General features: G+C 40.1%; 2 protein-coding genes across 2 annotated transcripts; one reads left to right on the top strand and one right to left on the bottom strand.

Annotated features, from left to right (window-relative positions):
* The first annotated feature begins 49,434 nt into the window (after nt 1–49,434).
* On the top strand, nt 49,435–110,688 carry LOC124258206. Its single transcript, XM_046692272.1, has 7 exons — nt 49,435–50,068; nt 87,405–87,620; nt 107,354–107,596; nt 108,004–108,219; nt 109,024–109,266; nt 109,675–109,890; nt 110,440–110,688. The coding sequence occupies exons 1-7, from the start codon at nt 49,489–49,491 to the stop codon at nt 110,673–110,675; spliced, it is 1,950 nt and encodes a 649-aa protein (XP_046548228.1). The 5' UTR covers nt 49,435–49,488; the 3' UTR covers nt 110,676–110,688.
* A 7,134-nt stretch (nt 110,689–117,822) lies between these two features.
* Nucleotides 117,823–119,038, bottom strand: LOC124258216. Its single transcript, XM_046692279.1, is given in 5 exon segments — nt 117,823–117,851; nt 118,310–118,465; nt 118,468–118,503; nt 118,742–118,851; nt 118,853–119,038. Coding segments are annotated over 5 exon segments (414 nt in total). The 5' UTR covers nt 118,936–119,038.
* Nucleotides 119,039–120,000: the final 962 nt, after the last annotated feature.

The raw sequence follows: 120,000 nt of genomic DNA, 5'->3' as shown, positions 1-120,000 counted from the left end.
CATCAGCAGTACATAACATCATCACTACATACCATCATCACTACATACCATCACCACTTCATATCATCACTACATATCATCATCACTACATAACATCATCACTACATACAATCATCACTGTACCGTCATCGGTACATATAATCATCACTACATACCATCATCACTACACGCCATCATCACTACATACCATCATCACTACATACCATTAGCAGTACATAACATCATCACTACATACCATCATCACTACATAACATCATCAGTACATACAATCATCACTACATAACATCATCACTACATACAATCATCACTATACCATCATCACAACATACCATCATCAATACATACCATCATCACTACATACCATCATCACGACATACCATCATCACTACATACAATCATCACTGCTTAACATCATCATGTTTACTTATGTTTTGCTGCACATTTTGTGTAGATAGGGATGCATTTTTGCAAGGCTTTCTGATTGTTATGTTAGATATTGTTTGTTTATGTTTGGGGTCGTGTATTGTAATTGAGTTTGAATATATTTATAATAGAATGTAATATAATAGTGTGGTTCCATCATAATTGTGGAGGAAAAATCATATAATTGTATTTTTCGAGTTTAAATAAATGTTTTATCAGCATTTCCATCATCTGTTGTGTTGATATTAGTCATGTTGGTGGTCAAGCTGAAGTAGTGCGGCAGTGCTCTATACGTGCGCAGTGAAGCGCCTTGAAATCAAGCGCATTTTCTATCCAAACATTTCCAATTGCCTATGTGGAAAATTCCAAAGTCCGCGTCAAAATCCATGGAGTTGTTGTTATGATCCGCCATCATTGTGGTCAAACAGAAGTAGTTCTCACAATAAGTTTTGTTAATGCGCGGTGGAGCGGCCTTAACATCAGATGAGCGTCAATCCAGAATTGATGCCGTCTGATTTTTCAGTACAACCTATCAGAATCTAGTATTTTCTTGATTCATGGTAGAATATACCATCATCACTACATATTATTTTCACTAAATACGATCATCACTACATACCATCATCACTACATACCATCATCACTACAAACCAGCATCACTACATACCATCATCACTACATACCATCATCACTACATACCATCATCACTATACCATCATCACTACATATTATCATCACTGTACATACCATCATCACTACATACCATCATCACTATAGGGAGACCAGGGTCAATTGTAACACTTTTTACTCAACTTCTTGTAGTTCGATCCCAGACGACCGCTCACAGAGTTAATCGGTACTAACTAGTACATTGGCTTCTTGGCTTTAAACATCAGTGTCGTTTCAAGTTCACTATCATGTCTTTACAAAGTATCAAATGCAATGACTACAAGTGTTACAATTGACCCCTAGCACGGGGCAATTGTAACAGGTGGATGGGGCAATTGTAAAAAAGAAGGTTAAATGTAACAATTTGTTTATTTTCCAAATAAAATCAAAATAAAATGTGGAAAGATATTATCTTGATCAGTTGAGGTGGAAATGGATTAACAATAAACCTTCATCACCACCGACATTTACAATGATTACCATCACGATACCATCATCACTACATACATTCATCACTACACACCATGATCACTTCATACCATCATCACTACATACCATCATCATGACATACCATCATCGCTACATAATATCATCACTACATACAATCATGACTACATACCATCATCACTACATACAATCATCACTACATACCATCATCACTACATACAATCATCACTATTCCATCATCAGTACATATCATCGTCACTACATACCATCATCACTACATACCATGATCACTACACATCATCATCACTACATACCATCATCACTACATACCATCATCACTATACCATCATCACTACATACCATCATCACTACACACCATCATCACTATACCATCATCACTACATACCATCATCACTACACACCATCATCACTAAATGCCATCATCACTACATACCATCATCACTACATACAATCATCACTATACCATCATCACTACATACAATCATCACTATACCATCATCACTACATACCATCATCACTACATACAATCATCACTACATACCATCATCACTACATATCATCATCACTACATACCATCATCACTATACCATCATCACTACATACCATCATCACTACAATCTGGCCATTGTTTCCATGTGTTTCCTAACATGTGTAACATATGTAAATGCTGTGATTGTAGGACATGCATTTCAATACCCTTGCAATTTCGTATGACCAGGGTTAGGTTTGTCATATATTTAGTACATGCGTAAATGGTTGGAAATGGGTAAATATAGTGTTACAAGATTAGCACTACTTTAACATGTATTTCAATGGTTCTGTAATGTAACTCTCACATAGGGTTCGTTAGCGCGTCCGACCACGCCATAATGTACTGACATAATTAGAAACACATGGTGAAGTGATACCCATTACTGAGCACCACTAATAACGTGCGTGTCTTTCTTGACATACACATGGTGTCTGTTTAGCAGGTTCAAATATCGGGCCTATGGGCCAGAGCGATATGTATGTTAGGGAGTGTGTGTGTGAGAGAGGGAGAGGGTGTGTCATGGGGTAGACTTAGGTTGGAGTGGTGGCGGTGGGTTGGTGTTGCGGTACTGATAAGTCTTTCTGACCAGTTGGTAATATCGTTTATACTTTTTGTAATGGAAATTACATAACAGTTTAAATAACTGACCTTAGGTACACTTCTTATATATACTATACAAGGTGACACTGCTAATTACAAAAAAGCACAGACAGATGTGTTCACACAGACATGAACCGGTAGGTCCCTAATTTTAGTGCTCACTTGTATGAGTTATCCGACTGATCATAACTGAACAAATTTCATTATCTATACTTTCATAAAAGATGATAACAATGTATTAATGATTCCCGGTGTAAATTACTGTTGTAAATGTGTGAACATGCACATACTTGGTGTGACCTTTTTTTTTATTCGGAATGCAGGTATTATTCCATACGGACGTTTTCTCAAATTTCAGTTACCCGACGGAATATACTGTAGACATATTTTGTTTCCACCTCTTGGGTAGACTAAAGAAAATTGTAATGATTGCAGTTAGCTCACAATTTTCGTAATAGACCTATTTTGTTTACATCTCTTGGGTAGACTATAGAAAATTGTAGTGATTGCAATAAGCTCATAACTAAGCAGTTTCGATAATTATTGAAAGCTTACTACCTGACAGCATTATGTTGCTCATGCGTTTTCTTTTTTGCTTTTGCTTATTGCTGTCTAATTTGTTATACATTATATAATTATGTTAATCATTTTGGTATCTCAATATCATGGAATATAATGTGTACTTATTAATCTATCAAAGTACTGAAACGTATTACCTGTATGCTTTACAGTTATTGGGTGAAACTGTTAAAAGTACCTTCGTACAGAATTTCCAGGAAATAGAAACTGAAAATCACTAGATACATGGAAAACTAAATTGGATAAAGATCGCAAACAATCATTGTTTATATTACTCTTATTAAATTATCAGTGTGCAGATCATGTCACTAACAAAAAACTGAAGGATATATGGTGACAAAACTGGGTTCAACCTTGAATGCATAATAAATGTACCAATTTATATTCTTTAACAGTATCAAGGAATGATGGGGTACGCTCGTGGTTAAAGCGTTCGCCTGTCAGGTCAAAAACCGGTGTTTGAATCCCGACATAAGCACATTAAGACTGAAAATATATTATTTTGATATAAGGCAAAGATCTTAATTTCAATTAAAAAAAGAGACGAAGTAATCTGCAAGATTCACAGACTAACAACATCTATATTGGGGCTACATGTGCAGGAAGCATCTTCAATTATAAAATCACATTCCACAAACATCAGATAAAGGTTTAAACAGAGACCATATAATAGCTGTTTAAACCTTTATCTGATGTTTGTGGAATGTGATTTTATAATTGAAGATGCTTCCTGCACATGTAGCCCCAATATAGATGTTGTTAGTCTGAGAATCTGGTTTAAATGACAAGCATATTTATTGGTATCTTGCCAAGCTCTGTCCTCTCTGAATGCAGTATAACCAGAGTGCTGTGGTCACTACCTCAGGTGGCCAAATTCAGCCATCCCATTACTTTACAGTATTTTCTTACAGACATATATATTGAAAATTAACTTTAACGGGTATTGAAAGAGTGGGGGGAAACGCGTGCAAAGTATTACTCACCTGAGATTATTCTTCAAAAACATCATATGTACTACAATCACTTATCAGTATGTGCAACCAATGCATTGCAAAGAGGCCATATTTCCAGACAGCATAACATCACCTTTGGCAGGAGTTCCAAATAATTTGACACCGAAAGCCTGTCAGTTAACGCAAAGGAAATAACCCTTGTGTTTTGAAATGATGCCTTAATCATAGTCACAATGAAGTGTAGGTTGCCATGCATTTTCTTATCTGTCTCACAGTCCCTGAACCACATTATTTTCCTTACTGCTTAGTCTGTCTCACAGTCCCTGAACCACATTATTTCCCCTACTGCCAAGCCCTTTTTACAATGTTAAAGCCTTAAATGAAGCAAGTCTAGATCTCCTCAGGTCCAGGGTCTGTTAACATCTGCGAGAAACCTAACTCACTTTGGGGTTCGGGTTACAAAGTAAACATATCTAACTGCCATGGCTGGCCGGACTGAATCTCGGGTCGCCCTGTGGCTCCTTTCAATAGGTTTGTTTGTTACTATCAAAATTATATATATTTAGACTCTAAGCGTTGGTCTATGTATTTTCCAATATGATGGAAATACTAATACATGTATTTACCAAATAAAATTCTAAAGGAGCCTTTCTTCAAGCAGTGACTTAACGCCATACATAGCTAGACTTGCTTAGGTGAAGACTTCATATAAGGCATCATAGATATTTCACAAACCCTTAGCCCCATTAGCTTATTGCCTCACCACTTGCGAATTAAGCGTTGGCAGATGTAAATGTTACTGGAGATGTTGGTCCCGCCAGCTGTGGGTGTTTGGTATGGCACTCCATAACCCGAACCCTGCAGTGAGTTTTCCTAGAGACGGAAGGGGAAAAAATATGGTTCTGTGACTTTGATACAGACTGGGACAAGATATGGAAAACCAAAAATTTGGACAACAAACCATTGTTTGGGTGTTTTAATTCTAAATATGATTCAAATAGCTTAACCTAGATTTCGATATCCTCCGAATATACATTTGGTGGAAAATATACATTTATCTCGAGACAAGGACGAATGTTTATGTATAATTTAAAAAATGTAACAGCACCAGTATCCATTTTGTATTTTGTCTTCTACCTGTCAGAACTAGATTAACAGCTAGTCACTGATATGAACATATTTTACAGAAAAAAGTTCATAGTAAAAAAATATATATAATGTAATGAAAAGGGGCCCTCAAACTTTCTCCTAAAGCTGTGGAAATCTAGACTTGCTACATTTTGTAGACTTGCGTGGGCTTGGATATATTTGCTTCAGGGTCTGTATGACAGACGACGTCCCAACATACGCCCAGTCACATGTGTCTCCAGGTCACGGAGAATCAGTGGTTAGAGGCCCGTATTGCAATTCTCGTGCGTTTCCCAGACGCGTATCAAGCCATTTTTTTCGTGTAAGCCCTATGGGCTGCAAAGATTTATATTATAGGTGGTATTGAGGGCTTGCCCAACTCTCATTTTTTATGAGACTTGAAGAGTTATTGCTTGACGTTTGATGATTTCAATAGCTTCAAAATATTGTCGAAATTGAAATGTGATTTCCTCATATACAAATATGTTTGGACATAGTTTACACATGTCTGCTGCATTGATACAATACCATTCATCGAGTATTTGGTGTTTTTTCTAAAATAATTGATAAACAAATGAAAAATAAACAACTGCATTTCAGTGATGATTCACATATAATCATGACTGTAACAAAACATCCTCATACATGTCGATGGAAAAACAATCATCACCGAAAGTTATGATGTGAAGAATAACCTGTTTACTGTACATGATAATTCTTTAATCAAAGAATACTGTAGTCAGTATGATTCATAGAGTTATTTCCACTTTTTAAATGGAACGTGTTCGTAGGTATATTTGGCAATGATCATGTGTAAGCTCGAGCTGTTTTTTATAATGGTAGCTACGCCCTTGTTTGCATGTGTTGTTGACGCGGCATGGACGCCTTGTAACATCACTATTTGATTATGATTCACAAACACATGCCCATGATATGGTCGGAATCGTGCCAAGGATTAGCAGATATTTATCATGAAAACAGGTTTTTATGTAGGTGGCTTGAAACTCGCTTTTACAAAGGCCTATAGGTTCGATCACAATACATTTCGTTTTACAGCTTCTCTTTTCTTAACATGCTCACGTCAAAACTGATTTAAATTCTAATTCGCAGATTAAAGAATAACACAATAAATAGTCTGCCAAATTATCGTTACCATGACAAACCTGTGAGAGTAATGCAGGTGATACTGTCGACCGTAAATTTTGATAAGTTGCTTATCAATAAACACTGGGTATCAATACAATTATATATGTGATCAAAGGCTATATGATAGATTATATGGTCTCTGGTGTGATGGAGGAGAACTTGCGTCGCTAGTTTTCTCGATAATCTGAACACATGTATGTTGCGTGAAACCGGCAGATACCTTTAGAAGAAAGTGTTTGCCCTACCTGTAACAACGATGTCCCGTGTCTATAAAAGGGTTATAATGTGGGGATGAATGACATGTACTTTTATTTTGGCCCGTTTATGATGATACATACTGCGATCTTTTACAATAATCCCTCTGGCTATCAGATTGAGGGTACGTTTTAAACATAACCGGTATATCTACTATTGTATATATAAAGTTCTTCAAATGTTCTCCATATACGTCCGTCAGATACATCGCGAAATACCTTTTTCTCTTTTGATATTCTCCAACGACTGTTACAAGTTCGAAGAATCCTGGTCAAAGTAGAAAAGTCTTAAGACTATTCCCTACAATTCTGTAACTTACACATTGTACCCTAAATGGGTAGAGCTTCCGTTCGGGGGAATATCAGAGTGAGTGAGTGAGTTTGGTTTTACGCCGCTTTTAGCAATACTCCAGCAATATCAAGGCGGGGGACACCAGAAATGAGCTTCACACAATGTACCCATGTTGGGATTCGAACCCGGGTCTTCGGCGTGACGAGCGAACGCTTTAACACTAGGCTACCCCACGACCCGGGAATATCAGAAGGATAACGATACAGTTTTTTTCCAATGTTGTAGAAAGCGATCCACTCACTTAGGAGAACACTGAGATATTGTGTTCATGTCGGAATGATATTTTCAGCCCCTGTCAGATGTGAACTTGAACATGCGTCTGTGTCAGACTAAAGGCCTACAAGATGTTTAGCAACACTGGGGCGTAATAGCCATAGATCTTCTCCAAACAAGGGAATATGTATCTTGTGAGAATGACTTCTCCGACAGGAAAATTTACAACAATGCAACATCACAATTACTAACGTGATATTTACTCGCAATCTGAGTTATGGATCGTCAATTAAAACAGGGCAATATAGACGAATTTCACAAAAGGCACGGTGATCCAACATGCCTATGAGATACTCAGAGAACGCACCTGCCTCAGCTATCCGGTCATAATCGCTACACGATAAAAACAATTTTTCATTTCATGTCTCATAGAATATACAATTTGATATGGCATTGTTTGTTATTGTATACTTTTGGGTTAGTGAAACAAATGTGGACAACTTTAAGTTTATGTATTGCGCTATTTCAGCAAAGACTAAGCGAATGGAGAAATAACATTGTTCAGGCACGGTGAGACTATTAAGGAAGGTCACATGCAGTGCAATAATATTCCAATTATGTACTGCCACAAAATATTTTACAGTAGTGATGCGCGAGCTGAACAGACTTAAGAAATTACAAGTTGGTTCGTGTAGCATATTTGGCTGTGCTCCAAGAAAGACAAAGTGCTATTCTATTGGGACAGCTAGGGACACTTGCAAGGACAAAGGGGCAACGCATCGCCCTTTGTTCACAACTAAACCTTTTAATCCCTCGAAACATGCACCTCACAAGATTTGCCAACACCACAGACAAGGCGTAACTGATACTGGTAGCAAGAACGAGTGCAGCTTGATAAGGCATGTGAGCTTGCGTAATACTGCTTGTTTGTAAAGCTCTTTTGGTGATAAGAACGTTGATTTCAAACGTACTAAAATGTGTGAAAATGAAATTACATGAACCAAGTAATTCACATTATGGAAACATATGATCATCTTGCTTGAGTACAGGTTAGATGAAGTGTATAAACCGTTCATATACATACTCATGAAATCCGGTATGATACATAAATATCTAAGGTGTGTAAATATTTGCAAATTTGAAAATTTACATGTGTTTCCCCACCTGAGTAAATTCACATGTTTCCAACCCGAGGAAACTTAGAACGAAATCTGAAATTTCAGCACCCATTGAAATTCAAAGGAATGCATTGGAAATACTGTATGATCATGTATTTACCTGGGTATCTGTTCTGCAATTCATGTTTGGAAATCCCTGACAATCAGGTCATGGCATACATGAACGAGGTGCTTGTGCATACGAAAATGTACAATGAGTATATGTTTCAAAGGTATAGATTCATATGAAATATATGCCCGAAGTTAGGAAATATCTGAAAACATACGTAAATCCGGTCATGGCATGTATTTCCTACTGTATTTACGTTTATTTCAATGGTTTACTATCTCGCTTTTGATCCTGGCATCACTGCATGTCATCGACATGAATTACCATCATAGCTACATATCATCATCACTACACACCATCATCACTAAATACCATCATCACTAAATACCATCATCACTACATACCATCATAACTACATATCATCATCACTACACACCATCATCACTAAATACCATCATCACTAAATACCATCATCATTAAATACCATCATCACTACATACCATCATCACTACATACCATCATCACTACACACCACCATCACTACACACCATCATCGCTACATACCGGCATCACTGCATGTCATCAACATGAATTACCATCATAACTGCATACCTTCATCACTACACACCATCATAACTACGTACAATCATCACCACATACCATCATCACCACATACCGGCATCACTGCATTTGATCAACATGAATTACCATCATAACTACATACCATCATCACTACATACCATCATCACCACATACCGACATCATTGCATGTCATCAACATGAATTACCATCATAACTACAAACCATCATCACTACATACCATCATCACTACATACCATCATCACTACATGCCATCATCACTACATACCATCATCACTATACACCATAATCACTAAAAAACATCATCACCACATACCGGCATCACTGCATATCATCAACATGAATTGCCATCATCACTACACACCATCATCACTACATACAATCATCACTACATACCATCATCACTAAATACCATCATCACCACACGCCATCATCACTACACACCATCACAGCAAAAATAACTTGGTTTCCGGACCCCGGAAACCTAACGGAAACAAAATGGAAACTTACGTTTCAACTAGGTTTCCGGAACGTTTCTCTACATTTCCTTCAAGTTTCCGGAAAACGGAAACTTACAAATTACCCAGAAACCGGCATGGCTCCAGTGCGTTTCCGTTACCCAGTTTCCATATAAGGCTCCAGTGCGTTTCCGTTACCCAGTTTCCATATAAGGCTCCAGTGCGTTTCCGTTACCCAGTTTCCAGTAAGGCTTCAGTGCGTTTCCGTTACCCTTTTTCCTGTAGGGCTCCAGTGCGTTTCCGTTACCCAGATTCTTGTATGGTTCCAGTGCGTTTCCGTTACGCAGATTCCTATGAGGTTCCATTGGGTTTCCCTTATCCTCTACTTTCAGATGGTTTCATATACATTGTATTTACTTAGTTCACACAGAGAGAGAGAGAGAGAGAGAGAGAGAGAGAGAGAGAGAGAGAGAGAGAGAGAGAGAGAGAGAGAGAGAGAGAGAGTAAGAAAGAGAGAGAGTAGTTTGTTCAAATAAATATTATGGAGGGATTGGTATTTTTTAATTTGAGGGACATTAATCTTTAATCTTAGTCTCAGAAACAACAAATTTAGATGTTCTTGTCCTAAACAGGGTGACTACAGGAGATAATTGAATGTACATCTAGATATTCCATTCTATTCCTAAGACCTTTAGGTGGTTGGAAAGCATCTTGTTGGATGGTGTCGCAAGTTCTTCATTTTGCTGCTGGAGCTTCAGACACCACTGGCGATGTCAATTCTAGGGTTAGGACTGCAGCCAGCTTCTGTGTTCTTTTCTCTGCCCTAGCTAGATCCTTCAGGAGGTGTTGGAGTTTCTGGGGAAAAAATGAAATTCTTGCACTGCGAAAGTTATGTCCAACATTTATTCTTGAGAGCGGCACTTGTTCTAATTAGATAATGGCACATTACGGTGATGGGTAATGGCATGTGATAAGGAAAGGTATTCTGTTACAGGTATATAGCGATGTGATAATATGTAGCACATCATGTCAGTGACTCAGGGTGTTTTAAATTGGTGTCAGGAAGTGTATAAACCGGTACAAATGATATTATATAATCCAGTTTCAGGAACTTACAGATCAGATTCTTTTGTTTCTTTTAGCATCTTTCCTTTGTTTTTCTTTCCTGTAATCTGCCGACGTCGATCGTCCGTCTTGGTCCTCCAGATTATCCAAAAGGTTTCTATTAAGAAAAGCAAATGAATTAATTTTCATTCGTCCAATAATAGATTATTACAATCCGACACAAACATTCATAAGTTTGATTATTATCATGTATCAAACCAAGTAATAAGTAATTGTGGCATATCAACTACATGTATATGCATTACTGCGGGGGTGTGAGAAGTTTTCTATTAACATGACAGACATGATTATGCAGCAAATATGCACTACATAGTATGCTATGTCAATTCTACTGCTAGTACTAGATACCTGACAATGAAATAATTAGATGCTAGATTTACCCAATGGTGAACAAGAAACGAATTAATTGTATTTTGTATTACTGACGTCTCTAATCTTATAAAACCAAACATATATCTTGATTATGATGACGAGCAATAATAAAACTTGGGGTAAGTTTTTTTACCTTAAATAAGTAACGTTTAATGGATTTTCAAGGTACTCCGGGAACTTTTCCATGATTCTTCTCACAATAGCCTAAAACAAAAGAGACACACATTTGGATCATGAACATATGTCGTTCGGTAATATTTTCCACCGGAATATCATGAACTACTGGTTTCATCTATATGTGTTGCCTTGCTGGATACATGTATAACAATTTCTTAAAATATATTTTTATTCCATCAATAACCTGGAAAGGCGAACAAGCCAAGTGTCTTATATAAACGCCGCTCCAGTACACGGTTCCAATATAGCTGGATACATAATTGAAATAGTCCGACAAGAAAAGAATAATACTGAGACAAAATTACACTCAGAAAAATGACTGAAGAATAAATATTTGGTTATGGTGTTGGTTGTGCCCAGCAACAAAATGAGCTGCCGCATGAAATAAAAATTAAAAAACATCAGACTCAACGTACAGAAACACAAAGGTATACTTGTCTTATGGTTATATTTTAACGGAATGTTCAGCTGGTATCAACAGATTTCACACCAAAATGCAATGTCCACATTAATAACCATGGGAGAAATCGAAATGCGAGCGCACCGTTACTGTAAGATAAAGGTTCCTACCGAAAACGTTTAATTCGATGCAAAATGACTGCTATGATAAGAAGAAAATAATTAATTTTATGTGAAACCTACCTGCCAATTTCTCTGTCTTGGGCTTCCGTTGAGATCGCTTGAGTTCCCGGATCCTTGTTCCCAAAGCTTCGATTGTCAAGTTTGTTGCCATGTGTCAAGAAAACTATAGCAAAGTATACAGACTGCCATTTCTACTACCTTACTCTCATAGACTTACTTGAAACAACAACGAAGTTTTTCCAATCTCGCGCGTGCACATTTGAACAAAGATGGCGGCATTTCAAACAAAGACTATGGGTAGTCAATTAGGTTGTGTGTTTTTCAGTTCTATTGTTAACATGCCAATAGTCTGCTTACCCTTCACAAGCTTGGAAAAACACTGACAAGTGCAATATGTGTTTATGTAAATTGTTTGTTTTTACAATGTCCGTCACATCTCGCGAGGCCTCATTCATTCCAAATCAAGCGCTTCCGGTTTCGGGACAACAATTTTAGTATGTGGTCTGACTGCCAGGTGGGGCAGCACATGCTACCTCGACCGTGACGGACCCAGGGACTGGGCAGCTGTCAACCATGGCAGAATTTCCTCAACCTAAAGAATGAAACAATAAGAACGGTGGATGTATTTCCCGTAATAAAGTACTCAAGTAGTCAGTATAAGCTTTTCTTCAGATTTTCAGATGCGTTGATCGTATATGACCGACCCAAATTGATCCTATTTCTGTGTTTTTGACCTGATATTGAATCATATCAAGAACAATGTGATGGTTGATGACCTATTATTTTAAAACCACAAAGCGTAGTTCCCTAAGATTCTGTAGGCAATTAATATTGCATGCAATACAACGATTTTACCCGTATATTTGTCATCATTCACTTGATGGTCATCTAGTGAACTTAGGTATAGTACTACATGTTATGTAATATATGCATGCAGGTGCAGCAAAGGAATTATCAGCTGAGTTAAAAAACAAACACAGATGAAAGGATTAACCGATAACACGCTAATTGATTTATTACTTTTATCTTGCACGACGTCTTTGTCTAAAGGGCCCGTCAAAAGATAATCTTTATGTTTGTAGAGTTACTAACGTATACTGAAAAGGTTTAGTACCGTGACGTAGACATTTGAGATGTTGGTAACAACAATAAGGGCGACACACAGGGATTTTCAGGTTGACCGCACTTGGAGAACAATGGACATAATCTGTGATGATAGGCATGCAGGTAACACTAAATTCCCAAGTTGAAAACAAAATAAATTGTACAACGAAGTGATATCCGTAGAAAATACCAGATGTTAGATAATATTTTACATATTCATGACATGGCAACAACAATAAAATCCATTAAAATGACATCTTGGCACAAATTATTTTAATCATCATAATGATAAAACAATTTCATAATACATGTACATAGTACACATCCAGTCTACACTGCAGTTTCATTAAGTATGAAACTGCTTCTGCGAACGCAAGTACATTTATTCTTCCTGTTTATCTTACATGTTGTATTTATTGTCACAGCGGATATTTATAAATTATGCCTTTATATCATTGTTGACACGTTCGTGGTTACGTATGTCAGGATGTTTGGTGACTATATCATCTACAGTGGAGACAGCTGAGACTCTACAACATACCCAGCACATCCAAGATGTAGCATTTCTCTAAAGCGTACCATCCATACATACAGCCTCGTGAAGTCGGAATGAACTTTTACTTTACACATGTAACTGCTGTTTTGCCATAATAAAAGTGATGAATTATGGCCAGCATATTATGTACCAAAATTGATGAGTTGGTGCTTACTCATATCAATCAAAACAAGCTAAGTGAGTTCAATTTCATTGATTTTCATCATGTAAGTGAACAAGGGGTGAGTTAGTGTCACCTATTTCGCTAGGTATTTCAGAAAGCTAATCCCCTTAAAACAACATGCACCGTTTCTAAAGAATTGTGACATTATGTAAAAACTTGTCAGGTGTATTATCTTTGGTGTCCAGTGAAACCCGATCACGTGACATGAAACAGTTTTTGGGGCAGCTGCCGATGAATGGCATATCGTTCCATTATGTGGATACTGATGGATACTTTTCTCGAACAAGGTAATAGCCCATTAGTTTTGTTATTACGTTAGTTGGTTTTAAGTTTGATATCTGTATTTTGTTTTCATTTTTCTTGTAGCATTCAACAAAATTATTCCACAAACAACATTGTCCATGTGAGTTATAAGCCCCCACCTCTCCTCTTCTGACAATCCAGGGGCGTACCCAACAAGATCTCTTAGTTTTTCAGGTTGTAAACTGATTCCCTTATATTTTAGGTACTCGATGACATATTTAGAAAGCCATTTAATAAATTTATGAGGTTCCAAAGTGCTTATAAATATGATAATGGATCAATAATGATAATACTATAATTAAAAGGCAAAACGTTCATTGACTTCATTTTCTTTCAATCCCAACATTTTTCACCACTGGCATATGACGTTAAACTTAAACATATTTTATATCTATAGGTCTACTTTGTAATTTGTTGAAGCCTGTATTATGTTCTTTATTGGACATTTACGAACTATTGTCCTTTTTGGTACAGTTATGTGTAATGTGCATAACCACTCCCAGTTAGTTGTATTAGTATGTATCACTTTGAGAAAACAAACGGAAAGCCAATGGGTAACTGAAACCTAATGGAGCCTTACCGGTTCCTCAGTAATTTAAAAGTTTAAGGCATCTGTGAGTGTACCTAACAAACCGTTAAGGAGACAAAGTAGAATCTTAAGTTTCCGTAATATGGTTTAACTTTTCCTGAAATTATTCTTCTTTCATGTGACAGTATCTTTTATTTGAATACTGGTGTACACTGAGAACACTAAACTGAAACTTACATACATGGAATACATAGACAGTTTAGCGTAGGTTGATGTCGGTTATATGCTGAATATACTGGTATATATGGAGTAATTTCCTCTACGTTCGTTTCATTGACGTTCCCATCAATGATGGTTTCAAGCTGCTTTATGCAATAGAAACTACCAATGATACTTTACTTTAAATTTCCGTTTCTGGAAACTAACTTTGTTGGTTTCCGGTAGTTTCCAGTCGCTGAAACTAACCTTGGAAATTTATAATTTAATGTATGCATTATATAAAAAAAAATTACCTGTCTGCGAAAGACAGTAAAATAACTAGTCTGTCACAAATGTACACTAAAAACATATAACCATAAACACTTATACAGTACAGTATAAAAATGGGCTATTGCTTTTCCTCCCTGCATGGGCCCAAGCTGGATACTGTATATAGAAATTATTTTACAAGTGTAACAGTAAATTAATATAGCTCCCAATGGAACAACACAAAGCTAAGTTTGCCATTTCATCAAAGCTGAAACCAACAGACTTGTCAGTTTCCGGGTACAGAAACCTAGCTGAAACCTACATTACCCAGTATCCAATAGGTTTCCGCAACAACGGAAACTAAGTCATTTTGCTATGAATCTTTCAGCGACCTGAAACTAAATGGAAACTCATAATGACAGTTTCAGTTGTAGAAATCAGACGGAAACCTAGATTTGTTAGTTTCAGTTTGGTAAACTATGCGGAAACTCACATTGTCTGTTTCCGGATGCTGAAACCAAGCGGAAACATACATTACCCAGTATCCATTAGGTTTCCGCAAAAATGGAAACGAAGTTATTTTTGCTGTGCATCATCACCACATACCTGCATCATTGCATGGCATCAACATGAACTACCACCATAACTACATACCGTCATCACTACACACCATCATAACATTTGGCTCCAATGTACTTGCAAGACCTCACACAGTTGTATCGACCAGAACGTGCACTGAGATCTGCATGTCAACAGCAGATGATCGTACCACCGGCCCGGACCACAACTTATGGAAATAGGACTTTCAGCAGAGCTGGTGCAGTTCTATGGAACGAGCTTCCGGCGGATGTCAGGAAATCTGAGGATGTCAGCAGCTTCCGATCCACCCTGAAGACCATCCTCTTCAAAAGAGCATATGGCTGAGTGCACTTGAGCAGGACTATGTCTGGATAAGATGAGCTATATAAATGCAAAATTTATTATTATTATTATTATAACTACATACCATCATCACTACATACCATCATCACCACATACTGGCATCACTGCATTTGATCAACATGAAATACCATCATCACTACATACCATCATCACTACACACCATCATCACTACATACCATCATCGTTTCACACCATCATAACTACATACCATCATCACTACATACCATCATCACCACATACTGGCATCACTGCATTTGATCAACATGAAATACCATCATCACTACATACCATCATCACTACACACCATCATCACTACATGCAATCTTCACTACATGCCATCATCACTACATACCATCATCACTACATACCATCATCACTACATACCATCACCCCTTCATACCATCATCACTATATGCAATCATCACTACACACCATCATCACTACATACGATCATCACTACATACCATCATCACTACATATCATCGTCACTACTTGCAATCATCACTACATATCATCACAGAACATACCATCATCACTACATACCATCATCACTAGATAATATCATCCCTATATATCATTATCAGTACACAATATCATAAATATATGTTACATATGATCAGTACAAAGCATCATCACTAAATGCCATCATCCGCCAAAACCATCATCACTTAATATCATCATCATCATCACATACCATCATTGCTACATATAATAACTACCGCACACCGTCAACACTACACACTATTATCACGGCATACTATCATCACTACGTATTATCACAACCACATTCCACTATCACTACGTATTATCATAACCACATTCCACCATCACTACTTACAATGATCACTACATATCTCAACATGGTAGCCTTGTGGTCAAAGCGTTTCCTCATAACGCCGAAGACCTGGGTTCAATTTCCTAGCTCGGTTCAGTGTGTGAAGCCGATTTATGGTGTCCCCTGCCTGTGACTTTTCTGGAATATTGCTAAACACGACGTAAAATCAAACTCTTTCACTCACTCACTCACATTCATTTGACTATCTACAATCACCACTACATACCATCATCACTACATACCATCATCACTACATACCATCATCACTGCATGCTAAACTGATCATGTATATTACAAGTGTTTCACAGTTATATTTAATTTTACTAAAATGTTTAATATTAGATGGATATGGAGGGTGTCAGAACTCATTCATAACTGTTCAAGTACATGTGACAAGTGTTGTAGCTGGACAAAAGTGCTGTCGATTTATGGTATCAGGGAAGTTATTTAAGACATACTGGTCGCTCTACCTCCATGTATTGTGTAATAAAACACACTTTCGCCCTGGACTATTATAGTTAAAGTACGAGGACGTGATGTTAGCTGCGTGAAGCAACTGCAAACCAAGAAACGGGATGCAACCGAGTAGTTTACTGTAGGAGGCTGTACGAGGCGAAGACAACATGCATCGTGACGTCGCTTACATTGTGACGTAACGTAAAATGGTTCTATTATAGTTCTAAAATACGTCATATTTCCCTCAATCTTATATAAATAATTGTGACTTTATAAAATAGGACTAAACAGCATATTTTGTATATTTTATTCAATAACGAGAATACTAAATGCTGTCTCAGTGTTGATCTTCATTTTCCAAGTTGTAAGATAATTAGCATTAGGTGTTAAGCTTTAAGGCTACATGCATGGTCCGGCCCAAGTCTATAATCTATCAGTATCGATATACGCTCGTCTTCATTCCCAAGTTTTCTTGATAAGCCTTATGTACTAACTGTTGATACGACATGTAAACATTACTCTATGATAACACGCTCTCCGAGAAAACCGTTAGATAATTTTGGTCATTTCTGCACTCTCAAGTCTTTCAAAGCTACGAGGTAATCTTAAGATTTAGATAGTCAGCAGTGTAGATTAACAGCATTGGTAAGTATTGTTTAAAGAAGTGACCATTGAACGCGCAACCATATCACGAACTCTGAGAGCATCGGTGGTATATATAACCGCCTTTATTTGTCCTATTTCACTCATGAAATGCACCAAATAAAGACTGGCCACTAATCGATGCTTCTCTTGGTTATTTGAAGGTAAGCCATGTTCAATTCATTCATTGTATGTTCTTAAATTATGTTCATATTTTCTGTTTTCTATTACGTTCCATACTGTTAGTTTATGCCAATATCATCATTTACACTATGCGGTATTGAATAAGTACAACAAGGAATATCTGTATCATAGTTGTGTCAGACCATGTAGAACCAATCTAACCATCTTACATCAAAATAGTTTACAGTATAATGTAGTAACGTTAAGACATAATATAGGTTCAGTAAATCACAATTACATATGATCGGGCTCGTGGAAGCAAAGCAATTCTTGCGTACGTGTTGTATATTTGATTGCGTGTTTGCAATGAAAGTGAATGTCAGTGAATGTATTTCTAAATGATTATTATATGTGTTTAACTCAAATGTTTCACACTACCCTACATCAATCAATGTTTAACAATGTACATATTATGTGAGGTTGCAATACGGTACACGCAAAACTACTGAGCGCACATAAACCTTGTTTCATTCTGTTGCTTACATATTGCTACGTTCTCAGTACTGTAAAGCTTTAAGTATGTATATGTGTACTTATTCAATCTTTAGTAATTCGCGACAGTCTAGATATTCAGATCTGGTCATAAGATTCAACTAGCAGACTGAACACTTATATTACTTGTGTATTCTTATTATTCTGCTTAGGTTGTATTCTGTTGGGATGTAGCAAAGTAACGCCTATCATTTACGACTTCCATAGAAGATTATTTTATCAATTGATAGCACATGTACTACGTGTCTTACAGAACAGTTACCTCATCAATCTCTACGCATATTTCTCAGCTGCGTTACATCACGTGTATTATGTTTCCAATATAATATGTGTCCTCACTTCCGTGTAATCTTGGCAATTGTTATTGTAAAGTATATTGTCAGTAAGGTTTACGTAATTATTAATTCACATGATTTTCATATTATGCATTAATTGTCCAAGTTTGAAATAATGCTGATGTTTTATATAATTTCACTCATGAAATGCTCCGACTAAAGACTGGCCACTAATCGATGCTTCTCTTGGTTATTTGAAGGTGTTGCGGTCCCAAGCTAATTCCCCGACAACAAATTCTAGGTATTATAATTATCCTAGACCAAATATAAACCCTAAAAAGGTTACTATAAGGTCAAGGTTATTATAGTTCGATTACGAGGGGTCACTCTAGAATGGCGCAGTGACGACATAACGTCATTCAATTGTTACGTCATCAAAAAACTGTACCTTTATTGTCTGATAATGCATTTTTTTCGATTGTTCTAACCGCTAGGCATCTTAGAAAATACAATAATAGCAAATGACAATCTGGCATTATATTCTTAGTAAAGTAAAAATCCTTGTACTTTTGCTAGTATGCTGACAAAAACGGATGATTTACATCTTTGTTTACATCTTGGCTCTTTGGTGTTTTTCTTGGACATTTTCGAGGTCGATCTGGCGGGCGTGGAGTGTTCCACGTGAGCATTGCCAGTCGCTATGTTATTTATACCTTGGGTCACCGCCACCTGTATACACTCAACTATCGGCTTGTCTTTTTGCTTATCACTGAATGTTTATCCTAATATATAGCAGAGATTTTGAGCTATGGCAATTGACAGGTTTGTCAGAGAGGTATCAGCAGTCTGTGAGCTCCGTACAAGCTAGCACAATAAAATCAGCATATATCTGGGCTAGTACAAGCAGCCACACATGCACACGCATGCACGTGGTCATATGAGTGAAATATTCTTAAGTACGACGTTAAACGCCATTTCACCTCACCTCACTCGTTGTTTAGTTTAGATTCTCACTGTCGCCCCAACCTGATGCCAGCTCTGGAATGAATGATACACGTCGTTAGTGAGAGCACAAAACCATTCGCATACAGCAGTTTAATGACGTCATATGAATAAGTAGTTAGTGACGTCACAATCTGTGGCATAGCGGTTTAGTAGATCAAGAAGAAATTATTCGATATTTTCATCACATTATAGTAGTTTTGAAGTTTTTGAAAATTCATCTTTTGACATGGCGATAACAATTTTACTTCAGAATTTGAAAGTCTGCCAAAAATGCAATAAGGATATTGAAGATATGTGCAAAAAATATTTTCATTGTATTTGTTTTTTCTGAAAATCATGACTTGAACTCTTATTATGCGTCATCTCACAAACTGAAAAACTCACCTAGGAAAAAACAAGAATTACTTCCCCATCAAGTTGGCCTTGACATTGACATTTCACGGCAATGTGACTGAAAAGAGCAATCTTGTGATTAAAAAGGCCGATAATAGGTACGAATTGAACAAATCTCTTTTGTAGATCTAACGAATATGTGCATTGTAACAAGTGTGTCTATTCATTACCGATAAATTGATAATATGAACTCAAACAACTCTTCGTAAATCATCAAATCTGTGTGCTGTTGTAAATTCAAAAGTAATTTTGGCGAGTTATCTTGTTTGACAACGTCAAAATTGGTGAACAAACAAGAACCACACTATGCTGACTTCCACTAAGATAGACTTAGGAGTTTGTGAGTGAGTTGAGTTTTACGCCGCACTCAGCAATATTCCAGCTATATGGCGGAGGTCTGTAAATAATTGAGTCTGGACCAGACAATCCAGTGATCAACAGCATGAGCATCGATCTGCGCAATTGGGATGACATGTGTCAACCAAGTCAGCAAACCTGACAACCCGATCCCGTTAGTCGCCTCTTACGACAAGCATAGTCGCCTTTTGTGGCCAGCCTGGGTTGCTGAAGACTTATTCTACCCCGGATCTTCACGGGTCGATAGACTTAGGACAAGTCAAAACCTATCCTAGTATTTGTCCTAAGTTAGGATATCCTAGCGCTAGGACACTTTTCGAGAATAAGATAGGACACCTATCCTAGATCCTAGGATCAAAGTTAGGATATCCTAGGGCTAACATCCTTTCGCCAATATGGGACCAGTGGCTCATGTGTATTTAAGACCAATAATACGGCGATCAGTGAGTTTGTCTGTTGGTTGGTTCTTGTACGCCGTGATGAACAACATTCCCACTACATCCTGAAATGGGGATGAAGAATGATCGTACACGCTCCGTACCAAACCTGAACACCCGGTTCAGTGTAGCCGTCCCATCTAGAAGAGTTGGTGTAAGTTTAATTATGAACCGTATCATGACATCCAGCAAAAATACATTGAGGCAAATGTGGGCCGAACATCCTGCTGTAGGAAATGTCTACCTCCTCCGGTTTCTTCACGTCCACGTTAACAGGATGTGACGTCACTATTCCGTCAGTTTCAAGCATACGAAATATTTTCTGGAGCACAAACTGGTTATACTAAAAGAACGCAATGTTCATAGTGAGTTAATCCAACATTTGTATTTCTTTATTATCAAAGATATCTAAAGTCCGGTGCATTTCAGCTGATATGCAACATACGTCTGTGAATGTGATCCCTTTATGTCTTGTGATCATGTCGGAAATACATCTATATGACAAGAAGTTATAAATGGGACAATCTAATGTAATGCTACCTTATGTTGTATTTAGGATTACACTTTCTTAGTAAAGTACAGATTCTAGTACTTTTGTTGGGTTGAGTCCCATCCGGGATTCGAACCCACACCCTCAGAGTCAGGCACAACGTCAGACTCCTAGGCAGCTCAGCCACCGTGGAAACCGCGGTGACTGAGCGGACTAGGCATCTGACGTTGTGTGCTGGCGATTTGGTGCCTGACTCTAAGAAAGTGTAGACCCAAGTATAACATATGTTACATTTGACCACTTTCTAAATGGCATTGTCGGTGTAATGTATAACGTGATTGTGAAGACAGGAGGCAAGTCCCTGTGATACAAACAGTTGTATTTCGGACGGCACACAAAAGTATTGAAGATTAAGTGGCTTGTTCACGACAGGATAGTATAACTTGACATACCGTTTCTTGCCTCTAGCTGTAGGGTTATTGTTGATAGCCTCTAGCTGTAGGGTTATTGTTATGGCAAGGCTATACCATTGTAGGATGGACATTCCTGCATGTTGAGAGAATGCCCGATGACTGATTCTGTCTACACTGAAGCACCAAGTCTTCCGAGATAGTAAGGGTGTCCGGGATGCCAGAAGGACACATATATATATATGTCATTCGCCAATACAGTTCCAATACAATACAGCACAATTCTAAATATATCACGCACACAACACCCTTCACAGTTTCGAAGTTTGTGGGAGAATTTCCTGTTTCTGGATACCATCCACCATTATCTCAGACAAAGCTAAAGTGCTGAAAATGACCTTTCAAAATAGGTTTCATCGTAAATGTCGCCATTTTTGACACGATACGACATCCAAATTGACAGTGTTATTATGATATGAAACGTTAAATCGGATAATTATTTGGAGTATTAAATTTCCAAAATGGCGTCTTAATGATCACTGATACCAGTTTTTCATGAAATCACTATTGATGATACTAAAGGAACTCCTGTCATTAAGTAAAAGCACCCCCTCCTTCATGGTTTATGGGGAACTGGGGAGTTATCCGCTGGAAATTGAAATTAAATCTCGAACGCTACTCTTTTTGGGGAAACTCATTTCAGGAAAGGCTTCTAAAGGCTTCTAAATTAGTAAGTCTTTTGACAAGGTGTGGCACAAAGGCATACTTCGTAAACCTGAATCATATGGTTTCAAAAGCAACTTGTTACTATGGTTTAAAAGTTACCTAGAAAGTCGATATCAACGCGTTGTTGTAGATGGTTATAAATCCGACCTTAGACCAGTTCCAGCAGGTGTCCCCCAAGGATCCGTTTTCTTACCGCTCTTATTCATACTTTACATAAATGATATTGTTGATGACTTTAATAGAAACATAAGACTTTTCGCGGACGACACCTCGCTTTATGATATAGCCCTTGACTCCAAGACAGCTATGGCTTGTCTAAATGAGGATTTATCAAGAATATCTAACTGGGCAAAGGAATGACAAGTTGATTTCAATCCAAGTAAAACTGTATCTATACAATTTTCCCGAAAACTAGCTCAAAGCGCTTAGCCAGAATCGCTCATGAATACCTGTGGTTATGTGGCTGGCCACAAACACATAGGAGTAATATTTCAACAAGATAGCCTTTGGCATAGTCATATCGAAACCATTTCAAAGAAAATTGGCCCCATGATAAACTGTCTGAGAAGTTTAGAGTATCTACTGAATAGAAAGACTCTGGAAACTATGTACAAATCATTTATGCTGCCTATTTTCGATTATGGCAGCCATATTTGGGACTATTGTACAAATGAACAAAACTTATCCTTGAAAAGTTACACCTCGGTGCAATCAGAACTCTATGCGGAGCTGTCCATGGCACCATGGATGATAAACTATTAGATGCAACAAATCTTACCTCTTTGGATGAAAGGAGACATTCTCAAAAGCTGTGTATGTGCTATAAATTGAAAACAGTTCAGTGCCCCTTATTTATCATCTATCATACCAAATAAAGTATCTGATTCAACCACTTTAATTTAAGAAATTGTAGAACTAGTAACTATGCCAAATCATTCCTCCTGACACCGTCAACATCTGGTATTTTTACCCTCAGACAGTGAGTACAAACGCTCTGTCCCTTGGCGAATTCAAAAAGAGATTAAAAAAGGACGATGTTAATAAAACCAAATTACTTCGACCTTACCTACGGTTCACGATTCTGTCAAATCATTCACTCCCGCTTCCAACTTGGTTACAGCAATGTCAACGCCGACAAATTTAAAGGTCACATGTAATAAAAATAAAAACAAAACAAAAAACATAATTAAAACAATTGTCACTTATTCATGACATATAATATACATTGCTGATTATGACAAAATAAATAAACAAAACTATAAGCGTACAATCGCAAATCAAAAGTGCAATTTTTGGTACTTGGGTTTACTTCCCTCGAAACGAAGCACCCGGGAGACCGAACCCAGTCAGAGCGGGTGCGTGTGTACTCAAGTGTAATAAAGCCGTTCATTGGCTGGTTCATTTGTGGATACGCTGAGGGCTCAGTGTGTGTGTGTGTGTGTGTGTGTGTGTGTGTGTGTGTGTGCGTGCGTGTGTGTGTGCGTGTGTGTGTAGAGAGATGTTTGATTCCTGCTTGACAACGGTACAAGAACCTGTATTGAAACGTCGCTCTCTCGTAATAAAGAAGTTGTTACCCATAAAGTCTGTCTATTTTGTACTTCCCAGCTTCTAAAATCCCACCCAAAGAAGTTATGTTAGGTTTTGTAAATTCGTGCTCATTTTCATCTGCATTTGCCTTCGATCAAATCAACAAATACTGAGATGGTGAAACTGCGTGGCTGGAAACTGTCGTTCGTTCAAGTACAAAGTAGGACTTGAAACTGACAATCTGAGTTTTGCACCGGTTTCCGTACGATCCAGTCATCCGAGAAAAATGGATGCAGTTTGGTTGCAACCCACCGACATAATAACATGTCATGTGTACAAGTATCGCACCTGTCTGTCTGTGTAATTACATAATGTGACAGAGACAGAACTCAGGTGCACGAGCCATAAATCAATGTATTTTGTTTATGGTGTTTAGCCTTATACGTTTCAAGTTCAAATTGCATGTGGTCAGTGATTGAAGTTGTGTATTGCATATTGTCATTAGCAGACAAGCAGGCAGACAGACACATAGGTGTCAATAAAACAGACTTGAGTTCTGTCTGTGACAGAGACTGCTTATCACAATCAACATATTTTTCTATGTTTCCATAGACATGCATTAAAACATTTCAGTTTTCAAGCGGAGTAATTTTTAACAAATGTTTAACTAACAAATGGTATTTCTAATGCTACCCTTTCTAGAAAACTTTTTTTTACGAATCTGTCAATCCCCCAAAAGCAAGATATGAAAACATATAACAAAAAGTATGGGACCAGTGTATTTTTATTACTGCAGACTAAAGATGCTTGTAATCACAAGAAACATCTTTTGTTAATCCATGCACGCATCACTTGCTGTGTTTTACGAGTCGCCTTCCCAGTTCAAGCCGCGCGAACCTAATCACTGCGCATGCGCTATGGGTGCAGTGCAGCACAGCTGCTGAAGCCACTATTCACCCCCACCGCTGGGGTGAAATTAGTGAATCGTTTGAACTCCGATTTCGCGGGGTGTTTTTCGTCGCGTTATTTTTCAACTTTATAAGTTGAATATGCAGTTTTGATAATTTGTTACTGTAAGTTCATACCGAAAGGTATCAGAATCTGCAAAGTTGTGTTTTGCGTTGCATGTGACCTTTAAATGTTTTACTGATACCAACTACATATTGCACTAATCTAGTTAAGTGTGTTATTGATACCAGACACATATTGCAATCATTTAGTTAAGTGTTTTTATTGACACCAGCAACATATTGCATTCATTTAGTTAAGTTTGGCTTGTGATACCAGCCACATATTGCATTTATTTCCACCCTTAAAAACGGAAACGCTTAAGAGCAATTATTTCATGTTATTTCAGTGGAAAAAGGGTAAAACTTCAGACGTCATACGAGTTCGCCAACACAAAAGTAGCCTTTATTGTTGTGCTTCTGTTTACATGTATTTCCATTTTTACGTATTACAGATTGAAAGCCAAAGTGCAAAACACAGAGACACAAGTGAAAGTACTGGCACAACAGCTGAGACGTGTTGAACGGGATAGAGACACTTACAGAAAGAGTCTTCGAAAACTACGTCGCAGATTGACCAAAGACATTCGAGAAATTCTCAAGTGTTAGTTCACTTTGATGAGAAAGTATCACATTTATCCCCAGAGCAGTTCAAATGTCAGATTTGATTCATGAGTTGTCTGTATATGATCTACATATGTCTCACTTCATAGTACATAGCACTATTTCCGTGTACACAATACGGCACATGTGAAGAGCAACCTCCTCGTGGTGGGTGCTGGGTAACGCTAATAGCTCTTCAGCTGTTCACTTGGCAGGAATACAGGTAGGTTTTATAAGACTGGCATCAGAATGCATGTATGGCGTACTTGTTTGAGAGATGAGGTAACTACGTACTGTGTGCACGTCATGAACACGACAGCATCGACTGAGTCATCTACACTGGAATACAAAAGTGAGGCAACGATACATTTGGTACGACATCTGTTGTGTTTTGGCAACATGTGCATAATGCCACTGGTCACAATAACATGTCTGAGAAGCACTGGACTATGTTGTATTTAGGGATTCAGGGGGTTTATACGGCTTTCCTGTTGACAGGTATGCTGACGTACTTAACACACATGAAGACCCAGTCACATACACTGTAGCATCATTCACTCATATCTCTACCGCTGCATTACTCAGTTCCTTAAAACTGTATTGATTTACTTACCACACAGTATTGCTAACTCACATCTTGAATGCTGCATTATTCGCGTACTCAAACACACGTAATTACTCTCTCTCGTTGTATTCAACGCTGCATTGTTCCATTACTTACTAAACACAGTGTCACTCACTCACCCAACGCTGCATCGTTCCAAGACGTATTAAACACAGCGTTACTAAGTTCCAACACAGAGTCACTCACTCACTCACCCAACGCTGCATTGTTCCAAGACGTATTAAACACAGCGTTACTAAGTTCCAACACAGAGTCACTCACTCACTCAACGCTGCATTGTTCCAAGACGTATTAAACACAGCGTTACTAAGTTCCAACACAGTGTCACACACAGTGTCGGTGCTGGATTACTCACTTATGCAATTCTGCTCCAACATAACATCATTGACTCGATTCCTACTCAATTTAAAAAAAACCCCAAACTTTCACGTCCTTTACACTTCATTGCTCACTTACCTAAAATACAGCATAACTCACGTACCTGAACCAGAAATCCTTACTTAAAGATGCGTTACTCACCTCCTCGTTCACTAAAAGCTACATTACTCAAAAAACAGCATCACTCACGTACCTAAACCAGAAATCCTTACATCGTGTGTGCCGGGTGGAGCGTCACATCATGGGTGTCGGGGACAGTGTCACATCGTGGGTGTCGGGGCAGTGTCATATCATGGGTGTCGGGGGCATTGTCACATCGTGTGTGTCGGGGGCAGTGTCACATCGTGTGTGTCGGGGGCATTGTCACATCGTGGTTGTCGGGGCAGTGTCACATCATGGGTGTCGGGGACAGTGTCACATCATATAGCTGTACATGTGGTGGTTCTGAGTGAGCGTTTTGTGTAGAACCCTTTAAAAGATGTGAAGAAAGAAATGCATAATTACGTTAGTGACAAATACTTGGTAGAGCCTTACAAGGCATCATTCGGGTTTTCGTCGTTGCTGTATATCGTGACTACCTTCCTGTCGACTTTTCTGCGTGTAAGCCATCCTCTGTTGGTTTCACACACATCTTCTGTTTATCGGAGTTGGTTGGGTCCTGAATTTCGGGGGAATATCAATGTAAGTTGTGAGTTCGCCCCACAGCGCAAAAACCTGTGCTGATCTCCAACCCGGAGCGCGAAGTTCAACCCTATGAGATACAGTAGAGTGTCCAGCAACTGCTGAGGGGTGTCTTCCCACAATAGTCCTGTTCTCCACAACTCATCATCCTGTGCCTCCGTGATGATGCTTGCCTGCCGACGCTCAATCCCAATACCCTGACGAGCCAGTATTTTCATTTTCGCAATTAAGACTTACCCTCATATCTTTCAAGTATGGTGAATCAAAAAAGTTTATATCAATGCTCTCTTTTTCTGAGGTGATATTGGAGAGCTGTGATTATTTCATACAAATTATTCCTCCGATACTGTTTTTTTATTTTTGACTTCCGTTATGAACAATATCAAAGTCTTGTTGAGAGCCATTTCGTTTGACGCAAGAGATACAATATCTTGATGTTGGAGTGGGACATCGAGGTGTCGTTTTTGTCTTTCTATCACCCATTTCCTGAAAATATTTACTGCCCATTTATCTCAGCTTCTGAAAGGGGGTGCCAAAACGAAATTCTTCTTTCTTTTCAGATTCCAGTTTAGAAACAGCATTTGACAAACAACTAGACGTAGGTTTTGATTCCAGTGCCCCGATTCCCCACTTTTCCTCCAATAATTGACTGGCTAAAATTAACTCTTTATCGGAAATGTGATCGGAGAGGAAGCTGGTGTCATGAAGTTCATTATCTGAATCGCTACTTGAAAACAAATGGCATTGTTCGATATCAAAATTTGGGACCGCACTTTCGCCAGCGCCGTCAGAAAACAGAAGAGCTTCAAATTTTACTACAACCTCGTCAGCAAGTTCAGGCTTACTAGAAAATGTATTTTGCGTTAAAAACAGTTCGTCTTCATATCCGGACATCCTTCGCTAAACAAGGAAACATGTGCCAGAAATTCTCAGACTCGATACAGGCATTTAGCCCTCCAATGTTAGTGCACGTGCATTTTGCAAGTGCCGTTTTAGCGGATTGTAACAGCTACCGGGAACAGTAGTGAGATAGGGATGCTAGGGCGACATCGCTAAAATGTCAGTACAGTACAACTGTTATAAATCAAATAAATCAAAGACTGTATTGGTTTTTTTTAATAAAATATCAAATGTCGGCATTTTAGTATATGCACATAATGACAGGTATCAATCGCCATAGATCTGTATTCATTGCTCATGTAATTGCGTGGACTATCATAACCTCCAATATTAGTGCACGATTGCGACCAGTAAGATTTTGCTCAGAGCTCATATTGGACGGTACTTTGTTTTAAGTAGGAGAATGTCCTCAAACTCTCCATTAGTTGCGCATTCTCCTATACAGAATCGTCATCACCAACCCCGAACTCAAATGATCCGGAAGTGATGTCAAGTTTGATGGCATGTAGAATGACGTCACACGTTGGTTGTATACGCTTCATGGTTATCTTCACATAGCCATTGAAGGTGAAGGCTGACGGATCGCCTTCGCACATATTTGGTCTGATTTCCAGATCATAAAAGATGGGCTTGACGGTTTTCGGAAGAATTATAACATCTTCCTTTGCTTTGGCAGCGTTACATAGTCCGCCTGGAACATATAAAACACGATAAACTGTTGCTAGGGTTACAACCGAACCACTGACACGTGGTCCATGGAGTATCTACGATATGGTGCTGGCGTAGTGGTGAAATAGTTGACGGGGTCACCTCACGCCATGTTATGGACAATGTAATTATAGACAGGTGTCAAGCAGAAACATTGATGTCACTTAGTCTCATGCGGTTTACATTGCAACTTTATGGCTGTCAGTCAACCTCAGTTATTGAAAAATAGTTCAAACTAAAGATTAACTTGTCAATCTCAGTTACCGCTAAATAATGTTCACTCAACCTCACGACTGACACCTCAGACCTCTGTTATTATTGTTCGTTAGTTTACATTTGAACCTCGACACTGACACCTCAGACCTCTGTGATTGTTCGTTAGTTTACAGTTCAACCTCGACACTGACACCTCAGACCTCTGTGATTGTTCCTTAGTTCACAATTCAGCCTGCCATGTCAATCACAGGTAGTGCGAAAAGTAATTTCAGCCTCAAGATTGGCACATCAAACCTCAGTTATTGTTAAATATATAGTTTAATTTCAACCATTCGACATGGCAGTCACAGTTAGTGCTAAACACTAATCATATAAGTCACATTGCAATTACAGATCTGAACAAGTGTAAACTTCGAATCCGAAGGTGAGAGAAACCAGCCATATGCCAACACAAATATGTTAGCACGTGCAGCTTGGCGCATTTGATCTGTTATGCAGATTATAAAAACAGCGTGAGTGTGCAATAACATGTTGAAACGCAGTACGTACTTATCTCGTCAGACCTTGACACCATGTAGATTCTGTTGCTAAACTCAATATACAGTACAAGCTTTAGAAGCACCCAATCTGGTGTTCTCCGTTGGTACCTGAATTTCCTGTAGAAAAAGTAGATTTTAAATCAGTGATTACTTTATGTTTGCGGGTATTGTGTTAAGTGAATGTGTAAAAGTTCTGAGTACTTAAGTAAGTGAGCAAACCTGTGTTTTGAGTGAGTGAGTAATACTGTGTTTTAAGTAAGTGAGCAAACCTGCGTCTTGAGTGAGTGAGTAATACTGTGATTTAAGTAAGTGAGCAAACCTGTGTCTTGAGTGAGTGAGTAATACTGTGTTATAAGAAAGTGAGCAAACCTGCGTCTTGAGTGAGTGAGTAATTCTGCGATTTAAGTAAGTGAGCAAACCTATGTCTTAAGTGAATGAGTAATACTGTGTTTTAAGAAAGTGAACAAACCATTGTCTTGAGAGAGTGAGTACTGCAGTGTTTAAGAATTGAGCAATGTTGTGTTTAAGAAAGTGTGACGCCTGCAGGTAAGTGACACTGTAAGTGAGTAGCACAGCTTCAGGTGAGAAATACTGGTTCTGCTGCATAAGTTGTGCTGTGTTTTAAGTAAGTGAGTAACACAGCTTCAGGTGAGAAATACTGGTTCTGCTACATGAGTTGTGCTGTGTTTTAAGTAAGTGAGTAACACAGCTTCAGGTGAGAAATACTGGTTCTGCTACATGAGTTGTGCTGTGTTTTAAGTAAGTGAGTAACACAGCTTCAGGTGAGAAATACTGGTTCCGCTACATGAGTTGTGCTGTATTTTAAGTAAGTGAGTAACACAGCTTCAAGTGAGAAATACTGGTTCTGCTACATGAGTTGTGCTGTGTTTTAAGTAAGTGAGTAACACAGCTTCAGGTGAGAAATACTGGTTCTGCTACATGAGTTGTGCTGTGTTTTAAGTAAGTGAGTAACACAGCTTCAGGTGAGAAATACTGGTTCCGCTACATGAGTTGTGCTGTGTTTTAAGTAAGTGAGTAACACAGCTTCAGGTGAGAAATACTGGTTCCGTTACATTAGTTGTGCTGTGTTTTAAGTAAGTGAGTAACACAGCTTCAGGTGAGTAATACTGGTTCTGCTACATGAGTTGTGCTGTGTTTTAAGTAAGTGAGTAACACAGCTTCAGGTGAGAAATACTGGTTCCGCTACATGAGTTGTGCTGTGTTTTAAAGGGCAAGTGTACACGAAAATTAACCTTTTTGTCTTGCACGTTTTCTTCATAAAAAGTCTTTATCAAGTCGTTTTATATCCAAACCCGTACATAAATCAGAAGTAACTAATTTATTATTTGCGTTATATCAATTCATATTTTCAACATTTACCGAGAGTTCTATGTCCACAATAAACACACCATGGCTTATGTCCCTTGGAAATGACGTCATTGGTGCCCAAACGATAAACGAATGACGTCGTCAGACCTTATTAGACCCATTTCACGTGGTGCAGGTATAGGTGTGGTTCTTGTGTCTCGATGCGCAGGCTACTGTTTTAATCCACCTGTTGCTTGGCCGTCACCTGGCATTGTGGTCAGTTCTACACTGTAATGACGTTGCAGTTTGAAAAAACGTATACATTGTACTAAGAGTGTTACCAAGGAACCAAATTGTATAACATATACAACCTGAGTCGGTCGTCTTTCCAACAGTACCTTTTTCATGAAACCTATAAAACGTATATGCACTACATCTTGCTTGCCATCGGTGAATGTGCCGGCATTCTACGTTTGTTACTAAAGTTCTTACATAAATCGTACGATATGTCACTCCTCTTCCACCTAATTCACTTTTATATCGATAGTACTCTACATCACGCAGATAAATGCAATTTGCAATTTTGAACACTTTTGAAATTCGTTTTCTATGATAGCATCCGCTGATTGCAGATAAAATTTACTGAAAATTACATGCATCGTAAATCTCGCCAGTTTTGACACATTACTAAATCACCATTCACTGCGTTTTGCGTAATTTATGGTAAAATGTCAAATTTTACTGGGAGAATTGAATTTAAAAGAAAAAGATGTATCATTGTGATCAGCAGTAGTTTTGTTGTTGTATGATCGAATCACCAATGCTCGTTCTGAAACATTATCAATGAACCGAGAATCGCTGAGAATGTTTTGGAAAATACGCAAACGTCAAAGTGAAGTTTCAGCCATATTACATAGTGTTTATAAAATCACGTCACATGTATGTCGGTTATGTTTCGTCCATAAAATTCAACACCATCTTCCTTACATGAATCCCTGAATTCCTCATACAGTTCAAAATAAACTGACAAATGGACTTTGTCACCAATACGAAGTGTTTCAGTGAAATCTAACGAAAGATATCGAAGATATGAGTTGCCGTGCTGTGAAAGAATACTTGTTTGAAATGTATACAAAGCCAATCTCAGATTTTACACTGTGTATCCGTTCGCCTACTTGTGGCATACAATTGCTCATTAGTTTTAGAACATGCATGGGAAAGGTATCGTAGCAAGCGATAGTTAAATAAAACAGGTGTATGCCAATGATTTTCTAGATTCATCACAACATATTATAGTTTTTGAAAGCATGACGCCATAACTGACGCAAACTCACGCACAACGATGACGGTACTTCTCTTAATTTCTGACTATTTCCCTTGGTCACAATGAAAACAAAAAGAAAATAACAACCAGCAGACTGTCAGAAGTTTCGGACTGCTTACATGTCACATTTATGCATATACGTTGCTTGAAACAACGAAAATGTCCTTCGAAAACTCGTGTCAGTGAACACGCCATTTTGAAAAAGTCGCTTCCCCGATAGTGATGTCATACGGACGTCAACATTGTTATACATATTTGGTATTTTCATTGAGGCGAGGTTATGAATGAAAATACACACGACCAATCCGTCCTGCTGCTTACATTTTCTGTTCTTATGCTTCTTCGTATTTTCACGAACTTTTTTCACGTGATTAATATCAGTATTATTATCTTTGATCTGGGACTAGACAGGAGACCAGTTTAAATTCAAGTGGCACCAATTACGTCATAATCAAAGGGCGGTAACTCTGGCCTGTTTAGCTCGGCAAAAATACCTCATATTTAAAGGGCAAGTGTACACGAAAATTAACCTTTTTGTCTTGCACGTTTTCTTCATAAAAAGTCTTTATCAAGTCGTTTTATATCCAAACCCGTACATAAATCAGAAGTAACTAATTTATTATTTGCGTTATATCAATTCATATTTTCAACATTTACCGAGAGTTCTATGTCCACAATAAACACACCATGGCTTATGTCCCTTGGAAATGACGTCATTGGTGCCCAAACGATAAACGAATGACGTCGTCAGACCTTATTAGACCCATTTCACGTGGTGCAGGTATAGGTGTGGTTCTTGTGTCTCGATGCGCAGGCTACTGTTTTAATCCACCTGTTGCTTGGCCGTCACCTGGCATTGTGGTCAGTTCTACACTGTAATGACGTTGCAGTTTGAAAAAAACGTATACATTGTACTAAGAGTGTTACCAAGGAACCAAATTGTATAACATATACAACCTGAGTCGGTCGTCTTTCCAACAGTACCTTTTTTCATGAAACCTATAAAACGTATATGCACTACATCTTGCTTGCCATCGGTGAATGTGCCGGCATTCTACGTTTGTTACTAAAGTTCTTACATAAATCGTACGATATGTCACTCCTCTTCCACCTAATTCACTTTTATATCGATAGTACTCTACATCACGCAGATAAATGCAATTTGCAATTTTGAACACTTTTTGAAATTCGTTTTTCTATGATAGCATCCGCTGATTGCAGATAAAATTTACTGAAAATTACATGCATCGTAAATCTCGCCAGTTTTGACACATTACTAAATCACCATTCACTGCGTTTTGCGTAATTTATGGTAAAATGTCAAATTTTACTGGGAGAATTGAATTTAAAAGAAAAAGATGTATCATTGTGATCAGCAGTAGTTTTGTTGTTGTATGATCGAATCACCAATGCTCGTTCTGAAACATTATCAATGAACCGAGAATCGCTGAGAATGTTTTGGAAAATACGCAAACGTCAAAGTGAAGTTTCAGCCATATTACATAGTGTTTATAAAATCACGTCACATGTATGTCGGTTATGTTTCGTCCATAAAATTCAACACCATCTTCCTTACATGAATCCCTGAATTCCTCATACAGTTCAAAATAAACTGACAAATGGACTTTGTCACCAATACGAAGTGTTTCAGTGAAATCTAACGAAAGATATCGAAGATATGAGTTGCCGTGCTGTGAAAGAATACTTGTTTGAAATGTATACAAAGCCAATCTCAGATTTTACACTGTGTATCCGTTCGCCTACTTGTGGCATACAATTGCTCATTAGTTTTAGAACATGCATGGGAAAGGTATCGTAGCAAGCGATAGTTAAATAAAACAGGTGTATGCCAATGATTTTCTAGATTCATCACAACATATTATAGTTTTTGAAAGCATGACGCCATAACTGACGCAAACTCACGCACAACGATGACGGTACTTCTCTTAATTTCTGACTATTTCCCTTGGTCACAATGAAAACAAAAAAGAAAATAACAACCAGCAGACTGTCAGAAGTTTCGGACTGCTTACATGTCACATTTATGCATATACGTTGCTTGAAACAACGAAAATGTCCTTCGAAAACTCGTGTCAGTGAACACGCCATTTTGAAAAAGTCGCTTCCCGATAGTGATGTCATACGGACGTCAACATTGTTATACATATTTGGTATTTTCATTGAGGCGAGGTTATGAATGAAAATACACACGACCAATCCGTCCTGCTGCTTACATTTTCTGTTCTTATGCTTCTTCGTATTTTCACGAACTTTTTTTTTCACGTGATTAATATCAGTATTATTATCTTTTGATCTGGGACTAGACAGGAGACCAGTTTAAATTCAAGTGGCACCAATTACGTCATAATCAAAGGGCGGTAACTCTGGCCTGTTTAGCTCGGCAAAAAAATACCTCATATTGGCATAACATTTCAGCACTTATTTTGAGGGTTATACTTACGTTGTAAGAAAAATGAGTGTATATTTTCAAACATTGGTATTAACTAATTAAAACAGTACACTTTGATTCACATAAGAATAAATGTGATTTATTCGTGTACACTTGCCCTTTAAGTAAGTGAGTAACACAGCTTCAGGTGAGAAATACTGGTTCTGCTGCATAAGTTGTGCTGTGTTTTAAGTAAGTGAGTAACACAGCTTCAGGTGAGAAATACTGGTTCCGATACATGAGTTGTGCTGTGTTTTAAGTAAGTGAGTAACACAGCTTCAGGTGAGAAATACTGGTTCTGCTACATGAGTTGTGCTGTGTTTTAAGTAAGTGAGAAACACAGCTTCAGGTGAGGAATACTGGTTCTGCTGCATGAGTTGTGCTGTGTTTTAAGTCATTGAGTAACACAGCTTCAGGTGAGAAATACTGGTTCCGCTACATGAGTTGTGCTGTGTTTTAAGCGAGTGAGTAACACAGCTTCAGGTGAGAAATACTGGTTCTGCTACATGAGTTGTGCTGTGTTTAAAGTCATTGAGTAACACAGCTTCAGGTGAGAAATACTGGTTCTGCTACATGAGTTGTGCTGTGTTTTAAGTCATTGAGTAACACAGCTTCAGGTGAGAAATACTGGTTCTGCTACATGAGTTGTGCTGTGTTTTAAGTAAGTGAGTAACATAGCTTCAGGTGAGAAATACTGGTTCCGCTACATGAGTTGTGCTGTGTTTTAAGTAAGTGAGCAATATAACTTTGGAGAAGTGAAAAAGTTATCAAAAAGTGGGCATTGAAGCGTTTAGAAATTGAGTGAGTAATGTTAGTATGAGTGATACTGTGTTTCAAGTGAGTAATATAGCGCTGAAGACGTCATTATGACTAATACATGCAAAAGACATCAATTCCTTCAGTAAACGCCTGTTTAACTCAATTTTCTTTAGTTTCAGAACGTATTATTTTAAGGTTGCAAGTTGCGATGACGGAAGCTTTCAACAGTGTTCGAGTTTTACTATGGCGTGATTCAACACACAGTATCACATCTACGCCACAATTAAACACATTTTTATTTACATCATGTTGAAAGGGTCATTTGAAACCTTTCTAGATGCTGTGCACATTGAACACCAAATATCGCGATAAATTTAAAGCTAAGCAAAATAATGTTTCATAAAGTTTGTGAACGGAAATAAGAGAACTTTTTATTGTTTCTTCAGATTTGGATTTGAGTTCAGAGAGAGTTGTCAAACACACATAACAAGGTAATACAAGGTTTGACGGTACAGAAAGAATAGGGAATCAGTTTTCCATATTTCATAATAAAGATAAAAGACACAACCTTAGCTGAGCAGTCAACTAACGCGGTGGACGGTTGTAAGGTGTTGTATGCATTAATGTCACAATAGAACATTGGTTATTGTATAGGACGTTCACGTATTAGACAAGAGTCAACTAACGCGGTGGACGGTTGTAAGGTGTTGTATGCATTAATGTCACGATAGAACATTTGTTATTGTATAGGACGTTCAGGTATAAGACAAGAGTCAACTAACGCGGTGGACGGTTGTAAGGTGTTGTATGCATTAATGTCACGATAGAACATTTGTTATTGTATAGGACGTTCAGGTATTAGACAAGAGTCAACTAACGCTGCTGACGGTTGTAAGGTGTTGTATGTATTAATGTCACGATAGAACATTTGTTATTGTATAGGACGTTCGTGTATTAGACAAGAGTCAACTAACGCTGCTGACGGTTGTAAGGTGTTGTATGCATGAATGTCACGATAGAACATTTGTTATTGTATAGGACGTTCAGGTATTAGACAAGAGTCAACTAACGCTGCTGACGGTTGTAAGGTTGTTGTATGTATTAATGTCACGATAGAACATTTGTTATTGTATAGGACGTTCATGTATTAGACAAGAGTCAACTAACGCTGCTGACGGTTGTAAGGTGTTGTATGTATTAATGTCACGATAGAACATTTGTTATTGTATAGGACGTTCACGTATTAGACAAGAGTCAACTAACGCGGTGGACAGTTGTAAGGTGTTGTATGCATTAATGTCACGATAGAACATTTGTTATTGTATAGGACGTTCATGTATTAGACAAGAGTCAACTAACGCGGTGGACGGTTGTAAGGTGTTGTATGCATTAATGTCACGATAGAACATTTGTTATTGTATAGGATGTTCATGTATTTTATAACAGTATTTCTCATACCATAGGAAGTCACGACATCAGAACTGACTTCATTCTCCACTTGGGGGCGGTGGGGTAGCCTAGTGGTTAAAGTGTTTGCTCATCACGCCCAAGACCCAGGTTCGATTCCCCCCCATTGGCACAATATGTGAAGCCCATTTCTGGTATCCCCCGCCCTGATATTGCTGAAATGTTTCTAAAAGCAGCGTAAAACCATACTTACGCACTCATTCATTCTCCATTTCATACGCAATACACAGTGGTTGTTAGTGAATTTACAGTTCAGCCACAAAACTGATATATCAGTCATAGTTAGTGCTAAACACAATCTCAACCTCATGACTGGCACGTCAGATCTCAGTTTATTGCTTAACAGTTTATATTTCAACCGTTTGCAGTTAGTGCTAAACACTTGTCATATAACTCATACCGAAATTACCGGTCTGAATAAGTGTAAATTTGGAGTCGGACCTCCCGAATACAACAAGCATGGTACGGCTAGGCGACGCAACTCTAAATAGCACATGAAGGCGGGGCTTCCAAAGCTCAAGTAGAGAAACGGGCGATTTGCCAACACAATTATATTAGGACGTATCGCTTGTCCCATGTTATCTATTATGCAGATTTTAAAAACAGCTTGAGTGCGCAATAACATGTTGTTGTTGAAACGCAGTACGAATTTATCTCGTCTGACCTTGACACCATGTAGATTCTGTTGCTCAACTTACATAACAGAACTTAGATAACAGAACAAGCTCTAGAGTCAGTGTGTGCTGTTTAAAGTATTGCAGACGTGAGTGAGTGAGTGAGTGGGAGGGCGGGTGAATGAGTGAGTGAGTGACACTGTGTTGGAACTTTGTAATGCCGTGTTTCATAAGCAAGTGAACAATGCAGTGTTGAGTGAGTGAGTGAGTGGGTGGGTGGATGGGTGAGTGAGTGACACTATGTTAGAACTTAGTAATGCTGTGTTTGATAAGAAAATGAACAATGCAGCGTTGTGTGAGTGAGTGAGTGAGTGACACTGTGTTGGAACTTAGTAATTATGTGTTTCATAAGTAAGTGAACAATGCGGCGTTGTGTGAGTGAGTGACACTATGATGGAACTTAGTAATTGTGTGTTTCATAAGTAAATGAACAATGTAGCATTGAGTGAGTGAGTGAGTGACACTATGATGGAACATAGTAATTATGTGTTTCATTAGTAAGTGAACAATGCAGTGATGAGTGAGTGAGTGACACTATGATGGAACGTAGTAATTAGGTGTTTCATAAGTAAGTGAACAATGCAGCGTTGTGTGAGTGATTGACGCTATCATGGAACTTAGTAATTATGTGATTCACAAGTAAGTGAACAATGCAGTGATGAGTGAGTGAGTGACACAATGATGGAACTTAGTAATTATGTGTTTCATAAGTAAGTGAACAATGCAGTGTTGAGTGAGTGATTGACACTATGATGGAACGTAGTAATTATGTGTTTCATAAGTAAGTGAACAATGCAGTGTTGTGTGAGTGAGTGAGTGACACAATGATGGAACTTAGTAATTATGTGTTTCATAAGTAAGTGAACAATGCAGCGTTGTGCGAGTGAGTGACACTATGATGGAACATAGTAATTATGTGTTTCATAAGTAAGTGAACAATGCAGCGTTGTGTGAGTGAGTGACACTATGTTTGAACTTAGTAATTATGTGTTTCATAAGTAAGTGAACAATGCAGTGTTAGATAAAAAGTGAGTGAGTAATCCAGTCTGTTTCAGCAAGTGAATAATGCAGTATTCCGGAAGTGAGTGAGTAAAGCAGCATATAAGGAGTGAGTGAGTGAGTGATACTGTGTGGTAAGTAAAATAATACAGATTTAAGTAATTGAGTAATGCAGCACTAAAGCAGTGATCGAGTGATGTTGTGTTGCCGTTAGTGTGTCATGCAGCATTAAAGCAGTGATCGAGTGATATGGTGTTGAGGTTGGTTTGTAATCCAGCATTACTGATCGAGAAATATTATGTTGACGTTAGTGTGTCATGCAGTATTAAAGAAGTGATCGAGTGATATTGTGTTGACGTCAGTGTGTAATACAGCACAAAAGAAATGATTGAGTGATATTGTGTTGACGTTAGTTTGGAATGCATCGTTAACCCCCTGGATGCCGAAGTTTTTTCGAGCGCACATTTTCCAAAGGTTTGAAAAGTGAACGTTGTGCGAGAATTGCGCTCATGTGGTCCATCAAGGAAACACAAGTATATTGTAAGCCATTGCCTTCAACATGATCAACAGTTTCCAATACATATCTGCAACCTGTCTGTTTCCTGGTGCCCACAACACCTGACACTGTTGAAGCAATGGATACTCCGGATGGTCGGTTGCTATCAGATTACCAGTACCAGATTCTAAGAATTGAACAGCAGAAACCAGTTCGACCATACCCATGCTCACTGATCGTTCCTGCTGTCAAAGTCAACTGCCTACATGTACACGCAACCATGTCAGTTGGACCATACCCACCTTCCCTGATCAGGTCAACAGTCTACACACAACCATGTCAGTTCGACCATAACCACCTTTCCTGATCAGGTCAACAGTCTGCATGTACACACAACCATATCAGTTGGACCATACCCACGTTCCCTGATCAAGTCAACAGTCTACATGTACACACAAACATGTCAGTTGGACCATACCCACTTAACTGATCAGGTCAACAGTCTACATGTACACGCAACCATGTCAGTTGGACCATACCCACCTTCCCTGATCAGGTCAACAGCCTACATGTACACGCAACCATGTCAGTTGGACCATAACCACCTTCCCTGACCAGGTCACCAGTCTACATGTACAAACAACCATGACACTTGGACCATAACCACCTGCCCTGATCAGGTCAACAGTCTACATGTACACGCAACCATGTCAGTTGGACCATACCCACGTTCCATGTCGGGAATCGAATTTGGTTCGTCGGCGTGATGAGTAGAAGCTTCAACCATTAGGCTACCATACAGCCCCCTGTAATGTAATTCATGGAATGTATATCCTGTACAGTAGTGTAAAAGGTTTAACCATTAGGCTACCCTACAGCCCCATGTAATGTAATGCATGTAATGCATATCCTGTACAGTAGAGTAGAGTAGAAGCTTCAACCATTAGGCTACCCTACAGCCCCCTGTAATGTAATACATGGAATGTATATCCTGTACAGTAGAGTAGAAGGTTTAACCATTAGGCTACCCTACAGCCCCCTGTAATGTAATGCATACAATGTATATCTTGTAGAGTAGAGTAGAAGGTTTAACCATTAGGCTACCCTACAGACCCCCTGTAATGTAATACATAGAATGTATATCCTGTACAGTAGAGTAGAAGCTTCAACCATTGGGTAACCCTACCGTCCCCTGTAATGTAATACATGTAATGTATATCCTGTACAGTAGAGTAGAAGGTTTAACCATTAGGCTACCCTACCGCCCCCTGTAATGTACTGAATGTAATGTATATCCTTTACAGTAGAGCAGAAGCTTTAACCTTTAGGTTACCCTACAGCCCCCTGTAAAGTAATGCATGTAATGTATATCCTGTACAGTAGAGTAGAAGCGTTAACCATTAGGCTACCCTACAGACCCCTGTAATGTAATACATGGAATGTATATCCTGTACAGTAGAGTAGAAGGTTTAACCATTATGCTACCCTACAGCCCCCTGTAATGTAATACATGTAATGTATATCCTGTACAGTAGAGTAGAAGGTTTAACGATAAGACTAACCTACGGCCTCCTGTAATGTAATACATGGAATGTATATCCTGTACAGTAGAGTAGAAGGATTAACCATTATGCTACCCTACAGACCCCTCTAATGTAATACATGGAATGTATATCCTGTACAGCAGAGTAGAAGGTTTAACCATTAGACTACCCTACAACCCCCTGTATTTAATACATGTAATGTATATCCTGTACAGAAGAGTAGAAGGTTTAATCAATAGACTACCCTACAGTCCCATGTAATGTAATGCATGCAAAGTATATCCTGTACAGTAGAGTAGAAGCTTCAACCATTATGCTACTCTATTTCCCCCTGTAATGTAATACATGTAATGTATATCTTGTACAGTAGAGTAGAAGGTTTAGACATTAGGCTACCCTACAGCCACCTGTAATGTAAAACATGTAATGTATATCCTGTACAGTAGAGTAGAAGGTTTAACCATAAGCCTACCCTATGGCACCTGTAATGTAATAAATGTAATGTATATCCTGTAAAGTAGAGTAGAAAGTTTAACCATTAGGCTACCCTACAGAACCCTGTAATGTAATGCATGTAATGTATATCCTGTACAGTAGAGTAGAAGGTTAACCATTAGGCTACCCTACGACACAATGCAATGTAATAAATGTAATGTATATCCTGTACAGTAGAGTAGAAAGTTTAACCATTAGGCTACCCTACAGCCACTGTAATGTAATGCATTAAATGTATATCCTGTACAGTAGAGTAGAAGGTTTAACCATTATGCTACCCTACAGCCCCCTGTCATGTAATTCATGGAATGTATATCCTGTACAGTAGAGTAGAAGGTTAACCATTATGCTACCCTACAGCCCCCTGTAACGTAATGCATGTAATGTATATCCTGTACAGTAGTGTAGAAGGTTTAGCCATTAGGCTACCCTACAGACAAATCTAATGTAATACATGTAATGTATGTTTTGTACAGCAGAGTAGAAGGTTTAACCATTAGACTACCCTACAGCCCCCTGTATTTAATACATGTAATGTATATCCTGTACAGTAGAGTAGAGGGTTTAATCAATAGACTACCCTACAGCCCCATGTAATCTAATACATGCAAAGTATATCCTGTACAGTAGAGTAGAAGGTTTAACCATTATGCTACCCTACAGTCCCCTTGTAATGTAATGCATGCAATGTATATCCTCTGCAGTAGAGTAGAAGGTTTAACCATTAGGCTACCCTGCTATCCCTATAATATAATGCATGCAATGTACATCCTGTACAGTAGAGTAGAAGCTTTAACCATTATGCTACCCTATAGCCCCTTGTAATGTAATACATGTAATGTATATCTTGTACAGTAGAGTAGAAGGTTTAGACATTAGGCTTCCCTACAGCCACCTGTAATGTAAAACATGTAATGTATATCCTGTACATTAGAGTAGAAGGTTTAACCATAAGCCTACCCTACAGCCCCCTGTAATGTAATACATGTAATGTATATCCTGTACAGTAAAGTAGGATATTTAGCCATTATGCTACCCTACAGCCCCCTGTAATGTAATCCATTGAATGTACATCCTGTACAGTAGAGTAGAAGGTTTAATCAATAGACTACCCTACAGCCCCATGTAATGTAATGCATGCAAAGTATATCCTGTACAGTAGAGTAGAAGGTTTAACCATTATGCTACCCTACAGTCCCCTTGTAATGTAATGCATGCAATGTATATCCTGTGCAGTAGAGTAGAAGGTTTAACCATTAGGCTACCCTACCATCCCTATAATATAATGCATGCAATGTATATCCTGTACAGTAGAGTAGAAGCATCAACCATTATGCTACTCTATTTCCCCCTGTAATGTAATACATGTAATGTATATCTTGTACAGTAAAGTAGGAGGTTTAACCATTATGCTACCCTACAGCCCCCTGTAATGTAATGCATGTAATGTATATCCTGTACAGTAGAGTAGAAGATTTAGCCATTATGCTACCCTACAGTCCCCTGTAATGTAATCCATTGAATGTACATCCTGTACAGTAGAGTAGAAGGATTAACCATTATGTTACCCTACAGCCGCATGTAATGTAATGCATGCAATGTATATCCTGTACAGAAGAGTAGAAGGTTTAATCAATAGACTACCCTACAGCCCCATGTAATGTAATGCATGCAAAGTATATCCTGTACAGTAGAGTAGAAGCTTCAACCATTATGCTACTCTATTTCCCCCTGTAATGTAATACATGTAATGTATATCTTGTACAGTAGAGTAGAAGGTTTAGACATTAGGCTACCCTACAGCCACCTGTAATGTAAAACATGTAATGTATATCCTGTACAGTAGAGTAGAAGATTTAGCCATTATGCTACCCTACAGCCCCAAACACAAAGAAAATATCTCCTTTCACGAAGCAATGAAGATTGTTGCAAGTCTAACTGCAGCCCCTTCAACCATCACCTACTCTGCTGCTGTCTCCCGTCCTACCATCACTACTGCAACCATCTCATGTCAGACTGACCTGACATGGGTCACGTCTTCTCAGCCAACTGAACTCAACACACCTCAGCCTATCTCAGCAACTCCATCTCCAACGCCAAAAGTCAAAACCTCTGAATCACAAACACCAGAGCAAATGCCAAAACCAGAGACAGAAACTGCGCGCAGAAAAAGGGGAAAAAAGAGTCCAGAGAGACTAAAGCAACTCGAACAACCGCCAAACACAACACCAAAGGCCACCTCTCCCTCAGAGGTCCCCATCGAGGTCCATAACTCCTTTGGCCCTCTGGATATGGAGGTTACTCCATCTCCACCAGACACCAATAGGAGTTCATCAAACGCTTTCTCACGTTCACGTGACATGTCACCAGTGGAAGCACCATGAACCCACAAAACATTATCCAATGGAATTGCAGAGGACTTAAGAATAATTATAATGAATTACAGCTATTGATTCAAGACTTCAAACCATCTGCGTTTTGTCTCCAAGAAACCTACCTAAAAAGGACCAATAAATTTGACATCCGTCGGTACAGTTCCTACCACTCCTTTTCTCCTCCCGATGTTAAATCTACAGGAGGCACTTCTATCCTGGTGAGGCAGGGCATCCTCCATAGCCCTGTTCCACTTAACACCAACCTACAAACTGTTGCTGTCCGCATAACTCTGAACATAGGGTTTACACTATGTTCCCTCTATCTCCCTCCCACCTCAACTGTCCGCCTATCAGATCTTCAGAACTTATACGATCAACTCCCAAAGCCCTGCATAATCATGGGCGACTTCAACGGCCATAACCCCCTATGGGGGAGTAATGATACAAATAGTAAGGGAAAGATCCTTGAAGAGTTTCTCTCCAATAATGATGTATGCATCTTCAACGATGGATCAAACACCTACCTCCATCCTGCCACTGGATCATACTCTGTTCTCGATCTATCACTTACAGATTCTAATCTTTTAAATGAGTTTGAATGGTCGGTCCATGACGACCTTTGTGGAAGCGACCACTTCACAACAATTCTTACTCCTATCAACCCCACGGATGAACCACCATCAACAAGATGGAATTTTACTAAGGCCAATTGGCCTTTATTCCAAACCCTATGTTCAGAAAAACTTAAGCCGGACAACTTCAGGAATGTTCCTGACCCCATGGAACTATTTTCAGACGTCCTAAATGTCATCGGAGACAAAAGTATTCCTAAGTCCTCTGCAAACCCGCACATACGCAAACCATGGTTTGATACAAACTGCAAACAAGCTAGGAAAAATAGGAAGAAGGCGAAAAAATATTTCCAACAACATCCTACAGTGCATAACCTGAATGCTGTTAAAATGACAAATGCCAGGGCAAAACGTACCTTCAAACAAACTAAACGCCGCTCATGGAGGACATATGTGTCTAAAATCAACTCCCGCACACCCATGTCCAAGGTGTGGAACATGATTCAAAAGATCAAGGGCAAAGGGTCAAAATCAGGAGTTCACCACCTGAAAGTTTGCGACTCCCTTCTAACAAATAAATCTGAAATTGCAAACAAACTTGGCGAAACTTTGGCAAACCACTCCTCCTCATCAAATTATAACCCTCAGTTCCAGAAATATCAAACCAAACAAGAAAAGAAACCAGTCAATTTTAACTCTGATAATGGGGAAGATGACAACGAAACGTTTTCCCTCCATGAATTACGTACTGCCCTAGGACAGGCTCACGACACTGCGGCAGGAACTGATGAAATTAATTATCAGCTTCTGAAACACCTCCCTGACATAGGCTTGGAAACACTCCTAAATATATTTGATGACATCTGGACATCCGGACACTTCACCCCTTCGTGGCACAATGCCATCATCATCCCTATACCAAAACCCGGTCGCGATCATACTGATCCCTCAAACTACCGTACTCTATCACTAACTAGCTGCGTTTGCAAAACCATGGAGCGCATGGTCAACAATCGATTAATCTGGTACTTGGAGACCAATAACCTCCTCAGTGATCTCCAATGTGGTTTCCGAAAAAACCGAAGTACCATTGACCATCTGGTGCGTCTGGAAGCATTCATCAAAAACTCCATTGTCAACAAACAACATGCAGTATCTATCTTTTTTGACTTAGAAAAAGCATATGATACAACATGGAAACATGGTATCCTAAAAGATTTACACGAGTTTGGATTGAGGGGTAGACTACCTCAATTCATATCTCGGTTTCTAAATAACAGACAATTCCAAGTTCGGGTGGGTTCCACACTGTCTGACTACTTCCACCAAGATCAGGGCATCCCCCAAGGCAGCATCCTGTCTGTCACACTTTTTAGCATCAAAATTAACAGCCTCACTAACGTTCTGAACAGTTGATGGGTCCCTTTTCGTGGATGACTTCAATATTTCATGTCGTGGTAAGAACATGCACGCAATAGAAAGGCAGCTACAACTCTGCCTTAACAAAATCCAAAAATGGGCCAATGAAAATGGTTTTAAGTTTTCAAAATCCAAAACGAATTATATTCACTTTTGTCGTAAATACAAACCACACAAGGATCCAGACCTAACTTTAGATGGTACTCCCATCAAAGTAGTAGAAGAGGCCAAATTCCTTGGACTCATATTCGACCGCCACCTGAGATTCTTACCACACATAAAATATTTGAAAACAAAGTGCCTGAAGGCTTTAGACTTGTTAAAAGTAGTTTCAAATACAGAGTGGGGAGGGGATCAGACCACCCTCCTTCACCTGTACAGATCATTAGTCCGCAGTAAACTAGATTATGGCTCCATTGTCTACGGTGGAGCCTGCAAAAGCAATTTAGAAATATTAGACTCTATCCACCACCAAGGACTAAGGCTCTGCCTGGGAGCTTTTAGGACCTCTCCAGTAGACAGTCTATATGCGGAGGCCAATGAACCTTCCCTTGAAAAACGCCGCATTAAACTCTCACTGCAGTATATCACTAAATTACGTTCAAATGAGTCCAATCCAGCATACAATTGTGTTTTCAACCCGCTCTACGAAAACTTATTTCGTAAACTGCCAAGCCTGGTTCCACCACTTGGAATCAGGATCAAACCACACATATCTGCAGCTAAAATTGATCTCAACATTATTGCGCCTTACCAACTTCTGTCCTCACCACCATGGCAAATGGTGAAACCACAAGTCGATCTTACCCTCACCAAACTCAAAAAGTCTGAAACAAATCCCTTGGTGTTCCAACAGGAATACAACCAGTTACGTTCGAAGTATAACACTCACAGATCCATCTTCACAGACGGATCCAAGGACGATGGCAAGGTTGCCAGCGCTACAGTCATTGGAGCCAAGACTGTCTCATCTAGGATCCCCGACAACAGTTCCATTTTCACCGCTGAAGCCAAAGCTATCTTCTCAGCTCTGACCTACATTCAACAGCAAAATCAGTCCAAAAACTTCATCGTATTTACAGATTCATTATCCTGCCTTCAAGCACTTCTAAACGTGACTTCAAGTCACCCAATCATCCTGGACATATTAGAACTGTACAACGACCTTTCTACTAGCCAATATGACATCATCCTCTGCTGGTTGCCGGGTCACGTCGGCATAGCAGGTAACACTAAGGCCGATGCTGCAGCAAAAGCAGTTCTTGAAAAGCCCCTATCTCCACTGCTAATCCCGTACAGTGATTTCAAACCCACTATCAAAAGCTATACTCGGGACTTGATGCAAAAAAGGTGGGACACTCAAGTAGGAAGAAACAAACTCCATGAATTGAAGCCAACAATCGGTTATACCTACTTGGGTTGCCAGTCAAGACGTGATGAAGTGATTTTCCGACGATGTATTGGCCACAGTCGGTTTACACATGACTATCTGCTAAAAACAGATGGAGATGGACCCCCCATATGTCTCTCCTGCGATGAGGCTCTCACCGTCAAGCATATTCTGCTTGACTGTGTGGATTTTACATCTGCAAGGGACTCGCATTATCACGCAACCAATCTGAAAGATCTGTTCTCCAGCGTGAGCGCCCATCTGATACTAAACTACCTGAGGGAAGTCGATCTATATCATAAAATGTAAATGTGTAATGTCAATAACGAATGTACCTGCTTTTCAATCTAGTGCTATGACATTCTCTGTTCTAAAATGACAACGTAATGAATGTATGTCTTTGAAACGAAACCACTTTGTACTTACAATGTATATTAATGCAGACTTGTTCTCGTCACTATAATGCTGGAATAATGCCGATGTGACGTAAAGCCCAACTCAACTCAACTGTAATGTAATCCATGGAATGTACATCCTGTACAGTAGAGTAGAAGGTTTAACCATTATGCTACCCTACAGCCACCTGTAATGTAATGCATGGAATGTATATCCTGTACAGTAGAGTAGAAGGTTTAGCCATTAGGCTACCCTACAGCCCCATGTAATGTAATGCATGGAATGTATATCCTGTACAGTAGAAGGTTTAGCCATTAGAGTAGAAGGTAATTTTAATGCTGTACAGTTAGAAGGTTTAGCCATTAGGCTACCCTACTGTCCCCTGTAATGTAATCCATGGAATGTATATCCTGTACAGTAGAGTAGAAGGTTAACCATTATGTTACCCTACAGCCCCATGTAATGTAATACATGTAATGTATATCCTGTACAGTAGAGTAGACGATTTAGCCATTATGCTACCCTACAGCCCCCTGTAATGTAATATATGTAATGTTTATCCTGTACAGTAGAGTAGAAGGTTTAACCATTATGCTACCCTACAGCCCCCTGTAATGTAATACATGTAATGTATATCCTGTACAGTAGAGTAGAAGATTTAGCCATTATGCTACCCTACAGCCCCCTGTAATGTAATACATGTAATGTATATCCTGTACAGTAGAGTAGAAGGTTTAACCATTATGCTACCCTACAGCCCCCTGTAATGTAATACATGGAATGTATATCCTGTACAGTAGAGTAGAAGGTTAACCATTATGCTACCCTACAGCCCCATGTAATGTAATGCATGTAATGTATATCCTGTACAGTAGAGTAGAAGCTTTAACCATTAGGCTACCCTACAGCCCCCTGTACTGTAATACATGTAATGTATATCCTGTACAGTAGAGTAGAAGCTTTAACCATTAGGCTACCCTACAGCCCCCTGTACTGTAATACATGTAATGTATATCCTGTACAGTAGAGTAGAAGGTTAACCATTATGCTACCCTACAGCCCCTTGTAATGTAATGCATGTAATGTATATCCTGTACAGTAGAGTAGAAGGTTAACCATTATGCTGCCCTACAGCCCCTTGTAATGTAATACATGTAATGTATATCCTGTACAGTAGAGTAGAAGGTTTAACCATTGGGCTACCCTACAGCCCCCTGTAATGTAATGCAGGGAATGCATATCCTGTACAGTAGAGTAGAAGGTTTAACCATTGGGCTACCCTACAGCCCCCTGTAATGTAATGCAGGGAATGCATATCCTGTACAGTAGAGTAGAAGGTTTAACCATTAGGCTACCCTACAGCCCCTTGTAATGTAATGCATGTAATGTGTATCCTTTACAGTAATACACAATGGACACTGGTATGTATTATAGAGTAAAAGTAAGAGATGTTTTATTTTGGGGTTCATCTACAGGAACATACTCGCATATCTATTTTGTTGGATTGACCCCATTCAGTCAGGCACCTAGTCGCCAGTACACATAGTCAGCCCTCTAACCCAATCAGCTATCGCGGCTTCCTCAAGATTGAAAGTCGTACAATTGGTACCCTAGGCCTTGGAACGTGTGCACCCCTCTGATAAGTGAAAAGTATCACGACTCCCACGACCGAAAGCTAGCAATACACTCTGTGTACCCATCTGTCGACACAACTCAACAAAAGTACTAGAATCTGTAACTATAACAAGTGTTACAATATATGTGACGTTACGTTAACAGTGACAATACACCGAGCAGTGTACATTGCTGGGTACATGGCACTGCATATCCATCTCATGTAGTTATCCGCCATGTCGGTTGCTATCACGCCACGTGTACGCACACTACTGGTGTAACGTGTGGTTCCACGAGCTGGCATTGTACCAAACACTTGAGTCGGGCTATATTAAAGCCGTTTACCCGGTGGCGAGGTAGTCGTATTCCTAGCTGCGTGCTGCGAAGTTCACTAGAACAATGGAGATCTCAACACTTGTTTTCCTGATTTTTGTGGTGCTAGCTGTCAGCGACGTACAGGCTGCTCGCAGTGGTCCAACCTTGGCTGATCGAGTGGCAGTGATGGAGAAGGAGATTAAAACATCGAAATTTGAAACTGCTCAAGCTGAGACCAAGAGGATGGAACTGGCTATACAGATGGAACTGGCGTTAGCTGAAGTTGACAGCCTGAATTCCAGTTTACAAGACACACAGTCACACCTGAGAGTAATAACTCAAGAGCTGAGACGTGTTCGACAAGAAAGGGACACGTACAGCGAGTGTCTTGGACAACTACGCGACGACATGAATAAGACGGCAGCTGATCTGCGTGATGCCAGGATGCTGATATCTGAACTGAATTCGACCAATCAAGATATTTTTGCTACAAAACAACAGATCACAGGTCTTACCAAGGACTTGATGACACTGAATTTGAGTTGTTGTGTGGTGAGGGATGAGGCTAAAGAGACTGATGGTAATGAGAGTTCGATGTCAACATCGTCATTGTCGGAGGTGTCACTCACGACATCGACCACGACGTATCCTGGAACTACTGCAGGTGAGACGTTAAGCAGAGATTATTCGCTTGGTTACAATTCTATCTTGATATTCCAACCCAAATATATACGTTTAACGTTATCATTTCATTACAATTTAGCCAATTGTTTTACAATCATCCTGCATAGGTATGTGTCTTCTGCTTTTGAAACAATATGTTGGAGGTAAACTTTCTGTGTTTTTAGTGGAAACCTTTCATTTCCGAACTACCCATATTTCAAACGCTTATTGACCAATAAAATTTGTGATCACTAAGGCCATATGATTACAGCACATACAAACATAGGGTTCACATGACATGTCAGCATAGGGTTCACATGACATGTCAGCATAGGGTTCACATGACATGTCAGCATAGGGTTCACATGACATGTCAGCATAGGGTTCACATGACATGTCAGCATAGGGTTCATGACATGTCCTCATAGGGTTCAATGGCATGTCAGCATAGGGTTCACATGGCATGTCAGCATAAGGTTTATTGCGCATGTAAACATGATGATGATTGGACATCTATTTTATTGGATATGTGTTCATATAGGGCATTGGGTATTGTATATACGTACAACGTACATTTTATTGTGCATTTGAACATAAGGTTAACAGGACATGCCAGTGGTGCATGTCGTGCACAGAGTTTATTGGACATGTCAAAATGCAGCCAACCAAGGACTTACAAGGCATGTAACCGTTGGGTTAACAGGTGATGCCAATACAGGACTTATAATGTATATGGACATATGATTTGTAGGTTCCCATGTGTCTGTTGTACTCCTTGTCGCATGTACCATTTACTTGATAGCGGGGACAGGAACTGTACCGAAACGTCGCATCTGTGGCAATAAGTAATTATTTAGCCATGAACATGTGCTCCTCTTCATTTGCCACTTATTGTTCTCCTGGTCACCATGTGGCACATTTGTCACTTCTTCTCCCCTTGGCTCTCATCTGAGGCATTTGTCACTTATTGTTCTTCTGGTACCCATGGGGGACATTTGTCACTTCTTGAGCCCATGCCTCCAATGTTGGGCGTGTCAACTTGGGTCCTTTAGACACCTGTTGTAACTGTGTTTCCAGTTACCACCGGACGTTAATTTTGGTCCTGTAGACAAGTAGGAACAAGGCAAGGTTACCCTAGTTAGCCCATGTATATTGTTTTATCTGTGCTGAAGTAATAAATAGTAAATTTAGAAACAACCTGAATATATATGGCTTACTGTTTACTGGAAAGAATGAGAAGGGGTTTATTTTGCTGATGACTCTACACCTATGTTAAAAAACTAATAAATCAGTCAGGAAACCCTTGTATTCTATGTTCACCAAACTAGATTTACTGGCTAAAAACTGAATTTAGAAAGTCAGTTTCTAAAACAGGATGATTTTTTCCCACCCTTTGGTACAATGTCGAGGTACAAATATCTTGGCATAATGTTAGACCTTTATGATCCAGTATGTTTTCATTACTATATTGAAATATCAGTAGAAAAATTCAAGCGACGCTTTGATGTATGAAAAGCAAGAAATTCAATAATTTATGGAAGAGTGTTAATCAGTATATCAGAAGGTTTATCTAAACTCATTCACTAAGCAAGCTGAATCACTGCTACTAATTCAAATATTTTACGCTGATGTTGTAAGTGTACTTCCTTTGAATTTTGACTTTCAACTATGCTGCGTTCACACTGAATCTATCCCGTACCTTTAGATTTCTGGGTGAACTTACTGATTCAATTAGGAAGTGGACATCAGATTAGACTCGAACTGGTTTCGTTACGCCACAGTACCACTTCCACGACGAAAATATTACCCTATTCCCAGTATTTTAACTTGCTTTGAATGAAATCGCCCAATCCCCATTTGTCATGAAGACTCGACCCGGTGTTGTCAGGCCAGAGACTTCATCCTAGATCTGTCCAGCACAGCCCCAGTCAACTGAACACAGCACGTTTTATGTTTGTGTCATTATGACCTGATAAAGGAAATCAGTCTCAGTGTTGCAGAAACTTCGGATGAGTGAAACCCTGCACCAGATTATTTCTTTGCTTGTCTAAGTGCCAATATTTGTGGAATGCCCTGATAGAGCCTCGTTTTGGATTGCCCTTTCATGATTGACACCACACCAAGTAGTTCTCCAAGACTGGCAGGAGGTTACCCGAGGGATTCAGGCAGAGCAAGACTGCAAATTGGGTTTTTAGTATATAAATGACTTCACTAGTAATGTTTTATACACATTACAGACTGCCTGATTACAGAGTGTCACATGCTAGAGTAAATACATCCCCCAAAATTAAAAGTTAATATAATCTATTAACTAAATATGCCTTGATCACAATGATTCATATATGCTGTCACTCCTAACTTCATTCTCACTCATCAAACACACTCACTCTCTTTCCCCTACTTAGCCAAGTACGTACCTCATACCTCACCATTCACATACACTCACATCAACGCTCCAAATGTAACACCATTACAAAGGTCTTTCTAAATTAACACACAACAGTTCATATGATATAATATATACATGTCACTCTCCCCTAATACTCAGATGTCAAAAGTCCAGATTCACGGGCGGCATGTCACTCTCTCCAAACACTGAGATGTCAAGAGTCCAGATTCACGAGCGGCATGTCACTCTCTCCAGACACTGAGATGTCAAGAGTCCAGATTCACGGGGGCATGTCACTCTCCCTAAACAATCAGATGTCAAGAGTCCAGATTGACGGGCGGCATGTCACTCTCCCTAAACACTCAGATGTCAAAAGTCCAGATTCACGGGCGGCATGTCACTCTCCTCAGAAAACAATCAGATGTCAAAAGTCGAGATTCACGGGTGGCATGTCACTCCTAAACAATCAGATGTCAAGAGTCCAGATTCACGGATGGCATGTCACTCTCCCCAAACACTCAGATGTCAAAAAAGTCCAGATTGACAGGTGGCATGTCCTCTACCCAAATACTCAGATGTCAAGAGTCAAGATTCACGGACGCCATGTCAGGGTCGATCCCTCTCGATCGGCGGATCTTACAGAGTGTATCGATCCCGGACACTGGATATAGAAAGCACACCATGTACTTGGTGACTTTACACATACACTATATGGACACATATATTTAACACACATGATCTGTCTACAGGGCTGTTTTACCGACACTTAATTCACAACACTATCACATTACACGTTATCTGCTGACTGATTATTATATTACGTCGGTAAACCATCTTAGTTACATTATTAAAAACCCATTTCATATACATTACAATTCCATCATATTATCAACCTCACTAATTATAAGAAATATATTGAATCTGAGATACGGTGATATTATAAGGTGAAATGTCATTAAATCTCAATGTATTTGGTGGTTGCATGAAAGCGATAGTAGATAATCACTCTCGATACATGACAAGTGCTTGTAACAGTTGCCCTCCATCTCTCGAATCCACAAATCTTGTGAACGCACCCAGGGTCTCTGTGGCTTGGAGAACGGTTGGCAAGGGTGGGGCTGGTTCGTCAATATCAATGTCACTGTCGCTGTCATTGACTCCTAATCCGTATTTCTCAGTCCACTGGTTAGAAACAACTCAACAATCACATGCTAGTCACGTGATAGCACAATCCCCTCATTGCTTCTCAGCATGTTTTGATTGGAAACTATAATCCGTTATCAGTAGTGTTTAGTCGTAACAGTGAGTACTTCCTAATTAATTCCTTCTTAATTAATCCTAATTAATCAAGTGACACCTTCAACTCAATTAGCCCTAATTACTCTACACTACCGCATCTCTTTGATTTATGCCGTAAACATGTAGAAACAACCTCAGTTCAGAGGGATACTTGCCCATGAAAGGTAGGTGAATACCGAGTTTCTTATTAATATCGAGTTAAAAGGGTAATTTTATTGTTGGGACCATGAAATTATATCTAGAGATCCGAAATATCGAGACATCCGTATCAAGGTAAAAGAGCTTGAATAATGATGAAATATGAAGGATTTTGTTGGGACCGAAATGTTATATCGACACAACCGAGATATCGGGTTATCAGTGTTCGACACAAAGGTGCTCGACTGTATAAACAATTCATTCATATATTCTAACTACAACAGAACATAATATTATAATGCTCACACCAGTTGAAGTCAGTCCTTACATAGCCACAAACTATAATACCCGACTTGATCGACCCCAACTTTCCAGATACATACAATGGTCTCCCATACTACCATGGCGGACGACTTATGGACACTGTATCTGAACATAAATATCTCGGTATCTATTTCACATCTAGACTGAGTTGGGGAATACCTGTCTACACTTAGCACAACAGGCTCAGAAAAACACAGTTTGTCTTTCATTTATAAGCTCAATGTGAGTACGTTCACAGAATGATCGCAGCTATTTACATCTAAGCATCTGACGTCTAATGATATCCACATATGACGTGTTTTCAAAGAGGGCATATATATTTTTGTAAACAAATATTGGGAGTTTTGTGATACAAACAATAGGTGAATTACTAAAATTTAAGGAGGCGGTAACAGTTCCTCCCTTTCCCCCATCCCGAATAATATTTATGAATCAATATATACTAAAATTATTAACAAAACCTAACACAACAATTACTATAGAAATCACAAAAATGACTAAAAGTCCATAAGTTAGGTTAGGTTTAGGGTTGGGGGAACGGAAGGAACTCTTTCAAGGGAAGCATCCGATATGCTTATAATACAATTGTCGTCCATGTCATGCCACAGGTAACACGAAATGTGTTGTAATATGCTGCTTTCATCTGATAAAACTGGAGGGCTAACATGGGACGATTAGAAATATTTCCATATAGAGTTGTTGAGAAGTACAAGCAGTCGAGCGCCAAACGTTGCCATGCTCCTAACCTGACACGTCACAATGACGTCATAGCTGGCAGCTTTGCGGTCGTGGTGTCGCCAGTCAAGGCATTTCATAGCTAGCAGTGAGATGTGTCGCTCGTGTTAGGATGTGATTGGTGGGTAAGTTCTCAGTTTCTACTTTTTAACTGATTTAGGAAATTTGATGAAATAGTGTAAATGTACATTATACGTCTACTGTAAAGCTGTATGAATGTTGTAAGAACCAAGTGCTTGCTTCACACAATGTCTACACCAGACCTGTGTTTAGCTTGTCACCGGCTGGGGATGATTGAAGGTCTTGGTAAATATAACATTGCAGGGTTTCACCTGATTTGTTATATTTTGATCAAATAATGTGCTCTTTCTTAGCGTTATGCTTTGACCTGATTGCATTTACCTCTGTCACGGAAGACTTTATGAGAATGTTTTAAATCTTTCCAGGCAAATATTTAATCACACTGTATTTCATTTCTTTTTATTCTGCGTCAATGAATAGTTGCACTGCATTGAAATACACCCAACTATATAGGAATATCCAGGGCCGGTTCGGCTTGGGGCCGGTTCGGGTGTATCCCACATGGACAAGCGAAGGAATAATTCATTGTGCTGGGTTCCTTGTTGTGTTAAAAACGGGAGACACTTTGGCCCACTTTCAAAACAACTTCTCATGAGTTCAAGTGACAAAATGGCGGCAATTGTGTGTACGGGCATTGTGGGTAATAACAAATACCTAACCCCTTTTCGATTGGCAGGTATGAAAACGTTATCTGACCCAATTTGGTTGTGATTTCCAGACATACAAGAGGAAAATGACCACTTCAGTACAGAAAAACTTTGCTTTTATAAAGTGTCACGAGTTCGCGCGTGCCCACGGATTACCGACTCATTACTTCTACAGCAATTCAATTTTAATAATAGGTGCCCGTTAAGACGAGACAACACCAAGGAAGCCAACACACAGACCCCGACATACAAATGACATGACACTGATTGTTTGTCAAGTACTTGAACTCACTGTCAAAGCTTATACTAACTTTAAATGCTTTTAATGGTAAACATTACTGACAACCTCAATTCATAGTACAATTCCCTGATATTCTAGTTATTGAGAGATCCGTAATGTATGTACCGGATTGACAACTGTTTGAATTACATTATACTAAACTTCCTAAATGCTTATACTCTTTCACATTCTAAAGCAAAAATATTAAACCGAGTTTTCCCTCAAATTTCACTTTTTGACGTTTAAGCTTTTTCATTACTACAGTGAAAATTGTTACTCATCGTGGAATATCATCCATCTATTTAGATTTTCAAAATTCCCCATGATATGAAATGACGATAAATAATTTACATTTAATAACAATTAAGATGGTAATAAATGATAAAATTTGATAACTGAGGATTGTTCATCTAAGCTTGTCAGACTTCACAGTTATTGTCGAACACAAGTGAAACACTTCATGTGTCATATATCAAAATTATAACAGTATAAATTATGTCCCACAATATCAGTTCTTTCCACACACTCAACATCTTGGTTCAACAAAAACAGGTAAATATAAAGTTGATCAATGCGTCAACAACTATTTGGGGTAACCTTTCTTCTTGTTCATCTATGCAATCTTACAAATTACATACTCTTTCAAATGTAAATCTGCTGTTCCTTCCCCAGGCATATTCATTTTGAATTTTAAGACCTCATAATTATTCTACGCAATTACTGATAATGTAATATGATATGAAAGTAGTTAATTAATCTTCCAAACTAAGTTTCGGGAATGGAAACCAACAGTATACACATGACCATAGTTTCTTGTTGGTTTCCATTACCGGAACTATAAGTTTACAGTATCCATTATGGATTCTATTAGGAAAATAGGTTACCCAGTTTCAATGAATGGATACCAACTGGATGCCAGGATGGTCAACTTAATGCCAAATACTTGCAAATTTTAAGTTACTCAGTTCAAAACAGTGCACAGGAAACCAACATAAAACTACATTTTCTGGTTTTATGTTGGTTTCCATTTCATGAAAACCTTCAATTACAAATTCCAGGAATGGAAACCAACAAGAAACCTATAACCTTAGTTTCTTGTTGGTTTCCATTTACTGAAATGCAAAAATCAAAGAATCCAAAATGGAATCTAGTTGGAAACTCAGTTACTCAGTTTCAGTGAATGGAAACCAACTGGATTCCCCATTTACCCAGTATACGGATGGTTTCCAGATTTCAGGAAACCAAGTCATTTTTGTAGTGCTCACGAGGACCCGGTCGGGTATCTGTTCCTCCTTCCCGCGCAATGGTGCAGTCGGTTCGGCCGTCAGTGATTTCAGTTTGATAGCGTCGACCGGTTTCTTGTCCGTGAGGCGAGTGGTTCGTGATTGATAGCCGACACCACTCGAAGTAGCCGCGCTACCCATTCCGTCGATCGTTTTTCTGGGTTGACAATCTCTCTCGCATACTGGTGCCCGAATAAGCGCTCAGCCAAAGTCCAAATGGCTGCGATGAACGCTTGCCACACCGCGCCTGACTTGATCGCCGTGCTTGGCTAGGCTAGCTTGGCACCCATGAACTCCCGTCCGGGGTCGACTTGCAGCTCTGTGGGCCATGTCAGCGGACTACGCTTGTATATGCGCTCGAATCCGCTGGCTACTTGGGCCGAATCTTTCGCGATTAAGGGCTCAGCTTCTTTGTAGTGGCTGGCCACGTCAACGACGGTTAGGGCGTACTTGTACCTCCTGTCGTGGGGTAGAAACAGGAGGTCGGCCTGGTGGACGCTATTGGGCGTCGACACACCAAACTTTCTTCTAGGTACGAAGCGTGGTGCCAATAGGTAGATCTGCCACAGAGCTTGTTTTTCCAGCCACACTTTGGCCTCGTGCGGTGATACTCTCGCCATTTTGGCAAGCTTGTTTATGGCACTAGCCCCTTTCCAGTACCCACGCGGGCTGTAGTAAATGGTCTCAAGGCGTTGTGACATACGTCTACGTTTTTTGGTTCAATTTTCTCATGTCCGTACGCGTATGTGTTATCGTCAGTCCGTATATCCTCTGCCCATCGCTTCTAAGCATATTCATTTGATGCTTGAAGGTACGGGTCCTGAACAGGGCTTCGTTGAACCTGACGTGTTTGATGTGTTGTTTCACCCGTATTTCTTGACCCCCTTCGCCTTTCGGATCTCGCCATTGTCGGCTTTCAGGATGGAGTACATCTTGGGCCTCAAGCCTATGTACTCGGCGATCGGCGTGCAGGCACACTCGTCTATTCATCTTGCCGAGGACCTTTTTGTTGACTTGGCTGTGCATGGGGTGGTCCTTAGGGTAGTCGCTGGTGTCGTACAGGTGCATGTGTTTCTTCATGTCCTCATACACGTCCTCGGTTCGAATCTCCATCAGCAGGGAGTCTGTGTCCGTGTACAGCACTTCATACCTGTACTGTTTCTTGAGCTCGTTGTAGTAAAAGTTGTACATCAGGTGCTTGGAGAGATCGAGGATGCTCATCCCCACGTAGACGGGCCGGTTGAATTTGATGTGGCTTTTCTTCATGTGCAGGGCCACCAGATCGTCAGTGAATATCTTGCTCCTGTTGAATGCCGGGCTGGCTATCAGTTTCCTGAGCTTGTCTTCCTCTTTCAACCGGACTAGCATCACGGTCACGCGTTTTCGCCGAGTTGTTCATGAGCTTGTAGAGGTTCTTCTCGAAGTCACTGGTGTCCAGCTTTCGCAGGTCCGTGTTCATTCTGATGTGAGGCTCCATCCTGGGGCTTTGGTCGAACTTGGCACCCTATGAATTTTAGTCAGCCTCATACCCAGCGACAGGTACAGCTGCAGGTTGCGATAGTGAACGATGTACTTGGTTTTGGTCATCAAGGTGGGTACGAGTTTTTCAAGGTTGGCCCGGTTTATTTCCCCCCAGCGAGTTCCGTTGGTAGTCGGACATCCAGTCTCGATTGACCATTAACCGTTCGGGAACCAGGGGGTAGCTGTTGTGTGCAGCGTGCAATGCTGCTGGATACTCCACTTCGAGTATGTAACCCTTCCCCGAATCCGGTGGTATGCTCATGACGTCTATCTTGGACACCCACTCGAACCCCCCCGGTACGTAGATACTGGCTCATAGCCCAGCCGTACAGGTTGTTGGCATCAAGGTAGAGGAGATGATTGGTGGGCTTGCTAGGGTCGTAGCCCTTCACGTACTCGTTGTTGGTTTTCGCATAGCGTTTGGAGACCATGGAAATCCCACCTCGTAAGCCTTTCTCGATGAACAGGTGCATGTTGTAATCGGTGAGGAGTTTGACCTCGGTCTTTTTCAGCAAGGCATCCCAAGAGAGACCGGGGCTGGTGTAGTACCATGCAGGATCGAGTTCATACTGTTTGAAGCACATCCTCCTGAACGTCTCAAACACGTCGGCCAGCAAGAGTACGTCCATTGTCAAGTACAGGTCGTGGTAATCACCCAGGTTCCTGCAGCCCAGATTCTCCCACACGTTATGGGCGTGGTCGTAATCGTCCTGGGTTGCTGTAAAATCGGCTGATGGGAGGCAGTCGGGTCTCGTCGAACTTGGCCCAGCTATCCATGTACTCGTAGGGGGTACACACCCTTCCTCATCAGCAGGGGTCTAGTCTTGGCGTCGGTGTATCGATGGGTGATGTGGAAGGTATCGCTGGCCTTGATCAAACTGTGGAGAGACGACAGGAGGAACTGAACTGAGTCGATGAACCTCAGGGAGAAGGAGATGTATCTCTCCATGTTGTTGGGGATGCACGTCAGGTTGCCGTCGACCCTCGCGATGGCCTGCATGATCAAGTGACAGTCGTACCCTACAAGTTGTGGAAGACCATGGGGATGTTGATTGTAATGGGGTTGATTCTGAGCTTGAGGTTGAACGCGTTGTGGGCTGCGCCTCTGTACTCACCGGTGATATGGCAGTGATCTCTCACCGAATCGCCGTTCAGCGGTTCGTCGCACACATGACACACGTGGCTGCCGTTGTGAGCTCACTTGTCAGCTTGGGTCATGCGCATGGTAACGACGGTGTACAGCCTTTTCCTGATCATTTTCTCTTCGTGCTGCAAACACATGAAAAAAATTTCAGCCGCGTTGGGGCCTCTGTACACCACGGGCGCGTTTGTTTTCCTATCACATCGGATGACCACGTATCCGAATCCACAGGCCTCGTGCTCCTGCGTTTTGTGCATGACACTTTTGTCCGGGGCGGACCTATGGTGTCAACGTGTTTGACGAGGGCTTCGAAGTCGGCGTAGATGATGTAAGGTACGACCATCTGGTTCTTGTGGTTGTCGAATTTGAGGGGGGGTGTCACCTTCCTTGGGCATGTCGATTCGTATGGCCGTCTGCCCCACGCCTAGGCAATCCTCCCGGTGTGATTCCAGCAGGTCGGCCCGGGTGAAACCATGCAGGCATCGTTCACAGAAGTGTGTTTTCCCTTTGTATTTTGATTGGTCGTGCAACAGCCTGCTGAAGTGTTTTATCCACTCGTAGTGGTACTTGTCACCTCGCTGGATCATGAATATAGTGATCGTCTTGCATCCCTCAGTCACCGGGCTGATCCTGTGCATGATCGTTTTGTTACCTTCGTGCCCGAAGACGTTGATGGCTATGTGGGTGTGCTGTTTCTCGATTTTGGTGACCTTAGATATGGGGGTGGGTTCGTCTATGCTGTCCCAGTTGAGTCCGTCGTCTTCGGGATAGCTCGAAGGTCTGTTCGAATTAACGTTGACAGGAAACAAGGCAGATCTGATTGCTAACCTCATGCAATCATCGCCTCTGTTCTTGACGTTGACCATGGCATGTTTTTTCTTGTAGTAGGGGGGTAAGTCCAGGTACGTTCCACCTCTGAACGGCATGTAGTTAGCTATGTCCAGGTAGACCTTATCGATTTTGTCCACGGCCCACCCGGAACCCCTGTGCGTGTAGCGTTCCAGGTATTCTCGTAGTTGCTGAAGCGAGGTGTCGATGGACTCGTCTACAGTCTCGGGTTGAGTCGCACTTCTTGTTTACCCCTGAAGTAAGGCTTAACGTACTCTGTGCTGTCGTCCGCCTGCTGTTTATCGAGCCACATTTTCACTGTGATCTGGAATTTGAGGCTTCCCAGGTCGGTCAGTTCCTCGTTGACTTTGCCAACGATCAGGGGTTTGACGTCGTCGATGTCTATGTTTGGTCTACATTCATCCGCCAGCCCCTCAGGTAGTTACCTATAGCGTGTTCAGTCCACACGAACCGTAGCTCCAGGACAGTAGGCATTGTTATGCTCAGGTGTATACTCAGGCGTATACAATCTCTAAATGGGTCACTGTTTAGGGAAGGGAGGTAACTTCTCCAGCCTCATCTACAAGGTCAAAAAAATGAGTGAGTGAGTGAGTGAGTTAATATTTAACGTCACATCGGCAATATTTCAGCCATATCGTGACGAGAACATTTGTTACTGAAAAACAATATATATATATATATATATTATAAAAACCTGCCGACAAAGGACAGTAAAGCAACTAGAGTATCACAGATATATATGTAAAACTAGTAATTGAATCTAAAACATTTTAACTATAGGGGACAACACAATATAAAAATGGGCAATAGATCGCCAACAACTGAAGGTAGATCACCATACTAGGGGCCATGGGGACTTACATTACTTTTGCTACCTGCATGGACCCTAGCTGGATTTACACCATCCCTTCAGCTGTTGGCGTTTATACCGAGAATTAGCCATACATTAAAATGACAAAAATACTACGATTAAAACACCTGGTATACTTAAATTTACTTGAAATGTTTTGGGACTTACGTACCCTCTCAGGAGGACAATAATTTTACAATACTTCAACCCCCTTTGAGGGTACAGCCACTAACAATCTAAGTTATTAATCAAGTCTACCAATAATTAAAATACAAATATGTACACAGCATATTATTCAAAATTCATTCATTAAGTCAATTTCTTTTAAAAAACCAAGAATTAAATGAGAATTAACAGTAGTAAAAAGATCCTTAACTGTTTTCACAGTGAAGTATTTATCCCTTATGATGGAGAATTCAACACAGTCAAGCAGGACATGCTTGACCGTGGTTCTCTCATCACAAGGGATACAAAACGGAGGATCCTCACCTTTCAATAGGTACGCATGCGTGTATCTAGTGTGGCCAATACGACATCGTCGCATGATGACCTCTTCAAATCTGGACTGACAACCCAAGTAGGTGTAACCGATATAGGGTTTTATCTCATGTAATTTATTGATACCTACTTGGGTGTCCCACTTCTTTTGCATCAGATCACGGATGTAAGTTCTAATAGCAGCTTTGTAATCAGAGTATGGGATCAGAAGTGGTGTCACAGATTTGTTGAGTGCTGCCTTAGCAGCAAGATCAGCCATTGTGTTCCCAGAAATGCCAACGTGGCTGGGTAACCAACAAAGGACGATGTCGCATTGGCCAGTAGCAAGCTCATTATGCAATTCAATAACTTCTAATATAAGTGGATGTTTACAAGAAATATTTTTAATAGCCTGAAGACACGAAAGAGAATCGGAAAAGATTATGTACTGTTTATGGTTAGGATGTCGTTGAATATATTTAAGAGCTGTTAAGATGGCGTTTGCTTCTGCTGTAAATAAAGAGCTGTTATCCGGTATTCTAGAAGATATTGTTCGGGATCCAATGACAGTGGCACATGCCACTGCGCCACCATCCTTGGACCCATCTGTAAATAAGGATTTGTATGTATTATATCTATTTCTTAATTGACTAAATTCTTGTTTATACTGTAATTTATTTGTTTCTGATTTTTTAAATGTAGTTAATGTTAGGTCAACTTGTGGCCTAACCAATTGCCAAGGCGGAGAAGAAAGAAGACGGGAAGGAGATATAGTTTCAAGATCAATGCCGGCAGCAGAAATGAATGGTTTAATTCTTAGCCCAAGAGGCGGAACAAGAGCAGTCTTTTTGTTGTACAAATCCTCATAAAGAGGATTGAAAACACAGTTAAATGCAGGATTAGACTCGTTAGAATAGAGTTTTTGTTAAATACTGTAAGGATAAATTTATATACGCCGTTGTGCAAGAGAAGGCTCATAGGCCTCGACATAGAGACTGTCAATAGGAGAAGTTCGAAAGGACCCAAGACAAAGTCTCAGGCCTTGGTGGTGGACAGAATCTAAAAGTTGAAGGTTGCTTTTGCAGGCTCCACCATATACGATGGAGCCATAATCAAGTTTCGAGCGAACCAATGATCGATATAGATGTAGAATAGTGGCTTGATCCCCTCCCCACTTAGAATTTGAAACGACTTTCAATAAATCAAGTGCCTTCATGCATTTAGTTTTAAGGGATTTAATATGCGGAAGAAACGTTAAATGAGAATCAAATATTAAACCCAAGAACTTGGCCTCCTTTACAACTTTGATGGGAGTGCCATTGAGAAACAGTTCTGGGTCTTTATGCGGTTTATATTTTCTACAAAATGTATACAATTAGTTTTGATTTAGAAAATTTAAAGCCGTTTTCAAGACACCATTTATTTATTTTATTTAAACACAGCTGCATTTGCCGTTCAATAGTATGCATATTCTTACCGCGACAAGAAATATTAAAATCATCCACAAATAGAGATCCATCAATTGAATCATTTAAAACCTTTGACAAACTGTTAGTCTTGATACTAAATAAAGTGACCGACAAAATACTGCCTTGAGGGACACCCTGATCCTGATTATAATGGTCAGACAGGGTAGAACCCACTCGGACTTGAAATTGCCTGCCTCTTAAAAACTGTGTTATAAAAGAGGTAAAGCGACCCTTAAACCAAAATCATGTAAATCCTTCAAAATGCCATGCTTCGGAGGTCGTATCGTATGCTTTCTCGAGATCAAAGAATATCGATCTGGCGTGTTGTTTATTTCCGATTGCATTTTTAACAAAGGATTCTAAACGTACCAAATGATCAATGGTACTACGATTTTTCCTGAAACCACATTGAATATTTGTTATAAGGTTATTGGTTTCAAGATACCAAGTTAGTCTATTATTCACCATACGTTCCATGGTTTTACAGACACAGCTAGTGAGAGATATTGGTCTGTAATTTGACGGATCTGTATGATCCTTGCCAGGTTTTGGTATTGGTACTACAATGGCATTACGCCACGAGGGAGGAAAATTTCGGACGTCCATATTTAGTCAAATATATCTAAAAGTGTCATCAGACATGGTTCAGGTAAGAGTGTTTCAGTAGCTGGTAATTGATATGATCATCACCCGCTGCAGTGTCATGAGCTTGCTCAGGGGCAGTATGTAGCTCATATAATGAAAACACTTCATTATAATCTTCACCGTTATTTGATTTGAAATTAAGTTTAGTCTTTTCCTGTTGTTTCTGGTATCTCTGAAACTCAGGGACATAATTGCCGATGAAGAATTTTTGGCAAGAGTTTCGCCAATTTTATCTGCAATTTTAGACTTGTCAGTAATTAAATTATCACCATCTTTAAGATGATGAACAGCAGATTTGGAACCTTTGCTTGAGTTGAGTTGAGTTGAGCTTTACGTCACATCGGCATTTTTCCAGCCATATAGTGACGAGAACAAGTTTGCATTAGTAAATATTGTAAGTACATACTCGGAATGAGTTTTATTTCAAAGACATTTATTGATTACATTGTCATTCAAAAGCAGAAAAAGTCATAGCATCAAATTTAAAGGCAGGCGGTTTGTTACATTTCATAGTTACAATTTATGGTTGTTACATTTCACAGTTACAATTTATGATACAGATCAACTTCCCTCAGGTAGTTCAGTATCAGATGGGCGCTCACGCGTGAGAACAGATCTTTTAGGTTTGTTGCATCATAATGTGAGTCCCTTGCAGGCGATAAGTCCACGCATTCAAGCAGAATATGCTTGACGGTGATCACCTCATCGCAAAGAGACACACATGGGGGTCCATCCCCATCCGTTTTCAGCAGATAGTCATGTGTAAATCGACTGTGGCCAATACGACATCGTCGTAGAATTACCTCATCGCGTCTTGACTGACAACCCAAGTAGGTATAACCGATTGTTGGCTTCAATTCATGGAGTTTGTTTCTTCCTACTTGAGTGTCCCACCTTTTTGCATCAGGTCCCGAGTATAGCTTTTGATAGTGGGTTTGAAGTCACTGTATGGGATTAGCAGTGGAGATAGGGGGCTTTTCGAGAGCTGCTTTTGCTGCAGCATCGGCCTTAGTGTTACCTGCTATGCCGACGTGACCCGGCAACCAGCAGAGGATGATGTCATATTGGCCAGTAGAAGGTCGTTGTACAGTTCTAATATGTCCAGGATGATTGGGTGACTTGAAGTCACATTTAGAAGTGCTTGAAGGCAGGATAATGAATCTGTAAATACGATGAAGTTTTGGACTGATTTTGCTGTTGAATGTAGGTCAAAGCTGAGAAGATAGCTTTGGCTTCAGCGGTGAAAATGGAACTGTTGTCGGGGATCCTAGAGGAGACAGTCTTGGCTCCAATGACTGTAGCGCTGGCAACTTGGCCATCGTCCTTGGATCCGTCTGTGAAAATGGATCTGTGAGTGTTATACTTAGAACGTAACTGGTTGTATTCCTGTTGGAACACCAAGGGATTTGTTTCAGACTTTTTGAGTTTGGTGAGGGTGAGATCGACCTGTGGTTTCACCATTTGCCATGGTGGTGAGGATAGAAGTCGGTATGGTGCAATGATGTCGAGATCAATTTTAGCTGCAGTTATGTGTGGTTTGATCCTGATTCCAAGTGGTGGAACCAGGCTTGGCAGTTTAGGAAATAAGTTTTCATAGAGCGGGTTGAAAACACAATTGTATGCTGGATTGGACTCATTTGAACGTAATTTAGTGATATACTGCAGTGAGAGTTTAATGCGGCGTTGTTCAAGGGAAGGTTCATTGGCCTCTGCATATAGACTGTCTACCGGAGAGGTCCTAAAAGCTCCCAGGCAGAGCCTCAGTCCTTGGTGGTGGATAGAGTCTAATTTTTCTAAATTGCTTTTGCAGGCTCCACCGTAGACAATGGAGCCATAATCTAGTTTACTGCGAACTAATGATCTGTACAAGTGAAGGAGGGTGGTCTGATCCCCTCCCACTCTGTATTTGAAACTACTTTTAGCAAGTCTAGAGCCTTCAAGCACTTTGGTTTTCAAATATTTTATGTGTGGTAAGAATGTCAGGTGGCGGTCGAATATGAGTCAAGGAATTTGGCCTCTTCTACTACCTTGATGGGAGTACCATCTAAAGTTAGGTCTGGATCCTTGTGTGGTTTGTATTTACGACAAAAGTGAATACAATTTGTTTTGGATTTTGAAAACTTAAAACCATTTTCATTGGCCCATTTTTGGATTTTGTTAAGGCAGAGTTGTAGCTGCCTTTCTATTGCATGCATGTTCTTACCACGACATGAGATATTGAAGTCATCCACGAAAAGGGACCCATCAACGCAACTGTTCAGGACGTTAGTGAGGCTGTTAATTTTGATGCTAAAAAGTGTGACAGACAGGATGCTGCCTTGGGGGACGCCCTGATCTTGGTGGAAATAGTCAGACAGTGTGGAACCCACCCGAACTTGAAATTGTCTGTTATTTAAAACCGAGATATGAATTGAGGTAGTCTACCCCTCAATCCAAACTCGTGTAAATCTTTTAGGATACCATGTTTCCATGTTGTATCATATGCTTTTTCTAAGTCGAAAAGATAGATACTGCATGTTGTTTGTTGACAATGGAGTTTTGATGAATGATTCCAGACGCACCAGATGGTCAATGGTACTTCGGTTTTCGGAAACCACATTGGAGGTCACTGAGGAGGTTATTGGTCTCCAGGTACCAGATTAATCGATTGTTGACCATGCGCTCCATGGTTTTGCAAACGCAGCTAGTTAGTGATATAGGACGGTAGTTTGAGGGATCAGTATGATCGCGACCGGGTTTTAAGTATAGGGATGATAATGGCATTGTGCCATGAAGGGGAAAGTGTCGGATGTCAGATGTCATCAAATATATTTAGGAGTGTTTCCAGGCCTGTGTCAGGGAGGTGTTTCAGAAGCTGATAATGGATTTCATCAGCTCCTGCCGCAGTATCGTGAGCTTGTCCTAGGGCAGTACGTAATTCATGGAGGAAAACGTTTCGTTGTAATCCTCCCCATTATCAGAGTTAAAATTGACTGGTTTCTTTTCTTGTTGGGTTTGATATTTCTGGAACTGAGGGTTATAATTTGATGAGGAGGAGTGGTTTGCCAAAGTTTCGCCGAGTTTGTTTGCAATTTCAGATTTATTTGTTAGAAGGGAGTCACCATCTTTCAGGTGGTGAACTCCTGATTTTGACCCTTGCCCTTGATCTTTTGAATCATGTTCCACACCTTGGACATGGGTGTGCGGGAGTTGATTTTGGACACATATTTCCTCCATGACCGGCGTTTAGTTTGTTTGAAGGTACGTTTTGCCCTGGCATTTGTCATTTTAACAGCATTCAGGTTATGCACTGTAGGATGTTGTCGGAAATATTTTTCCGCCTTCTTCCTATTTTTCTAGCTTGTTTGCAGTTTGTATCAAACCATGGTTTGCGTATGTGCGGGTTTGCAGAGGACTTAGGAATACTTTTGTCTCCGATGGCATTTAGGACGTCTGAAAATAGTTCCATGGGGTCAGGAACATTCCTGAAGTTGTCCGGCTTAAGTTTTTTCTGAACATAGGGTTTTGGAATAAAGGCCAGTTGGCCTTAGTAAAATTCCATCTTGTTGATGGTGGTTCATCCGTGGGGTTGATAGGAGTAAGAATTGTTGGGAAGTGGTCGCTTCCACAAAGGTCGTCATGGACCGACCATTCGAACTCATTTAAAAGATTAGAATCTGTAAGTGATAGATCGAGAGCAGAGTATGATCCAGTGGCAGGATGGAGGTAGGTGTTTGATCCATCGTTGAAGATGCATACATCATTATTGGAGAGAAACTCTTCAAGGATCTTTCCCTTACTATTTGTATCATTACTCCCCATAGGGGTTATGGCCGTTGAAGTCGCCCATGATTATGCAGGGCTTTGGGAGTTGATCGTATAAGTTCTGAAGATCTGATAGGCGGACAGTTGAGGTGGGAGGAGATAGAGGGAACATAGTGTAAACCCTATGTTCAGAGTTATGCGGACAGCAACAGTTTGTAGGTTGGTGTTAAGTGGAACAGGGCTATGGAGGGTGCCCTGCCTCACCAGGATAGAAGTGCCTCCTGTAGCTTTTACACCGGGAGGAGAAAAGTGGTAGGAACTGTACCGACGGATGTCAAATTTATCGGTCCTTTTTAGGTAGGTTTCTTGGAGACAAAACGCAGATGGTTTGAAGTCTTGAATCAATAACTGTAATTCATTATAATTATTCTTAAGTCCTCTGCAATTCCATTGGATAATGTTTTGTGGATTCATGGTGCTTCCACTGGTGACATGTCACGTGAACGTGAGAAAGCGTTTGATGAACTCCTATTGGTGTCTGGTGGAGATGGAGTTACCTCCATATCCAGAGGGCCAAAGGAGTTATGGACCTCGATGGGGACCTCTGAGGGAGAGGTGGCCTTTGGTTTTGTGTTTGGCGGTTGTTCGAGTTGCTTTAGTCTCTCTAGCCTCTTTTTTTCCCTTTTTCTGCGCGCAGTTTCTGTCTCTGGTTTTGGCATTTGTTCTGGCGTTTGTGATTCAGAAGTTTTGACTTTTGGCGTTGGAGATGGAGTGGCTGAGATAGGCTGAGTTGTGTTGAGTTCAGTTGGCTGAGAAGACGTGACCCATGTCAGGTCGGTCTGACATGAGATGGTTGCAGTAGTGATGGTAGGACGGGAGACAGCAGCAGAGTAGGTGATGGTTGAAGGGGCTGCAGTTAGACTTGCAACCCTCTTCTTTGCTTCGTGAAAGGAGATATTTTCTTTGTGTTTAATCTTCAGTATCTCGGATTCGCGTTTCCATACTGGGCAGAACTTGGAAGAGGCCATATGGTTACCACCGCAGTTTGTGCACTTCACTTCCTTAGTACAGTCGTTGCCCTCATGCTTGTCACCACAGCGGTAACAGACAGCAGAGGAACGACAGGACTTGGATCCATGTCCAAACTTTTGGCAGTTGTAGCACCGGAGTGGATTGGGGACATACACCTCCACACCAATGCTACAATAACCAGCTCTAATCGAGTCAGGAATGTTTGCTCGCGCGAACGTGAAGAGATAGGTGTTCGTTGGTTGAACAACACCATCCTTTTTTGAAGGTAAATCGTTTGACGGCTGTGACGGATTGCTGAGAGAGTTCCTTGACAATTTGTTCTTCAGTCATGTCAGACAGGCATCGAGCTCTGTCCCGTACAATGCCTCTACACGAATTAAGGGTTTTGTGTGCTGAGACAGCGACCTTGATATTTACAAATTCTTGTATTTTGAGAAGATTTAAAGATTGGTGTTTCCGGGTACATTCTATCAGGAGAGCCAGATCAGACTTTGTGACATTGGCAACCTCTCCGCAGATACCAGCGATACCTTTGGAGATTGCAAAAGGGTTCAATTGCAAAGGTTGCTTGTCACAAGCCTCAATAATCAGGAAGCGTGGCCAGTAGTCAGGTCGGGGGGGCGTACTCTCGTCAGACGAGGAATTGTCGGTATCCATGTGTCTTCGTTTTGAACCGGGGTATTGGGAAGCCATGTCGTGGGTAATGTGGTTCGGCATCCCCTCTCCCCACCCACCGTGGAGTGTCAACAAGGACGATCTTATATTGCAGCGGATCTCCAAGCTGCAAAGACCAGGGATAAGGGGATGTTATACTCCAGCGAATTTGACATGAAATGCTGTAGCTGCCTACCAGATTAAAGGTCAGGATGGTTCTGTCCATGACAATCAATTGGAGACGTACAGAAATCGGAGGTCAGCATCACCAGATTGGCCCATGAGCCACCGCCTTCTGTGCATGGGTCTGCGAGGCTAGTTTGTTTTCGTAGAATATTTGTTAACATTTTGAACATGGTCAAAAGTGTTATGTAATACCACGTTTTGTATAGACATTCCATGCACAGGGCAAGGCGTGACCAGCCGATTGGTAGAATCGGGCCTATTCTACCACCCGTCTAGGCAAAGTTAGGGTCGAAGTGGTGTGTTGGATTAGTGAACACTATTGCCGGTTCCGTCATCCTCAACCACCAGACTCCCTTCCTCTGCCGACACAGGGATGCAACCCACGGCAAACGGGTTGCCCAATTTGAGTCGCCTCTTACGACCAGCAATGGGGTGCTGTGGACCTATTCGACCCCGAGGTCCCACACGGGGGCAAAGAGCCATTAGCGTTACCCAGCACCCACCACGAGGAGGTTGCTCTTCAACAGGACTATGGATAACATCCTGTTTAACAAGTATTGAAGATCCGCCGGTTGCCCTGTCACCTGGAGGTGAAAAACAATGATAGGTATCGAACTGATGTAAATTAAATGTATCTGTCTGTTTCAGATAGGTTTCCTGAAGACAGAATGCTGAAGGTGTAAAATCTTGGACTAATAGCTGTAATTCATTAAAATTAATCCTTAGTCCTCTACAATTCCACTGTATTATATTTTTGGAAAAAAACTATCTTTTTGGTGGGTTGATTGGGGATCTACCCCGCACTGTCTTGGAGGGCGACAAGCTATGTGCCCTTGGGTGGATGCTATCAGACACATCCATATCCTCTAGTGACCCGAATTTATTATACATCTTTATCTGATCTGACCCTTTGGGTGCTCGATCTGGTTTTGAAGTTTCTGCTCTTGATTTGATTTTGGTCTTTCCGGTGTGTTTCTCTTTTCTTTCACGCTGAGAACTAGTTGGTGGAATAGAAGCTGGTGGAATAGGAGATGATTGTCCCTGCGAGAGGGTCTGCTGTGCAGGAAGTGATTTCTCCGTCTGAGTAGACTGATCAGGAGAAAAGCGTTTGGGAGCGTCAGTGTTCACCCATGTCAAGTCTGTTTGGCAGGAGTGTGAGGAAGTAAGAATAGTGGTTGTTGAAGAACTTTCTTTATGGGTTGGTACGGTTGATGTGCTGGCGATGGAGGCATAGGTTTCAGTATGTTCTGTAGAAAGAACAAACTTTTTTGCTTCAGCAAAGCTGATATTTCTGGTATATTTAATCCTGTTTATTTCCATCTGCTTTTTCCACATAGGACAATCTTTAGAAAAAGATGAATGACTACCGTTGCAGTTGGCGCATTTTTTATAACTATTGTCACAATCTTCTGTTACATGTGTATTCTCAGCACAGTGAGCACATGTAACAGACAATGTGCAGTTATTCACACCATGTCCATACTTTTGGCATTTAAAACACCGCAGAGGAGTGGGGATGTACATATCAACGTTCACATTGCAATAACCAGCCTTGATTGATTTTGGAGGATTTGGAGCGGAAAACGAAAAGAGATGTGTTTGTTGGTACAGTTTCATTATTTTTACGGGTGGTAAATCTTCTGACAAATAACACTCCTTGGTCCTTCATCTCAGATACGATATCAATCTCCGTCATATCTGCAAAGAGACGATCTCTGTCTCGTACAATCCCTTTGCTAGTGTTTAAGGTTCTATGAGCAGAGACCAGAACGGGAACACCAACAAACATATCTGTCGATAGCAGGTTCGTTGCCTGTGCTTTCCTGTTGCATTCAATTAAAAGTGATCCTGAACGCAAGCGCTTAACGGTCTTCACTTCTCCTGCTATGCCATAAACACCTTTTGAAATCGCAAAAGGATTCAGTTTAAAGGGAGTCTTATCCAAGGTCTCAACAATCAAGAAACGTGGCCAGTAATCAACTGTAGTGGAGGGTCGTTGGTCATCATCGTTGTCAAGAGGACGTTTTGTTTTCTTAGAGGGGTTTCAGTATTCCATGGCGAGTATATATTGATTCATCATCCGAGCTCCCCACCCACCATGGAGTATCATAAAGACAATGCTTATAACAAGTGGATTTCCGACTTGCAGCACCAAGGATACCCGGATGATATACTCAAGCAGAATAATTAACAAGTAATTAATCCACCAGATTGGCCCATGAGCCACTGCCTTCTGGACATAGGACTCTAGGCAAAACACTAAATTATAGTTACTTGATCGAAATGCAAATATATTATCATAAAACTAAGACAACTGACAAAAATTGAATAGTTTCAAAATTTTGTATAACAAACATGCATGTACAGGGCTTAGCATGACCAGCCGATTGGTTGAACCGGGCCCATTCAACCACCCGTCCAGGTGAAGTAAGCGTCGAAGTGGTGTGTTGGGCAAAGGTACACTGTTCCTGGAACCAGTGCCCTCAACCACCAGACTCCCTTCCTCCACCAACACAGGGGCGCAACCCACGGCAAACGGGTTGGTGGACCAAATATCCCCCCGGGTCCACAACGGGGGGTTGAAGGGCGCTTAGCGTGACCCAGCACCCACCACGAGGAGGTGGCCCTTCATGGGTGCCTCAAAAAAATGAATGAGGCGCTCATAATATATACAATTTCGAATTTTGAGATCCTCATCGTGTGTAACCTAACTTTCATCTCACTATATTTCGTGTGTACAGGGTATTACATTATTAAAATTAAAAATCGCATGATATATTATAGGATGGAGTGCAACGAACTGTTTGAACAACTGATATCCGAGGGTGAAGATACGTGCTCCTGGGTTGATGATAAGCGTGAAAGGCTAGTGGCCCTCATCGTGGGTGGGAAGGGGAAACAATACTTTGGTGGGGACTATACCCCCGATTAAAATCCAGAAACTGCCCGCTGATGAGGTCGACAAGCTGTACGTGAGATACAAGTCCAGGCTCGGGGCTGAGATGATGGCAGCTACACCGGCATATCGTCGTACTTACTTCCCATTCCCCCGGAACGCCGACTTTACTTGTGTGAGGACCTCGAGGAAGACCTGTTCATAGAACACGCCTTGAGCTCTGTCAGCTGCATGCTGTACCACAAATACGGTAGCCCCGGTAACTGCGGCGATCATCACGGCGAAGCATTGCTGATTTAATGAGTTAACAAATAATAGTAATGGTATACAAGATGGATCGGGAAGTGACTCGGACCCCAGAGGAGGAGGAAACCCCAACGCAAGTCACCAAGAAGAAGAACCCTAAGAGAGTTGCCGCCAGGAGAAAAGGTGGCTTGGCTAAGCATCACAAGAGTAACTATACTCTGTGGATAGCTGTAGGCTGCTGCTGCTACTGCTCTCTCATTATTCATGCTACGTAGTAAATCCCCAAAGCCAACCCCACAGACACGAGTAGAGGTCAACCCCCATATTATGTTATAATTAAAAATATATTTCGATATCATATACATCATGTCTGAGGGGAAAACGTTCATTAACGAAGCATACCACGCCACCGTGGTCGCTGGCCTAGCCGTAGCATACGCTCGACTGACCAAGATGGTCCTTAAACAACCGACTATCAAACTCGATTTTGACCAGCAGGATATGGGCATGCTCATCATGAACCTGGGTATGGCGATGGCTACCAAGGACATCCTCGTGAAACAAGGGATCGCACCAGGAAATCTTTTGATATAAATATAGGTGTATATAGGATGGCTCCGATCGCTATGATGTTCGGTGGGGCTTTAGTAAACTCCCTGGCATTTTCCGGGAGCAATTACCTCTTCTCGGAACTACGGGTGTCGAACACGGCCGAGGTAGAAGCGGAACGAAAACGACACTATATAGCCGTGGAGCAACTGCAGGCCGCAGAAGCTGAGTACGCGATGAAACGTATGCAGAGACTCGATTTCATTAACGACCAATTCAAGCGTGAAAACCATGCCGTTCGAACGTTCAATGACGTCGACGATGACGTGAAAGAATACTACCTGCTGACCGGCAAACAGCTCGAACCCCTCGGTAAACCCACACTGTCTCAGTACTACGCACCCTCCCAGGGGCAAAAGGACCGGGAAGTGGCCTTCGTCGTGCTGTGCCTAGCAGCAACTGTGTTAATCGCAAAACAATTAAACTAGGTACCCATATGAGTATACCAAAGATGAGACCAGCTCCGTATTGGTGTCAGTACGTGCTTATGGGGAAAACCGAGACCTGTGGTAGGAGATGTAGGACTGAGGGGTGCTGCTGTTTTCATATGAACAGATCAGAACAGAATTTTATTTCAGTAACAGGCCTCCGGCCCAAAATACATGTACATAAATTGATGATATGTAGAGCACATATATATTTCATTTAGATTTGTGTTTCTTGTCAACTAAGTATAAAAATAGACATACATCCTTGATAATATTAACATTTTTACTCTGTAATATTGATATAAAATTAATATGTACTTATTTTTTATATGAGAATATGCATCACAGATATAAAACACATGCCATTCATCTTCAACAACTAAGATACCATTTAATTTACAGAACAGGCAATGCCTTTCATTATATGCAACATCAGTGTATCTGCCCGTTTTAACTGCTAGTTTAAAATTTCAGCCCCGAAATCGGGCATATATAGTTTTTAAATATTGAGGGATATCATTATTTATCAAGTAGCTCTCAACATTTAACAAAGATTTGAATTGCTTATAGTAAAGACATTTACAGTTACTGTCCAAAGATGAATGCCAAGATTGAAATAAATTATCATGTAGTCTCTGTTTAAATGATTCCATAAATAGTTTGTGATCACCAATTTCCTGACTTATCCAAACAAATCCAAAACCAAATTGAAAAAGAATATTTTTAATTCTAGTTGCCCATGAATTTCGTCCTACCCTGTCTAAAGATAATAGCATAAAATAACATTGTTTTGGTAATCTATAGTCAGGCTTGTTTAGAAGTCTGCACCAGTATTTCACTGCATCGGTTGTATAAGTAAACTGTAAAGGCACTCTTCCACATTCACCCAAGACCATATTGTTACAGGTGGATTTTCCAAGTTTCAAGACATATTTACAGAATTTAATATGGACAGATTCAATAGTATTACAGTAGGATGTGCCCCAGATTTCAGACCCATAACAGAGAATGGGTGATATCATACAATCAAAGATTTTAAATAAATCTGTACAATTAATGCTGCCAAGTTTCCTTTGGAAATTTTTAACAGAGAATATTGCCTTACTAGCTTGTGATGCAAGGCAAGATGTAGCTTTACTCCAGGATAATTTAGGAGTGAACATAATTCCAAGGTTTTCATATGAGGAGCATCAGAAATGGTTTCGTGAACTACACATGCTCCGTGTGCGGTATCGGAGTGAAATGCCACTACTGCCTATGTAAAGCCCACGGGGCAAACGTAGTCCGGCACCAGCTTATCTACGAGAAGGAAAAGGACTACATAAACGAACGTAAGCGCCTACTCAGGATAAAATTTAAGGGCCACCGGGGAGTGTTGGCTCGCGGTCATAGTGACCAGGAAGTTGGCTGGGGATTAAAAGTGGTATATACAATAGCGGAAGAGATTAGGGGCCTGATAAAAGCTTTATTTATGAAATAAAGCTTTACAATGGCTTTGTCAAAAGTGATCTTGAACCGATATCCTGTATACTACTTCCACGAGTTCTACTCAAACTACGATCGACACAGGATTTCACACTGCTTTTTGTCGTGCCTTAGTGATCGTCCAGAAGTTGGTTTGTCGACCTACTAGAACTCACAGATACAAATCCAAAACTGCGCTGACGTAGTGATCCCATCTCACTCAGATCAGCTACATTGGTCTCCACAGATGCTCAATCTACACTTATGGCGCATCTGCATTAATCCTTGATCACTAAGGGTTACTAGAAGCAGGTGGCTACGGCTATTACTACAGCTAATCGTTCCTGTACACAGGCCCTCTACGATGACAAATGGAAAAATTATGAGGCTTCTTGCAAGACGAATGACTTCACTTTCCCTATCACAGCATGACCTCAGATAGTTGCCGAGTAACAGCACTTACATACTTCCAGGAAATTGAAGGGTTCCACGCTGTCTACATATCTGACAGCCAGCAGTACTGTAATAGACACAGCCTTGGGTGTTAAAGTCCCCACTGTCCCTGAACACCAGTCTTTATTACACTTGTTTAAACTAGCTGACTCGGGACCTCTCGGTCATCCTGAGATAGTCCATGGACTGATAGAGTTGACTGATATAGGGGAATTTTGAAGACTATATTTTTCTGAAAGCTTATCATACGTACATTCAAATTCCAGGTGTCTGCAGCCTGAGTGCGGGGAATTTTCACCGCCGTGCAAAACACACACACATACCCACCCCCACACCCCCACACACCCCTTTTGGGGAAATTGACGAAATGAGTTTTTCTTTTTTTTGACAAAATACATTCTAATAACTGCTTTCTATCAGGAACAGTGAAAATATTTAAGGTTCATTAATTAGTTGGAGCCACACGATGACTTTAACTTTGAAAAATGCATTGCATCTAAGGGACAAATCAAACTTTAAAGCTGTTTTTCTACACTTTCTAGTTGGTAATTGTTTTAAGAAGGTATTCTTGCTTCAATAGCTCTAAAATGATCAATATTTATGTTACAGTTATACTTAAAGCATGAAAAGAGTTTGAGATGGTTTATTGTAGTCTGGGTGTGGGGTATTTTTCCTGCCGTGACCCCTCAAACGGGGTCAGGGGTTAAATATTTGGAAAAGTGAGTTTTTACTTATTTTCAAAACAATACATCCTAATAACTGTACTCTGTCAGGAGCAATAAAATATTTAAGTATTTCTTCTTGACCTTTAATAGTTGATCCATCAGGTTTTTTAATTTCTGATATAGACTTGTTTAGAAAGTTTCTAAATTCCAAGTTTAAAAAGTATCTACTTGGTTTTTCTCCCTTTTCTGTCCATTTTGCTTTTGATCTAATAAATGCTCCCTTTGTTTTATTTGTTCAAATTCATTAAGTTCACTTTTTATATCATTTATTCTTTTTAAAATTTCTTCTTTGGCCTGTAAACTGTCATTGTTATCTAATTCTATCTCTAAATCATGCAATAATGTTTCTAGTTCATTGATTCTGCTCTTATCTTTTTTCCTCTTTGTTGATGTATAGTAAATTGTTATTCCTCTGATTTCCATAAGAATCATTTCCCATAGAAGTTGATCATTAATTTGGTATTTTGGAGTTTGGTCTTCTGTTTTTGTGTTATATTTGGTCAACGTGCTTTTAATAGTTTCCTTAACTAATTGTACATACTTTGGATCTTGTAATAAAGAATTGTTGAATTTCCAAAAACCTTTTCCTCTTTATGTTTCAGATAGAGCTAATGTCATAGAAATATGTGAATGATCTGAATCTACGCTTGGATGTATGTCACACTTGATAACATTCTGTAATAAACTATGAGAGATCAGAAAATAATCTAGTCCAGCTTGTTTAATTGGAGTAGGTTGGCGCCAGGTAAATCTTTTCTCGAAAGCGTTTGTTTCTCTCCATGGATCTTTTAAATCTAAAACGTATATCAGATCTATATTTTTTTCTCTGGCCTTTGGGTTGTTAATATTTTTATTGTTAAAGGTATCTTTTCTAGGGTCTTGTACTAAATTCCAGTCTCCGCATAAAATAGTTTGTGTTCCTCCTAGGCGGTCCATATGATCTTTAATTGTATCATAAAATTCTGGCGTATCTTGGTTTGGGCCATATATGCTTGCTATTGTGTAGACTTTTTCACATATATTTACTTTTAATATTACATAATTTCCTGACTCATTATCGGCAACCACATCCTCAACTTTAAATTCAAAGTTGTTATTAAAAAAGACAGCCGTTGCTCTAGCATTACTTTTAAATGATGTCATGTAGCAATGATTGTAGCCCCATTGTTGTTTACTGATTTGTTCTTGTTCTTTAGTAAAGTGTACATCTTGTAAGCAATATATGTGGGCTTTTTTTTTCGTAAGAATCGGAACACCTTGTTTCTTTTAAATGAATTGTTTAAGCCCCTACAGTTTAAAGACATAATCTTATTTTTTTCCTTTTCAGCCATTTTCAAAGATGTGGAGTGTATCTAATTCGAATGGTTTGTAGTCGTAACAATGGTATAGAATGGGATTTGTGAAAGTGTATATGTCAGTAACATGCTTTGTGGAATTTTCGTTATTTGTGTATGATAACAAAGTATAAAACATTTCAAACTTGTGAGTATAAAAGTGCTTCCCGCTTCTGAAAACCGGGAAAATTTGTGGTTTCTTTGGTACACACCTTACTTTTTAAGAGGATTGACATGAAGTGTTTAGTTATAATGCAACTATGTGGGTATATTTTGCGTAATATCAGATATTGTATTATCGAAGCTGATACATATCTAAAACAGTGAGTTACATCAATTAAGTGTTCAATTCTATTATGAGATCCTAACTGCGCAAATGTATACCCACTCCTTGCATTGTCAAGAAATAAAAATATACACTCTGCCTGAGCAAATAACCTTTCATAATGAATTATTATATAATATGCTGTCAGCATGTATTGGGGAACTAAGTTGCTCAAGTAGTTCATCTCTAGTTAAAGGATAATGTAACGTTCGCGGTTGTAAGCTTTACATTTGCATATGCTACGGAAGTGTGAATCCGTAAATAGAAAATTACATAGTACCTATTGAATATTAGTATAAATCTGATGGTTACTGAGCTTCATCCACATATTCGCATGTCAAAACATCCTATTATCAACTCCATACTGCGTGAAGATACATACATTCCTTGCAGTGTCCCCCAAAAAAGTAGAAATGCACACTCTGACTGAGCAAGCAACCTTTCATAATGAAAATATCCATTATTATATAATGCTGTCCACATGTAGTGGAGAAATAAGGTATTCAAGTAGTTCATCTCTAGTAAAAGGATAATGTTACGTTCACGGGTGTAAAATATACATCCTCGTATACTACGGAAGTGTAAGTAAGTAAATAAAAAACAACAACAAAAAACAACTACGTAGTACATAGTGAATATTAGTATAAATCAGATGGTTTCTGAGCTTCATCCACATATTCTCACTTCAAAACATCCTGTTATAAACTCCTCACTGCGCAAAAATACATACACTCCTTGCAGTGTCAAAACATAAAAATGTACAGTCTGCCTGAGCAAGTAACATGTTACAATGAGAATATCTACTATTATATAATGCTGGCAACGTGTAGTGGCGAACTAAGTTATTCAAGCAGTTCATCACTAGTAAAAGGATAATATTCCGTTCACGGGTCACGGTTGTAAGCTACATATCCGCGTATACTACGGAAGTGTGAGTACGCAAGTAGAGAGTTACATAGTACATAGTGAATATTAGTATAAATCAGGTGGTTTCTGAGCTTCATCCACATATTCACACATCAAAACATCCTGTTATTAACTCCTCACAGCGCGAAAATACATACACCCCTTGCAGTGTCAAAAAATAGAAATGTACACTCTGCCTGAGCAAGTAACATTTTATAATGAGAATATCTACTATTATATAATGCTGTCAACGTGTAGTGGAGAACTAAGTTATTCAAGTAGTTCATCACTAGTAAAAGGATAATGTTCCGTTCACGGTTCACGGTTGTAAGCTACATATCCGCGTATACTACGGAAGTGTGAGTGCGCAAGTAGAGAATTACATAGTACATAATGAATATTAGTATAAATCAGGTGTTTTCTGAGCTTCATCCACATATTCACTCACCAAAACATCCTGTTATAAACTTCTCACAGCGCGAAAATACACACACTCCTTGCAGTATAAAAATGAAAACTGCACACAAATTAATCTTGATTATTTGTTAAAGAAATACAATATACCAAAACTAAATGAAGACAGTACCGCAACTTTAGAGGGAGAACTAACATATGAGGAAACCCTAGAAGCATTGAAAAAAATGAAAAATGAAAAAAGTCCCGGACCAGACGGGTTTACAACAGAATTTATAAAATTCTTCTGGATAGACTTGAACAAATTCTTAATAAACTCGTTAAATTATGCATATCAAAACGAAAATCTATCAGTCACCCAGAAACAAGGATTAATTACATGCTTACCAAAAGAAAACAAACCAAAACTATTTTTAAAAAATTGGCGGCCAATTTCTCTTCTTAACACATCATATAAAATTGCATCAGCGGTTATAGCTAATAGAATGAAGAAAGTATTACCAGTAATAATAAATGATGATCAAAAAGGCTTTGTACCAGGAAGATATATTGGTGAGGTCACAAGGCTGATATACGATCTAATGGAGTATACAGAATCTTACCAAATACCAGGGCTTTTAGTTCTAATAGATTTTGAAAAGACTTTTGATTCAGTTGACAGAAACTTCATACTAAAGGTATTAAGATTCTTTAATTTTGGACCTAGTTTTCAGAAGTGGATCAGAACTTTTTTTAATGATATGCAATCAAGTGAACTTGTCAATGGATTTGCTAGCACCTTTTTTCCTATAGCCAGAGGTTGTCGCCAAGGAGATCCGGTATCGCCATATATTTTTGTTTTATGGGCAGAAATTTTAGCTTTACTTATCAGAAATAATAAAAATATAAAAGGTATTAAAAAAGGAAGTATTGAATATGTTCTTGCACAATTTGCTGACGATACCTCTTTATCTTTAGATGGCACTGAGAGTAGCCTATATGCCTTACTGAACATTTTATCCTTTTTTGCAAGGTTTTCTGGCTTGAAAATTAATGCTGACAAGACAAGACTGATCTGGATAGGTTCAAAGAAAAGATGTAGATATAAACTCTGTAAAGACTGGAACTTAGATTGGAGTCAAAACGACTTCAAGGTACTGGGTATTATGTTTGATGTAGACCTTGACAAAATGGTGAAACTGAATTACGATGATAAGTTCAAAAAGATAGAGAAGGAAATGAAATTATGGTCAATAAGAACACTTACTCCAATCGGTAGAAATGCTGTTTTGAAATCACTACTGCTTGCAAAATTAAACCATTTATTTTCCTCACTTCCATCACCCCCAGATGAAATAATAAATCAATTTCAACAAGCCTGCTTCAAATTTGTATGGAAAAATAAACCAGACAAAATTAAAAGAGACGTTTTGGCTATGCCACCTGATTACGGAGGAATTAGTGTCCCACTCATTAAGAATAATATTTATGCACATAAAATAACATGGATAAAAAAATTATATTCCAGTAACTGCAAATGGAAATCATTAGTGGATAACTGTATACCTAATTACGGAAGACTTTGGTTAGCTGATCCTGAATATTTGGAAAAACATATAAAACCATACACAAGAAATCCATTTTGGAGAGATGTAATTTCTGCATGGGGATCATATTTACAAAAGCATTATAAGATAATAAACCCAAATGACATGTTAAATCAATGTATTTGGTTTAATTATATGTTTAGCATAGGTAACGAAACAAATTTTATAATCAATTGGTACAATGCTGGAATACACTTTATATATGATCTAATGAACCCAACCACAGGGGAATTCTATACTTACGAAGAACTACAAAAAATATACCAATTTGAAACAAATATCTTAAGATATCACAGTATTAAATCTTCCATAATTGCCTGCTTAAAGAGAAGACAAATCCTTCTACCTAAAATACTCCCATTCTCACCAATACTACCATTTAACATATCCAAGCTTAATCTAAAGGTCAAAGGCACCAAAACTTTTTACCTTTCTTTACTGGACTCCAATTACAATAAGTCTTATGCTCATAAAAAGTGGGAAAGAGTCTTTGAAACACAGTATGATAACACAATGCTACGAAATATATATATGATGGCAAAACGATCCACAAAATGTAGCAATTTGAAATGGTTACAGATGAAGATATTGTATGATATTCTACCCACAAATATTTTCTTAAATAGGATCGGTCTAAAGGACACACCTTTGTGTACATTCTGTTCAAAGGAACTAGAAACAATTGTCCACCTACTCTGTAATTGTTGTCATGTTAAAAAGATTTGGGAGAGTTTGACCAGATGGTTGATGACTGTAACTGAAGGTAATATTGACTTTACACCAGAAAACATCGTACTTGGATTTAAAGGGAAAAACAATAATTCTCTAAATGCAATATGTCTTGTTGTGAAACTGGTAATATACACACAAAAAATAAAAGAACAAGTTCCAAGTTTCAAACATGTAGTAAGCGAGGTATCAAAATACCATAAAATTACAAAATATAATGCGTACTCTACATGCAGCAACAGTGAGTTTTTTACCTTCTGGTCATCTCTCCACGATCTATTTACAGAAAATACTAGGTCAGAAAACATATAACAAATGTATTTAATTATTACTATTAGTATTGGAGCTACTGAGATAGATATAAGGATGTTTATTCATTGTATGAAGGGGATTTGTGAGTGTGTATCGAATATACTTGATATATTGTATGTGAATATTTGTATGAATATACTTATGTGAATGCATTCTTCATGTACTATGTAAAATGTGGAAATAAAGATGTTAAAAAAAAAATAAATAAATTAAAAAAAAAAAAAAAATATTTAAGCTTCAATAATTAGTTAGAGGCACAAGAAGACTTTAACTTGGAAAAATGCATTGCGTCTAAGGGAAACATCAAATCTTAGCTGTTTTTCTACACACTCTAGTTGGCAATTGTTTTAAGAAAGTATTCTTGCTTCAATAGCTCTAAAATGATCAAAATTGACTTATATTACAGTTAATTACAATGTCTGTTACACTGTGTTAAAGAAAATAATAACAATAAGCAATGTAAAACAATTTCTTAATATTCCTTTAAATATATTCATCTGAGGACCAGCACTGAACAAAGGATCTAACATAAGTTGTATGGAAACACTTCAAGAGTTGTGTCCCTTTACAGCAATAAACATGTCTCCCTGATAATAGACGACTTTTTTCTCAACTCATGTATGCTGCTTTTTCAGTTAATCTGGTGAGTATTTTTAGTTCTTTTATATCTGGATAAAACAAATCAACTAAGAAGAATGATATACAATAATTTTCAATTGAACATAACATGTAATGATATATTTATTGCATGAACTTTGTTGATAATAAAAGGTTCCATTTAATTTAACTTGTGCTCAAGAGCTGCAACATAAATTCCTCTGTGAAAATCATATGCACTTATAATGATAATACAACACCCACAACAGGTGATTTTTTTAAAAAGTACAAATTTTCAAAATTAAATCTACCCAAACTTTTCTGCAAGATACTATTTTCCTCATGACAACTTTTATTAACATATCCCTTGAAACCTTCAAATAAACGACAAGTATTTTGCATCAAGTGAGGTACATTGGAGTACTGAGACACTGAAATGCATAATTCATTACAAGCATAATGAAAAAAACCCTCGTGAGACAACTGACTGATATAAGTTCAAGAAAGATAACAGATACAGTACTGTTTAGACAGTCACAGACTGATCCAACTATCCGACTAGATGATATTTGTGCTCTCATACCAAAGACTCTCAATGCAAAAATTCATGGATACCACAGATGGTGTTATCAAAACTTCGCGAACATCAACCGTCTTAAAAGATGATCCAACACTTCCAGCCTCTACAGCAAGTCAAATGAACCTCGACCAAAGAGAAGATGATCAGATACATTTACGGGTGTGTTTTTTTCCTGACGACAAATGCATCTTTTGCAGAAAATCTAAACTGAAGTTCAAAAACGTTATCCAGCCACTTGTTAAGTGTGTAACCGAAACTGCTGCCAAATCGATAGTGGAAGCTGCTGAATGAAAACAGGATGACTCGCTTCTCTGTGATATCTTGGGATCAGATCTTGTCGCCAAAGAGGCGCCACTATCACAATGTATGCAGACGCAGCTACACATGCGCAGAAGCTGCTGAGAGACACAACAGAAGCACCCAAGATGACTACAACTGCAGATTGGATGCTCATGAAACAGCTTTCAGCTATCTCTTCTCCTATATTGAAGAAAACATAATCCAAAAGGGTAAAATTGAACGGATGACTATGCTGAAAGAGAAATACCTGAACCACATTCTTACTCACAGTTCTTAGGTGCATAATGAAGAGTACAATACATACAAACTCAAGGATAAAATTTAAAGACATTTTGGAAGTAAAAATAAGCTTTTGGCAGCCTAATCACCATAGCGATCGTATCTATTCTGAAAGTGTTTTTTGAGACGATTGATCTTAGAAGCTCACAAGAGTTGTACTTCTCTTCCGTGGCCACCATCAGCTAAAGATCTCAGGGATCATTCTCTAGGACTTCCACCTCTTCTGCTTGATTTGGTGGCTCACGTACTATCTGGTAAAGCCTATTCTTCAACCAGCAACAAAACAAAGCGACTCTTTAACTCATTGAGCCAGGATCTGTGCTTTGCTTCAACTCATGGCAAGTGGACATTACCACAGCATTTGCTTCTTGCAATGACAATCAGACACTGGACTGGCAGTGCAGAGATTTTGACTCTTCTTAATCGGTTTGGACATTGTCAGTCTTATTGTCAAAATCTTGGATTGGAAACATCCATTTGCAACAAGATCACATCTAGCAACTCTATTCTCCCAGCTACAGCTGTTCCAGGACAAACAGAAGTGATTCACTTTTGTTGGGATAACTTTGATTCTCAATGAAGAAACACCTTCAGGAAGAGGGACAACACACACCGCTCATGGTAACATCATACAGAAATCTAGATCTGTGAACCCTATAGAAAGAGAACTTGCGAATTGTTACTGGAAAGGAAAGCCTGGGCCAAACTTTGACATCCAGAGAACAAGAACAGATGATCCTGCTAGTCATTCAGATGCAGTGATATCTGATATTCTCTGGCTACTCTGCAGAATTCACAAGTCAGGAGAAGTTCCAGGGTGAACGGGATGGTTGTCAAGTGTGAGCCAGAAGGTCGACAAGAAGCAATCAGTTGTGGATTACATGACACCAGTGAATGCTCCAGTCACTGACAATGCAACAGTTCAACATCTCCTGGAAATATCTCAAGAAGCAAGCGATCAACTTAATAAAAGCTACACTATTTTTACCTTTGATATTGCAGTTGCAAAGAAAGCTCTGTCATTAGATGTTTTGAGAATGTTATAGTACGCCTTGGAGTCTTTCATACAGTTTGTGCTATTTTCGGAGCTCTAGGAAAGAGAATGGAAGGGAGTGGATTTTCTGAAATATTCATAGAGTCTGGAATATGTGCAAGCGGCTCTGTTGCAAAATTTATCTCAGGAAAACACTACAACCACGCCATGCGGGTACACAAGCTTGTACTCGAAGGCTTGGAAAGGCTTCTTCTTCAAGCTTTCCTAACATCTCACAGTCATGATCATGTGAAGCCTTTGCTTGACATGTTGATTGAAGCCCAGGACTCTCCTAGTTTAAAGACAGCCACTGAGAGTGAGGCCGGCAGATTGTTGCATCAACAGTATGAAAGATTCAAAGTGTCTGGAAGGAAAGGGGAACTTGGCAAAACAGCACAATTTTGACTCACTTACGAATGAGTACGAGCCTCTGGGGGAGAAATATTTCGAGTGTATTACCTTCAAGACCTTCTTCCTAGTGGCCCTTGCAACCGCTGCAGACATCTCGGAACTTCATGCCCTGGATGTCAACCGAGTGCACTTTGAATGGAAGAGGCATGGCAAAGTATTTCTTGACTAAGATTGAACTTCATTGCCAAGAATCAGTTACCCGGAGAGTTAGATAGACTTTTTGTCATTCCACCACTGTCCATGATAATGGGGCCCGACGACACTGAGGATCTCTCACTCTGCATGGTTAGGGCATTATAATTACAAGTGTACCTTTCTGCATCTCAAGACCGACGTAGGGTACGCAAGAGACTTTTCACCCTATTGTCTACAGCTTCATCAGCAGACTCTCTCGTACAACCCTTGCATTTTGAATGCGTTCAACCATCCTATGTGCCTACGCCTACGATGACTTTTCGCAACCTACTACTGCTAGCCCTCACGAGACACAAGCTTTGGCTTCAACAATGGCACTACACTACTGTTCTCTTAATGCCAACATGGATGGTTGTTTCTGGAGTTCACTTGTCTCACACTATCTACGAGATCTATCCATCATTGATGTGGAAGGCTTGCACCAGTTTAGCCTTTTGGTGCTAGCGCAGCAACTTTTGTTGACCCCTCAACGCAGATGAAGGAGCAGCCTTCCTTGCGATGGTCATGCTACCTCGTATTTCAACAGAAGAAATTGATATTATCTTTTCATATTGTTCTACTTTATCCTGGGCATAGATCACCTTCATCTTCACCGAAGCCGGGCATTGTAATACTGTCATACCCATAACTCTATAGACTGTGAGGCCAATCTTGTACTTCATCCACTGGCTGACCTCTACTCTTGCGAACAATTACGTCAGTGAATTGTTGTTTTCCGAATTCCTACGGGTTTTCAAAGCGTTCCACTCCTAAGTTCCTTTCTCATCTTATGATGATTGATTGGTACTGAACATTAAACGAGTTGAGCACCAGGCCATCTTCCCTTTTACTGCCATCCAGCGTGTGATCGAGGGGGATGGTTTAGAAGCAGGGGCTGTCCAGATTAATGTCTTAGACTTTAATTCACTGGGGTCTTCTGATAAATCGCAGAGAGGCGGGGTCTACTTGCCAAACTGCGTCCTTTTGTCTTGAAACCACATCGATTCTGGACTGCCCACTCCCTAGAATCTTTGTGTCTTGTAAGCCAAGGGGTTAATACACCAGAAGCAACCCATACAAGTATTGGAGTATAGCATATCTGGAGTTGGTGCTTTCTCCAGGCCTCCTTGCGTAATGCGTCATCATGGTTTTTATACATTAGACACAGGGTAATCTGCGGATAAGTATTATAGATAAACAATTTATAGTAAAATTTTCAATTGTGTCTTTGCTAATCAAGTTATACCATAGCCACTGCCTCATGACACAACAAAAGCCTGAAATCTTGGAACTGGGAAGCAACTTACTGTTACTGACAATTTTCATTGATTGTTGTAACTATGGAAATGAACAAAAACAGGGCATATATTGGTACTTTCCAAGGACTTTATGTGTCACTTGCACTTGGTTTTACAGACATGATGATAAAATGACCTTGATGATAAAATGTTTCAATGAATTTGTTTTAAATTCTATTGTATTGTAGGTTAAAGAGAGTTAAAACCTGTGAAGATATGGGTTAGAATTGATGTTCAGTAACCCATGCTTGTCGTACGAGGCAACTAACGGGATCAGGTGGTCAGGCTCGCCGACTGGGTTGACACATGTCATGGTATCCCAATTGTGTAGATTGATGTTTATGCTGTTGGTCCCTGGATTGTCTGGTCCAGATCCGATTATTTACAGACCACCGCCATAAAGCTGGAATATTGCTAAGTGCGGCATAAAACTAAACTCACTCACTCACTAAAGTGAGTTAAACCTCATCTCACCGCACTTCACCTCATTTCAGGAACGATTAACCTAGCCAGAGGCAAGCCAGCAACAGCGAGCTCTGTGTATGGGACACATCCTGAAGTTGCAACAGACGGCCTCCCTTACACTGACTGGAAAAGTGGCAGTTGTTTTGCTGTGGCAGAAGGAGACAATCATCCCTGGTGGCAAGTCGATCTTGAAGCTTATTCTGAGATGTTTGAGGTTGCCGTGACAAGCAGGAGTGACTGTTGTCGTGAGTATAATGTTACGATGTACACTAAAAACTGAATCTAATTTGACGAGATTGTAATAGTTCTTTAAACAATCTGAAACAATCTGTACACGGCATGATCTCAGTAAGAATGGGACTGTACTTATTCCCAACAAAAACTGAAAAAGAGGTAAGCCTACAATTAGGCATGCATATATCCCATAATTAATTGTAAATATTACCCTCTTTCTATAATAAGATAATATGACTATATTATAACTTATATTGTTAAGCTGTTTATCGTACTCAGACAGTGAAGAGTATGGGATTCGCCAAACAAGCTGTATAGTGACGAGGGTTTTCGGAAGGGCTGGGTCAAGACAAGCCAAGAACGGCTACTTCCTCTTTTCACCCACCTCTTCTTGACAGGCTCCTTATGTTTTATCAGCATGATCTGTTGGGAAAACGGTCGAGCTGTAAACCAAAGACAATCAAAGAATATCTAGTTCCTACTGTGTGTGGATATGGATATGGATATGGAATACACCCTGAAAAACACAATATTACATGACACATAAACACGTAAATACATTGTACTTAAACATACGGTTCACAGACTTGATGCAGAACGATATGTGCATTGGCAATGAACGTGATTACAACATGGAGATAGACCCCAGGACTTGCTCAAAGTTAAGGAAAATAATGACAACCTGTCAGTTATAAAAGAGTGTGATCTCAACAGCCATACTCATGGAGAACAGTCTAGAAATAAATCAATACTTGCACACATCCATTTATTAACTTGCAGTGATAGAATATTTAGTGAACCTTGTAAATAATTATTTAATCAGTCATAACCTATTTTTATCAGTAGTATACACAATAATGACCACTTACCCTCATCAATCCTTTTCACTCCAATTCCACCCCCACAGCTACCATAACACAGACCAAATTCAGCGGAACATCAAATGATCGAGATGAATTCACAGCTCTCGATAGGGAACTATATATACTACTCAAAAGATGTTAAGGGTCAAACGAAATGTGGACATCAAAATTAGAATGGGCAATTTTGAGACAAATAGGGACAGGAAACTTTCTGTATGGGTGTTATTTGGACTGAAGACATCATAACTTCATGACAAAGTTATCATTACCCGTTTCATTAGGTAACTGTCAAATCTAACTGTAAATTCGGACTTCTTGATTTGAACCATGAACTCGGCTACACTAAACTGACCCTCATCAGCGAAACAACCATTATGCCACCTAATGCACATTTTACACGTACTGTCCATGGATGTCATTTTATGCATGCACATTTTCACAATAAAAAGACCAAACATTTTCAAATCGGCCTCATTTGAAATTTGAAGATGGTCAGACGACAGCTCAGCATTCAAGACAGAGGAAGGGCAATAGGTTGGCAATAGATGGTCAAACCCAACGAAGTGTTGCTAGGCGACTAAATGTATGCCAAAGTGTTATCTGGTGACTATGACAGGGTTCAGGACAACAAATGCTGTCCAGAATCGGCCCATTCCGGAAGACATCGATCAACAACAGCCCGAAATGATCTCTACTTGATGATGATGGTTCTGCGACAGCGATTTTTGACCGCAAGACATCTTCAGGATCAGTTGAGAGCTGGCCGTTGCACCAACGTATCCGATCAGACAGTTCAAAATCGTCTATGTGTCCGACGTTTGCGCTCTCGACGTTCTCCAGTCCGACCACCACTACTTGAGCGGCACAGAAGAGCTGGCCGAGATTGGTGCCGTTGGCATGTTCGTTGGAACCGTGATCAGTGGGCACAGACAATCTTTTCTGCTGAATCCCACCACACACTCCAGTTTAAGGATGGTCGTGCCCGTGTTTATCGTCACCAACGAGAGAAGTATGCTGACGTCAACGTTGCTCAACGTTTACCTTTCGGAGGCGGAAGCGTGATGGTCTGGGCGGATATCTGCACCACAGAACTGCTCTCTAAATCGTCAATGGGAATTTGACTGGTCTTCGATATCTCATCGAGATTATTCAACCTCTGGTAATGCCACTGCTTCGTCAACTTGGACCAGGGGCCTGGTTCCGGGATGATAACGCTAGACCCCATCGTGCCAGGGTGGTGACAGACTTTCTGCAGCAGCAGAACGTTCAGCACATGGTGTGGCCTGCTTATTCACCCGACTTGTTACCAATTGAATCATGCCTGGGATGAGATAGGACGAAGAATTCAAGCTTATCACTTTCCTGCCGTCAACCCACAAGAACTGGGTCAACAACTAGTCCCAGAATGGGCAGCAGCCCCCCAACAATGTTTTAGGCGTTTAATGAATAACATGTGTCAACAGGGTCAGGAATTCATCCATGCTAACGGTGGCTACACGAGTTATTAAAGATTTCTGGCTTTGTGTGAACTCTGATTTTGGGGTACTTGACTTCGATGAATTGTGGAATAAAGTTGTGCTAAACAATTCACTTTTTGTTTTGTGTTTTCGTTTCTTTAGAGCTTGAGGTTTTGTTTTTGTCATTGGTTGTCACAATTTTATTTCCATATCTTCTGCTTATATTCCAAAATACTTGTGACCCTTAACTTCTTTTGAGGAGTATATATCTGGTATTTTCGATCATTGTTGCGGGAGATGATAATTCTTATGGGATCTTTTCCACTGGTTAAGCATTCTGTTCGACTCATTTAGTTTGAGACTAGCTCCATTAGGTTTAAAATTTTCATTGTTCAGTCAACAAACATTATAATAACCATCGGAAATAATGTGGCGGTCTCTTTTTTTCGCTGGTCTCAGCGATGACCAGGCCACACTGCCTAGTGGTGACAAACTTCAAGTCTGTTTTCATATTTCACGTTTACTACCAGATCAGGTGCATACTTACAGAAATAAATACACCGGTTCCACAGGACTCCGAATGGAGCGCAATGAATAATCCGTACGATCGGCGTGCATAAGAACGTATTTATGATGAATTCAGAATCAACACAAATACGGATTGGCGTTTGCCAGGAGTTAATCGTTGTTTGGGTATTCCACTCGTTCACCATCTGCCCCTCAAATAAGCTGAAAGAATGGAGGTTTCAGCAAGGACCCGAAGTTGATTTGAAAAAAATATTTTAGATAAATCAAATGGGTTTTCTCATCCCATTGTTGTAAGACTTTTGAGTATTATAGGTCAGGGGACAGCTTTTGATGCGCAGAAACAATTTGTGGCGAACGTCGAAGATTCTATTTCATCCCCTGTAGATTTGCCAAAAGCCATCAAGAGATACCAAAATTTGCTAGTGAATGCCGGGTCTAAAGTAAACTACGTTTTTGGTATAGGTTTGTACGTGGCTCTTAGTAATATGAAAATTAGAGTTAATCACGTGGAAGGTTCTAACAACGAAATTGTCATGGCTACGAGCGAACAACCAGATGTCAACATACCGGTACTGATACCGTCAACGCATACAGGTGAAACGGGAATAGTGATCCCACCAGAGCAGGAAGCCCAGTCACCGCAACATACTACACCAAAACCGCAGTCGTCAGCACGTGCTCAAAATCAATGACATATCAATCATTGCAATTTGTTTGTATGTAGTTAAAAATTCCTTAGCGTCTATATACAGCAGGCCGACAACTGACATGATTAACGTCCACAAATTTTGACTAAGCCAAGTAGCAATCTTAGATAATACGTTCAGTAGCCAGGATGCAATACCACTAATTATACCTGGGAGTGCTTACACTAGCCTTGCTAGGGCTTCACCCAGGGACTTTAAATGTTTTTCATCTATTCTTTTACGTCACTAGGCGGTAGGCTAGGTGGTGTCAGAGCATCACCCGTAATAGAGAGAACTAATGTCGATATGATAAAACCACCGTGCGGTTAAAATACTAGCAATGGTTCTCTCGTCGTGTCATCGTTCAGAACTCGATTGATGGTTTCGCAAATTCTACTGATTTGGGATCAAAGAGCTTCTATATTGGTGGAAGCCGCTTCTATTCGGACCAATCTTTCACAATCTACCTCAATCTTTCACCTTCTTTCTGCAACACGTCTGTTGAATTCACTTCCCGCTTCTTCGAGTTTTCTTTTCTCCTTATCCATATGAGTGTTGAGATTGTCTAGTTTAGCTAAGTTATTGACAAGCATTGTTTGCATGGCATCAACTAGGCCTCACAGTTCCCGAATTGTATGATTCAGCTCCGGTGTTTCTAATTAAGTATTGTTTACTAAATATTTTGTCGAGTCCTATCAAACCTTCCTTAGTCTGTTGTGGTACCTCTCTCAAATTATCCTGATCTAACGCACTCGCCATTGCACCTAGATCAGTCCGCACCGTTTGCAGTGTTTTAGTGGTCTTTGCTGAAAGTCTTGACTGTGTACAACAGTGTTCCAGATTTAATTCATCGTAGAGAAAGTTGCACCATGGTGATTGGCCAGTGTAGACAATGCAAGGGGTTTTCTCATAGGGCATTCAGAGATCAACGTCCGGAGCCGCTTTCAGTCGCAGTATCCCTTTATTATCTATTTCAAACTTAGAAAAGGTGTCATGTTATTGTCATCTTCTTTAAGACATCATAGTAATCATTCACAGTCGTCTTTAAAAGTTCGTTGCTTAGGACGTCACCCATGGATGAGGTGTCATTTGCAGTGGTTCATCATCCACCACTGGCGTTTCATGAGTGACATCCAAATCGTTACAGGACTGGTTAAAAGCATTTCAAGTTTAAGGGAGAGTCGAAGCTTTTCATCATAGACGATTTCAGCGTAAATAAAGAAATCACCAAAAAGAGAGACATATTGTCCTATTTAGCATTTTCGGGTCGTCTTATGAAGCATAGCATTTGGGTACTCACTCAAAAATTCAACTCGGTAATGAAAGACCTCAGAGAACTGATGCGATGGGTCACATTATTTCACTGCAAGGATAGGGATTCGTTCGTGGAATGTTTACAAGAAAATGATGTTATCCCAACAAAACAGAATGACAACACGTAAAGCTCATACTGAAAACAGACAAACCCATTGCTTATACAGTGCTAGCTTAGCAACTGCTTAGCAAATGGTTAGCATATTAAACGTGTAGCTATAAACGTATATAAACCATGCCGTGTTTTGAAATCGTTATGTTTTGGTTATTTAAAAATTTGTTACGTTAGATTTAAAAACAGATTGATATATTATAAGATGAAGTGTGAAGACTTGCTCGAACAAATTCTACCCGACATGGATAAAAAGCATACCATGGATAGCATGAAAAACTAGCGGCACTAGTCTTCGGCGGTAAGAGCAAACAATACTTGGATGACAATCTGGTGACCCATGCTTTTTCACAGTTCACCGTGGAAATCATTACCGTTAAGCATTGTCAATTTAAACGAAAGTGCCCACCTAATGATATACAATATGGAGGAGACGGATGTTGTCCACTAACCAAACACTGAAACGACCCCAACAGAGACAACCAATATCCGTGGATACACCGATACCCGTGGATATGCAATAAGGGTAACGAAGAAACCAAAGAACCCTAAAAAATGTAGCCAGCAGTAAAAAAGGTGGTTGAGCCAGCAATGAAAAAAATAGATTGGCGTTAACGAATGGGTCATGTACGCAATTGCAACAACGGTTGTTATCGCAGCTGTATGGCTATTTAAAACCAAACAAAATGAACTGGTAGCGAAACAAACAAAACCCCGATACGGGATTACCAAATTTAGCGGGACATTGTTTGATGTCCCACTGAATTTGGTTTGTTTTATGGTGGCTATGGGGGTGGAATTTGTGTGAAAGGTCTTGTTAATGACGGTTGTGACCATACCACTATTATGTATACTTTATATTAATACATTTAGTGTACTCAAAGAGACAATGCAAACATGATGTATCTTGCAATACAATACACTATCTAGATACTGGATATATAACAAACTGTATTTTGTATCCCAACTCGTCTCCTCCCTGACCTGAGGAGTTCTGTCGGATTTTCAGGGAGAACCTAGCATACAGTTTAACAATAGGTGTTAACTTGGCCAATCAGTCTATTGAGCTGCTTGGCACGAGGGAATTATAAAGTGACAGAAGTAAAGATATAGTGTACTTCCTCCTATGGCATTATTAACGTCAAATAATGCCCCACCGATGGTCGAAAAATAGGGAAAACAGCGTCGACCATCGTTCGATGTCCCCTGATATTTCTTGTTTCTTTTTATTAGAGGTAACACCGTATCATGAGGTACGATTAGTAATTCCTCTCTCACGAATCATTTGCCTTCCCCATCCTTCAGGTAATACAAATGGGGTTGGCCTTCTTTGATATCCACTCGATCAATACTGTACGTTTTGATAAACCACACGGCACGTTACCGACTATCACCCTCGTGTTTGCCGGGCTGGTATAAATACCTCAAGCTGACCTGGCGTGAAAGTTTCTGCTCTTTACTGCTGTGCGGTACAGACAATTCGTCAGTTTTTTATTTATTAATCTAGTCACTTTGTCATTGATCGCAGACACAACTCCAGGCAAACGTGACACCCATTCCGTCAATTGTTTATCCGGCTCTACCATCTCTTGTCTGTACTGCTATCTGAATAAACGTTCATCTAAGGTGCGATTACATTTTTCGCCAATAGATGAGCTGCGATTGGCCCCTGCTATTCCACGCCTGACATTGGCCTTGTGTTTTCCTAGTAGCTGTGACACGGATCCGATAAACTCGCCTCCAAGGTCCCAGACAATTCAGCAGGTTACGTCAATGGGCTCCATTTGTAGATAGGCTCTAGTGACTTGGGCACTTGAGTCGAATCTTTCGCTGTTAACGGCGTGGCCTCTTTGTTTCAACTGACGACATGCATGACGGTCAGGGCATAGTTGTACGTTTTGTGTCTCACCCTGTCATGTGGGAGTAAAACAAGAGGTCGGCTTGATGCATTCGATTGGGCATCCAGACATTGAACTTTCTGCTTGTCGTCTTGGGGGCGCCAGCAGGTAGATTTGCTACAGCGATTGTTTCAGCATCTAAGACTTAGCGGTCTCTTCAGAGACCTTCGCGACCTCGGCAAGCTTGTGGATGGCACCCACGCCTTTCCAGTATCCCGTTGGCTGTAGTAAATATTATCTATTATATATATTGTGTTATTTGTGTTTCTCCTTTATTACAACTGTTCCATCGTCGTTGATCCATCTTTTGCCATCGGCGACAATGATGTTTTGTTCATTCTCAAACCGTATGTCCTGTGCTTGTCTCTTCTCAGAGTGTTCAGGTTCTCCATCGTTTGGCCGAATACTGAGTTGATGAATATAAATGGCTGGTGACCCGTTTACTTAAATCCGTGTTCATCCTTATGTAAGGTTCCATCCAAGGACTTTTGTCGAATTTGAGAACTCTTTGTATTTTCTTCAGCTTCATGCCCAGCGACAGGTATAACTGCAGGTTGCGATAGTGAACGATGTATTTTGGTTTTATCCATCAAGTTTGGTACGATTTTGCTACGTCAGCCAGTTATTTCTCAGTGAGTTTCAGACATCCAGTCTCCATCGAACATCAATCGTTCGGAAGCATGCGGATATCTGTTGTGCGACTCTGGGGTATTCTAGGTCAACTTCTAGTGTGTAGCCTTTTGTTCAAATCTGAGGTGATACCGTTGACTTCCTTGAGAGGCATTTTAGAAGTTAGATAGATGAAGGAAAACCAAGTTCTATGGATAGACAATTTCTTTATGGCAATGGGGGCGACGTTTTGGTGTAGGTACTAACACCGTTATCAAGCAAGTGACATATAGATTTGTAACATGGAGAATATATACATAGCTGCATAGTGTGTACATACAATTGATATACATTGGATTGCTAATTAGTGATTTGAGCAGAGTAGGTTCATGTACAGAGTGATAGTGATTAAAACAATATGCAGAATAAGATTATACAATAGATGAGTTGATGTACACTGAGATGGTAATGTGAGTTGGAGAGAGTAGGTTGATGTACACATTGATTGGTTTTGATAACTATACACAAAAGGGGGGGCACAGAAGCCAGTTGGACTAGGTATGGCTGGATTACTGGTGATCTTTAATTAGGTGGTGATAGGCTGAAGAGATAAAATAACCTTGATCCAGGTTCATGGTGGGGTTGAAGCATTGGATTTTTATGGCTTCAAGAAGTTTCCTAATCTTGTAGTCTGCTCGGTTGGTTTCCAGGATGTGGATGTTGTCCCAAAGGATGGCATGGTCAGTGTTGGCTTGGGTCGGCTTTGGCGGATTTGGAGTCTTTTTTCTGGACTTGTGTTCTTTAATTCGTAGTGTCATCCAGATCAATTGCCAATGTGGAGACTCTTACATCCCGCCCCGCCCTCTCCCACTACGAATTAAAGAACACAAAACTTCAGTCCAGAAAAGACTCCAAATCCGCAATAGCCGACAACACGCAAGGCAACCCTGATGAGTTTCAGTGCTGAGTCTGGATTGGTTTCTCGCATACAGTTTATCGCCTTTTCCATCGGACATTTTATATATTTTATTGGTAGTGATATGATCCCCCAAGTATTGTTTCTCCTTTCCACCCATGAATATGGCCGGGAGTCTTTCTCACTTATGCACGACGAGGAGAGAGACACACCACCACCCTCAGTGCTCTTATTATCCTTGTATATCATTTGTTCAAGCAGATTGTCACACTCCATCTTGTAAAATATCAATCGTTTTTTAAATCTAAAATAACTAAATAAGACATAACCCAAACATAATGATAGGAATGTCAGGTAAAACAGAGCGAGAATTTCAAATACCATGGGTTGATTTATATAGATAAACATTGACGCGTTCAATTTGTGAAAAAATAACAAAAGTCCCTCGGTAGCCACAACCCACCTAGGGAGAAAGTAAAGAAGTTGTGCCTTTCCCCCCAGGTGGGCTGTGTCGTCTGCATTTGTCCCCTCACAGAGAGAAGGCCCCTCTATCGATACCTTACTATGAGATCCCCCGGGGATCTAATATGAAGCCGAAATCACGAAAGTTGCAAGGAATCTCAGAGGCTGTATGGTGGGACTCAAACTCACAATGCAGAGTTGCACGGCTCTGCAAGCAAGCTTTCATCACGAATGACGAACCGATTATTCATGTGTTTAATACTTTTAGTCAACCCTTAGCTGGCATTATTTCAGCCAATCAGGTGCGAGCTATGGCTAAGTTCGACTCGCCAAAGTTTGTAAACCCTTTGCCTAGAATGTAGACCAAATATTAATACGAACATGATACCCATAGGTGGTTTCACCTATGCTTGTGGTATCAAACTGCTTGATCTACCCAACATACACTCCATGAGGTCGCAGTAAGCTGTTTTAGAATTGGAGAGGCGTATGCGAGAGGATGAGTTATATATAGCTTCAATGCACTTGCATACCGAGTCTCGGTGTGTGATGGTAGAGCGACAGACTCGAATTTCTGAGTGTAGGTATTCGGATCCTTATAGGGAGAATTTTTTTTTTATTGACGGCTAAAGTAGAGCAAAGAATGACGATATGATTGAAAACATTCCTATAATAATCTTCCAACATATCCAGCACAAACGTTCCATCTGACCACACACAATGGCACAATGCGGCTCCAGGGGGTAGCTCAATAGATGGCGTGCACAAATCTTCCGTCTTGTACATTGAGTTGTGCGTCCATGATCACATACAAATATAGGTTTAATTTACTGGTGTCTTGAGCCTTATGGATGATTTGAATCGTGATCCCCTCGCTCCCATTTTCGATGCGACGCTTGCTGCAATGAAGTCGACCGTCGTCCGTTCATGGATGGCTTGTCCAGTCACAGCGCATACTTGCTCGTCAGGTAATCCCCAAGGGTCACGTCGGGGAGACCAAGATCCTTGACCCCCGCATTGATTCCTGGTAGCAGTAGTTTTTTTATTCCATCCCACTCTTGGTTTGCCCTCATGCCTTGGCTGAAAAGCTGATTGGGCACGCCCTCGACGGTCACTTCCACTTTGGTGGTATTGGGGTTCCAATACTTTTTGTTGTCTCTCGAAACGGTGTAAATACTTTTTCCAAAATGATTAAAATACCTTATATTGATCGAGCGGGCACGTTCAGATTGATGTTCCACAGTGTATCGCTTTTATCCCTGACGATATTCCGATGGCACAGAACGCAATAGTACAAGATGGCTAACGTTCCCGAATACTGGTTGCGGATCTGCCGGGCAAGTTCCATATTCATGACCATATTGAAATCCAACAAAATGTTGTCTATGGTATAGCTGCTGTCCGAGTAGCTTGCATCGACTTGCACACGACTTTACCGTATTCATTAAACGTGAGTTCGTATTTCAACCTGTCGCCCAACTTGGTTTCATTCGAGGGCATGTGTCCCTTGAGTAACTTGAAGTCGAGCGGAATGCAATACTGGTTTCTGAATGCATTGGCTATGGCCTTATCTTCCAGCAGCACGGCGTTGAGCTTGGCCGGTGTAGAAGTATATCCCACGTGTCACCTATTTGAATCAGATGCTTTCGGACAAATGCCTTGATATTTCATGTTCCAGCATTCGCTCTTGGTTCTCCAGAGGTCGCTGTCATCGATGCACAGCACTTGTTCCCGCTGATTTTAATCATTGTTTTCTTCACGATGGCTTGGCTCATGTCCCTCACAAGTTCTTTTTTATCGTCCTTGGAATCCAAAGTGATCTTTAAAGCCAGGCACGCCACAGCGTCTGGTTTTGATCGATAGTGCTCGGATTATTCATTATTGTCATGGATTGACGAATGGCATATGATCACCAAGTGTTCCTCAATCTTCGGAAAGGGTTTAGTTTTTGTCCATATTGCGACAACATCATTTATATTGAATGTATGATGTTATACGTTCAATATATAATCAATGATGCGCGGTGAAGATATCGAAATGGATGATTTTGAGGGTGAAGCCCCATTCCCTGATGATGACGACATCCTAAGTCAAAACTTGTGGGCGTTTGTCTCATCGTCGCCATCACCATCTGTAGTACATCGCTGCTAAGGAATGTTTTACCAAATAAGACACAAACCGACCATGATCCCGCCGACCACGAGTGCTGTTTTACATTGGATGTGACGCTGATTTGCGACAACCAAAGGTGCCGATAGGTGTGGTGTGGGTTAAACGGTTTGCCTCCGGTGGTGATGGTGGTTTCAATATTCCCGTTTCACCGGTACTCGGTGGTGGTGTGACATGGCTCACGTTATTATCAGGGTTCACGCCTAGTTTCGGAGTTTACGATCATGATTTCGTTGTTGTAACCTACCACTTTGTTCACCCTAGGTTTCGTGTGGCTGAGAGCCATGTACAAACCTATGCCGAAAACGTAGTCTACTTTAGACCTGGCATTCTCCAAAACTCTCTTTGTATCGCCATATGGCCGTCGGTAAATCTACCGGAGATGGAATAGTATCCTCAACGTTCACCACAAAGCCGTTCCCCGACTTATACTACCTGAACACATTTGCACCTGCATGCCCAGCACAACCCACAGTTCATTCAGTCTTATGACACCCGCGCAAGAAAACCCTTTTGGCGTATCCAAAGGGTCCCTGCTGAAACCTCCAAACGCGGTAATCCTTCCTATCATCAAAAGCCATAAGATCATCCTTCCACTCATTTGTCATGACGTAAGATTCCGAATACGTCTTATCACCCCATTGTTTTATCCTCATGCCGGCTTCTACGAGAGACATTCAAAAAACGTTATTCACACCCGGCAAACGCCAATCCGTCTTTGTATGCATTTCGATTTGTTGCAAATACGTTCGTACACACACCGATCCTACGGATTGTTTGTGGCAACCAACGCCTTGTCCTGCAGAATCGGTGCGCTGATTTCTTACAGAATGCGCCTGATCTGGTAGTAAATGAGAAACGAGAACTCGGACCGACTCAGTTTGTCACAACAAGTGTCCTTCAAGGTCAAGCCACACCCGGTCATTGCGCACCACACGCCGAAGTTGAGTTGATTTTGCCAGAATTGCATTGGGTTTGAAAACCAAGCGTGCACCATTTTCACATTCATTGCGAAAAACCTATATTTTTTAAACATACCGATAAACTAAGGTAGGCAGTGAGACTCACCCACATTGACCACGATCCTCGGTTGCGTGAGATCAGCAGTGCTTACGTTATCACTTATAGGATAAAACACACCCAGCATGTACATATTGAAAGTATAATATAGTGCCTTTATACATTCAACATGTTCATCACTCTCTCAGGAATAATGAATGGTGAGCCCATTTCACTGCTTTATGCTATCGATAACATGTCGGGACAACTCGAAGTAGCTGTCCGCGATCTCACTTATTACCTGCGGTGTAAAAACATCAGTAATGGGAGTGCCACATTTTTTCCAACGGTTATTATAGCTGAACGACAAAACTTTTAATCCTCAAGGAGCAAGCCTCAGGCTGAACGCGTCGGATGGAAAGCTGACATCAACCAGTGAAGAACCCTTAAGACTCGGCAGGCCCTTAGCGAAAACACTCGGGTTACAGACGAATGAATTACAACCCCATACCTATGACTGGTTCCAAATTACCTGATATAGGTTCCTATCGAGGGTTGTGTATCCATCTTGATCAGATAAGCATGACCAGTAATATCTAAGGCGAACGTCATTCCACTCTGTTGAGAGCTGTTGCAGTGAAAATTGAGATGTACAAGAGCAGTAGAACAGAATCTTTCCGGTTATTACAGTATAAAAAATTAAAGCAGGGTATGATCCTGTAACTCAAAGTGTCCGTTTTAGATATAGAACACCAACCCGTACATATAGGCTATTAAGAACAACAATGAACGCTTTAGGGCCTGGAATGCATCTGTAAGAACATGCGCCACCATAGCACTCTCTGATCTTGGGGACACGCAAGGATTCGATGAAACCAGTGTCAAAGGTAAGTTATGCCTTACAGTTAAAAAGCAACATTTGCAAGCGAAAAGAAGTGACAGCCAGGTTGTAACCTACGAGATTTAGACTGGGGGATTCATAAACAACACTTAGTACAATCTCGCCTGTAATGACAATGATAAATGGGTGATGGTCGCAGCATTCGACGATGGTGTAGGCGATTTAAACGATGTCAAGGCAGGCGTTATCTAAAAAAACACCTCATACAATCTCATCTGTATGGACGATAACCAATGAACGATGATCTGGTCCCAAATTGGCTGGCTGCTCGATATGAACATCGTTTCTCCATACGTGTTTATGGAGAATAAGGATTATTACATCACGAAAGTCGTCAATAATGGGATTGTGCTGGGAGCTTACGTCCACTCGCAAAGAAGGAGTGTACTCTTGACCATCATCCAGAGAAAACCAGGTCACATGCTGTCGACTAAACCAGCCCTCCCATATACGAGTTTGCAGTTGGTGACCGAATTCGAAAAAGCATTGACTGCAGTACAAGAGATTCCAACCAAATATGATGCACTAACTTTTTGTATATCAAAGTCTTTCTTGGAGAGCCACCACCTGATGTTGAAATCGTGATGGAAGTCAAAATCCTTTGGAGACAAAACATCAATATCATGTTGCGATATTTACATACAATGACTTACGCGAGCGCCAAAGGGGTCACCTTGAAGAGAAATTATGCTCACCAAAATCTTCTTACTCACAAATAAACATCTCATCAGCTTAAAGGATGAGCTATCACAATGGGTGACATTTCAGGCAAGCATTGCATCACAAAATGCGCTACCATCATGCTCTCCGATCTTTGAAACACATGAGGATTCGATAAACCCGGTACCAAAGACACGTTGTATGCATTGCAGTTAAAAAACAACTTGTACAAATGACAAGAAATGAAACTGCAGAATTTAAATGAGGTCGAGAACGAGGGAGCCTCACCCAATATAGTCTTAAAAATGGTTATGTCAGCTAAGTAAAAAATAACGGGATATTTCTCACGTCTTTTACTCCGAAATGTGATAATTCGATACAAGTTTTGTGAAAACCGGGTCATACAGGCAATATGTTAGCACCCACCGACCTGGATTGCGATGTACTTGATTACCAATTGTATTTTGAACAGTCCTGATTTAACTATTAAATTACACATGACACTCACAATAGAAGTTTATCTTGTAGATCCTCCGAGGAAGCTCTGTTACTTTTATTTGGGTTAGCAATATGCTGGGGTAATGGAAATAAACATCGACGTTGTCGTTTTTATATACGGCCGGGATTCATCCCCTTTACAAGCCTCGATACTATTTGTATGTACGAATGTCTAAACTTTGGATGGGATTGTATCTGGCCATGAACGAAGTGGTCAAAACACTGGAAATTGTGGACAGATTTAGTTTGCGACAAAACGACATCAAATGACAAATGGAAATGGAATGTAATACACATTGCACACAAAATACCACAGAGCAGTCGATAGCATTGATGGCGTGAACACGATGCTCGTAGCAGTCAGCATGGCGCTAGACGCGAGTGGAGTGGTTATTGTCTACCAGGCACCCGTGAAGAACCACCTCCTCGTGGTGGGTGCTGGGTAATGCTGAGCACTCTTCAATCCCCGTTGTGGACCCGGAGGTATATTTGGTCCACCAACCCATTTGCCGTGGGTTGCGCCCCTGTGTCGGTGGAGGATGGGAGTCTGGTGGTTGAGGGCACTGGTTCCAGGAACAGTGTTCCTTTGCCCAACACACCACTTCGACCCTTACTTCACCTAGATGGGTGGTTGAATGGGCCCTGTTCAACCAATCGGCTGGTCATGCCAGGCCCTGTGCATAGATTTTATTTGATATAAAATTGTTAAAATTTTGGTCTTGGCACCCTTTGTTCATGTAAGATCATTTGATTTTTGTAAAACGTTTATCGCGAACTTTGCCTAGAGACTTATGCCAGAAGGTGGTGGCTCATGGGCCAATCTGGTAGAAGAATTAATCTTTTTGAGTATATCATCCGAGTATTCTTGGTGCTGCAAGTCGGAGATCCGCTTGTGTCTAGCATTGTCCTTGTGATACTCCGTGGAGGGTGGGGAGCTCAGATGATGAACCATTAAAAACTAACTATGGCATATGAAACCCCCTTAAAAAAACAAAACGTCCACTTGACACTGATCCAGATGTTAACGTCCATTGATTAGTGGCCACGCTTCTTTGTGATGGAGACACAAGATAACACCAGATTGAAGTTAAATCCTTTTGCTGTACAAAAAGGCATACAAGGCATAGCCGGTGATGTAAAAAGCATCAAACGTTTACGTTCAGGGGCACTGTTTATTGAGTGCAGCAAAAGGCAACAGGCAACTAACCTGATGAGTACTGAAACGTTTGTCGGCATTCCGGTTTCGATCTCTCCTCACAGAACACTTAATACCAGCATAGGAATCGTAAGAGACTGAGATCGATTGTTCACCGACATGTCTGAACTTGATATTGTTTCAGAAATGAAAGATCAAGGGGTCTTATATGTAAAGCGTTTTACAACACATAAAAAACAGGAAACCATTTCAACAAACACGTATCTGTTTTCATTTTCTTCTCCAACTGCTCCAAGATCACTAAAGGCAGGGTACTGTAACATTAATGTCGACACCTACATACCAAACGCACTGAGAGGTTTTAAATGCCAAAAGTTTGGTCATGGTGTTAGTACTTGCACATTGTCTGTTGTGTGTGCTCACTGTAGTGAGAAGTGACACATACAACAGAAGATTGTGTCAGTAACTTTAAGAAGTGTACCAATTGTGGAGGTGATCACTCATCATTTTCAAAAGACTGTCCCATTTGGAAACAGCAGATGGAGATAAATAAGATCAAGTTTACTCAAAAAATCAGTTCTTCTGATGCCAAAAAGCTTGTCTTGAGATCGGAAATTAAGGAAACTTATGCTTCCAAAGCCAAAACATCTTCAGAAACAACACCAAGAATAACTAAATCATCTGTAAGCTGTCAGACGAACTTGACTTGGATCAAAACAGTTTCTCCTAAGATTTTGTCACCTGCAATATCTACACAAACTGCAGAACCACTTCCTGGTACGCCCCAAATCCAATCAGAACCATCTTATGACCATGACACATCTTCTCAGTCAACTCAAAGGTCTCAATCAACGTCAAACGTTCAACAAATCGTTAAAAACAAAGGCAAACCGAAGCCAGATTCTTTGAAGAAACAAAGTGGCAGAGCCCCCAAAATCAAATTATTTAATAAATATGGATCACATGAGGACATGGACGTGTCTGAAAACGTCCATTCTAGGGCACAAAGCTTGTTACCCTCGAAAACGGTGCTGGGTAGTTCCCCAATTAATCTGCCTCCAGACAAAAGATAGGTTTATCTAACAATATCTGTGCAGTGGAACTGTAGAGGACTCCAGACAAATTTTTTATGAAATACAGCTAATAATCCAGGATTTAACACCATCAGCTTTCTGTCTGCAAGAGACGTATCTGAAACAGACAGATAATTTTAACTTACGTCAGTTTGAAACGTATCATTATTTTTCCCCTCCAGGTGATAGAGCCACTGGAGTTTCTACTATCCTTATACGACAGGATGTTATTCACAGCCTTGTTACACTTAACACTAATCTCCAAGCTGTTGCAGTGCGACTTACTCTGGGTGTAGCATTTACGTTATGCTCTCTGTATATTATGCCTTCATCGAACCTTCAGCTGACTGATCTTCAATCACTCTATGATCGACTCCCAAAGCCATGTGTTATTATGGGTGACCTAAACGGTCACAACCCACTCTGGGGCAGTACTAACTCTAATACTAAAGGCAAAATACTGGAAGATTTCATTTCCAATATTGACCTGTGCATATTTATTGATGATTCAAGCACCTATCTGCATCCTGCAACTGGCACTTATTCTTCTCTGGATTTGTCTCTTGCAGATTCTAACCTCCTGAATGAATTTGTTTGGTCTGTTCATAATGACCTTTGTGGAAGTGACCACTTCCCAACTATCCTTTCAGAAATAACTTTTCGAAGGCTAACTGGTCTTTATATCAAACTATATGTAAATCAAAACTGCGACCTGAATATTTCAGTGATATAACTGATCCCATTTACACTTTTGCTGACGTTTTAAAGCAAATAGCTGATGAGTGTATACCAAAGTCCTCTACATGTACGAAAACCATGGTTTAATACAGATTGTAGACAAGCCAGAAAAGCGAGGAAAAAGGCAGAGCGTTATTTCCGCCATCAGCCAACTGTGTATAACTTAAATATATATATAAAATACTCAATGCAAAGGCGCGTCATACCTTTAAACAAAACAAACGACAATCTTGGAGAAATTATGTCTCAAAAATTAATTCACGCACACCAATGTCTAAGGTATGGAACATGGTTCAAAGAATAAAAGGCCAAGGTTCAAAATCTGCTGTTCACCATCTTAAAGATGGTGATAATTTAATTACTGACAAGCCTAAAATTGCACATAAAATTGGCGAAACTCTTGCCAAAACTTCATCATCGGCAAATTATGTCCCTGAGTTTCAGAGATATCAGAAACAACAGGAAAAGACAAAACTTAATTTCGAATCAAATAACGGTGAAGATTATAATGAAGTGTTTTCATTAAATCAGCTACATACTGCTCTTGAGCAAGCTCATGACACTGCAGCGGGTGATGATAATATACATTACCAGCTACTGGAACACCTACCTGAACCATGTCTGATGACACTTTTAGATATATTTGACCAAATATGGACGTCTGGAGCATTTCCTCCTTCGTGGCGTAATGCCATTGTAGTCCCAATACCAAAACTTGGCAGGGATCATATAGATCCGTTTAATTACAGACCGATATCTCTAACTAGCTGTGTCTGTCAAACCATGGAACGTATGGTGAATAATAGATTAACTTGGTATCTTGAAACCAATAACCTTATGACAAACATTAAATGTGGTTTCAGGAAAAATCGTAGTACTATTGATCATTTGGTACATTTAGAATCCTTTGTTAAAAATGCTATGGTAAATAAACCTAACATGCTGTGTTGCTTATGAGAAAGCTTATGATAGGACCTGGAAGCATGGCATTTTGAAGGATTTACATGATTTTGGTTTGAGAGGCCATTTGCCTCTTTATATCACAGTTTTTAAAAGACAGGCAATTTCAAGTCCGAATGGGTTCAACCCTGTCTGATCATTATAATCAGGATCAGGGTGTCCCACAAGGCAGTATTTTGTGTGTCACACTGTTTAGCATCAAGATCAATAGTTAATCAACGGTTTTAAATGATTCAGTTGATGGATCGTTATTTGTGGATGACTTCAATATTTCTTGTTGTCGTAAAAATATGCATACTATTGAACGGCAACTGCAGTTATGTTTAAACAAAATAAATAAATGGTGTCTTGAAAACGGCTTTACATTTTCTAAATCAAAAACTTAATTGTATACATTTTTGTAGAAAATATAAGCCTAATAAGAACCCAGAACTATCTTTAAATGGCGCTCCCATCAAAGTTGTAAAGGAGGCCAAATTCTTGGGTCTAATTTTCGATTCCCATTTAACATTCCTGCCACATATTAAATCCCTTAAAGCTAAATGCCTAAAGGCACTCGATTTGTTAAAGGTTGCCTCAAATTCAAAGTGGGGAGGGGATCAAACTACCCTCCTTCACTTATATAGATCATTGGTGCGATCTAACCTTGATTATGGCTCGATCGTATATGGCGGAGGCTGCAAAAGCAACCTTAAACTACTTGATTCTGTTCACCACTAAGGTCTCAGACTTTGTCTTGGATCATTTAGAACTTCTCCAGTTGATAGTCTCTACGTCGAGGCAGATGAGCCTTCTCTTACCCAACGCAGTATAAAATTATCTTTACAATATATTACCAAACTATATTCTAACGAATCTAACCCTGCATTTAACTGTGTCTTCAATCCTCTTTATGAGGATTTGTATAACAAAAAGCCTCATCTTGTTCTGCCTCTTGGACACAGAATTAAACTATTCATTGCTGCTGCCAGAATTGAGCTGGAGAATATATCTCCTTCTCGTCTTCTTTCTTCTCCTCCTTGGCAATTGGTGAGGCCAGACGTTGACTTAACTTTAACCACATTTAAAAAATCCGAAACTAATGATTTACAGTATAAACAAGAATTTAGTCAATTAAGTAATAAATATAATACATATAAATCCTTATTTACAGATGGATCCAAGGATGTTGGCGCGGGGGCTTATGCCACTGTCATTGGATCCAGAACACTATCTTCTTGACAACCAAATAATAGCTCTATTTTCACAGCAGAAGCTAACGCCAAATTAACAGCTCTTAAATATATAATGGTCATATTTTGCAGTGATTGCAACGTAAAGCAGAGATTCGCGTTCTGGCCGAGGAAAGTTAAATACTATTGAGGATCATATCTCCACAGCCCTATCCAATAGTAAGGTATCTAGGAAAAAGTTTAGGCTAGTGCTGTCTGAACTCGATAATTCCAAAGGAGGAAACAAGAGATAAGAACCAAGTCTCGTAAGACAAGTGATATCAGCAAAAAGCAGAAAAAACCCCTCATAGAGCGACAAAAGCCCGGCAAGAAAAAGGCATAAATGTAAAAAAATATCAGGGCACATCAAACGATAGTCGACGCAGTTTTCCATATTTTCCAACCATCGGTGGGGCATTATTTGACGTAAATAATGCCATAGGAGGAAGTGATGCCGTACCACCATCACATATACTACTATATACAGAGAAAAACATCAACCGCAATAAAAGTTGTCATCGTCACGTGTTACAGCTGAGAGACTACACGACTTCACATTGGAGGTCTTTAGAAAGAACCCGGCCACCTCAACAGGCGCTAGGAGTGCGCTGTGTGGAACCTACAATGGTACGGTCACAGAACCAGGAAAGACTGTCAGTGTAGAATGCATCAGATCTGTTAGAGGGCGATATGTCCGACTGAGGGGGACAAAGGACGGTGAAGGTGACCTCCTTCAATTCTGTGAGGTCAAAGTTTTCGGATCCATTATTGCTGATGGTAAGAAAAGGTTTAACTTATGAGGCAAACTGTCGTTTATGTTCACGTGGACGTTCTATAGCTCTGCGAAAACAGAGATATCAAACACTGGTTACAAGTGCATTTGTTTGCCATGTATGTATATAATGGCAACCCAAGACAATAATCAGTCTCTATAATATGCCACAAGAGATCACACGTGGCGTTAAAGAGACAAGTTAGATGTGTCAATTACATGAATGAATCACTGAAAATGAGCGATGACATCTGGTAGGCATGTGTAAGCTCAGTCAGTAATACTTGCCACTCAGACATACACTTGACCATGAAGATTCACACACTGCCCCTTCAAAAGATGTCTTCTTATTTACCTACAAGAGAGTTAACGATGTTGTTTTGTGATATTTTATATTTGGTACACAATGCAGGCGAGTCTAACCTGGCTAGAGGCAAGCCAGCAACAGCGAGCTCTGTGTATGGGCCACATCCTGAAGTTGCTACAGACGGCCTCCCTTACACTGACTGGAAACGTGGCAGTTGTTTTACTGTGGCAGAAGGAGACGATCATCCCTGGTGGCAAGTCGATCTTGAAGCTTATTCTGAGGTGTTTGAGGTTGCCGTGACAAGCAGGGGTGACTGTTGTCGTGAGTATAATGTTACAGTTCAGTAACGATGTGCATTAAACTATACTCAATCAAGTAAAACCTCGACACCTGTTAACTGAATCCTACAATAGAAGTAGGTGAGTATAATTACTGTCCATGGGGATGCATACTTCCTGTCTGAATGTTCTACCCAAACACTATATGTGAGTTTTATCCAAAAGGACGTCCAACATTTTATTTATTGTTTTCTCAGTGCCATTCAGATGACAGCTGTTTTCCTTTATATACAAAGTTCCTGAACCTTTAAAGATAGATATGTAATTTGTTGTGTGTTCAGCGTGTCTATTAAGAAATATCGCATGGATCAAGAAATAAAGTGTTTACTTAAGTTTGCCCTGGAATGGTTGTGTACAGCTTTGAAGAATCAAATATTGTGATATCACTGATCCCGGCATGCTGCTAAAATCGTAACATCTAAAGCCAATTTTTTCACATGCAGTTCAATACTATCTACCACTATAACGAACGTCCTTCCTTGATAAGAACCATGGAATCCAGTACGAAAACGGGATGAACATGTTTTCAAGTTTTTGACTCAAGCCAAAAGATGATAGCCCTGATGAAGGTGGGTTGGGCAGATTTCATCCCCAGTTAACATGCAAGCAAACAATTTGTGTAATGATGTTTAAATATAATAGTTATGTAATTTCAGACTTTGTCGGGGGAAATAATTATAACCTTTCATGCAGAGCAGCTGGACTTTTAGTGACAGCTGGCAAGGACCAAATGAGATTCTTCCAATTCTGCTCGTGTCATAAAATACGATTTCGTCACGTGTTACAGCTGAGAGACTACACGACTTCACATTGGAGGTCTTTAGAAAGAACCCGGCCACCTCAACAGGCGCTAGGAGTGCGCTGTGTGGAACCTACAATGGTACAGTCACAGAACCAGGAAAGACTGTCAGTGTAGAATGCATCAGATCTGTTAGAGGGCGATATGTCCGACTGATGGGGACAAAGGACGGTGAAGGTGACCTCCTTCAATTCTGTGAGGTCAAAGTTTTCGGATTCATTATTGCTGATGGTAAGAAGAGCTTTAACTTATGAGGCAAACTGTCGTTTATGTTCACGTGGACGTTCCTATAGCTCTGCGAAAACAGAGATATCAAACACTGGTTACAAGTGCATTTGTTTGCCATGTATGTATATAATGGCAACCCCAGACAATAATCAGTCTCTATAATATGCCACAAGAGATCACACGTGTTGTTAAAGAGACAAGTTAGATGTGTCAATTACATGAATGAATCACTGAAAATGAGCGATGACATCTGGTAGGCATGTGTAAGCTCAGTCAGTAATACTTGCCACTCAGACATACACTTGACCATGAAGATTCACACACTGCCCCTTCAAAAGATGTCTTCTTATTTACCTACAAGAGAGTTAACGATGTTGTTTTGTGATATTTTATATTTGGTACACAATGCAGGCGAGTCTAACCTGGCTAGAGGCAAGCCAGCAACAGCGAGCTCTGTGTATGGGCCACTGCCTAGAGTTGCTACAGACGGTCTCCCCAACACTGATTGGGGATCTGGCAGTTGTTTTGCTGTGGCAGAAGGAGACGATCATCCCTGGTGGCAAGTCGATCTTGAAGCTTATTCTGAGGTGTTTGAGGTTGCCGTGACAAGCAGGGGTGACTGTTGTCGTGAGTATAATGTTACGTCATACTCAACTAATCTAAAACCTCGACACCTTGAAATTGTGTGCATTAGTATGTAAATAGATGTGTATCATACTTCTCAACTCTTGCGTTCCTAACAAATTGTGCGTCAGAACTGCAGTATTGGACGTAGCGTTGTGATGTTGAAATGTCAGCCCAGTACCATGTAGCTTCTGGAATGGCTGAGGAACAGGTACCCGGGTCATCAGACTGTGTATTTACTGAAGATTACTGGCCATGTTCACCCCTGCATGTTGGTGTAGTGTTTATGGCACATCATGGGAAACTAACAGTGTTATACCCTCGTAATTATTGCCAATAATGTTGTTGATTATATAGATCTACTTTCATTAGTTCACTGAGCAATCTGTAAATGCCATGATCTTAGTAAATTCCCCTGTGTCTGTCATGTACTTCCATTCCAAATGCCCACAAAGTATTTCATGGCTCCTTAAAGGAGACATGCAGTGCCACTAAACTGACATGTCTTAGTTCAACGAATGTGACAATATTTGAAATCGTCCTTTGCTACAGCTGAGAGACTACACAACTTCACACTGGAGGTCTTCACCAAACCAGGCGCCAGGGGTGCACTGTGTGGATCCTACCATGGTGCGGTCGCAGAACCAGGAAAGACTGTCACTGTAAAATGTACCCGACCTGTTCAAGGGCGGTATGTCCGATTGAGTGGAAAAAGAACGGTGAGGGTGACCTCCTTGAGTTTTGTGAGGTCAAGGTGTTCGGTTATGCGTTTTAATCAAGGCTTATAAAAGCATGCGGACATATAGTGTTTTGTTGTATATGTTCTAGGGTTCTACTCTCCACGATGATGGTAGTAATGGTATCCCAATTCTCCAGCTACAAGATGAGGTGAAAAGGGGTTTAGCGTTGTACTAGCCCAGATTTAAAGGTCACATGCAACAAAAAAATCAAACATAATTAAAACACAAGTATCACTTATTCATGACATATAATATACATTGCTGATTATAAAACAACATATCAACAAAATTATAAGCGTACAATCGCAAATCAAAAGTGCAATATTTTGTACTTGGGTTTACTTCCCTCGAAACGAAGCACCCGGGATACCGAACCCAGTCAGAGCGGATGGGTGCCGATGACTTCACGGCTCATTGTGTGTGTGTATATAGAGATGTTGGGTTTTGTAAATGCATGCTCATTTTTTGTGTATAACCTTTTGCAATCAACAGACATTATAACATGTCATGTGTACAAGTATCACACCTGTCTGTCTGTGTAATTACATAATGTGACTGAAACCGAACTAGGGCCATAAATCAATGCATTTTGTTTATGGTGTATAGCCTGATAGGTGTTAAGTTCAAATTGCATGTGGTCAGTGATCGAAGTTGTGTATTGAATATCGCCATGAGCAGAGAGGCAGGCAAACACATAGGTGTCAATAAAACAGACATTGAGTTTTGTCTGTGACGACGACATGTCTATATCACAGTTAGAAATTCTGTCAACGCTAAATAATGACATTGCTTTTAAGTATCGAACTGAAAATGACTCGGTAAGAAGTACGTGCGGTGAAATAGTCAAATGAAATTATATAAACAGTTAAATCGGTAATCTACTGTCATAACATATAAAAGCTGGCGTCTGAGAAATAACTTATGAAAAGCCCGCGCCTGGGAAATATAAATAAAAACATTAGAAACAATAGCTCACACCAAAGTCTCCCGACTCCGAGTACTCACCGCCAGGAAAGGTTTTCGTCTTGAAATGTCGAATGCCTCACTGGTTGACACATAGCTGAGTAGATCTAGATCATACAAGGTTCTTTTATGTAACGAGTAGATTATTTACTATTTATTTGTGTAACCAGGATTAGACTACTCCTGCTCACGATCTTATAATCCGGGCATGAATCCTGTTTCAAGCTGGCGGACCTATTCAATGCACATGCGTTAGAGCGCAGCGCAGCATAGCTGTTGAAACCACTTTTACCCCAAGCGCTGGGGAAAATTAGTGAATCGTTTGAACTCTGATTTTGCGCGGGCTTTTTCATCGCGTTATTTTTCAGCTTTATAAGTTGAATTTGCATTTTTTGATGATTTGTTTCGCTAAGTCCATACCGAAAGGTATCATAATCTGCAAAGTTGTGTTTTACGTTGCATGTGACCTTTGAGCTGATTTTATAGTTCTAGCTCACTGAACTACCATGCCGCGGTTAAGCATGAATACCCCACTCAGACACATTATACTGACTCCGAGCCGATCAGTCTTTGTTATAACCATAAGTGCCGAGCGCCAGACAGGGACCAAAAAGTACCATATTTAAAGGTCTTTTCGAATGACGCAGTCGGGGATCGAACCCGCGACTTTCCTCTCTCCGGTCACCTATATTCCGATTATGTTACCCCACGAGGCAAAGTGAAGAAAATGCAGAGGTTGTTGAAAGACCGTTTTATGTCTTCATTTCTTTCCAAAATTTACATCATGGTGAAAAGACCAATAAGTTATGTGTTACAAGTCTTACGTAAAAGTTAAAAGAATTATTTTCACTTATTAGGTTTCGCGTGTTTACTATTGGTCAAGTTAGTTAATAAATTGTAATTCCGTGTGTGAAATTATCGAAACCAACCCAGTCAAATGGCTAACCAAATGAATATATTATCGGGTAAAACATTACTTTAGACATTATCTGTGCCCTGTACGTAAATTGTAAATCATTATCACTAGATACCCATAAATGCTATTTATTGTTCAAACGATTCGACAATTCAATAACTTCACAGACTGCTATATCATTTAGCTGGAACATTCCTGAGTTTGGCATTAAAAACAAACTAACAATTCCATGTCGATCTTCACATGTGAGATGACAGAGGCAATCGATTGCCCGTTTTACATACAGGACACTGTCAGAATGGATTATTCCGGTTGCTATTGTAGCTTCCAGATTAACCGCATCTCAGTCTCAACACAGTGACGAGCACCACTGACGTCTACTAGATCTCAAAATAAACAGTGTTACGACACTGTTTCACCTTTTCGCAGAAGGAACGTTTGAACGAAGACATTTTCTTTGCGAATCAAAGTTAAAAACTGACCAATACGGTAAATAATAATGAACATTATTATTATCATGCAAATCAAATTCGCAGTGAAAACTGATCACACTCAACCAAATCTTGATTATGCACCGGCGATAATGTTGTCTTTGCCTTCAACATGCTTGAAGTTTAAAATGCAGTTTCAGCACAGAATTGTAGTTTTCTTTTTCATTTAATGAAGAAAAGCCTTGGTTAGTAATTAAAGCAGTCACAAAGAACAATTTAAATTGTTGTAATGCTGAGACTAATAGACCAAGAGTTTCTCTCTAAAAGGTGAAATAATGTCTATGAGAATATGTTCAAAATTTCATGAATAATAACTAACAGGATGTACAAAGCCTGATGCATCGTCTTACAACAGGGAAGCACCCGCTCCAACGTCACCAGCACCTAGCGAAAATCTGAAAGTTTTTTTTCAAATTTTGGTGCTTGGAGAAAAAGGACATTCATGAGAATGGATGAACCTTTCACAAAGGTAGTCTGACAAATGGTGTTCCAAACAATTCTTATTCTAATGTCAAGGATATTGAACATTTTGACAACCTGTTCGGTAGTAACCAATCTCATTAGTTTCTTTATATTGGAATTTTGAAATAGTTTCCACTTGTGGGTTAGATCGATAACGTGCGTGCTGTTGATTAGGTGATTCTGAGCGTGTGGGTACGAATCCCGGAAGGGACTCAAACGTAACAAAAGTACTAGAATCTGTACTTCAGGTGTCAAGGGTAACTGGTACAACTCCAATTTCATTTCTTGACCAAAATGCTGAAGGCAATCGATTCTCATCACGTTTTCGACAGCTCGTTTAGGGCACACTGGTCATATATACTAGCCACATACAGAAACTGTGCACACAGAAAATGCCTTCAGAATTGGAATACAACACAGCAAAGACGAAATGATGTAGACACTTTATAAGCTGAAGTATCGGACCACAAGAAATTGTCAAAAGAACATGAACAATATCCGTAACGATGACGTCAGAAGTTCAAATCGAGTAGGGGGTCACATGACGAAGTCACAAAATCAATAACGGTATGACCACCATGTGCGTGAAGCACAGCAGTGCAACGACGACGCATAGAGGCTACCAAATGAGCATTGGAGGCCTGGGAAATGGTCTGGGGCGTGGTCACTGCTGTCTGGAACCTGTATCTGAGATGAGTCACCCGAATCCACCTGTCCTGTCTTGGCGTCGTTACGTCGGGGAACGCCCAGAACGTGGGTGGTCGGCGACGTCATTACTGTTTCGATAACGCGTGACCCATGCAGATATGGTGTTACGATGGCAATGGAAATGTGCTGCCACCTGTTGTTGGCTCATGCCTGCTCGAACCATTCCAATGGCTTCATGACGTTGAGCAGATGTTAATCTTGGCATGATGTGCATGTGACTTCTCATGTGGATTTGTGAACGTTTAAATGACCAAAGATGAAGCTTTCGACAGTGACAGCGAAATTTCAGAGTTTCACATGTTGTGTGCAGCTGTACGGGCTGCGCATGCAGTAACACATTGCAAGGCCATACGCCACCGTCAATGACGTCGTCGCCCGGCACGTGCATGAGCGTTTGATTGTCTCCAATACTTGCTATTTTTACAAATGTATTTATGTATTTACGTACCAGGCAGCAGCTGGTTATGGTAGAAGTGTGTATAAAATTCCTTTAAAATTTTTTTGCAGCCAGAGTGGTGGGAAAGAGACTAATACCGATCATAAAGGGTTATGGGATTTTTGGGACATATTTGTGAGGTTTTAGAGGATTGAGAGTACTGTTTAAGGGTCATTTTCTTTGGAAATGATATTGATAGACGCTAGAAATTACCCTAAGTCATTCTGGAGAATTGTGGGGCAAATAGTCCGGATGCAGATCTAACACTAAGTCGGTCAAACATGCGGATTGAGGACGATGGAAGTATAGCAGATCCGGTATTCATATTCTCAGTTGAGAATGATTTTCCAAATATTCTCAACAGTTCAAATAACAAATTAATTGAGTAAAAATATATCACCTGTTTCAGATGGTATTGTTGCTGAAACTAATAGATTATGTCTACCACCAAGGTTTAAAGCTTTGTCTTAGATCCTTTAGAACTTCTGTTGATAAAAATTCTTCAAGGCCTTTACCTGAAGGAGGGGCAAGAACTAGCCAGAAACGTTGTGAAAAGTAAACCAAGAAGTTGTTATCCATAAGATTTGTCTTGTATTCTGTTTGTAGTTTCCAAATACTTTGCTCAGTTCTTAACAAGTCTATACCAATTAAAATTCAACTTCAAAGTCACATGTCATGCACTTCTCCAACAAAAATGCCAATACCCTCAACACAATGGGGAACCGATGACATGTAAGCCGCCTAATCCACTCAGCCACCAGAGACTTCCACAAAATGCAAGTCGGACAACTGGTAGTCTAGACGGCGGACTTTGTGTCACCCTCTGATAAATGTAAATTGGCACCGTTCCCACGGCCGAAAACTATGATTACACAATGTCATTTAGAAGTGGTCAAATGTAACTTATGTTATATTTGGGATTACACTTTCTTAGTAAAGTACAGTTTCTAAAGTACCTTTGTTGGGTTGAGTACCACCTGGGATTCGAACTCACACCCTCAGAATCAGGCATCTAATCGCCAACACACAAAGTCTTGTGGTGAAAGAATTACGGTCATGTCATGTCCTGCTTGACTGTGTTGATTTCTCCATCATAGAAGAATAACTATTTCTAAAGTTTCTTCCGTGAAGGATCTTTTTAACGTAAGTTCATTTTAATACTTAGAGTCTTGGTTTTTAAAAAGAAATTGAATTATTGCAGAAAATTTTGATTGATAATGTACATAGACACATGGCATTTTATAATCGGTAGAATTAGCAACCGAGATTGTTAGTGGCTGTATTCTCGAAGGGATAAGAAGTGTGTAACATTATTGTCCTCCTGAGTACGTACGTAAGTCCCCAACGTTCAAGGTCAATTTTTGGTCCTACCGAACTTTTAATCGTAGTATTTTTATGTTTTAAATGATGGCTAAAATTTAGTACAGTCGCCAGGGATTGAAGTGACGGTGTAAATCCAGCTAGGGTCCATGTAGATAGCAAAAGCACTTCAAGTCCCCATGGTCCCAAGTATGGTGATCAACTTTCAGTTGCTGGCGATACTCAGCCGGGTTTCTTAAATATTGTGTTGTCCTGATTGCTATCAAATTTAGAGATAAATGCCAGTTTTAATTCTTTGTTTGAGTGATATTCTATTTATTTTTACTATCCATCGTCGACAGGTTTTTAAAATTAACTCCATTTATCATGAATTTATACTAGTTTTAGTCACGATGAGACTAAAATACTGCCGATATGACTATAAACTTAATCTCACTCACTCACTCACCTCTATATTGGGTCTCCAGAGTGAGCATTGGTAGCAGTCTTCACTGCCGACTTCATGCAACAAAGATCGACCCAGAGCGATATGTGAGTGAGTGAGTATGGTTTTACGCCACTTTTAGTAATATTCCCATACTGCCAGATCAAAACAACACATGTTTCCTCGAGGATCTATGTTGTATTATTATTTATTTGTTACAAACACTGAGAGTAACTTACCTCCCTTGGGTTGATACCATGTTTACAGAAACAATACCATTCTCTACAGCAGCAAGGGTAATGCCGTCAACATGATACATTGGATAACACTTGCTGCTATCTATGTGAAGTTTGGCATTATAGGAAATAGTTTGAGTTTGAGTTTAGCTTTCCACCACATTCAGCAATATTCAGCTATATGGTGGCAATCTGTAAATAATCGAGAGTCTGGACCAGACAATCAAGTGATCAACAGCATAAACATCAATCTACGCAACTGGGATACCGATGGCATGTGTCAACCAAGTCCGCGAGTCTGACCACCCGATCCCATCTTACGACGAGCATGGGTTACTGAAGATCACTTCTAACCCGGATCTTCACGGGTGTCTAGGAAGCAGGATGAATGATACCCTAATATATTGTTTAACGCCGGAACACTCTTGTTATTGAATATGCGAGTAGATACGTCCCCGACTGTTACGTATTGTTACAGTCCCCGTCGTCGTAGATCACGTCGTCAACTCGTGTGAAGCAAATGTCAACACAGATACACACCTTGACTGGCGTATAGAAAATATTTTGTGATTATTATGCAGCAACAACATATGAAATAGAAGCGGCAAAACCCTGTACACGTCCATAAGATATATCTGCTAAAAACAGAGTCGATTGTACAGTTGTGACTATATCTGAGTATACATCTGTTTCCAGCAGTATCACAGCTATAAAGATGATGCTTGTCAGAATAGATCGGAAGTCAAGACCAGACAATCCAGTGATTGTAACGTTGCGATATGATGACAGAGCATGTGTTTATGACTCACCATGAAATAGTGACGATACCAGGTGTTCGCGAAAAGGTGAGCGTATCCTGCCCCACCTGTGCCACCCGTTCATGTAAACATATAGAAAGTCTAGTCATTTGTTCATCTGAAATAATTCAGAGGTGAGTATGAGTTTAGTTTTACGCCGCACTCAGTAATATTTCAGCCATATGGCGGCGGTCTGTAAATAATCGTGTCTGGGCTTGGCAAACCAGTGATCAACAGCATGAGCATCGATCTGCGCAATTGGGAACCGATGACATGCGTCAACCAAGTCAGCAAGCCAGATTACTGAAGGTACATTCTAACCCGGACCTTTACGGGTCTGAAATAATTCGAGAACGTATGGTATAAGTCAACACACGAAATTGCATCAGACATATTTTTGTCACTGATGCATCAAATTCGGAAATTCCTCCACATGTCTACCCTAAAACTTCTTGAATGCTTTCCTGAGGCCTTGAATATTGTAATCTTGATCAATCAACTTGTGAGCAAAAGTGGTATAACGCTCTTTGAAATCCCTGATAACAAGAGCACGCTCGATTTTACCTCAAAGTTGAAAGTTGAAATCATCCCTTTGTCATACAGCCTTGTGGAGAGATTTCATGTTCAGGTGGGTAAATCAGTGGCTGGCAATTGACTATTTCATGGTCATTGAACGATATTAGATCATCGATATACCGGAAGCTTAAGGTAAACTTCTTGGTCAAATTATCTTGTTTTGATTTTGCCAATCAATCAGAAATTCCGAAGTATAAAGAAACAGATCTGCAAAACTCTCCGTCTGTTTGTTAAATCGAAATTCACGAGATTTACAGCCCGCTGATGTCATGTTTATAACATAACACAAATATACATCATGAAAATGTATATTTTGGTTTTAAATTTAAAAAATAAATGTTTGTTTACGTCACTGTAACAATTCCTGTAACAAGCATATCCCAGATAAAACCAACAGTCACCAGGTACATCGTTTACATATGACTGAATAGCCACTCTTTGTTGAACAATAAGCTTTTCTTTGTTCGTATTCATTGAAAATAGTACCTGTTGGTCTGTACAGCTGAGGACATGTCCAGATAGCGTTGGACGGCCTGTCGATAATCTGCTATAAACAAAGGCAATGTGTCTTGAGATCCGAAGATAAACCCACCGCCAATCCACATGGTTTCCTCTTGAAGAAGATAGTCGGGGGCATGTCATGTTCGCGTCGTAGACTTGGTTCATGGCCGCGAGATTCGTTAAAATTTGGGGGTTTACTATAACAAACTCTTTCCTCCGTTCAGTGATCAGTCGGAAATAACCGACATCGATCCAGGTGTAATAAGTGGTATTGAAATGATTACTTTTAACTGCTTGTTGTGTCAATTCATATTTGGCGTGTTGAGCATGTGTGTATTCAGGCACGACTGTGTTCGGGTGGAACTTTGGGTATCCTGGCATTGAATAGATTTGCGATCTTCTCTACCCATCCGAAAGACCATAGCTTTTCTCTGTCCACCAGAACTATTTTCGTTGTACCTTCCTTACCGGCTCTCATCTGGAGAAACTGTTCAGCAATGTCTACCGAGTCTGTGTAAACGATGAAAGGATTTCGCAGATGTGTGAACACTACTGACCACGACAAGTACAATTTAGAATTAAATATCCTTCCAGTGCCTTTCTGGAATGGCCCCCAGATTGAAAAGGCGGTGACTACAGAGACGTCAGGCTGCGTTCTATTGTGTATGTCCGGGGTTTCACCTGCGGATCTGCATGGGGATACAGGGCGGCCTCTGAAACAGTCAGATATTTAAATAGTAGACCCACACGAAATATTTACGAACAAAATTAAAACCCATCTGAGCATATAATGAAAACGCCCCAATGTTCCTACAGCTTAGGAATGCTGTAACCTATTCCTGTAGAGTTGTATGAAGGACACAGGTGTAACCCTCACAGTGCTGTGTGCATGCATTACCTCCAACCACGATGTTCCACCATGGACAGAACACGTGCGGGGGGATGTTTAAGTTGAATTTTTGATGACGTTCATCAGCTGGTGATGCATCACGTATGCAAATTCCATGATGAGAGAAGTGGCGTTTTAGGAAAATGTACACAGTTGAGTCGCTGTCTTCAGAATGTACCTCACGGGGGCGTGGATCCGGAATACCTGGATGATGTCTCGACACCGATCAACTTGAGTTTGGCGTGGGTATATTTGGCGGTTGTCTGAGAAAACACAATTATAAGTACTGGGATATTAAAGTGGTTATTCGTGCCGTTAGAAGTGCATCAGAATGGACTAGTGAACACTACAGTCTACAAGGCACCAATAATATGACACAGCCTCATTCATAATCAAATAACTGCTAACTTAATGACCGAAACTAGAAGATGAGACTCTTTATTCAAGGAAGCTCGATCAAATACTATACAGGTCAATTGTATTCGAAAATCGATTCACTATCTTTTCAATTCTGTGAAGCTCTTCGCAAACTCCCACTTTTATACATTGACCTATCAAATACCATTCAAGCTCGCAAGCTCAGTTAGATATTATTTTACTCAAGGTCAATGAAAGAAACCGATATCGAGACACGTAACTGAACCAGGCCACCAA

The sequence above is a fragment of the Haliotis rubra genome, unplaced genomic scaffold (genome assembly GCF_003918875.1).
Source record: "Haliotis rubra isolate DU_JTF1 unplaced genomic scaffold, ASM391887v1 Scf687, whole genome shotgun sequence".
NCBI lineage: Eukaryota > Metazoa > Mollusca > Gastropoda > Lepetellida > Haliotidae > Haliotis > Haliotis rubra.
Note: the sequence above shows the minus strand (reverse complement) of the source record. Positions and strands in the feature narration are given on the sequence as shown.

Coding starts and splice junctions, on each gene's coding strand:
- LOC124258206 (XM_046692272.1), top strand. CDS start 49,489: ATGGAGATCTCAACACTTGTTTTCCTGATTTTTGTGGTGCTAGCTGTC. Junction 50,069..87,404: donor GTATCCTGGAACTACTGCAG/GTGAGACGTTAA, acceptor ACCTCATTTCAG/GAACGATTAACCTAGCCAGA. Junction 109,891..110,439: donor AAGCAGGGGTGACTGTTGTC/GTGAGTATAATG, acceptor CCTTTGCTACAG/CTGAGAGACTACACAACTTC.